A 144179-nucleotide genomic window follows, 5' to 3' on the forward strand; every position below is an offset into this window, starting at 1 on the left:
CCAATAAATACAGTTGCTCATGGATGTTCTCATCACCTTGACATTTTTTTCGCAACCAACCGCCGAAAGTTTCCATGCGCTTACGCGTAATCCAAGCTTCAGTCTTCCCTAGAAACTCAGATCGTAAGAGATCCTTGTGTGTCTCAATATACGGATCTACGAAAGAGGAGTTCTGTAGAACTGTGTAGTGCGCTTTATTGAAATAATCATCATCCATACCAATATATGTTTTCCTCCCTAGTGTCCCCTTTCCGCTTAGTCTCCCCTCATGTCTCGATTCAGGAACACCAATCGAGTCAAGGTCGAGAATAAAGTCAACACAGAGCTCAATGACCTCTTCTGTTCCATAGCCCTTGGCGATGCTTCCTTCTGGGCGAGCATGGTTGTGAACATATTTCTTCAGGACTCCCATGAATCTCTCTAAGGGGAACATGTTGTGTAGGAACACAGGACCGAGAATGAAAATCTCCTTGACTAGGTGAACTAGGAGGTGTGTCATGATATCAAAGAAGGAAGGAGGGAACACCAACTCAAAGCTGACGAGACATTGAACCACATCATTCTATAGTTTAGCTAGATCAGTTGGATCAATTGCCTTCTGAGAAATTGCATTGAGGAATGCACATAGCTTCACGGTGGCTAGACATACATTTGGAGGTAGAATTCCTCTTAATTCAACTAGAAGTAATTGCGTCATGAGAATGTGACAGTCATGGGACTTTAAGTTACAGAATTTCTTCTCTAGCACATTTATAATACCCTTTATATTCGAGGAGAATCCAGATGGTACCTTGATATTGTTTAAGCATTCAAACATGATTTCCTTCTCCTCTTTGCTTAGAGTGTAGCTGGCAGGATGTAAGTAATGGCGTCCATCATCTGTCTTCTCTGGATGTAGGTTGTCTCTTTCTCTCAAACAACGCAGGTCCTGTCGTGCTTTAAATGTGTCCTTAGGCTTTCCATACACACCCATGAAGCCTAGCAGGTTCACACAAAGATTCTTCGTCAGGTGCATCACGTCGATCGAGCTACAGACCTCTAGGACTTGCCAATAGGGTAGGTCCCAAAATATGGATTTTTTCTTCCACATGGGTGCGTGACCATTAGCGTCGTTCGGAATAGGTTGGCTGCCATGTCCTTTTCCAAAGACGACTTTCACATCATTGACCATATCGAGTACATCCTCACCAGTTCGGTTGCGAGGCTTGGTTAGGTGGTCTGCCTTTCCTTTAAAATGCTTGCCTTTCTTTCTTACGGGGTGATTTGCAGGAAGAAATTGACGATGGCCAAGGTACACAACCTTTCAACATTTTTTCAAGAATACACCTCTAATATAACCGAAGCATTGTGTGCATGCATTATATCCCTTGTTTGACTGTCCTAAAAGATTACTTAGAGCAGGCCAATCATTGATTGTTACGAACAACAATGCTCGCAGATCAAAGTGTTCCTGTTTGTACTCATCCCACACACGTACATCTTCTTTATTCCATAAAATGAGAAGTTTGTCAATAAGTGGTCTCAGGTACACATCGATGTCATTGCCAGGTTGCTTCGGGCCTTGGATGAGCACATGCATCATAATGAACTTCCGCTTCATGCATAACCAAGGAGGAATATTGTAGATACTTAGAGTAACAGGCCAAGTGCTATGACTACTGTTCTGCTCTCCAAAAGGATTGATACCATCTGTACTTAAAGCAAACCTTAAGTTTCTTGCGTCATTTGCAAACTTCGGAAATTCTCTGTCGATTGCTCTCCACTGGGACCCATCAGCAGGGTGTCTCAACATATTGTCTACCTTACGGTCTTCTTTGTGCCATCACAACAATTTTGCATGTTCTTTGTTTCTGAACAGACGTTTTAAGCATGGTATTATAGGAGCATACCACATAACCTTGGTAGGGATTTTCTTCCGCGGACGTTCGCCCTCAACATCACCAGGGTCATCTCGCCTGATCTTATACCGCGATGCATGGCATACCAGGCATGCATCTAATTTCTCATACTCTTTGCCACGGTACAGGATGTAGTTATTAGGACATGCATGTATCTTCTCGATTTCTAGCCCCATAGGACAGACAACTTGTTTTGCTTCGTAGGTAGTGGCGGGCAATTCATTGTCCTTCGGAAGCATCTTCTTTTGTTTTTTTAGTAACTCTCCAAATCCCTTGTCAGATACACCATTCTTTGCCTTCCATTGCAGTAATTCTAGTGTGGTTCCCAACTTTTTTTTGCGCTGCATCACAAGTTGGGTACAACAATTTCTTGTGATCTTCTAGCATCCGCTCAAACTTGATCTTCTCCTTTTCACTTTCACATTCTCTTTGTGCGTCACGAATGACCTGACAAAGATCATCAGCCGGATCATCTTCTGCGGCTACCTCTTCTTCAGCTTCTCCCATTGCAGTATCATTGAAGCACGCACCATCGGGAATAATATCATTGTTGTCCCATTGTTCTTCTTCACCTTCTTCCATTACAACACCGGTTTCTCCGTGCTTCGTCCAACAAATATAGTTTGACATAAAACCCGACTTGAACAAGTATGAATGAAGAGTCTTGGAGCAAGGATATTCCATCGTATTCTTACATATGGCACATGGGCAGCATATAAAACCATCGCGTTTGTTTGCCTCGGCCGCACGTAACAAAGAATGCATGCCGTCAATGAACTCTTGGGAGCGGCGATCAGCATTGTACATCCAATGCCGACTCATCTGCATTATATGACATAAATACCATATTAAAACCTAGATCATAATTAATTATTTATACAACATGCGTGCCACCATAAAAGGTACAAATTTATGAAAGCATCGCTACAATGTAGACAATCCCAACTACCACTAAAAGAACTAATGCTAAAATACATTTCAGGAGCACAAGGATTTCGCGACCAATCTCAACTAAAACAGACAGATCCCCCGATTGTGCAACATCTTTGGGCTTCTTCGGCTGGATCACTGCCTCATTAGCCGCCGTATCTGCCTGTTGTGCAAGATATTTTTGCACGAGTTCAACATACTCTTCCTCCCAGTAGAAGCCTGAACATCGTCCACTGCCATCCCACTGAAATTAAAATAAAAAATTAGAACTTTAATCACAACCATCATGAAAATAGGTATAAACTAACCATAATCATTAAATACGATAAAATAACTCACATTGTGATCTGGACACTTGTAGAAGATACGATCCTTGTTGGGACCCTCCTTCTTCACTCGGTACTCCATCACAATCTTCGTCTCATCACGACACTTGCCGCATGGAATGAGAGGGAGGCCCGGCCTAAGTCGCTTTGGAAACCCATGAGAGGCCGAGGACCCGGAAGCAGTTGCCATCTACTCTCTAAACTCATTTTTTAATACACTATAAATTTCTCATTTTATAAACAAATAAAATTAAGAAACTATAAAATTATCTATATCTCTAAACAATGATATTTTTAATGGTAATTGTGTTCTCGTCTTTTACTGTGGTAGGTAAGTAATTAACCATCCGTACTAGTTGACCTTGCTTACGTGATCATCTCGGTGAGCATTTCTCCACCGGACGGCACCGTACTTGGCCACGGAAGAGCTCCAATTCTACGAGGAAGGGAGCATGGTATTCCACGACCATTGCCGCTCTCCCTCGTAGAATCAAAGCTCCTCCTTGACGTCCGTTACCGCTCGGCAGAGAACATGCTCGCCGAAATGAACACGGTCCGCAAGTTCAACTAGTACGGATTTTCTATAATTTTCTAACTATTTTCTAAGTTTTTCATTTCATAAAAAGTTAAAATAAAAAGTACGGTGATTGACAGACTACTGCGACGATATCGGGACATGTGAATAAATAACCATCCGTACTAGTTGAACTTGCTTACGTGATCATCTCGGCGAGTATTTCTCCACCGGACGGCACCGTACTTGGTCAAGGAAGAGCTCCGATTCTACGAGGAAGGGAACATGGTCTTCCACGACTGTTGTCGCTCTCCCTCGTAGAATCAAAGCTCCTCCTTGACGTCCGTTACCGTTCGGCAGAGAACATGCTCGCCGAAATGAACACGGTCCGCTAGTTCAACTAGTACGGATTTTCTATAATTTTCTAACTATTTTCTAAGTTTTTCATTTCATAAAAAGTTAAAATAAAAAGTACGGTAATTGACAGACTACTGCGACGATATTGGGACATGTGAATAAATAACCATCCGTACTAGTTGAACTTGCTTACGTGATCATCTCGGCGAGCATTTCTCCACCGAACGGCACCGTACTTGGTCAAGAAAGAGCTCCGATTCTACGAGAAAGGGAACACGGTCTTCCATGACCGTTGTCGCTCTCCCTCGTAGAATCAAAGCTCCTCCTTGATGTCCGTTACCGCTCGACAGAGAACATGCTCGCCGAGCTGAACACGGTCCGCAAGTTCAACTAGTATGGATTTTCTATAATTTTCTAACTATTTTCTAAGTTTTTCATTTCATAAAAAGTTAAAATAAAAAGTATGGTGATTGATAGACTACTGCGACGATATCGGGACATGTGAATAAATAACCATCCGTACTAGTTGAACTTGCTTACGTGATCATCTCGGCGAGCATTTCTCCACCGGACGGCACCGTACTTAGTCAAGGAAGAGCTCCGATTCTACGAGGAAGGGAACACGGTCTTCCACGACCGTTGTCGCTCTCCCTCGTAGAATCAAAGCTCCTCCTTGATGTCCGTTACCACTCAACAGAGAACATGCTCGCCGAGTTGAACACGGTCCGCAAGTTCAACTAGTACGGATTTTCTATAATTTTCTAACTATTTTCTAAGTTTTTCATTTCATAAAAAGTTAAAATAAAAAGTACGGTGATTGACAGACTACTGCGACGATATCGGGACATGTGAATAAATAACCATCCGTACTAGTTGAACTTGCTTACGTGATCATCTCGGCAAGCATTTCTCCACCAGACGGCACCGTACTTGCCACGGAAGTGCTCCGATTCTACGAGGAAGGGAACACGGTCTTCCACGACCGTTGCCGCTCTCCCTCGTAGAATCAAAGCTCCTCCGTGACGTCCGTTACCGCTCGGCAGAGAACATGGTCGCCGAGATGAACACGGTCCGCAAGTTCAACTAGCTACTTTAACCTTCTTTCATGTAAATATGCAAGCTTGAAGTGATTTTGAGCTCAAATTGCTCACAAATGAAAAAAACCACAATAAAGAACCATATATATATAGTGAACAAAATGAGATAAGACAATGGTGAAAAATGAGAGTATGAGATTGGTAACCTTTCCAACTGAAGAATCGACAGAGAAATCGAAGAAATCGACGGAGGAATTGAAGAATGGATGGAGGAACAATGGAGGGAGGGAGGAAGCAAGAACACTACTGCAGTGAGCTTCAAAATGTGCTGAGCTCGGGCTCGGGGAGGAAGGAGACGGCCAGGATATAAAGGGGGGACCTTTAGTCCCGGTTGGTGGCTCCAACCGGGACTAAAGGTAACTTTCCAACCCCGGGCGCAACCACGGCCCGGGAGTAGACCTTTACTCCCGGTTGGAGCCACCAACTGGGAGTAAAAGTATACCTTTAGTCCCGGTTGGTATCTTCAACCGGGACTAAAGGTCCCTGCCACCTCTGTCTGGCGCAGTAGCTGTTGGGCAGGGACCTTTAGTCCCGGTTGGAGCCACCAACCAGGACTAAAGGTATCTCTAGTCCCGGGCACAAAAAATTCTGGGACTAGAGCCCATTTTGGCCGAGGATCAAATGTCTGTTCTATACCTGTGAATGGAATTAATCACATCTACCTTGCCCCCACAGGTTGTACCATGCTGGCATCTGAATGCACAAGATTTCTGATCCATATAAGTGAACAATGTTAGTGCATTTTTGTTTCAGTTTTTAGTTCCCAAACTTTATGTTATATCTGCAAATGGCATTCCTAGTACTTAGCATGTCCTTTGTCCAACTATTCACTCAAGTTCCACAGACTTTTAACGGAACTCTACGGTTATGCCAAACAGAGCTAGTTCAGGTTTTTGGACTTGGCCCAACCATATTTAGTGGGACGTATTTGCGTGGTCATCTGAACCCGCTCGTGTCAATAATAATGAGCTGGGTATCTTGGTTGGAATTAATATGCCATGATACCTTAGCAACTAGGTACCTGGAACATTAGGATCGAATTAAATGGAAAATTGCTCTGTACAATTCATCAACCAATTGAAAAGACAAAATTACATGACGGACACATACCTTAGATACACACAGATGGTCTTTATACTAGTATAAAACTTAAGCTTTTGGTCGCTAACTTGGGTAAACTGAGCAATGGATCGCCACCCTACTTGTTTGGATGCGCATGTATTTATCTTGATCCATATGTTTTTTTTGAAAGACGGCAAAGGTTTTTGTCAGATTTTTATTAGACGGGAAAAAAAACAACATTATAGAATTACAAGTACGAGCCTCAATCGATATGTGTTGAAGTGGATTGAAGTGGAATTAAACTAAGTTTCATTCCATTCTACTTCAATATATATAGATTAAAGCGAATACACATGCATCAAACAAGACCCTACCTTGCAACCAGGGCGGCCATGCATACTACGTGTTTGTCTCTCTCTCTCGTGTCCTTTAACGGCTGGGTTTCGTCCCAGGACCAGGATACATGCGGGTACGTGGCCGCGACCACCCGCGCGGGCGGGCAACGTGATGCCACGGCGACACGGTGCGACACGAAACACCGGATGGCGACGGCGACGACGAAGACAACGCCGCCGCGTGCAAGAACGAGTGTGCCGCAACGTACTACTAGCACGACCAGCCTATTTTACCTACCCCGCGTCTTTCCTCCCCCTCGTTAAACGCCCAACTCGCCACGCCGCTTCCCATGCCTCGTCGTCGTCGTCGGCCGGCCTCTCGCTCCTCCACGGCTCCACCAACCCTGCTGCCTATATAAACCAACCACCCCATGACACCACACCACACACACCTTCCAGCACGCCCAAGCGATCGCGAGCTAGTCCTCCTCGCCATTGGAGCTACCACCGCAGCTAGCTGCTTCTTCATTCTTGCTCACAAGACACAATACAGTGATCGACGCACCAAGGATCATCACTACTCAATCAACTGACCGAAATGGGCAGCCTTGACACCACCCCTGCCGCCGCCTTCGGCGACATCAACGGCAGCGGCGCCTTCCAGCCGCTCAACGCCGACGACGTGCGCTCCTACCTGCACAAGTCCGTGGACTTCATCTACGACTACTACAAGTCCGTGGAGTCCCTTCCCGTGCTGCCAGGCGTCGAACCAGGCTACCTGCGCCGCCTGCTGCAGTCCGTGCCGCCCACCTCCTCCGCGCCCTTCGACATTGCCCTAAAGGAGGTCCGCGACGCCGTCGTCCCGGGGATGACCCACTGGGCCAGCCCAAACTTCTTCGCCTTCTTCCCTTCCACCAACAGCGCCGCTGCCATCGCGGGCGAGCTCGTCGCCTCCGCCATGAACACCGTCGGATTCACGTGGCAGGCCAGCCCCGCCGCCACCGAGATGGAGGTCCTCGCGCTCGACTGGCTCGCGCAGCTCCTCCGCCTGCCACCCACCTTCATGAACCGCACCGCGGCCGCGGGACGCGGGTCTGGTGGTGGTGTCATCCTCGGCACGACCAGCGAGGCCATGCTCGTCACGCTCGTCTCCGCGCGTGACGCCGCCCTGCGCCGGGCTGGTTCCGTTGGCGTCGCTGGGATCACCAGGCTCGCCGTGTACGCCGCTGACCAGACGCACTCCACCTTCTTCAAGGCGTGCCGTCTCGCTGGATTCGACCCTGCCAACATCCGCTCCATCCCCACCGGCCCGGAGACGGACTACGCACTCGACCCGGCGAGGCTGCTCGAGATCATGCAGGCCGACGTCGACGACGGCCTCGTGCCCACCTATATCTGCGCCACCGTCGGCACCACCTCGACCAACGCCGTAGACCCTGTCAGAGCCATCGCCGATGTCGCCGCCATGTTCAACGCCTGGGTCCACATCGACGCGGCCTACGCTGGAAGCGCGTGCATCTGCCCGGAGTTCCGCCACCACCTGGACGGCGTCGAGCGCGTCGACTCCATCAGCATGAGCCCGCACAAGTGGCTCATGACGTGCCTGGACTGCACGTGCCTGTGGGTGCGCGACACGCACCGCCTCACTGACTCGCTGGAGACCAACCCGGAGTACCTCAAGAACGACGCCAGCGAGTCCGGCAACGTCACCGACCTCAAGGACATGCAGGTCGGCGTCGGCCGCCGCTTCCGAGGGCTCAAGCTCTGGATGGTCATGCGCACCTACGGCTCCGCCAAGCTCCAGGAGCACATCCGCAGCGACGTTGCCATGGCCAAGATGTTCGAGGACGCCGTGCGCGCCGACGACAGGTTCGAGGTCGTCGTGCCGAGGAACTTCGCGCTCGTGTGTTTCAGGATCAGGCCACAGGGTGCCATGACGGAGGAGGACGCAGAGGAGGTCAACCGTGAGCTCATGGAGCGGCTGAACAGGACCGGGAAGGCGTACCTGGCGCACACGGCGGTCGCCGGCAAGTTCGTGCTGCGGTTCGCGGTGGGGTCGTCGCTGCAGGAGGAGAGGCACGTGCGAAGCGCGTGGGAGCTCATCAAGAAGACGACCACTGAGATCATGGAGGAAGAGATGTAGAGATTATTAAAATTGATTATTATTCTTATTTATTTTTGTTGGATTAATCAATATTGTTATGCCAATCGAAAGGTAGCGCCGAATAAAACCTTTCGTCGTTATGCCTGTATATGAAAGAAATATATGTATGTTGGACGACGAGCTAGTATATATAACTGCCATGTATTTTATATATGGACTATATAATATATGAAGCTGGCTTTTAATTTCTTTGTCCTACGTCTAGGATGATACCATGAATAAGTGACCACTTTCTTGAAGAACACGGTGACTCGAATTTTTCTACCCAATCCGAGGATTCCATGTGGTCTTCTTTCCTAACTCTGGAGGAAACTCTGGCAAGGTTATGATTAGGGTTCAGGGATTAAGAGCCTGATCTGAGTCGATTAAAGGGACTATCAAGGAAGAAGGCTAGCCCAGCGGTGGTGGCGCTGCCGACCGAGCAGTGGAAAGGAAGTGGTTGGGCGAGACGAGCATCACTATCGGACAGAGCATCTTTGCCGAGGGCCTGAGGATTTACCGAGGGAAAATGTTCGGGCACTCGGCAAAGAGTCTTTGCCGAGGGCCTGGCCCTCGGCAAAGAACAGCCCTCGGCAAAGAGAAGCACACGGCAACAATAATTCTTTGCCGAGAGCTAAGCCCTCGGTATAGGGCCGGCCCTTGGCAACACCGCCTGACACGACGTCCATCCCCTGCCGTCAATCTTTGCCGAGGGCGTCACCGTTAGGCCCTCGGCAAAGACTTTTTAACTGTTTTTTATTTTTTTTAACAAAAATTCTTTGCCGAGTGCCCCTAGCCCAGCACTTGGCAAAGACAGTCTTTGCCGAGTGCCAAGCTGGCACTCGGCAAATTTTCAATTTTTTTTTTGTTTTTTTGACCCCAAATTTTTTGTTGGGCCCGCCTACATTGTTTACAACTTTATGTTCAAATTTGGTGTTTTTTCTAGTTTTTTTGTTATATTTGGTTGATTAATTTGATTATGTTGAATTTTTATATATAATTCAAATTTGAACTGCAAGTGCATGGAATATTGCAATCTAGTGCTTCGAAAAATGTTATTCATGGTATTTGGTGTATGTTGAGTCTCTATCCACGAACTCGCATCAAATTTCGCGCATCTTCTTCACGTAACATGATGAGCCACTTGCCAGAAAAAGTGTTTTAAAATTATATAAAGTCCATACGAAGTCCGAAAATCATGAAACTTGTCAAGGTGTCATGTTATCGCATGTGTAGGCTGTGGTAAAAAATTGAGAATGTTTCGATCAAGTTGCGACGTCAGATGCATAAAAACTTGTCTGGGTTTTATGCATCTGACGTCGCAACTTGCTTGAAACATTCTCAATTTTTTACCACAGCCTACACATGCGATAACATGACACCTCGACAAGTTTCGTGATTTTCGGACTTCGTATGGACTTTATATAATTTTAAAACACTTTTCCGGTAAGTGGCTCGTCATGTTACGTGAAGAAGATGCGCGAAATTTGATGCGAGTTCGTGGATAAAGACTCAACATACACCAAATACCATGAATAACATTTTTTGAAGCACTAGATTACAATATTCCATGCACTTGCAGTTCAAATTTGAATTATATATTAAAATTCAACATAATCAAATTAATCAACCAAATATAAAAAAACTAGAAAAAACACCAAATTTGAACATGAAATTGTAAACAATGTAGGCGGCCCAACAAAAAAATTAGGGTCAAAAAAACAAAAAAAAATATTGAAAATTTACCGAGTGCCAGCTTGGCACTTGGCAAAGACTGTCTTTGCCGAGTGCTGAGCCAGGGGCACTCGGCAAAGATTTTTTTTAAAAAAAATAAAAATATCTTTGCCGAGGGCCCTGGATCTGGGCCTTCGGCAAAGGCCCAAAACCTAAAAAACCGGGGTAGGCCCAAAATCCCCAAAATCCATATCTTTTTCCCTCCGGCCAGCGCCCGCGCTCGGTTCCGCACCCCCGCCGCCGCTCACCTCGCAGCCCGCCCGCCCCGCCTCCGCGCCGCCCTGCGCCTGGCCGCCCCTCCCCCGACCTCAACTCCCACCAGCGGCCGCCCCGCGCTCCACGGCGGCCCCCCTCTTCCACCCCAGCCACCACCGCCGGCGCCCCCCTGTAGCTGCGCCCGGCCGCCACGGCTCCACCGGCGGCCGGCCCTCCTCCCCCCGCGCCGGCCACCACCGGCGGCCCCCTGTGCCCAGCGGCCCCGGCTCCACTGGCGGCCGCCCCGCACCCGGCCGACCCTCATCCCCCGTGCCGGCCCTCCTGCCCCCGCACCGGCCCCACCGGCGGCCCCCTGCACCCGGCCGCCCCGTCCCCACCGCCACCCCAAGGCCAGCCCTCAGCTCGGCATGGTCGCCTGCTGGTGTTGGAGGGGAGGAGGCAGAGGTGAATTAGGAGGAAGAAGAGAAGGAAAAGAGGAGAAGGAGGAAGGGGAAGAGAAGGAGAAGAAGAGGAAAAGGAGAGGAGAAGGAGAAGAAGAGGAAGGAGAGGAGGAGGAGAAGCGGAGAAGAGAGAAGGGAAGGGGGAGAGGAGTACTCTGTCACCCTCAACCTCGTCGGAGAAGAAACTGAACCTCGCACCACGACGCCCGACTCCGCCGCAACACTAGGTAAAACTCTCGTAATTGGCCTTCGTGTCGTATGTGGTTGTGTGGGCCTTCGTGCTGTATGTCGATATGAGGGCCTTCGTGCCGTTGTCGTTGTCGGCCTTCGTGCCGTTGTGAATGTTGTCCTTCATGCTGTTCTTTTTTGTAGGTTATGGAAACCTCATCGTGCAGGGGAGGTGCTGCCGAATTTTTTAACAAATACTAACCTGTTGCCTTTTTATATTACAGAGGATCTGTCGGAGGGGACCAGAGGACCCCGATCGTCTTCGTGGGCGTTGCGGGTCTGCCTGCACCGCATCACCTCGCCACTGCACCGACTCGACACCGCCCCGCTAGCCTGACCTCACCGGCACCTTAGGTATAACCCCTCTATCTGTATCATGGTGGAGCTGTCCCGGGCCTAGTACCTTGAGATAGACGAAAAACATTAATAATGATTCGTTTTGAGATTAAGTCGATTTAATTTTATCTTTTTCTATGTCAAATAATCGATGACTTGTAGGTGATTCCATGGTGGTGCCGATCCCACTCCGTGTGCTGGGAGATGATCGTGGACAGGTGGTTGTCCAACAACTTCGTTGAGAACCACGCGAGGCAGCGGGACTAGCGTCTGCTGAGGCGAGGTGCTACTCACCATCAAGGCAGCCGTAGCCTCCCCGCCTACAAACAAGCATATGTAAGTGATTTCTTTTATCTTATTTGACGCTGAGTTTTGCCTTATTTCTCACCATCTTGCCGTCTTACTCGCAGGAGGCTGCACACCCGGGCATGGAGGTCTCGGAGTTCTCTGTGTGGGCTATGTCCCACATGGGTAGGGCGTCTTCCTCTGTCTCCTTCGACCCGTCTACCCCACGCGAGGTGCACTCCGACCCGACCGTGCACACTAAGGTCCAAGAGTACACCTCAAAGGTGAGGGAGGTCCATGGGGAAGATTACAATGTGCGCACTGAGCCCATTGATGCAGAGACCATCATGAGGCTAGGAGGAGGCAAGAAGCATGGGCGGCTGTGGATTGCAGACTGCGCCATCGACTCCACCACTGTTCCCTCTCTCGACGTGCTCCGAGCACAGAGCACGAGCTCTAGCCAGCCCATACGCCCATGGCCTACTCCGTCACTGCAGCGAGTCGACGCTCTCGAGGTACGTCATGTTTTACTCATCGTACATTCATCTTTGCACACCTAAGTTACATTTGCATTACTGAAACATTGAAGTTTGTATTGCAGGCCGAGCTGCAGGCCCAGAAGCTCGTGGTCAAGGCTCAGAGCATGCAGCTGCAGGCCCAGAGGGAAGCGTTCGCGGCCCAGGAGAGGAGGATGCAAGAAATGGAGGCCTTCATGCAGAGTGTCTAGCAAGGGGATGTACCTTTGCCATTGGCAGCTCCTCCACCGCCTACTCCTACAACCACTCCTGTAAGTATGAAAGTTCACTCTTACTAGATGCTTCCTTGACATACAACCATGGTTGACATACAAACTTACTAGATGCTTGACATAGAAACTTACTAGATGCTTGACATAGAAACTTACTACATGCTTGCACTAGCTATGACATACAACCATGCTTGACATTGTCAATTTACTATATGCTTGACATAGAAACTTACTAGATGCCTGCACTAGCTATGACATACACCAATGCTTCACATAGAAACTTACTAGATGAATCTCACACATGCAACCTCTTATCCTTTTGGCAGCTTCCGTCGGTGGGTTCGAATAACCCTGCTCATGCGTCACTGAATGAAGGAGCCTTTGCTTCACCATCGTGTCATAGGCCGCCTTTTTGAGGAGTTGTGCTTCGTCATGTGCTTGGACTTGAGCTTCACTTGTGGTTGTGACTTGTGCTTGGACTTGATGGACTGTGGTTGTGAATTTGTGACTTGTGGTTGTGATATTTGACTTGTGGTTGCGATATGTTGTTATTTGAGTTGTGGTTGTGATATAATGTGTGAAAATGGTTTCATTGTGATATATATGTGATTATTGTGATGTTTGTGATATATATGTGACATGTGATATATATATTTGAACTGTTTGTGTCAGTGGAATGCAAAAAAAACAAAAAAAATTGCAATTTCGGTTGATTTGCCGAGTGCAATGGTCATGGCACTCGGCAAAGCTAGGAAACTTTGCCGAGTGCCAGGACATTGCACTCGGTAAAGATTTTTTTTAAAAAAAAGCAAAAAATCTTTGCCGAGTGCCAAGTTGGGGAGGCACTTGACAAAGAGCTTTTTAAAAAAAATAAAAAATGGCTTTGCCGAGTGCGCGCCACCGTGGCACTCGGGAAAGAGTTTTTTTTTAAAAAAATAAAAAATGTCTTTGCCGAGTGCCTTGCCGCCGTGGCACTCGGCAAAGAGTTTTTGAAAAAAAAAATGTCTTTGCCGAGTGCCCTAACTATCGGCACTCGGCAAAGGTGCCGTCAATGAAGCAGCGCCATTGACGGCTGCTTTTCTTTGCCGAGTGCCACCGTTGGCACTCGGAAAAGGCTTTGCCGAGTGCCCGACAAATGGCCCTCGGCAAAGAGCCTCTTTGCCATTAAATTTTTTTCCGAGGGCTCTTTGCCGAGGGCGGCACTCGGCAAAGCCTTTGCCAAGGGCTTTTGGGCCTTTGCCGAGTGCCCTGGACCCTCGGCAAAGAGGGCGCCTCCAATAATATGAAGCATTCTCAAATAATTTAATAGCTCCTAGTATATACATGTATATGTATAAACTAATTATACCAATAGATAGATCATAATTTAGGAACATAATAAAATTTGTTTCACAATTTTTGGATATCTACACTATTTTATACTAATTACCAAAGATCAGCTCAGAAATTAAATTAGAAAACCATTACTAATTTTCTTGGAAAAAGAAAACAGATTCTCCACGCGGCCAACAACGTGCGGCCCACGCAACAAAACACGTGTGCGTGCGCGTGGCCCGCTGATGCGGTCCACGCGAGCGCCGGCTCGCGCGCGAGGTGGCCCACGGCAGGGGAGCCCGCACGCGCTAGCGTTTTTGCAAAAGAGTCCTTGATTTTCTTCCGAATCACACCTAAGCCCTAATACTATTTCCCCCTTTCTCAAATCTTCTCAGTTAACCACCTGACTTTCCAAAAATTCCCCCATGCGCAACCCCGGTGACTCAGCGCATGGCGGCTCAACGGCGGTGACACAGCGCTGCCGCGCCGGCCACCTGGGACCTGCACCGGCCCACCTAACGGGTCGGTCACCATCTCCGACCCGAGCGGCTACACTAAGCGGCGGTGCGGGTGACATCACTTGCTAGGGAATGATGCAGCGGCGCGCGACCATCCGCGATGGCGGTGCCACTGTTCCGATGAGTTAGGGCAGCTACAAACCTAATTGGTTAGCACGCAAGCATCAGGAGACTACCATGGACCTAGCTGAGGTGAAGGTTGGGGTAGAGGATGGCGGAGGAGGTGTGGCCACATACGACCGAGCCGTGCGGCGGTGCACCGTGGCGGCACGGTCGCGTCAGCGACGATGGTGAGGTGGTAGAGGTTCGGCTAAGGCACGTAGGGCGAAGAGGGGGTGGAGTTGAAGCTAGCGGTGCATAGTAATCGGCTCAGGGTGGACTGAGGGAGGGCTGCCCTCGGCCATGGCAGAGCGTGGCCTTATCGGCATGACGGCGGGAAAGCTCCAAATTGGAGCTTGGCCGTGCATGCTTTGAGGTTGGGTGGGGTCGGGCATCCAGAGGACTTGATGATGAAGCCGATGATGAACACGGCGGCAATAGAGGGAGAGAGAGAGACAGGGAGCAGCAGGTGGGCTCAGCTCGGCCTCACCTTGGTGGGACGTGGTCGGCGTGACCGGTGCGACACGCGCGCAGACACAACGGAGAAGCACGTGCATCCACGATCGGCATGGCCTGCACAGCCGTAGTGCCATAATGACAAGGCGACGGCGAGCTCAACCACGTGCACGCGGCAGTGGCGTAGAGGTGTAGAGGGAGGTGTGGACATGACGGCGAGGCGACGGCACCGGTAGAAGTTGCATCATGGCGCAGGGCGGACCAGTAGTGCGGCAGTGGCGGGACCAGCGACAGCACCGCTTGACTGCACAAGCAGCAGCGGCGGCTCCGCGCGCTGGAGGCTTATGGCGGCCAGGCCACAGCTAGGCCAGAGACAGCCGCGGTCGGCCACGTGAGGCAGCGCGCGCTCGTGACAAGCACGTGGCGCCGTGCGGCCGGGCGTGGTGATAGCGCTCACCCGGTGAACCAGCCCGAGAACATGACGTGCACGAATTTTATTTTTGCATCATTTTTTGCATCGTTTTCATCTATACTCTAGTTTTTTGCAGTGCGAGCAAAGAATATGGCAGTTGGAGGGCATGAATGCATATGAGGAGAACTCAAGGGGCAGGGGGCTATAGCCCAGTATTGCCTCCACTAGCCTCCGCCGGTTCTTTTACAGTCTCTTTGGATTACAAAATTTTCATAATAATAGTCATATAGGAATTTTACGGAATTCACTCTTACATGAAAAGGGCAAGATCTAAAAAAAACAAGGTTTCTAATCATCAGCTATAACTGTTTGAGAAGGATTTATGTAAGTTTTTTTTTTCATGTACAAGTTAGCTCCTAGCTGCCGCTATAGCCCGCTATAGCTAGTTATAGCATGTTTTTAGGCATAGATAGGTAAATGCCTTAACCGGCTATTTAAAACACCAAAAAAATCCTCACATACACTGGTGCAACAAGGCTTTTTGCTCCCGGTTGGGAAACCCCTTTAGTCCCGGTTTCCCAGCCAGGAGCACCAATCCAGAACTAAAGGTACCCTCCTTTAGTCCTGGCTTGACGCCCGGGACTAAAGGGGGACCTTTAGTCCTGGTTGAAAACACCAACCGGGAGTAAAGGGGGCCTCCAGGCCTGGCCAAGGTCCGCCACGGGGCAGGACCTTTAGTCCCGGTTGGAAACACCAACCGGGACTAAATGTCCCTCTTTTTTTTTTCTTTTTCTGGTTTCTATTTTTGGTTTCTATTTTCATTTAATGATTAGTTTTGATATTAAAATACATTTTCGAATACGCTGCTAATAGTAATATATATGTGTACTTCGCACGTGTAAGTTTTCGTTCGAAATTTGTACATAAATAACAAACGAATATACGCGTACATGCATATATATATGATGACCATATATATACACACGTTATTTTATGTACATATAATATGTGCATATATATATATATATATATATATATATATATATATATATATATATATATAACAAAGGTTTAATATATAAATTGTTTATGTCCTTAGCAATTCACTCCTCCAGATTTGACATCCACGTTTCATTCGGGTCATTGTAGAACTCGCCGTTGGGGTTGATGACCTGGTCATTTAGAAATCCTACTATAGTCTCTCGAATTACTTTAAGTTGGTCAAGTCGTATGACTCTTTCCCTCATCCATTCAGTCTTCAATAAAAGTTAAAGGAAAAAGTATTAATATATATATATATATATATATATATATATATATATATATATATATATGTGTGTGTGTGTGTGTGTGTGTATTGCTCATGTAATTACATATACAAATGAGAGCAATAAAGAAATTGTAAATATATGATCGAAATAATATAAAAGAAAAAATATTTATATACGTACTTTGAGTTGCTCTTCAGGAATTCTCTTTGAGTACGCCATGATGAACTCGCAAACATAGTATCCGCAGTAGTTATTACCCTGCTCCTACCTTAGAACCCACTTTTACGACAAAAAAATCAATTAGGGTGAATTGAAATCATCATATGGTGTTAATTGAATATAAATGTGTAGTTATAGTACTTACTTTGTGTGCGATTACACCCAGTGGCGCTTTGCAATGTTTCATTTTTTTTGTTCCTCAATGAACCTTTTCCAAACCCTGCTCCCAATAAAATAAAAAAAATAATTTAACTTTTAATAATTATTGAGAGATGGGCGCCATTATATATATATATATATATATATATATATATATATATATATATATATATATATATATATATATATATATATATATATATATATATATATATATATAGGGAGAGGCTAATCCGTAGCCAGCTACAGAATATCTAATTCTGTGGCCGGGTCATCCGACGCACTCGAGGCACGACAACGCAGCGGACGTGCGCGGTGTTCCTGATCCTCCCGGGCTCCTGACTCCCGCGGCTCCCAATCCGCATGGCTCGCCCAGTTACGGGAGCTGCGCATCACACTGACGTTATGAGCCAGCCGATAGAACATGAGCCGACGGAATCAATGCGCCAAAGACGTAAATAAATGATGATCCCAAATCAGCGCTACTGGAAGGCTTTGTCCAGTAACTCGTACTATTGTATACGAGAAAGGGTGCAAGCGAGTATATACGACAAGTGTGGTAACTCGTAATATTGTATACGAGAAAGGGTGCAGGCGATACACATGCAAGCTATGTACGGAGTATATACGAGATATGTGGTAACTCTAATATTGTATACGAGAAAGGGTGCAGTCCATACTAAGTATAAAAAAATTCTAGTAACCAATAACAAAAATCTATACTAAGTATAAAAAAAATCTAGTAACCAGTAACAAAAATATACTGTATGTATCGTGTAGATCTCGCGCAGTTAGTGTCTGCAGTTCACAAATACGTCATTTACGCAAAAGGCACTAGTGCAGCGGCCACTCCGGCATTTATTCTCTTTGTGCAATATTATTGGTGCTAACTTCTCGCGTGTCTAAATGATGCTGCAATTGGACGGGGCGTGACTAGACCATCATTCTGTTTTCAGTGCTGACGATTCAGGTTCCACGAGTCTCGTAATGCCGCCGACCCATGGATCACCCACTCCGTCGTCCTCTGCGGCCGGAGAGGCATCGACGTCGTCTGTGCTGACTCCAGTTCAGCCTGTGGCGCCAGCGTCGGTGCCGGTAGCAAATCCTGCAAGCCTTGCTGAAGTCACTCCGCTACGGACTGTCTCTCCAACGACGATGGTGACGCCTGATCAGCAGAAGACGTACATGCATGTGAGTTAACTTGTATTAGCGTTATTCAAAATACTGGCCTCTATGGTTTAACTTGTAACTTGTTGTTCAATGTGAATCAGGATCCCTTGTTGATAGAAGAAATTGTGCCCAATGAAGAGCTGCGTTTTGAGAGCAGAGATGAAGCAGAGGAGTTTTACAAGTTCTATGCGAGTAAGGCAGGATTCGACGTGCGCATAACCAAGACTAAGAAGACGGTTTTGGAGATGAGTTGCAATAAACAAGGGCACTGGGATTATTATAAGCCTGGTGAGGAGAGAGTTCGAGAGAAAATGTCAAAGAGGTGTGAATGCAAGGCATTTGTGAAGGTTAAATGGATCCAGAAGAAGGGATATTGGTTTTTTGAGAGGATACGGTTGGAACACACTCACCCATTGCATCCATCGCCGAGCTTAACACAATATATGAAGTCACACAAAAACCAGGACCCGACAATCATGGGGATTGTTGATCAGATGCATAGGTGTGATGTTCCCCTGAACGCAACAGTAAATGTGTTGTCAGACATATATGGCGGTCGCCAAAACTTCACATTCACTGAGAGGGACCTGAAAAACAGGTAATGTATACAATAATGTATAACCAAATGATATTAATTGTCAAATCAGTAATGCGAGTTGCGTGATGTTACAATTTCAGGAAAGCTGCAGTGGCCAAGGCAGAGAGGGAAAATGATATTCCCAAGTTGCTCGAGTTTTTCAAGGAGATGAAGGCCCATAATGAACATTTCTACTATGATTTGCAGGTGGACAGTGAGAACATTGTCAAGAATGTGTTCTGGAGTCATGCAAGCCAACGTGCAGAATATAGAGATTTTGGAGATGTCGTTACATTCGACACCACATACGAAACTAATATGTATAACATGCCAGTAGCTATGTTTGTCGGTTCGAACCATCAACTACAAAATGTCGTGTTTGGGCAAGCACTTTTGCAGGATGAGCAAGCTGATACATTTGAGTGGTTGTTTCAAGCATTCCAAGACTGCATGTTAGGGAGTCGAGATCCTAGATGTATACTTACAGGTGAGAAGATGACCCTTGCAATTAAATGTATTGTTGCTGAAATACATGTAGGTTAATGTTTGGTAACGTTATTACTTTTCTTGTTTCTGGTACAGACCAGGATAGCGCGATGGCTGCCGCAATCAAGAGGGTGTTTAAAAAAACACAACATAGGTTGTGCCGTTGGCACATGCTGAAGAAGTATCGAAATGAGCTTAAGAAATTGTATAAGTTGCATGAGGGTCTGAAGATAAAGTTGCTAACAGTAATCAATCACCCACTTACGCATATCGAGTTCGAGGCAGCCTGGAATGAGCTGGTCGATGAGTATGGCATACGGGAAGATGAAACTATCAAGGGTCTTTGGGATAGTAGGAAGTTGTGGGTTGCAGCTTACTTCAAACCCTTGTATTGTGGAAGGATGACGTCTACACAAAGGAGTGAAAGCGTGAATAGGATGCTCAAGAGCAGGCATTTCACAGGCCACATGACATGCATGAGCAAATTTGCCCGCAAGATGCTTGAGTTCATTCAACACACAAATCACACGGCGGCAGGAGAAACCCATTGGTCACAGGTAATATCGTAAGTTTTTGGTATAACATAATTAATTAGTTGCAAAATGTGTTGTGTACAAATGGTTTGCAATTACTAGAAAGGTTTATCTGCTGCTTGTGTTAGCTAATTTTTTTAGGTGATTGTGTTTGAAACAGGCTGATAACTTTCGATTGACGTTGCAACACTTCGACATCCATTTGAGCAGGGTGTACACACGGGCTGTCTACAAAAAGTATAGAGATACTTATATATACAGTACTGCATTCCGTATTGACCCAGATGCAGACAAGGCTGATAGTTTCCTAGTGACGCACACAAATCAGTCGTGGAAATATTCATGGTTTCAACATTCTTTCAAAGTGGAGGCTAATGTGGAAGAAGGTAGATACACATGCGAGTGCAAGACATGGGAGCATACAGGTGAGTGAGTTTGGGAAAAGGTCACGTCTTTCATTTCTCGTGATTATATTATCTAAGTAAAGGTGTTAATGATTAGTGCATGTTTGATTCTTTCAGGCTTGTTCTGCGCCCATCTTATTAAAGTTTTCACCTACCTGCAAATTGAAAATATACCTTCAAAATACATAATGAAGAGATACACCAGAGATGCGAGGATGATGGTAACTTGGGACAGGCATGACATAGCTACTATGGGAACAGATTGTGAAGACGAGAGGTACGCAACAAGAAAGTTGGTAGATTTAGCAATGATGGCCGTAAGGGCGCTCCGCAAAACAAGTATTGGGGTTGAGAGAGGAAGCAAGGATCTGCAAGCATTGGCTGAGTGGGGTGAATCAGTTGCAGTAGGTACTGGACCATCGCAGATGGGGAATCTTAGAAACGAAGAAAATGTGTCAGATGGAATAAGAGGACCTGAAGTTCCTGCAGTCGATGAAGTAGTCGCAAATGATACTGAAGAGGATCCTCATTCTCCTGCAATTAGAAAAGACACGCTAATTTCGGAATGTGCGCCAAAGGGTGCTAGTACAAAGGGGAGGAAGCGCAAAGGGAAACAGATAGTCCGAGTTGAGACTTGTAACAAGAAAGCAACGGGGGTACGGAATTGTGGCCATTGTGGATTGAAAGGTCATTATAGTACAAGTTGTGAAATAAACCCAGACAATGAATGGAAGAAAAGTGGTTCCAGTGGGAGTTTGCGTGGCAAGATGGGGAAGAAGAGGGGGAGACCACCCACAAAAAGGCAACTAGAGGAGGAGTTTGATGATGTTGCATGAGGCGGATGGATGAAATGGGAAGAATAATAGTGAGGACTACTTTAGCTTGAGATAACACCAGACAAGTAGTGGTAACATTAATGATACTCTGGACTCGTGGTTGCAATTATCTAGTGAGGTCTGATGTACTTGTACCAGAACCCAGCATTGGTTACTGGAATATATGGCTTACTAGAAGAAAAATTAAATAATGGCTATAAGCGCAAAACCAGTATAGTAGAGACGTAGGTTACAATAGACAGCTACTTTCATACTAGATTTGCCTAATAGATATAACGATTTACTCAAATTTGGTTACCACACACAGTGACCATAAGTCAAAAGTAAGCATTTGTTTGGTTTGTTAGATGACAGGGGATAGGTTTGGACGAACCTGGTTTTTGAGGTGTTTGGATCTGGGACTTGAAAAATAGAGTGCTTGTAGACGAGCATATTCTCCATAAATGCAGGTTAAATCCGTCCTTAGAAACGAAGAAATCGATCCATCCCTTTTCAACAGAGTTCCTTTCCATCTTCGGATCACTCGTCTTCCTCTCGCTGCATGCCGCGCCCGGGCTCGGCCCCTACGGACATTTTAGGCTGGGCAACCCATGATTGAGTTGCTGTCATCCCTTCCTGTAGATCAAGTATTCTCAGAGATGGTCACGCCTGACTAGATCAAGAAAAAAACAAAAAAATGTGTACAGTAAAACTACAGGAACATTGAAAGGGGATCGGATTTAAAAAAACTGTGATGGTCGGGTGCTACCAAGTTGTATGGGGATTGAGCGGGGATGGATGAGATGCAGTAATCAAAAAAACTGTGATTTAAAGGGGATTTAACAGGGATGGATGAGATGCAGGCACGAAAGACCTCAGGGATTGGCTTAGCGCTGGAGAGTACCTTGGCAATCTGGATGGAGATGGTTGGGTCGCCGCTGCACTGCACAGTACGCTTGCGCTGGAGACCTTCGTGTAGGGATGTGGCAGGGCCGTGGAGAGCGGGAGCGAAGCGGTGAGTGTGCGGCGGCGCGTGCGGAGGAAGATGAGTGCCGTGCGGGGGAAAAAAATGGTCGTGCCTGAGAGGTAAGACCGTGCGTGAGTGCCAGACACATCGGCCATAGAGAGAAAATATGGACTACGACTATCTTCAGGAACTTCTATAGGGAATATTTACGAGAATTTTGTATAACGCATACTGCTCTGGCCGTAACTCACAATAATATTTATGAATTCGGTGCTATGAAGATATGGATTTACGAGATTAGTTTAACAATTGGTAAACCACAAAATTGACAAAGTTGAATATCCAAATAAAAATAGTAGATTTCAACACAAAGTGACCATAGTATAGGTTCGGAGTACAAATAAATATGTCACACAATGAATCCCGTATAAGAAGTGAAACTACGAAAACAAGGTCTCAAATTTGATTTTGGTAAATTTGCTCGTGGATGACCAACAGTAGCGGTGAAGTAAAAACACAGTATCTGAGGCATCCATATTTATTCTGGCATCCCAAAGGAGAATGGTCCCAACGTGATGTTCATCGACGTGGCTTGAGTGCTTCTAGTCCAGCAGGAAGCTTCTCAATAGTGTTGATTTGGTGATAGATGGCGTAGTAGAGAAGCTGATCTCTATACATTGCCGCATTTTCCTGGTTTTGCAGTGAAGGAGATCAGCAACATTGCAACATAGAGGCAGAGTCTTGGATGACAAAGTAAGTCCAATGTTAGGACGTACCGTGAGGATGGGAAGATGGAAAGATTCACCATTCCATAACTCCATGAATTTGATGGCAAAGAATCCACTGTCGGTGGCATTGCGCTGCAGCGGGACAGGTAGGATGGGTCGCCTGAATCGAGTAAACGACTTAAACTTACCATCTGTGGCCTCCTGGAACAGAAGATTGAGCCTTGGAATAATTCTGTTTCCCACAAATTCATGGTAAAGCCTGTGGTCATCAGGACTAGAATCGAGTATATCAATTCGGTCATGTATAAGATTGATGCAGTAAACAGTATAGTGGTCCTCCTCCATAATTGGCAAAAAGAACTGCCAGTTCCCAAAAAGATATTAGTAAGGAAACTGTAATTAATATACATTTCATGGAATGAGAAGTAATACTTACTAGCTTAACATTAGTTGTGTCAACAGCAGCAATGTCACTCTCTAGAATTTCAAGGGCAGTTTGAAACTCCCACTGTTCGAATTCCTCCTCATCCTCCATATTGACATATTCCTAGAAAGACAATTGAGACATATTAGTAATAAGCTGAAATTTTGTTGGCACGGTTGTTATGGTGTTCTTTGTGTGGACTCACCCCAATCCGGTGGGATAGGAACACCCTAAAGCCACCACCATCAGGCATGCGGACTGATTCGTCATGGCTCAAGCATCGAACAAGGTAGGACATAAATTTGCTCGAAAGCTCCTGATCATCAGGGAAGGAATCTAATATTTCATTGCCAGTGAATTCTATGAACCCTGTGCTAATGAAAACCTCACTGGTATGGGAAAAAGGTAGTCGTCAGTAACTTGTAGGATGATACAAAATTTGAGAAGGGGTCGTAAGCCGTACTTTAAACTCTTGAGACTAGGGAGAAACTTCTTCCTCACAGCTAGTGCCTTTGACATTGGTACTCGTGTTCGCATTGGATCGCCTTTAAATGGCGACACGTACTTGGATGGGCGTCTTGTAAGGCGTTGTGGTTTTGGATAAACAGCAGCAGGTAGGAGGGGCTCATCATCAAGGGTGCTATCAGGTCGTAGAACCTGTGCTCATCCCCAAACAGTAAAATTATAGTAAGCAGCTTGATAAAAATACAATAAATGGGGAATGAACGTGTGGAAGGCACCTCATTAGGAAGCTGATGTTGGGTCTGTGTAAGCACAGCAGGCTCTGATGTCACCATGTCGGTTGTTGTAGTTTGTGGGTGGGCAGCAGGTAGGTGGGGTTCATCGACAATGGTGTGATCAAGTCTTAGAATCTGTGCTCATCCCCAAATAGTAAAATTGTAGTAAGCAGCTTGATAAAATTACAATAAAGGGGGGAATGAACGTGTGGAAGGCACCTCATCAGGAAGCTGATGTTGGGTCTGAGTAAGCACAGCAGCCTCTGATGTCAACGTGTCAGTTGTTGTAGTTTGTGGGTGGGCAGTAGGTATAACAGATGCACTAATGAGGTCAACTAGAGAATCCAGGGATGAGGTTCCTCCATTAACATTGATGTTGGGGCCTGCAGCTGATATAAGTAAGTATTATGATGATATTTGATCAAACAAATTTAAGAAAACACATACTGCCAATCTGTGCTGGTTGTCCAGTGCCTCCTTGGTCCGTCGCCTGATCCAGAATTGGAGGAACAACATCACCAATTGTCACATCCGTGTGAACCTGCATATACAAAAATCACATGTTTATTGACTGACTAAGAAAGTTGTATAGTAAATAGTATAGCTATATACTGAATCTTAATGTGATTGGACATATGGTAACTAGAGATCTAACCGGTGAGTGTTCATGATCCAATTCCTGTTCTGACTCGGCATTCGCTGTGGCATCAGTGGGCTGTGGTGCCGCTGCCTTCGTGGGACTGTTCTGTTGCAGTGGCACATGTGCCTCCTGGTGTATGTGTTGGTTAGTGACATATCCTGAAACAAAAAAATGTAAATTAGTGGAGACATAACTGCAGTTGCATGTTTCATGAGGATCCGCAACAGGCATTTACCAATACAATTAGCAACAGATATATGATTTCGCCTACCTTCAGACTGATTTGGCACCTCGGTTACATGTTCAGACTGTACGCTATCTCCGTTATGGATATCATGCATGTCAAGATCGTTGGCGTCGGCTTCATACATGAAACAATAAATAGGGTCAGATTAACTATTTTTTTAACAAAAGAGTCAGTAGTGGATAGATCTGTGGACCTGCACTAGGAGCGGTTGTTTGAGCCTGGTGATCTATGCTGTTATTCTCACAACTCTGGTTCTCCAAAATTGACCGCACCTTTGCAACGAGCTGTTCATGTGAAGCTTGTAGCATTAGTTGTCCCCTGTTTAAAAAAGTTGTTGCCTTTTTCGATTTGATATCAAATTCTGCCAAAGCTTGCACTAACAGCTTCCTCTTTGGCTTAGCAACCGTCACATTTACTACTCCACCTAGTTCTGAAAGAATGCTAGGGAACTGTATATTAGTCACAGGTTGTATGTTTGCTGGCTTTTCTGGAATAGAATGATGAGGCATGTAGTAAACCGTATCATTGATGTCCCTAAGCTGCACACACAAAATGGAAATAGGAAAGTGGCAGTAAATAGGCATTGACACAGAGGACTGCGTTTAAAAATGGGGGACAATAGTTACTGTGTCTCACCGGTAATCGTCCAAATGTGACCTTTCCTTGGTCGTCCTTTGTCTTGTCAGCAGCAATTATTTGTTTAATCAAATCTTGATTAAAGTACTTGGCACGGGGAATATCCTTGTGATTGATCTGGTGGTTGCAGCGTAAGTTATCCAAATAAACTATCTACACCGAGAAAAATGGAAATATGGGAGAATAAGTTTACTATAATACATGTGGGTACCTAATCAGCTATCATAATATTTGAAGGCATATTATGTATGATAAATGGGAAACTGACCAACAGAAAAATCGCGCATCCTGTAATTGAAGGCGAAACTTTTGTTGTTCTATCAAGTCGCCACGTGCGTGCAGCATCTCGGATTTCATCAGTAACAGCCTTGCACCAGTTCATAGTGGGTAGTCGAGACAAATCCCTAGCCAAATAAACATCTTTTGCCCTGATGTTGTTGTCCGAGGAAGGAAACAACAGCTTGTTAGAAGCGATCATGAAGAAAATTTTAATGCACATGTCGTCGTCAAGCATCCTAGAGTCTAACTCAATGTCGGCCTCCCAGATCTCTTGCAGATACTTGGTGTGCACATCATCATCTTCTTGTAAACCAATAAAATCCTTGAAAGCAGACAGGGCCTTGCATGCTTCCTGGTTTGTGTGTAGATATAATTCTTCGCCACTGTCTGGAATGCCAAACGCTTGCTTAACAGCAAAAGGGGTGATATGTATAACCCTATCTTTACCAAGAACCAATACCATAGTATCAGGCTCTAGCCTGTCATACAAATACTTCAACATTTCTCTGCTAACTAGCTTGTCTGTTCGGATCTGGAGGAGGCCACCAAAATTCATATTATTGATTCTGGTACGCTGGCTCATGGTGAGGAGATCAATAAATGAGTTGAAAATTGTAGGTGCACATCGAACAGTGGGTGCTTGAAAATATTTGGTAACCTTTTGTTGTTTAGGCTGTAGAAAGGAGACATAGGACTTGTGTAATTGTTCAAATTAAGTGCTAATTAATAAGAAAGAGTGAAAAGAAGGAACCATTATGGTAAGAATGTAATGGGATACTGTTTGGGAAAAGGTACATCCATATGAACAAAATGGCAAAAAAATATAGTACACAGAACAAACAAAAATTAATAATTTAGTTGCAACAGTATACCTTCATAGGTGGTTCCGTGCGGGGGGCATTTTTCTTCTGCAGTTTTCCATCTCTACGTGCATTGACAACAACATTTGTAGTACGGCGTTGATTATTGTTCATTACCGGGTGCCTAGTTGGGGGTTGCATGAAGTCGTCATCATCATCGTCCTCCTCTGAACGAGGGCGTGCCGATGGTCCTGGACAATGTGGTGGCTGCTGATGAACTGGTTGAGGTCGTAGTGTCTGAGATACACCAGTGATGTCACTTATATCAATGTTGAAATCCTCCTGTGTGGTGTGCAGGGTGAATGATTTCAATCTCCCCTGAACAAGTTTAGGAGGCCTCATTTCCTATGAAAGAATCAACAGTAAGCCATGTGGTAAGCATATCTACGACAATAGTATGAATACGTTGCAGTAATAAATATTTACGAGAATTTGAACTGAGAATTTTTTACAAGATTTTGCATTAAGAATAGTTACGAGAACTTATAGTAAGATTTACAGGAAATATTTTGCACTGAGTCACATATTTGATAGCGTAAGAAATATGATAAATAATTAACAAGAAACATGTAGCTTATTAAAAAATGTTTCCAGGTTATAATATGATTAAAAAATACAGTATAAAATACTACTAAATCCCAGAGGAAACTTAAACAATGGTACATATAACAGAAAAAAAAAATCTTGATAAACTAACAACCCTAGTATTCTGTAAGACCGAACTTAATTAACACATGGAAACAATAAAACACAGCAAGTATTCTCAGAGATGGTCACGCCTGACTAGATCAAGAAAAAAACAAAAAAAAGGTGTGCAGTGAAACTACAGGAACATTGAAAGGGGATCGGATTTAAAAAAACTGTGATGGTCTCGGGTGCTACCAAGTTGAATGGGGATTGAGCGGGGATGGATGAGATGCAGTAATCAAATAAACTGTGATTTAAAGGGGATTTAACAGGGATGGATGAGATGCAGGCACGAGAGACCTCAGGGATTGGCTCAGCGCTGGAGAGTACCTTGGCAATCTGGATGGAGATGGTTGAGTCGCCGCTGCACTGCACAGTACGCTTGCGCCGGCTGCATGTAACTCGATTGGGTCCAGCGAGGTGATTTTGTAGCTGGTCCTATGCGAGACATAATACCCAGACGTAATTTTGGGGATCTTGTTTCAGCTCTTCTTTTCAACGGAAAGGATTCGGGGACGGGCATAGCGTCGGGTGGCCGGTGATTTTGGCGGCGTACACGGTAGCTGCGGCAATCAGGGGATAGGGGAACGCGGGATGTAGCATCGGAGGCGACGATTTTTGCGGCGAAGGCGGTGCTGCGGCAATGGGAGGGTGGGATCCGGCTGGATTGGGAGCCGATGAAAGAGCCCAGTTGAGGATAAACAATAATCGGCTAATCTGAGTCTGAGCGGATCTAAAAGCCGAGCTGGAAAGACCGGTGGGTGCGGGCGTCGGTGGGTTTGGTGGTGCGCTGTTGGGTCCGGACATAGAATTGGGTATTCTGTGGTCAGCCATAGAAAAGTACATCTATATATATATATATATATATATATTGTTATAGAGAAACTAAATTAATTACCCTTGTATAATATCTATCATGTCTTGATACTCCGTTTGTGGTTTTCTCAACGAGTCTAAGATTTTTAATCTACTATTGGCCATATCGATGACCATCAATATCCAGTGATTGCTGCATAAACATATATATATATATATATATATATATATGTGTGTGTGTGTGTGTGTGTGTGTGTGTGTGTGTGTGAGGTAACTAGCTAGTAAGGAAATATTGATGTCCCATATATATGATCGACATTAATTACTTATAATAACACTCACTTGAAGTTGTATGGGAAGAGTATCTCCTTCTTGTCGCGTTGGTTCACTAAGAAATTCATGAGATTTCTCTCAGGTTGAGGCTTATAATCCTTCGGGGGGTTAGGGTGTTTGTATACGACATACGGATCAACGAACCCAACATCATTATCCTTTCTCTTTCTAAGTTCTGTCATCTCATGTCTGCATATATGAAAATTGTGAATATATATATTGTGAATATATAATAAAGAAATTGTGAATATAGTAGAAAATAATCACACTTACAGACAATAGCAGCTAATGAGACTTTTGTCGAGAGAGTCCAGGTGGCATAGTTGGTGTAATTCTAGAAGCTCGACATAGATAATGTCATTGCCATGGAAGTAATGGTGGTTTCTAATTCCGACAGAAAGATAGATTTGTCCCGCATCAGACGCCGACATGTACCACCCATTTAGCAGGTACATTTGCGTACCCAGTTCACCTAATTTCTCTGGGTTGTATAGACTCTGGCCTGGTACAAATTTCTTGTAAGGATCCACTTCCGGAGCAGATGGTCCTTCAGCGAGCACTTCGGCAAGGTTCAAACCAGTGTCCTCATAAAACCGAAGAAACGACTCATAGCCGCCTACCTCCGCCACTAAGTTTAAGTTTGAACCATATTCGTTAGGAACGACAAGGGGGGGATTGATTGTTGCGATTGTTGTCCGAGTTGTGCAACACCTTTCCCTACTCTCTTCTTTTTTTTGCGCCACCTCATATGACTTGGTGAGAGAGCGGTCATAGTCCGACATCGGTTGTTTCGCGGCGCTCTTAAGATAATCCTGTTTTTTTTGTTCCAACTTCTTTCTTAGCTGATCTGGAGGTAGGAAGAAGTATGATGGCTCTGGGTTCTCCCTCGCTCATCGTGCCTATTTTGCACCTTCAAAGAAATCTGTCACTTCTTTTTATACTGCATCCTTTAATTCCTGTTCACTTTTCTCATAAGATAGTTTTTGGAGAATAACTGGATGAGTATTTGCTTTCTGCTTCTTTGCCGGTGGGCAGGGCAACGGCTTCGTTTGCGGGGCGGACCTCTTAGAGGCTAGCTTCCTTGGAGGTGGGGGAGGCATTGGAGACCGCCTTGGAGGCAGTGCAGACTTTGGAGGCGGCGGAGGCGTTGGAGACCTCGACGGAGGAGTTGTGGACTTCCTTGGAGGCGGCGGAGGAGTTGGAGATGGTGGGGATGCGGCAGTGCCTTCGAAGGCGTCATCATTGCCCTAAGACTATGATTGTCGGGAGAAGCAACAACTAGACTTTGGTTGGCGGAGGCCCTGCTTTGTGAGTACAAAAAATAATGAGATATAAGTAAATGCTTATTATTAGTCATGCCCATAGAAAATTATCAAAAAATTGTTTTGTTAACTTTTGTCCGCACCTAATGTCTGCTGGCGGTGGAGCAGACGCCCTAGGGATAATGATGTAGCGCTTGCGCCATAGTATATATGTCTTCTCTGCTTCTCCTAGAGTCTTCTCTCCATCACCTCCAAGAATGTCAAGAGCTAGATCCTCATAACCTTTGCTCACTTTATCCACTACGACTCTAACATATCCAGGTTGTATTGGTGCCCTATGGATTCTTGGTGTCTTGGTAGGGTCTGGAGGAATAAAAACACCGACAGTGACCTTGATTGTGTCATTCCTCCTTGGAACATGTAGCTCAATTGATGTCATTGGAGTAGTGACATTATCGATGGGGAAGCGCAGCGCTGCGTCATCTTGCTTTGGCAGCTCAGTGGAAGCACAGCTGTTTTTCAACTGACCAGGGGGGCTAATATTAACATTCATTCCTGGCTCTAATCCTTGCCTCTGGGCACTCATTGCTATCTGCACTTGCTTTCTTATTTCTTCCTGCATTCTTGCTTCCATTGCTTTTTCTCGCTCCTTTGCTTCAAGCACCATTTTCTCCAACATTGTCACCCGCGCTGCTTGCTCCTCCTTGCTTCTCTGGCAGCTTCGGTAGGTTTCCCTATCATTAGGGAAACCATGAACCCATGGAGTGTTGCGTCCTAAGCCTCTGGTTCAGCCAGTGTGTTCAGCAGTCCCGATGGCATACGTCAGCTCATCCTTCTCTCTATTAGGCTTGAATACACCAATCTCTTTAGCTTCTATAGCAAAAGCCAATCGGCATGCTGCTGTTTCGAGTTTTTGCACATACACTGCCAGACCGGTCTATGGGTTGAGTCTTCCCCCATGACCAAAAAACTAATCCTTTGAGCGTGGGGGCCACTTGGCTAATTCTGGTTCGATCCCCTTGGCAATAATGTCCGCTTCCATTTTTGCCACTTCGGAATGGCAGTATCGTAGCCACCTGATCCCATGTCATGGTGGTATACCTTTTTTCGGGCATTCTCTTGGTTCCTTCTCACCCGTGCCTCACCCTCTGCTGATGTCTTGTACTCTACGAAATCATTCTAATAGGGCCTCTGTTTCGAGATCGGGCCCATAGCAGTATTGAAATTCGACGTTTCGTTCTTCTTGATGTATGTGTTGTATAGGTGTTTCTTCCAAGTCTAGAATTGTGTGACCATCTTCTTCATAGCCCACGATCGAACTAGCTCCTTCAATTCATCATCGTTGATATCATCATAATCATCCGCTTGCAACGTGAAATGGGCAAGGATATCATTCCAGAGCAAATTCTTATCAATATTAGAGACAAAACTAACATCAGGCTCGTTGATCTTTTTCTTCCATTCACGGATACTGATCGGAATTCTGTCCCTTACAAGGTACCCACAGTGTTCCATGAATTTCATTTTATGTGGACCAAGTGGTGCGCCTGTCTCGATGTTGAATTCCGATATTATGTACCGGCCCTCCAGTGGTTTCTTCGGTCCTCGAACATTTTTGCTCTTCGCCGTTGTGGTCGCCGATCCAGAGGGCTACATATAAAAAAATAATAAATAAATATCTTTTGTACACAGAAATATATACAATATTCACATATAATATATATTTAGTATATATACCTCGCCTGTATTTTCTTGCAAAACATTTTCTTGCTCATTTTCAAGAGCTAGGTATTGACTTCCGTCATCAACATCCTGCTCACCAGCATTGGCAATAATATTCATCATTTCTTCCTCCATGTTGTCTCCCGGGGCAGCCATATCTAACAAATTTAACAAAATTTAAGTCACATATATAAACAAGTCATATATATATACAATAAGTCATATACAAATTTATCTAAGTCACATATATATAAACAAGTCATATATGTAAAAAAGTCATATATGTACAATAAGTCATAAACAAAATAAATCTAAGTCACATATATAAACAAGTCATATATATAAACAATTTATATATGTAAACAATCATATATGTCAACAAGTCATATATGTAAACAAGTCATATATGTAAACAAGTCATATAAACAAGTCATATATGTAAACAAGTCATATAAATGACGAATTCGCCCTAGCGAGAATGACAAATTCGCCCTAGCGAGAGCGAGAATGACAATTCGCTCTAGCGAGAACGACAGGGCGAATTCGTCGTTCTCGCCCTGTCGTTCTCGCTAGGGCGAATCATCGTTCTCGCTAGGGCGAATCGTCGTTCTCGCTAGGGTATACAACAACGGGGCGGCGTTGCTCCGCATATACAACAACAGGGCGGCGTTGCTCCGCATATACAACAACGGGACAACGTTGCTCCGCATACAACACAACGAGGCGGCGTTGCTCCGCATACAACACAACGAGGCGGCGTTGCTCCGCATACAACACAACAAAGCGGCGTTGCTCCGCATACAACACAACGACGGCATTGCTCCGCATACAACACAATGAGGCGTTCCTCTGCATATATCACATACAAACACATATCGACATACGTAGGGGTCGGCGGTGACAATCGACGTACGTAGGGGTCGGCGGTGATGGGCGTCCGGAGGCAGTGATGATGAAGCGGCGAGGGGCGTGGCCGGCGGCCGAGGCTCCTCCTCCTCCCTTCTCCTTCCTCCTCCCTTCTCCTTCTTCCTTCTCCCTTCTCCTTCTCCTCCCTTCTCCTTCTTCCTTCTCCCTTCTCTCCTCCACCTCCCTTCTCTCCTCTACTGCCCTGCTCCTCCTCTCCCCCAATCCGACGGTTCAATGGGCAGGGCACCAGTCAGGCAACAAATGCTTGTGAAACACCAAGCGAGCAGGTTTAAAATTAAGTTATATCTGATCAATTTAAACAAGGAAAAAATGGAGTGACCAGCTACAATTATGTACAAACATTTCCTTGCTAATCTCGTCAGTTTAGAAATCTAAAACTGCCTGCACATTTAACAGAGTTTTGTCTGATTGGCACAATGTCTCTTGGTGCATTTCAGAAGTAGTTGTCTCTTGCTACATGCAATTCCTCTAAATTTCTTTCCATTTTCCATTATTTCAAATACATTCTGTAGTAGATAACTTGGAACTGCAAGTGCACATACCCTCCCTCATTTTGTCTGTTCCTATTTGTCTCTAATTTGCACCAAACACTGCTAAAAATTTGAACCAATGCTTGTTGCTTTAAAATTTTGATCTGGCTGTCTTGTACTAGTTAAGATAATTTCTCATTTTTGGAGAGTGCATAATCTGTAACTCTACTCCTTGTAGGTCATTGGGTCACTCCATGCTGTTCAGTGATATCAACTCCAAGCAAGGACTTTTCTTTTGTGCAGTCCACATGTTCCTATCCACTCTATTTAGGAGCTGGACTTGTTGTGTAGTAAAGACTTGCATGCTGCTCTAAACCAATAGTGTATAAGAGTTGTCATATCGCTGTATTCCTATCTTACTAATCTATACAGATCTGTATATTTGGATATGGGACATGTGAGTTTGTAATGAATTACTAGTTTCAGGGATCACTTGTGTTAACTTGTGTAATGTGGTCTGTGAGTGGATGTATGAGCATCTAGAATTGACAGATTAAATGCACAGTAAATTTATTTCAAATTGATTTAATTTTCTGATAGCCAGACAAGATTTCCTATCGGCTTAAACGTCAGGACACGACAAGACTATCCCTATCGGTTTATATTTCTTGACGGCAATTCCTGACGGTTATGGTGCCAGGTTTCGGGTTTGGCTGGCCAAACCTAAGCCATCAGGAATTGCCGTCAGTAAAAGATTCCTATCGACTGGCCGTCAGGAAACATAGGTTATTCTTGTCGAGCTGTTCCTGTCAGGCGTTTCCTGCAGCCGGCTGTCAGGAATACTTTTGCTGACGGTTTTGAGGCTTTTCCTGACGGTTTTTGGCTGTCAGGAAAAAGTCCTGCTCTGGTGGTGCACTGTTGACAATTCAGAATAAGATTTTCTTTTTCAAATCAGGTACAAACACTCATATAAATATATGCAATGATCGCACACTCACCTTGACAAGCACGTTGCCTATCACTAAAAGAACACACCATTAGTACCAATACCAAGTCGACGATTTGAACCTGAATGGATAGGTTCAACCACAAGGAACCTTACCAGGGGCATAAGTTCAAAATCAGCTTGCCAAGTCACACTTCCATCAGTAATATAAAAATGATTTTCGGAGTTGCCGCTTCTTTCTCAGAGGCAATTATCATTTTGACCACCCTTAGAAATGTCATTTGATGGACTTAATTAGCTAATGAACTACGCCAAAAATATGTTTCTAGGGGCGGTTAGTAATATATATTTGAAGCTGGAGGGGTGTGAGCCTCTACTGGAATTATGTTATTGAGAGAACAAACCAGTACAAATTAGAAAGAAAGAAAAGAGAGGACTTCAGGAAGCAAAGAAAGAGACAAAATAGATAAAGAAACAACAACAACCTATGTTGGAGAGGCTTGTCTTTACTCTGACAGAAGTGAGCTTAGCTTCAATTCTTGATGAAGAGAGCTTGCAGTCTTGAACATTGGTAGCTAGGTAGCTTTGTGCACTAAACATGCATATATTTTTGACTGAACAAACGGTCAGATTTTTTTATATACTGTATATATGTTTGACTTTTTTGAATTATCATATATATATGCCTCACATTTTCAATTTAGCTAGAGAAAATGATATATGTGATATTCCTCCTTTGGACAAAATATATCTTTAATTGGCTTTATTATTCCTCCTTTGGGCAAAGAACAACGAATCAAACATAAATCAATAAAGTAACTCGCTCATGGACGACAATAAATAATATATAAATAATAAATAATTTAATATATGATACTACTACTACTCCACGGCCGCAACGATCTTGTCCTGCATGATCTCAGTGGTAGTCTTGTTAATGAGCTCCCACGCGCTCCGGACGTGCCTCTCCTCCTGCAGCGACGAACCCACTGCGAACCGCAGCACAAACCTGTCGTCGACCACCGTGTGCGCGAGGTACGCCTTCCCTGTCCTGTTGAGGCACTCCATGAGCTCACGGGTGGCCTCGTCGGCGTCCTCCTCCGTCATGCCGCCGCCATGTGGCTTGATCCTGAAGCACACTAGCGCGAAGTTCCTGGGAACCACGACCTCGAACCGGTCGTCGGACCTGACACTGTCCTCGAACATCTTGGCCATGGCGACGTCGCTGCGGATGTGCTCCTGGAGCTTGGCGGCGCCGTAGGTGCGCATGACCATCCAGAGCTTGAGCCCCCGGAAGCGGCGGCCGACGCCGACCTGCATGTCCTTGAGGTCGGTGACGTTGCCGGACTCGCTGGCGTCGTTCTTGAGGTACTCCGGGTTGGTCTCCAGCGAGTCAGTGAGCCGGTGCGTGTCGCGCACCCACAGGCACGTGCAGTCGAGACAGGTGAGGAGCCACTTGTGCGGGCTCATGCTGATGGAGTCGACACGCTCGACGCCATCGAGGTGGTGCCGGAACTCCGGGCAGATGCACGCGCTGCCGGCGTAGGCAGCGTCGACGTGCACCCAGGCGTTGAACACGGCGGCGACGTCGGCAATGGATCCCACAGGGTCGACGGCGTTGGACGACGTGGTGCCGACGGTGGCGCAGACGTAGGTCGGCACGAGGCCGGCGTCGACGTCGGCCTGCATGACCTCGAGCAGCCTCGCCGGGTCGAGGGCGTAGTCCGTTTCCGGGCTGGTGGGGATGGAGCGGATGTTGGCAGGGTCGAAGCCGGCGAGACGGCACGCCTTGAAGAAAGTGGAGTGCGTCTGGTCCGCGGCGTACACGGCCAAGCGCGGCAGGCCGGACACGCCATGGGATCCACTCCGGCGTAGGGCGGCGTCACGCGCGGCGACGAGCGTGACGAGCATGGCCTCGCTGGTGGTTCCCAGGATGACGCCGCCACCTGTGCCGCGCCCCGCGGCGCCGGTGTGGTTCATGAAGCTGGACGGCAGGTGCAGGAGCTGCGCGAGCCAGTCGAGCGCGAGGACCTCCATCTCGGTGGCGGCGGGCGCGGCCTGCCACGTGAAGCCGACGGTGTTCATGGCGGAGGCGATGAGGTCGCCGGCGATGGCAGCGGCGCTGTTGGTGGACGGGAAGAAGGCGAAGAAGTTGGGGCTGGCCCAGTGCGTCATCCCCGGGACGACGGACGCCCTGAGCTCCTTCATGGTGACGTCGAACGGGGCGGATGACGTGGGCGGCGCGGACCTCAGCTGGTCCCGCAGGTACCCTGGCTTGACGTCGGGAAGCACGGGCAGTGACTCCACGGACTTGTAGTAGTCGGAGATGAAGTCGACGGCCTTGTGGAGGTAGGAGCGGACGTCGTCGGGGTTCAGAGGCTGGAAGCCGGCGGAGGCGTCGTCGCCCAAGGCGGAGAAGGCGGTAGGGCTGGTGTCCAAGCTGCCCATTGTTGTTATAGGATCTTTGTTAGCTGACTAGGTAGCAGAGTTAGACAGAAATGAAGAATTCGAGGCAGATTGAGCTCAGAACTCGTTAGACAGATGGTGAGTTGAAGCTGGAGAGTTAGGGTTAGCTATATATAGGGGACGGGGAGCGGGCCGGGAAGCTAGGAAGTGAAGCGGCGTGGCGAAGCAGGCGTTGCATGGGTCGTGGACGTGGATTCCGGAGGTACGGAGTAGGTGAGAAGGAAGCTGCAGATGAAGCGACGGGTTGACTTCGTCGGCGTGAACGAAGGCCGGGAGTCCACCTCAAGCTACTGAATTGACCCATCGTCTGCAGTCATATGTAGTGTGTATTCACAGCCTCAAACGTCCACAGTTCAAGTAAATTAAACATTCCGATTCAAAATATACTTCATTTCATTATATATAGGTCATGGTTCATATAACTTGGTATAGTCGAATTTAATTTATCATACTGTAATACACTAGTACGTGAATGTTTTTTTATAGATGGTCAAAAACACAATCTTTAGAGCGCGTTAGCAAAACCGTTACTATTCCATCGATTATAAAAAAAATAGTTTACTTTCTGAGACGGTTTTAAAACTATCCCTACAAATTGATTTGCAGGGATGGCTAATTTTCTAAGAGAACGGTCCTTAAAAATTAATTTGTAGGGCGGTTGGCTTAATTCAACCGTCCCTAGAAATGACCTATTTTAAGATGTAGTTGATATAAGTAAACGTCCATGAAAATTATATTTTCAAAAATGGTTCTCTTAAAATGACCATCCTTGAAAATAGATATATTTTCAGTGACAATTTTCAAGAATGTATTTTTAGGGATGGTTTATAAGCTATAGTGCTCTCAGCTCAGAGCCAGTTAAAACGATTTGCTAAGTAAACCGTTCTTCAAAGGAAATAGGAGACGCCCGTAAAAAATCATTTCTATACTAGTAATACATTATCTATATATCCACAAAATCCTTTGATAACCATAAGAGAGAACAGTACTTTCAAATGTGCTTTGCTACAATACTCCGGGTACCTCATAAGAGGTAAAATTTCAAAAATCTGAGGCCTTAATTTTGATTTTTAAAATACACAATGAAATAACTAGGTAAAGAAGAAAATTAATTGCGGCCACAAAAGATGAATCATTAACATCACGGCCGTGCTTCACCGGTCATGCTATTCGCGTGATGCAGGAATTTAAACATTCTCACGCGAAAACTATGGAAAATGCGTGGTTGTCGGCTCGAGTCCTTTTGTCACTAAATCTCTTCCATGCTATTACGCGTGGTTGCCGCGCGAGCGAGTGGCCGGCCGTGCCGGGCCAGCGACAACGGTGCCACCGACGAACAAGAATATGAGCACGTGGGCGAGTATAACATGAGTATTTCTTGTTATCTATTATTACTCCCTCAGTCTGAATATATAACGCGTAACCACTTTTAAATCTAGTCATATAATATAAGACGTGCTTTCTCTTGATGCACGTACTTAGATACAGTAGCACTAGTGTTGAGAGAGATAATTAAATACGTCTCTTGGTCTTTATGTTAGATATATGGGTCAAAGGTACCTGCACCGCCCGTATAAACGGTCATGTCCAAGTTATTGGTCCAGAAGCCGTCAAGAAAGGAGCCCACAAGGGCCTAGGCGGTCGATCAACATGGACACCAAGGCAAGCCAAGAATAACAAGATTGACCTATCTGGACGATAACTAGGATCAATCTGTTGCGCATTTCACATATCAAGCTAGGAATCTAATCTGTTAGCCTGATCGTTCTCATTGTAACCCTACCTCCTCTGTTTATATAAAGGAGGGCAAGGACCTCGCGATCAAGATCAATCTCCTCTCATTCCAATCTACTACATAGTTAGGAGCAGCAGCTCCTATAATTGAGCATACGGATACAAGAAGAGCAGCAGCAACACTGGAGTAGGGTTTAACGTACACCAGGTCCCCAACCCGTATAAAAAATATGTGACGCCTATAAAAAATCATTTCTGTACTAGTAATACATTATCTGTGTCCACAAGATCCTTTGCTAACCATAAGAGAGCCAGTACAGTACTTTCAAATGTGCTATGCTACATTTACTCCGGTTACCTCATAAGAGGTAAACTTTAAAAATCTGAGGCCTTAGTTTTGATTTTTAAAATACACAATGAAATAATTAAAATAATTAGGTAAAGAAGAAAATTTCGGCCACAAAAAATAAATCATTAACATCATGGGCGTGCCTCACCGGTCATGCTATTCACGTGAAAATGTTTAAATTCCTGGCTCTCGGTTCTTCATGTTAACCTTTTTAATGTGACGGAGATAAGATAAAACTTCTCTATACAAGTGTTAAGAAAGTTTCCTGGCACATGTTTATGTTTCATAAACAAGGCACATGTTGACACTAAAAAAACTGCACATAAATCAACATGTCGGGTTCATAAACCCGGGGTCCCTCAGGGATCGGCTTCACAAACAAAGGCTCGCCCCAAACTGATAACGCACAACTCATGGGCCGGCCCAAGTATTAGAGCGACAAGCCGGGGGAGTGATCCAATCTCCGACCGGATGGTAAGGCCAAGGAGGAACAGCACCCGTTTTACGACTCCGGCCCACTTCTCCGACCGGAGCACTCGCCTCGGTCACTAGCCCGCCTCCGGACGGCCTCTCCGACCGGAAGGCCTAGCCAAAAGCACCGCTTCTGACTCCGACCCCGCACTCTCCGATCGGGGATACGTCCGGCCCCTGCTCACTGCTCTTCTCCGACTAGCACGATCAGAGCCGACTGGGATCAGCCGACCAGGGACGCCCGCTTGGTAGAGACCAGGAAACGTGTGGAGAAAGCAGGGCAAGGTGCATAAGTCAAACCACGATACCAGGAACCATAACCTGTATACCTGCAGGAACAGTACTCTACAACCATCCTGACACAAGTAGTGTTGTAGGCGCCTACATTTCCCCTGTAGTATTGCGGGCGCCATTAAACTCCCATATGGTAAGGCTCCCCACACATGCCTCTGGGTATCGATAGTGTTGTGGGCGCCGAGATTTACCGTACCGAACGCACATGGTGAAACTCCTCACATGCCTCTGGGCATCAAAAGTATATGCAGGTACCGACATCTGCCATATCCAAACAAGAACGACGAAACCTCCCATGTGCATCTGACATCCAATAGTGTTGTGGACGCCTATCATCATCCTGTACCCATCGGCGTGGGCAACAAGGCTTAGAAGCATTTGTACTCTCTCCCTCTCACTTGTAAGCCCATCCCCTTCATCTATAAAAGATGATGCGTTCTCTCCCAATAGACCCAGTTAATCTAGATCGACCAAGTTCACTAGCTCACGACCACAGAACCATCAGGTTTGGACCTCAAGCACACGCTTGAACACTTAGCTCATAGCGGAGCTCCTATCGCTCTCGGCCCTTCCGACCGGAGCCGATCGGACCTCTTGTGCGCCCCATCTTTCTCCCTCTCGTTTGTAACCCCACTTCAGACTTCGAGCACCTGGGTTCAGGAATAAAGTTACCGACCGACTCAAACTGAACGTAGGGCACGTTGCCTGAACCAGTATAAACCCTGTGTCATTGAGTGTTAGGCCACGTCCGATCACAATGTACGGCAAAACTATAAATATTTACGTGTTGGTCACTTTCTGTACCAACACAACAAGTGTGCAAAAAAAATGGTACACAATAAATCACGTTATCATAGTCGTGTCGTGTTAAAAAAAACGTTACAATTAAGGAAGAGTCACATTGGAACCATAGTCGTGTCGTGTTATTAGGCCACGTACATTGCGGAGAGCTTTGGCGGCGCTAAGCGTCAATTAACTAATTTTCTTGACACGGTGGAAGCATCAGCGCCGCTTGCAGGCTGGAAAGGCACTCCACCAGACGGCCGACGCTTGGACCGTTCATCTAGTGAAACCGGGAGCCGGTGCTTCGAGGCTTGTTAAATATTAGCGTAAAATAAATCATACACGCATTGCATAGGTAGACGCTTAAACAGGCTCCTATAGCCAAACATTTAAGCACCAATGAAATGATTGAGGGTGTGTTTAGTTCGCGAAATGAAAATTTTTGGATGTCACATCGGATGTTTCGGGATGTCGGAAGAGGTTTTCGGATACTAATAAAAAAACTAATTACATAGCGCGCCTAGAAACTGCGAGATGAATTTATTAAGCCTAATTAATCCATCATTAGCGTATGTTAGTACTGTAGCACTTATGCCTAATTATGGGCTAATTAGTCTTAAAACATTCGTCTCGTGATTTCCAACTAAACTGTGCAATTAGTTTTTTTCGTCTATATTTAATACTCCATGTATGTGCCGCAAGATTCGATGGGATAGTTTGGGGTGGAAGGCCTGATTGCATTGTAGGTTAGGACACGCATAGCATATATAGGTAGATGATGAAATTTTTTTAAGCATCTACGTAAGCGTCTTTGCATTGTACATACCCTTAGTTATTACTAATTAAGTACTACACACAATTCAGCCCAACAAGCAGCAGTGAAGCCCATCCAACCACCCAGACCGACTACGGCAAGGCACAGGGCTGCTGCTCTGGGCACTCGTTCCCTCGCCCGTGCCTAGGTCCTCGCAATCTCCTTCGCACCGCCGCCTGCTGCTGCCCCGCGCGCCGCGCCGTCGCCCACCATCCACCAGTCCCGGCTCTGCCGGTCAGGCTAATCGACGGTTGACTGGCCGGCTGGGCTTGGCCGTCAATTAGGCGTCTCTGCACTTGTGCGCGAAGTCACAGCGACCAGCCGACTACATGGCGTGGCTGCACATAGGGGGCTGCTGCACATTGGCATCCCGGCTTCCTCGGTCACGACGTGATGTTGTGCGAGACAAGGGTTGGTTATGCCACTTGGGCTATTTGAGTTTCGGGAGTTTCTATACTCGTGATGATGAAGTTACCGGAGTTTCTATTTCGATTTTTTTATTTTTAATATATTTTGTAAACTAATTTTAAATCTAACATTGTTTATTTTTTTTTCAAAACTAACACTTTTGGTCTCGTCTATTGCCATGGCGCGGCGAAACGCTTGTGCCGCGCCATGCATGGTGACGCGGCGGGAGGATGATGTGGCGACGACCGGGGCTGCTGATCGGTGACGTGGCAGGGTCTGCCGCACCATAGACCACGGCGTGGCACTGTCGCGCCAAGTACCACGGCGCAGCAAGACCTGGACGCAGACAGAAGATCGGTTGTTGTCGGTGAGGATCGGCAGCGATGCGACCATGGACCCCGGCTTCACGTCGCAGTTGAACGGCACCTGCAGCTCCGACCCCAACAACTTCGCCTTTCTCGACCCCTCGCCGGTGGGATCCGAGCAGGTGCTCTAGTCTGACATGAGGTCGCGCAGCACGGTCAACTACTGCGCGTCCAACCAGGGTGCCTTCTTCGGCGATTTTGTGGCGGCGATGACCAAGCTCGGGAGGATCGGGGTCAAGACATCGGCCACCGGCGGTGAGATACGACGGGACTATCGGTTTCCGAACTAGTTGCTAGTTAATCTCGTGGGCAGTGCTATCGTGACGCATTAAAACAAATATGAAGCAAATAAATGAAGTCCGTGCGCAAGTTGACAAGCTGCCACATAACATTTTCATTGGTTCGATATAAGTCCGACATAACATAATCAACTAAGCCTGCAAGTTTCGGACGACAATATTGGCTCAACCTAACAAACTAAGACCCAGGAGTGTAAGGATCCCTCGGACGCCTCTGTCTCTTCGGATCTGTTGACAACACATTGGGAGTATAGCCAACGTCGGTGTGGTCGCGTTGCCGGTGCGTACGGCGCGTACCCTGCAAGTATATGATATGCACAATTACTTATAATCTTTATAATCGTTAGTTCATGGAGCCTACCTATTTAAAGAAACTATCTTTGTTACTACCTGTGAGGCTCCTTGGGTACCAAGCGGGGCACCACCTAGCTGAGACATGCCGATCTCGTCCTACGGCCAATCGTTCCACTGGTGGTGCTGTCTGCGGAAGCCCGAGGGGTCGTCGTCATCATCCTCGTTTGCAGGGTCCTTCCCAGGGCTATGATGTGGTGGTGTACGCACTGTGGAAGTGGCACCTGTCACCGGCTGAGAAGAGCCGGCTCGTGTCCTCAAAGAGCCAGAAGACGTGCCACCCGACCGCGCCGGGACTACCGGTTCCACCCAAGGAGTGTCTATGCAGCTCAGCTTCTGAACTAGCTTCCTACAGCTCTGCTTCACCTTCTGCATAAATAGAAGTTAAAGTTAGTGCATTTCCCAAAAGCATATACACTAAAGATACATTTTCGAAACAGACAAGTTTATGTTTACCTCCACAAAAGCCTCGAGAACGCCTGGCCCCTGCCCTCTAGATTTGTGAAGCCGAAACGCTGCTTTGTTGGACATCCTTAACAATTGTGTCGCCTGGGTACAGAAACGCGGTTGTACAGTTTTAGTACACATACTTAATACAAAATGGATAACAAATTGTACCATTCGAGTATCTTACCACGTATCTTTGAAGCGGGACTCTCTGTAGTTGTGTGTCGTCCCTAGTGGCAACGTCGTACATATCTTCGATCACATCTTCCTCTGAGTCTTCATCAATCACCTCCTCAGAGTACGGGGGCTTGATATGTGTCCTCGTAGACCTGTGAAGCCACTGTAGGTACTCGTCGAAGGTGTGTTGGCCATGTAGGGGACCCGCATGGACCGGCTGCCGTTCCTGGTTCTACCATAAGTGGATGTACGCATTGTGTGTCACATGTCAATCCTTGGTCTTGTACCTCTTCCTGCGGTCATACCTGCAACAAAACGATGTTAGTTGTACCACACACACCTCTGAATTGTAGCTTTGTTATTAATCGATAACACACCGTGCAATTCTTGGTCGGTGGAGTAAAGCGGTGGTGGGTAGCCTATCATTCTTCCAAACTGTCTGCAAACCTTGATGGGCAAGTGAATCTCGACCACGTGGAAGAAAATAAGAGGGATGTTGCAGCAATACTCGTCTGACTCATCCCTAGTGATAGGACTCAGATAGTACTCGAGCTCCGGAGCATCCCAAGGACACCAATGCACCTAAACATTTCGTAATTGAGTTAGGTTGTGATATAGTGTACATCGAACAAGACACATGTATGATAGTAAAAAGAGTGTACCCTGGTCCTGTGTCAGGACGTCGAGACCGTCCGTGTACTCCTTGTACTTGCGCCTCGCATTCCCTCTAACTAACTCTGCTTCCGTCCAGATATACAGAGCTGTAGGAAGTGGATCCTGCCCGTTCCATTGCTGCATTGAACATGATAATGAATTAGCCATTAATAATTTCATCATATGTAACTTCCTCGAAGAATACAGTGAACCAAAGTACTTACCGATAAACCAGTACTAAGGGGCCTTCCAACGGGCCATCGTTCCCAACACCAAACCTGGAGCAGGTAGGAGCAACCCCCAAGGTTCGCATACCCTGAGGTGCGACGACAGGCAACGCATAGCTGTCGATACGTCCATGTCAGAACTACGCTGCCCCAGCTGTACGCCGCTATGTTCTCCGACGGCTGGCGTATTATGTCAAGAAAGATCCAGTTGATGGTGTTGCCCGAGGCGTCTGGAAATAGAAAAGCACCCAGGAAGTGCCAGAGCCACACTCTAGCGAATCTGTCGATCTAAGCCTCATCAGTCTTTGGGTCCAAGTAATCAAAGCGCTCTGTGATCTAGGACGATGAAACACCGGAACTTGTCCTGAAATTCACCAAAGAAAATGAGACCCGATGGCTGCAGGAAAGCAATGCAAGTATTAAATAGGCTTGAATTGCTCACTTATTTTTCTTGGAAACCTCATCGTCTGGTGGAATAAAGCCAGTGAACTGAGCCACCAGCTCCCTCTAGTGATCGTTGTCAGCTATACCTGTCACTGGAAGTCCCCCAAACCAAAGGCCAAAGATAGCCTTCACGTCCTGCATGGTCAAGGTCATCTCGCCACAAGGTAGATGGAACGTGTGGGTCTCAGGCCTCCACTTGTTATAAGAATAGAACAACTGTTAGTTGCCTCAAATTTGTTATAAGAATGTTTACGTACAAAGAAGGCACTCGCACCTGTCTACAACTGCAGTAAGTAGTGCTGTATCAAGGGGCGGAAGACCGTAGTTGACAACACGGACAAGCTCGAGGAAGCCGACACGCCGTATGTACAACGCGTAACGCTTGTCCCACTGGTGCGCCCTGATGTGCGTGCGGGGCCTCAAAGGAGGCAAGGCCACCTCTGCGTCGATGTCACTCAAGATGTGTGCTCGATGCTGGTCGTCGTATTCCACCTCAAGAAGGAGAAACAACGGGTGCTGCGTGGGAGGGGCCATCATGTTACAAATTGATAAACAAAGGGTTAGAATATTCAAATTAACATTATATAGCATTACAAAATTTATATAGTTAACCAAACCTTAACTATACTACAAGACACAACCTAAACCCTAAAAACTACCTACCTAAATAAACAAATTCACTAACCTAACTATACTAAATCACTAACCCTAACTAAAACAACAATCATAATAACGTGAAATCGAGAGAGGGAGCTACCTTACCTTGATATGAGTGGGTGGCCAGCAGCCGTGACGCACCGGCGTTCGTGGCGCGACCGGCACGGGCGCTGCGCGGCGGGAGTGGGCGGGCGCGGTGCGCACGTGCTGGCGTGGCCGGCGCGGGCAGGCGGCCGTCAGGGGGGGCGCTGCCGGCGGGGTGCTACGCGGCGGGCGGGCGGGCGGGCAAGCAGGGGAGGCGGCAGGCAGGAAGGGGCGGGCGTGCGGGCGGGCGGGCGAGTAGGGCGGCGGCTCACAGGCGATATTTACCTGGGCCTGCAGCGCCGTGGGCTATGGCGCGTCAGTGCCGCGCCAAGATCGGTGGCGCGGCAGACCCTGCCACATCACCGGTCAGCAGCCCCGGTCGTCGCCACGTCATCCTCCTGCCGCACCACCATACATGGCGCGGCACAGGCGTTTCGCCACGCCATGGCAATAGGCGCGGCCAAAAGTGTTAGTTTTGGGGAAAAAACAGTGTTAGATTTGAAATTAGTTTACAAAAAAAGTGTTAAAATTAAAAAAAAATGTCTATTTCTACCATGAGTTTCTCTTCCGGACTTCTGATCTCCCGTACCCGACACTGCGATGCCTAGTCCAATAGACTTTCGAGAGACTTCTGGACTTCTACGGGAGAGAGCGAAATAAGAGGCACCTCTCGGCAACATGCCTTCTCTCTTGCACACATATCTCCACAACTTCTGCCGCAACCCGAGGATCTCTGTTCTGGTCCTTGTGCGCACAGGAACAAGAAGAGCAAGCCTCCGAAACCAAGCCATCTTCTGTATTCATTTGCTTAATTGGGTGAAGGCCGATATCAGGTTTTTGGGGAGCATCCTTCAGGAGACCCGAGTGCTCGACTCAATGACTTATTCGTCCTGCTACTTCCTGACGGCTCCGTGGTGGTGGTGATCTGCACTGCCACAAGCGGGACAACTAAATCAACAAACGCTATGTCGACTAGCGGAAACAGCTCACTGGGTATGCTGCTGTGCCGACCCGCCTTTTTATTTTCTGTGCTTGAACCTTGAACCCATGATTTTTATCATGCTCTTAACTTTTTGGCGACTAAATCACACATACATTTTTCTGATGCCACAAACATGCTGATTAAATTAGTAGTAAATTTGCCTAAATTTTTTGACAATATATATTGTTAGATATATCTAACAATATGTACCTAACTGTTCAAAGAATGCAACAACAATCATTTGCGTCGATCCATTTTTTTTTCTCTCGCTCACAACTTCTAACAAAACAACGAAGTCTTAACAGACAACATGTCAGGTGCATGCACTCGATCGAAATTCTATTAGTTTGTTGGGATGATCTAGCATGAACACTTTGCTGTTTTCCTCGCAAAAAAAAAAATGAACACTTTGCTGTTTGCACCCGCCGTGCACCATATATAGCTAGTCTCGGCACAGCTTTTCGTATGAGAAAGCGTTTTTTGTCGGTTTGCTATATATTTCCAAACCTTAAATCACTTTGCTGCGTTTCCAACTTCACTTTTACCAGTCCTCGAAAGGGTTAGAAAAACCAAGGTCTACTGGATGCTGATGCTGACCACTTTATGTATCAGCTAGTCATCTACCTACTAATTCAAGTAATCAAGTCAAAAGTTGTGTGGTTAAGAATCTAGTCGTCGAGCTGCAATATAATCCACATTAGCCGGCTGCTTGGCAGCACATTTAACTGCATGCTGGACGCCCGGACGTACAGTACCGTAACTGAACACGTACCAACACAGGTAACAACGGTCTTCGTATGTTCATGATTCATCGGAACAATTCAATTCAACCGCTGACTGTGTACTCTTGATCAACAGCGAAATTTCTCACCGACAAAAAAAATCACTTTTTTTACTATAGCTAGCTAGCTGCAAATAATACAAGGTCGGCAAGGTAGGTAGGTAGGTAGCTTGGTAACAAAAGGTGCACGTGTGATGGAGCCGAAGCATTTTGGAGAAGACACGAGCCGTTTTTCCAGTGAAAAAGGAAGCCACAACCATTTTGGACGCGCCTCCAAAACGGCTCGGGCTCCTCTGGACGAGTCCTACTAAACAAGGCCTTAAATTCGTGGCTCACGATTCTTCCTGTTAACCTTTTTAATGTGACAAAGATATGTTCCTAAGATAACACATCTCTATACAAGTATTATTATGAAAGTTTTACAGGCACATGATTATGTTTTCTTTTTTATAAACAAAGCACGTGTTTGCATTTGCAAACACTAAAAAACTACACGAAAACAAAAAGTGTGCCAAAAAAAATTGTTACCCGATAAATCATGTTATCATAACACCTCTACACATATATACCATGTTTAAAAACCTTATAACTAAGGAAGAGTCATATTGGAACCATAGTCATGCCATGTTAGTTACTATGCATATCTATCTATCTATCTCTCCATATCAAATACTGAAGTTGGGAAGTCATGTACTCATGCATGTACCAAGTTGCACCCCTCGTGATCATTTATGTGAGAGATCCGTGATGTTGATCACAATTTACATCGATATGAAAGTTAGATCTAATAGGATATGGTAGTTAAACCTAATAGGAAGGTATTTTGCCTATTTTTCTAAATAAAAATATATAAGATATGTTTATTTCTACTATTACCTTCTATAATATAGGGGCGAACCTGGGTCTAAAGCCACAAAGGCCATATATACTTCACAATTCAGCACAACAAGCAGCAATCAAGCCCATCCAACCACCCAGACCGACTACGGCAAGGCATAGGGCTGCTCTTGGCACTCGTTCTCTCACCCGTGCCCATCCCCTCTCCTTCGCACCACCACGGTGCCCCGGGCGCCGCGTGATCGCCACCGTCCACCAGTCCTCTACGGCTTTGTCGGGAAGTAACTTCTTAATTTGAATTTTTTTTTTCTTTAAGATAGCTATTTTTTATGCAACACATATAGACTATGGACTGTGGTATATTTTTTGGCTTTTGGCTAATAAATTTAGCCCTAGTATTGATCAAACCCTAGATCCTCCACTGCTTCTTATAAGAGATAATATGTGATAAAAGGGACTCAAATAATATGTGATAAAAGCCCTAATCCCCAGTCCATCACGACATGATGTGGTGAGGAGACAGGGTTGGTTATGCCACTTGGGCCATTTGATAACAGGAGTTTAGGGAGTTTCTGCTCATGATGGCGAAAGTTACGGCAGTTTCCGTTTCTACTGTGATGACAGGAGAATTGGACTTTCTGTTTCTACCATGATTTTCTCATCCGAACTTCTGATCTCCCGTACCCGACACTCCAATGTCTGGTTCTGCGGGAGAGAGCAAAATAAGAGGCATGTCCTGGCGACCTGTCTTCTCTCTCACACATATCTCCACAACTTCTGCTACAACTCGAGGATCTTCATTCTGGTTCTTGCATGCACAGGAACGGGCAGATCTCCGAAACCAAGCCGTCTTTTGTATTCATCTACTCGGGTGAAGGCCGATAATCAGGTTTTTAGCGAGCGTCTTCCAGGAGACGCAATTTCTTGACTCGGCGACTTCTTCCTCCTGCTACTCCCCGACTGCAACGTTGATGGTGGTGGTCGGCACTGCTACCTTTTTGCACTGCGACAAGCAGGACGACTACATCAACAAACACTATATGTCGACTCGCAGAAACGACTCTGGTGCCACTAGATATGCTGCTGTAGCGACTGCCTTTTATTTTCTGCACTTGAATCCATGATTAGTATCATGCTCGTTAACTTGTTTCCAAATAGATTACACATGCACTTTTCTGATTTCACAAACATGGTGTTAATTAATATTTTTTGGATTAAATTAGTATTGAATTTGCTTAAATCTTTCAACAATATCTAACAATATGTACCTAACTGTTCAAAGAATGCAACAACAATCATTTACATTTTTTTCTCTCGCTCACAACTTCTATTCTAACATAACAACGAAGTCTCAACCGACAACAGGTCAGGTGCATACACTCAAAATTCTATTAGTTTAATGGGATGATCTAGCATGAATATTGCTGTGCTCACAACTTTGCTGTGCTTGCTCCCGCTGTGCACCAAAGCTAGTCTCGGACTCTCGGTAGGCTTTATGGGAAACCCTTTTTTGTCTGTTTGTTGTACATTTCTAAACTTTAAATTACTTTGCTGCGTTTCCAACTTCACTTTTACCAGTCCTTAAAAGGGTTACAAACACCAAATTTTGCTGGAGGAAGCTGATGCTGCTGACCACTTTATGCATCAAGTCAAAAGTTACTAATTCAAGTCAAAAGTTGCTACTAATTCAAGTCAAAAGTTGCGTGGTTAAGAATCTAGTCGTCGAGGTGCAATATAATCCACATTAGCGGTTAGCCGGCTGCTTAGCAGCACATTTAAGATTTAACTGCATGCTGGGCGCCCGGACAGTACCGTAACTGATCACGTACCAACACAGGTAACAACGGTCTTCGTATGTTCATGATTCATCAGGTTAATTAATTCAACCGCTGATTATGTACGTACTCTCGATCAACGGCGAAACTTCTCACCGACAAAAAAAATCACTTTTTTACTATAGCTAGCTAGCTGCAACTACATGGTCGGCAAGGTAGCTACGTAGGCGGGTAGCTTAGTAACAAAAGGTGCACGCGTGATGGAGCCAAGTTGAAGTCGTCGACGGATTAGACGTGATCGATTTTTTGCGGATGTATATGTGAATATGACCGGGGAAAATTACGTGCTCCCGTTCACAAGCGCAGGTGCGCATGCAGATGCATGCATCACCGAGACCCATTATTCGATGCGAGCTTCTGACTAATTAACTTGACCCCTAATTTGCTGGCAAATCACGCTTTACAGCTGGAAGGATTTCTTGGGCGATAACGTACCATGCCATGCATCATCTGCCGTAATGTTGGAGAGAATTCCGAGTATATATTTTAGTTGGTTTCACGATGCCTAAGGCTTGTCATAGACCGGGGTTCAAAATTTCGACAAAATTTTACGAATTTTATTAGTTTCGGGGGTGCCCAAAAGAAAATATTACGAATTTACGAGAATGTTGTATGAATTTACGAGAATGTTGTGGGTTATTAAAAAAAAGAAATAATCGAAAACACTGCGTGATATACTACTACTAAATATGAAATTCTCACCACCAAATCCTTTTTTTTTTAAATCTTAAACAGGAACCGGGTGTTTTGATTTATCTTTACTGCACACAAATTTTGGGCCGCTACACTCGCTTCAGGTTTCGTGGTCAATCCTGTGGGCTATTTAGCTGTTAGCAGCATTATGGGTCACTTTCTGCCTCGGCCAGCCTGTTTCGTTTCATGGGCTTGATTCTCTTTGCTACCAGGCGTCCTTAAGGTTCTTTTCTTCTTCTTTTTCATTTCTTTTCCTTTTCTTTTCATTTTTTCTTGATTTTGGTTTCTCTATAATAACTTGCATTCTAGGTTTAATTCATATAAGTTACATTTCATCTAGATTAAAACTAATTTAGTTACTATTTAATGAGCTCTACTTATAGTTATTTATCCAAAGTAATCGTTTATTTTAATTTTTTTGAACTCATAAGGAGATAAATGATACTCACTCCAACCTAAATTGTAAGTCATTCCTATTTTCTTAGAGAGTCAAATCAAGGGCTGATTATCTGCTTTACTAGTAGCGAGTATATGGATGCAATGTTATCTCGTCATGTAGGCAAAGGACAAGGCCTCTTCTGATAGTCTGAATGTCTGGCCTAGATTAGTGCAACATGCTGATGTATTGCTATTGTTTTGATATCGATTTTCTATGGTCCATTTGAATGCAACTAAAATTTTGAGCATTCTAATTTTTAGCAACTACTAACACTCTCGACCTTAGCAATACTGCTAATAATATGCTATATATAAAGGTGAATAGCGCACCTGTTACTCTGTTAGTAAGAAGTCCATTTAAAAATTTCATCTACAGAGATTTGCATTAGCTGCTTGTGATGCTCAAGAACTTATCTATGACAAAATCTTTGCAGTCCTAAAATCCATCATGAGTGAACTAAGAGGGATAACCTCTAGGATGTTCAGATTGGAGCTCTTTCACTGTATCTATCTGATCGCGAGCAGACACAACGGACTGAAGTAACTGCCTCAGCACTACTACATAAAACTTAATGGAGGCGTAGTCGTTTTCGATTTATGGAGACGGGCATTGCATCTGCCTCCAGCCATAGGTCATAGTAAATACGGATTAATGAAGGCTATTGCTTTGCCTGCCTTCGTAAATCTATATTAAAATAAACAAAAGAAAAAGAAAAAGCCCGCATGAGCTTGGATTTGGGCCTCGCTCCACCACCCTCAATCTGCTCGCCACAACGTGACCGCCGTTGATCCACCGCCCGAGCTCCAGCTGCCGCCCTAGTGCTGCCGCCTAGATCCGGGCACCGGGAGCGCCGCCGGAAGGACAGAGCTGAGCGGGGAGGAGGAGGGAGAAGGAGGGGGTCAGATCCACCGCCAGGGACGAGGGGGCTAGATCCGCCGCTGGTGCGGAGGTGGGGGCCAGATCCGCCAGTGTAGAGGAGGGGGCTAGAATCACCGTTGGGGAGGAGGAGTGGGTCAGATTGGCCGCCGGTGTGGAGGAGGGGGCCAGATCCACCGTCGGGGAAGAGGAGAGTGCCGGATCCACCGCCGGCGAGGAGGAGATGGTCTGAATTTGCCGCTGGGGAGGAGGAGGGGGCCGATCCGCCGCCGCCACCGGTGAAGACGAGTACAGAGGGTGCGCTGATGAGGGGAGGGACGCCATCGCTAGATCTGGGCCCTGGCCACCATGTGGGCGACAGAACCACCCAATTTATACAAGATCAAGTACGGCTGTCCCCGTTTAACACGTTGATGCGCATATACTTTGACTTATATAAACCCAGTAGTCCGCCGAGTGTCACGTAGGACCTCGGTAAATCCACATCACAACCAAGACCATAATAGATTAAGCAAATGCACATCACATACACGAAGTTGTAGCAGAAATAATTTTTACAATTAAGTTCACAAATAATAATATGTTGCCAAGTTTACAAATATGATAGCTAAAACAACATAGATTTAAAATGGCTACAATAACATAAGTTTCAAATACATTGCTAGCATAAGTAACATCCTCCAATAATAGCATATAGACGAGAAATAAATATAGAGTCACCGAGCCCACCGGCGGTTAGCCACCATCTTCCGTGGGCCGAGAACTTCACCTGCAACATGGTGGGATAAAATCCTAAGTACTCAAATGTACACAGCTAGACATACCCGACATGAGAGAAATAAAAAGACTCTCAAAGATATGCAAGGCTTATTTAATAGAGCTGGTTGGATAGCATAACTTTGTAAAAAAGAGCATCACTATCATGAGTCCTTACTTTCAATCTTTTAGTCAATATTTTAGCATCAAATTTAGTGAAGCTTATTATGGCTAACTTTGCACCTATTCTAAAGCAATCACTTGATTAATAAGCATCACAATAGTAACCATATCCAGTTTATCATATAATTATCATAACCATCATGTTCCATCCAGTATTACTACGATGAGGAAGCTCAGTCAAGTTTTTCACTATCTAGGAGAGATAGCGATTCGAATTGATTGCAACCAGTTCGGTAGAAATCCTAACACAAACCCATACTTCCCCCATCGGGATCGCGTCGGGTCACCTTTGGTACAACTCAGGACTCAACTTCGCGGGTTCGATCAGCGCCGCACCTTCAGGGACTGACCAGCTGCCAGGACGCTTAGGCCCAGCCTACCCTTGGGTTCACATCTGGCTCCCTGCACATCCTTACTACCTCTAGTGTGCGCACTTAGATAGAACACACCAAGAAACAGATCTGCACAAACAATGATAAAAAACTGACATCAACTTCAGATATGCATATCTGGAGTTCTAATCATCCAACAAATATGATTCTTAACTTTATGGAAAGCTTATTAAGTTATTTATAACTTTATGATTATCATATTAAGATAATTTTGTAGCTAACAAGGTTAAACAACCCAATGAAGACATCTCTGTTCAGATTTGGACAGAACCTGCCATTCCACTTTGAACAGCTATAACCGGAGTTCTAGGCCAGCAAAAGTGGTGCTCTTAGATATTTTGGAAAGCTTAACAAAAACACTGCAACTCTTCTATTATCACTAATATATGATTCCATGTTTAAATAATCCAAACAATATAATCATTCAGATCTGTTCGGAGCTCATGCAAAAGCTAACAGCAAACTTGTAAAATCTATAACTCCTAAACCCTTAGGCCTAAAATTATAAAATTTTACGATAAGAAATATAAGGAAATTATCTACAACTTTGGTATTCAACATATCCATAGGAAACATCATTTAGGCCACGAAATTATCACCACACTGCTAACTGCTCTAGCAGCCACAACATTAGAGATACAACTATATACATTTATCATTTATGTTGTTAACAACTAACATTTTGTTGTTATATATGTAGCTCCTATTCATAACCAAGCAATCACATTACTTAGCACCAATTGTTAGAAGTATTGCATGGCATAAACACATGCATCTATTAACAAACTTTTATCCTCTACTTATATAATGCAACATATATATATATGGAACTACTATCCTGTAGCTGGCTGCAGAATAACTTATTCTGTAGCCACTTTGAGTTACGATAATTACTATGTTAATTTACGAGATTATAGTAACTCCTTACTAAGTTGTTTAATATAACGTTATGGTAAATATCCTCATGTGTTATAATAACCCAACTATCATAAATATGTATTGACATTATCGTAAATTAGTATATAAAATTATAGTAAATGGAGGTGGCTACAGAATAACTTATTTTGTAGCCGGCTACTGAATAGCCTTTATATATATATATATATATATATATATATATATATATATATATATATATATATATATATATATATATATATATATATATAATTTTTAGGTGATATATTAAACATAGAGTTGGAGCTGGAATTTTTACAGGTGATAGGTGATATCAAAACATGGCTACTGTAGAAATATTACATGCTCAGGATTAGTAGATTAATTATTACAATAAAAACAAGTTTTAATTGTAATTAAGCATGTGAGAGCAAGATAAATTTAAAGATCAACATTTTTAGTAAACACATGACCATATTATATCTTATTATGGTATCAAAACATCATACAAAGGTAGAGTAACAACATTTTCCATTTTTACACCTTCATAAAAATTATAACTTATTTAAAACCATTTATCAAGCACTAAACAAGTTAAATCAATAAATCAATCATACTATATCCAATGAACCTAAAATTTTTACCACAGCACCCATACAGCATCAGTAGCCTACCATAAAACTTTTATAGCAATTGGAGCATCACAACTCTATATATGAATTTATTCCTAGAAAACACTAATTTACAAAAATAAATAAAAATAGTAGAAACTTTCTACTAACACATATCATATTATGACTCTACTGCATAGATGTGAGTCTACTGATAGGGATTCCAAAATATATTCATTTGCTATTTTATGATTTTTCTATGAATTACCATGATTTTCCAAAGTTTTAACCGATTAAAAGCAATAAAGGAAAAGATAAAGAAAAACACTTTTGCATCGGGAACTCTGAACTTTCTAGGAATAAAAAAAAACCAGATCTAAAAAATCCTTCTCTCTGGCGCTTTTGCATCAGGACCCAGAGAAGAGTTTCTATTTCCATTTTACACCCTTCTCTTCTTCTTCCACGGAGCAGAGGACGACGAGCAGATCCGATATCGGCCAGCACATGCTCTTGCCGGTGGCAGGAGGAGGGGCTAGGGCAAGCTTGGGCCCGTGCACACCCATGGAGGGGCATAGCTCAGACGGAGGTAGCCTGACGAGGCTAGGCCACGAGCAGCAGTGGCTCCATGCCGCAGGGTTCGGCGACGGTGGGTGAAAAACGGCGGCGACGGCAGCTGGGGACTGCGAGCAACCCCTGCGACGAAGGAGATCAAGGCAGATGCGACGGTGGCGCTTAGCTTGGGGCGAGCAGGAGCAGGTGGCAGTAGCGAGCTCTACGGCCGTCCTTGGCGCGCGCTTGAGACAGCGAGACAGAAAGCGAGGTGGAGAGCGAGTGAGCGAGAGAGGCCGAGGGTGAGCGCTTAGGCCTCCATTTTCTCGAACACCGGTGCGAGGTGGTGAGCAGCGGGCGCACCAGGGGGCCACGCGGTGCGCGACACCTGAGACCGGTCGGCCATGACCTGCTCCTGAAGGTGTTCAAATTGGCAGGAAAAACGACTGAACCCGCCTACTTCTCCTTCCTTTTTATCCCAAACCAAACATCGAAAGATCAAACCAACAAGCCAAGGATGTAGAGCTACACGAGGTTAACAACTTTGCTTAAAGGATCTTGGACTGGTTCAGCCTGGTTTGCAAGATGTGAGGCTCCAATGTGGGGTACCCGAAATTGAAATCGTAATTCAGTTAACTCCTAGGAACGGTTAGCTATTGCTGTTTTTGAAATTATTTTTGGAGGTCCAAACGTGCTTCAAACTTGATGAGACTTATTTTGTAGTTTCCTTCACAAAGGTTACTTCAAGTTATATTAGGGAATCCAATTGAGCTGCCATATGAATTTGGAAGATAAAATGTTGCAAATATGTCAACTCACTGCTATCGATCAGGGACTTGGAAAGATTCTAGAGGGACCAAAACAGCACTGTATCCAAATTTGAGGCCACTGTTTGAGACACTTATAAGTTGAGTCAGGGTTTGGTCCAAGAACAAAGTTTGTAGCACAAAAACTAAACTAAAACTTTTATTTAAGGTCAAACTTCATATCTGATCCCGAAATCATAGTTTTATCTTGGTCAAAGCAGCATCACGATAAAGCTTAAATTATCCTTTTTTATCCATTGAAGCATTTTCTTGACACTTGCTCAATATAAACCTTTCATAACTTTTGTTCATGAGTTGAATTAGGACTGTTTGAGCAAGGTTGCAAGGTTTGGTCGACATCCCATGTTTCCATTCCCTGACGAAGCAATTCTAGAAAGGTTATAACTTATCATTTCATGTGACTTCTTGGCTCCAAACTTTATGAAACTTTTCCAATAGTCAATGTAGATGGAAATAGATGTGAGACACATGAAAGGGGCACTTTCAATATTACTCAGGCATACATTTGGAAAAGAGTTTACCATTAAACACAAGACTGTTATGTCTATTCCTAAAAGTTCAAGTTGGGCTCATTCCTATAAATTGACCTAACACCTTTATCACCACTTCTGAGATAAGGAACTAAAGCTCCTGATTAGCACTTAACCTATCATGTTTGGGCTCAAACCCACTGCTTAGCAAGTGGCTAACACCTGGGTTGTTACAATGTGCGCCTCTCGGAGAAGTAGTGGGAGAGAGATGGAGTGCACGGGAGTGGGAGAGAAGGGGTGTGCTCAGCTAAGGGAGTGGGAGAGAAGGGGTGTGCGCTCGGCTAAGGGGTGTGCTAGGGCGTGGCTGAGGGAGAGGGAGAGGAAGAGAATTAGGGTTTATAGGAGCTCAACGTATATATACTACGACCCATTATCGTAGATGGGCCAGGTGGGCTCGGCCACGATTAACCAAAGCGGGCCTTATAGTTGTCCGCCTCCGAAAATGGATTTACGGAGGTGGTTACCATAAGACATTCGCCTCTAACAATAGTCGATTTTTGGAGGCGGTTGTCTTAAAATGACCGCCTCCGTAAATCGATTTAAGGAGGCGGGCATTTTCTTATCGCCTCCGTAAATAAACTGACCGCTTCCGTTAATCAATTTTGCGAGACAGTCATTTTTTTGTGCCTCGGTAAATAAAACAACCGCCTCCGTTAATCGTCCGGCATTTTCTGAGGCGGTTGTATTTTGTGACCGCCTCGGTTAACTTTTTGCCACTGCCTCGCAAAATCATTTATGTAGTAGTGCAACTTTACTGTCCTTTTGCATTCATACCTGAATATTATATTTCACGGCATGCAGACTCTAAGTATATGTATGGCATGCGCTTATGAAATCTTGCGGTGGAAAATAATGTCAAACAATGGATCTAGGTGAAATATATGTGATCTGCAGTATATATGAGAATCGATCTTTTGTGATAAAATGATAGGTATAGCTGAGAATGAATCAATCGATGCACAGTTTTCTCTTGGTACATCTTACACGCATACTCAACAAGTGCATCTCTGAATATTTCTGTCTTTTTCAGTTTCATTTTTGTTTTGATAGTAGAACGAAGGATTCAGATAAAAACCAACTAAGTGCAATGGTTTTTTTTTTCATGTACTCAGATATTCTAAAATCTATATGGTGCTATCACCACAATGTGCCTCCACCATCTCACCTCAAGTCGCTACACTTCACACTTGGGTTAGCAGGCTGATGCCGCTCACGTTTTACTCGAATTTGGTCAGTACCTCCACCATCAAATGTCTACCCTGAATTATATGATAGGACATGTATTCAGCTCATATTTCTCAGGCAAAATAGAGTATAGAATATATGTAAACTGCCAATCCATTTGAATTGATGCTTCTGGTTGATCTTGGATTGTTTGTCGGTGCACTTATGCCTGCATGCAGATTGAGACTAAAAGGTAGCCAAATTAGTTGAGACTGAGATGAACACAAATAATGTGTTTTTTCCAGAGATGGTAGGTTCATAACTATGGATTTTGTTGTAAAGTTGGCTTATTGAATTTGCATATAATTGAATCTATATAGCTCACCACTGCAACACCATTCCTTTGGTCTGGGCCGATGCAGCACAACACCTCCATTCCTTTAGTCTGGGCCGACGAAGGCCAACACCTCCATTCCTTTGCTCTGGGCCGAAACAGCCCAACACCTCCATTCGTTTGCTCTTGGCAGACACAGCTCAACACCATTCCTTTGATCTGAGCCGGTGCAGCCCAGCAGGCACTTTTATTGAAAGAAAGGGAAAACAGGAAAAAAAATTGAACAACAAGTAGCCTCCCAAGAGATTCGAATTCGAATCGAACTTAGGCCCCGTCTGGGAGACCTCCGCTCCCTAATTCTTCAGCTCCGCCTCCGCTCCTTGATTCTCCGATAGAGTGATTCCACTGGATTCTTAGGAGGGAAACATGGAGCTATGGAGAATCCGAGGAAGCAGGTTTTTTCAACTCTCTCGCTTGTATACAAAATAGAGGAGTGATTCACTTGGATTCCCTGAAAAAGCTAGGTCGTTTTTTGGCGTTTGGTCGGGGTGTGATTCTCCTCGAGAATCTACTCCATGGAGCTCTCCCAAACGTCCCCTTACATATAACAACGTGAAGCAACTAAGGCCTTCAGCCCAGCTGAGTAGAGTAACCACTTGGGCGATCACAGTTGTTGGTACCATGTTGGTAGTTTTCAATATTATTCTCTTATTATATATACATATATTACTGTGAAGAGGAGTCACCAATTACAGACCACATAATCCTTTTTTATTTACTCATTATTTTATACCAATCTACCGAGCACTCAAAGACCAAATAAAACTTTACGAGACCTGAGATACAAGTAGGGTTGAAGACAAAGATGGAACATTCCATTTACGAGGAATTGATTTTTTTTAAAAGTGATATCGTTTATGACTATTCAACCATTACTATATTTGAAGTTTGTATTCAACCTAGACTGACTATTGCAACTTTGCAGGATCGATTCATACTAATATAAAAAATCAGAGGGGGTGAATGATTGCAGAAGCTAGAAAAAAATTTTAAGAGTTCACCTTAAACACAAAACCAAATTACTACTCTTTTTACGTTCTGGACCCATAATAAAATTGATCTCGACAAGAAAAAAAACTGTAACTCCGATTGATACAAAAAATTATCACAATAAAATTAATAAAATTTATGAATTAACCCAACTGAAATCACGACACACGGAGGTCTAGAACTCGAGATATAAAAAATTAGAAGTGTTACAATGTAACATCTATAATTTCGTGATGATACAGAACATGATGAGAATATATTAAACCCTAATTTCGTGATTCGGACAAGCAGTAGCTCGGTTGATAGCATCCCAGTGATGGGAAGCTCTAGGTTGGGAGTTCGACTCCCCACCTCCGTATGCGCAGTTTTGCACGTTGTAGAAAAAAACCCTCGCATGTCCCACGCCAAAGCGCAGGTTTAAGGTCCGGCCTAGTCTCTCGTAGACTGTGGTGCCGCTTTGTATGGGTGAGACAGGAGCTCGGGGGTTTTCTCGATCTGCATGAGAATGTCACCTTCAATTTTATCTTAAGAAGAAATGCCCGGGACTGTCTACCCCCCACGGATCGAGTTATTTGATTAAGTAAAATCTATAAAAGATTCAACAATGAAATTTCTCGGACCACTACCTTGGTGCCCTAGCATAGTTTTAGATAGATCAAAACAAGTCTACGCTTGAGAATAAGAAATCAATCCCTAAAAATTGAAATATTTTGTATGTGACAACATGTAAAATATATAAATGCTTTATCTATTGATCACATTGTATATTGCTAATGAGAGGAGAGGAGACCTGAAAGATATGAACGGAAGTTGTAGTGAAGCATATGACTACAATGTTTTGATGTGTTTTCGTCCTTGTCTGGATTTCAGAATTTTCATGTTGCTCTCATGCAGCTAGTTAGCATTGCTTTGTCGTTTTTCTCTTCCCGAGTACAAAAGCAGTGTTTATAGGGTACAACGGTTATCTATGATAGTGTGTATTGATGAGTTGATCTATGATTTGTTACAATGGTAATCTATAATCTGCAATCTACAAATTGAGTTGACCTTTTTTGTTTTAACGTGATGTGTGGAACGTATGTGAATTGACTTGCTATTTATCTTAAATGATTGCATTAGTTAGTGTGAACATATATGTGAACAAGGATAGACTTTTTTTTTTTGGCTTGCTTTGCTAGTTGTGAATCCAGTACGTGTACGTGACAAGGAAAAACTTTTGGCTTGCTCTGTGCTAGTTTGAGTTCAATGTCTGGTGTGAATTTGTGTGAATAAGGGTAACACTTTTGGCTTGCTCTGCTAGGACGAATCAAATATGGTGTGAATATCTCTATACTTGCTGGCATATGTGTGAATCACGGAGCTGCCAATAATTCTCTTCTCCATTCCACATGTCGCAGCTACCAGTGCCACGGAGCTGGTGGCAATTAAGATGTTGATGACTTTGATCCTACGAAGAATATAGAAGCAAGATTGGAGATGAATTGAAGGCCACACTCTCCACGGAGGAAAATTCGCCAATGGAGTGATTCAGTGTTTCAGTGAAGAGTATATGCCCTCCTGATTGCCAAGCATTGATTGCCATGCATGTTTACACATAACACATGGTGACCAAGGTGTGCCTACTATGATCCTCAACTCAAAGCGCATCAACAAGTCACCACTATTCATTCAAGCAATAAAAGGAGGAAAAGCTCCTAGGGTATAATACAATGTACGTAAATGGGAGATAGTATGACACAGGCTATTATATCACTGCTAAAATATATCTAGAGCGGGTGGTCTTATGAACAGAGTATTGGCTATTCAAACGAGAAAGATAAATTATTTGTATTGAAGCAAGAAGGGATAACCTAATAAGTCAACCATGGAAGCAACCTCGGTCCTACATATATAGCTTACAGTTAAGAGGGGGTTACCCCTAAATGTGATTAGCAACTCTAATCTACTCTACACACAATCAATCGGTTAGGGCCACTTGAGGGTCTATAAGCTTGACTCAATTTGACTCTTTCACCAGAAGTCCAGATGCATCACGCTCTCATCGACCATGAGCAACAAGCTCCTATGCTAGTGAAGATCAAGCACCTACATCGCCAATTATTCAACCTAGACCGACTACTGCAACTTTGCAGGATCGATTCATACTAATATAGACAATCAGAGGGGGTGAATGACTGCAGAAGCTAAAAATAATAATTTTAAGACTTCACCTTAAACACAAAACCAAGTTACCACTCGTTTTAAGTTCTGGACAGAATACTGCACCCTTAATAAAATTGATCTCGACAAAAAACCTGTAACTCCAATTGATCCCAAAAACTATCACAATAAAATTGATAAAATTTATAAATTAACCCAATTCAAATCACGGCAAACGGAGATCTAGAACTCGAGATATAAAAAAACAAGAAGCATTACTATGTAACATCTATAATTTCGTGATGATATAGAACATGATGAGAATATATTAAACCCTAATTTCGTGATTAAGTAAAATCTATAAAAGATTCAACAATGAAATTTCTCGCACCACTAACTTGGTGCCCTAGCATAGTTTTAGACAGATGAAAACAAGTCTACGCTTGAGAATAAGAAATCAATCTAACAAATTGAGATATTTTGTGTACGACAACATGTAAAATAAATGTTTTATCTATTGATCGCATTGCATACTGGTAATGAGAAGAGAGGACACCTGAAAGATATGAACGGAAGTTCTAGGGAAGCATATGACTACCATGTTTTGATGTGTTTTCGTCCTCATCTGGATTTCAGAATTTTCATGTTGCTCTCATGCAGCATGCATATACTGTTGTTCGTCCTTATCTAGATTTCAGAATTTTCATGTTGCTCTCATGCAGCATGCGCTGTTCAAAAAGACATCTAGGGTTAAAGCAGAGCACGGCCAATGGGGCAGCAAAACGTGGTAAATCTCAGCTGAGAAAGAAAAACATCATCATTCATTATTGGCGCCCAAGTGATAAGCAACAAGAGTTTGGAACAAGACACTCTCCTGAAAAAGGACGTATAAGCATTTGAGATCTTATTTGGACTATATGTAATTCAATTCTGAAGCATTTTTCATAAATGGATAACAAACATTTAAATACTGAAAAAAAAATTAAATAAATTAAATCATTTACATAGACAAAAATATGGAATGCTAGAAAACTAAGAACATACAATCATTTACATAAATAAAGTCACGAAATGCTAGATCTGTGGTTTCAGAAAAAATAGGGAAAAATAATCAAACCATTTAGAGGTAGCATGGGAGAAAGACTAACTCAAAGTTTTAACTGCAGATTTATATAAAAGAGAAGAGAAAAAGGAATTGTTCACCAGCAAGATCAGATCAGATCAGATCGAAGACGTCAAACGGCGGCGAAGCCGTGCCTACGTGTATGTAAACGCTAAGATTAGCTAGCTCAGGCCGAGGTGCCGTGTCCAAGTTGGTCCTAGTTTATAGATCTGTCTACGTCGCGGCGTTTGAAGAAATTGCAATTCTGCTGCTGCTGCTGCTACACGTACTATCTATATATAAGCATGCATCCCCCCTCGTATGTTATATTACTCCAAAATCCAAAATAAGAAATAAAGTACTCTTGCGAGAGCTAGATAGCGAACATTCATTCGTCTTGATTAATTGGGCTCCATCTTGGCCTCTTGCATTGGGGAAGATGACGACTCTGCCCAAATCAGATGCGGCCGACGACTCTGCTCAAGAACATGGGTATGTATGGCACCAGAAATCCAGAATTGGTTTTAAAGGCTTTTTTTAGATCAAAGGCTATTGCCCTCGCCCCCCCCCCCCCCCCCACCCCTCTAGAAATGACTGTAAGAGGTGAGAATTCTAAGGATCCATATTTAAAAATCGATTAATAGAGGCAACCATTCTAGGAACCCCCCTATAAATAGTTATCTTAAAAAATAACTTTACATATGAACTTAGAGGAGACAAATTTTAAACCAAAATTGTATATCTCGACGCCTACAAATTTGTAGTTGGCAAAAAAATTATTTGAAACTATTAAGAATCCCAAATTTCATTTTACGCTCTTAGATTTAAAATTTAAAATCTACATATTTTAAACAACCTCGTATGTTTTCTTTTTGATTGGGTACAACTTGGATGCACACAACCCACACACTCACACCACACACATGCGTGCGCGTTCGTACACCAGCAAAGAAGAGATGCGGGGGGAAACACAAAGTATCACCGAACGCCCACGTATGCGTGTACCCTAAATTTTCTGAAAAAATTCTAGAAAAATGTGACAAAAGTCATAGCTCTCAATACGTCTACACAACTTTGTAGTTAGCAAATTTTTCTATTTGAAGTCCTCTAAATTCCTAAATATTTGTATTATGTTCTAAGATGTTGAAATTTAAAATTTTGGAATTTGAAACAACATCAAACATTGACATAATCTCTACCAAAGTTGTAGTTATCAACACAGTCTACAATTTTTTGCTCTTAAATAGTTTTTTATTTCAAAAAATGGACTTGTAAATATTTGTTTTAAATTTCTCAGATTGAGATTTAAATTTATGAATTTTTCAAACTATCTCAGATGAAGACACACCCTATATTGTAGACCTTACCAAGATCTAAAAGTTTCTATTGAAACTTTTTCCTTCGAAATCAATATTATGAAATCTTGATACAAAATAATAGTGTCCTATATATACCCACCCAAAAATATGTAGTGCAGTGGTAGAGAGGTGTTATGTGGTTTGAATCATGAAAGACACTTCGGCAGAACAAAGGTTATTTGATAGAGATGATTAGTCTGCTCACCTCTATTAATAGAAAACACCCGCCACTAAAAATGATTTTGTAAGTAGTAGTGAAATGAAAATCGATGCATGGCATGGTCATGTGTTAGTGGTGTTTTATTTTGAGGGCAACTAAGCACTAAGGCGGAGTTATACTATTATTCTTCACTCGTAACAAAAATAAATTGCAGCGCTATTTCTCTGTGACAAAAATTATTGGCTGGATCGAAAGCTATAATTGGAGGAAAAATGAATTTCAGGATTTTGGGTGTGTCACACATATGTTTATCTCTTCTTTATGTGCCATTGCAAATTTATATAAATGTAAGAGGTATTTCCCCCCAATTTTCTTTATTTTTTTGCAAATTTTTCCAAAAGTGTTTCTAGTCTTGCCAAAAGGGAATAAATATTTTGTTAGGATAAAATTATTCTAGTGCATAGATAAATGAGGGCAGCTAGTGATGTAGGAGTATATCAGTACAAATTTATAAAATTGTAATTATGAACTTGTTAGCATTGCACATCTTATGATTTTTCACTTTAGTAATCTAAATTTTTTTAAAAAATAAATTAATGGTTAAATTTAAATAAAGCTACCATCATATTTTACTTTGGCAGGTATCTTAGCTTGAAACAAAGATGGTACTAGCTTCATCCCAAATTATAAGTCGTTCTAACTTTTTTAGATATATATGTTTTTTTGTGTATCTAGACACAGTATAAATCTAGGTGCATAGATGAAATTGTGCACCTAGAAAAGCATTCTTCAACATTCGTTTGTCTTCAAAATTCATTTATCTCCCTTCTTTTGTCTTATAATATATATGCCATATATGTAACATTTGTATGCAGGGTTGTTATGTTTATGATGCTAACGGGAACAGGTATCTGGATGCACTAACAGGATTGTTTTCTACAGCTTTAGGTATGTCCGTTCTTTTGAATGAGAACTTCTTTTATTTGCAACCAGAGCACCAACGAGCTTTTGGATTGAAAGCAAAGAGACCCCAATTTAACAGAAATGTTGTGAACCGATAATGTGGATAAGTGCATGAAAGAAGTGTAGACTTGAGAAAGAGTGAGGATAAAATATCTAGTGTTCTCTTTGGGAAAAAAGGCAAAGAAATTTTTTTTATTAGCTAGTTGATCAATTAGGGTTCATGCTAGCTCAACTAGAATTTTGGATGAATTAAAAATTACACAGAGCTTTGTTACTTGTGGATGTTGGCGCAATTCACTTTGACCTGATGACATGCTAGTTAATTAAAATTTGATGTGGTCGGACATTAGGATTTATTGTGTTTGGGATTTTTTATGGAAGAACATCCTTATATGTTTGGAGTCTTAGCTGAATTTTTTGAACTGCAATTGTTTAGCTCAACAACTTGTGTTACCCCGGGTATGAGTTTGCAATTGTGTTTCATATAGGCTTGTCTGCTTTATAATCATGTATGGCGTTAGCAAAAAAATAAATTGCTAAATGGAATGCATCAAATGTTTAGATCTTCCAATGTAATGCACCAGCACATTTCAAATTTCTAACTTTGACCAAAAAATCTAATAGTATAACTTTGTTATAGTTAGAAATCACAAGAACAGAAAAATGCTTTAAAGTATGAATCCAAAGTATTAACATATATAATATAATACACGTCATTGAACTAACTACTTGTCAAAAGTAGTTCTCAGAAGGCATGGGCACCTTATATTGTCCAATAGAAGGATTAGTGAATAATTGGTGAACTGGGGTGGTTTCATATATCATACCATTCATACTACTTTATTTACAGGTGGTATGATCCGGCCTTGATTAGCTAGTGAAAGCAGCAACTAATTATTTCATATGCCATACCATTCATGCTACTTAATTTACAGGTGGTAGCGAGCCTCGGTTAGTCAAAGCAGCAACTGATCAATTAAACAAGTTGCCCTTCTACCATTCCTTTTGGAACCATACAACTAAACCGTCTTTGGTACATATCCTGCATCTTTCATGAATTGTTGTTTTATTTGCATTCATTTTTTTAAGATATTAATAAAAGGTTGAATGTTAGTTATGCCTTAATTGTCAAAGAACTATGCAAACACTGATAACAAGAACCTTGCTCCTATTTGCAGGATCTTGTGAAAGAACGTATTAGTATGTTTACTACTAGTGAAATGGCAAAAGTATTCTTTACATGCAGTGGTTCAGAAGCAAATGATTCTCAAGTAAGGATGTTAAAGTATCAACCATTCTTGTAGTTTACACCTAGAAAGTTTGTATCGTTTAGAAGAAATACCAAAATGTTGAGTTACAGTCTGAAACATTTCAAGTTCGAGTTTGAATATGTGTGAAAATTAATAAATATTATGAAATATGGAAGAAATGAACTAGGTTTTAAAATACATGTGAACTAGTGATTGAAATGTAGATGATTACTGAACAAATTATCAAAAGCAAACATGAATTTAGGCCAAACTAAGTATTGTTAGCCAGTTAGTATTCTTATAGTCTTACTACCTCCCACAAGTATTACACGTGATCAATAACCTACAGAACCACACGTTAGTTTACATGTCATATTACCGTTGTCATGATTCAGTTCCCTCAAAAGTACTATCGATGGTACATCTCTTACCACTAAAAGTTGTTTTTATCTGTCATGAAAGAGTAAAAATGTTGCAAGAACTTGTGATCTGAAGACTAGATGCACCAATAGATAATGAAGATTGTAATTTATACTATTTACATGATGGTTGCACATAGTTCAAACATCATGGTTTTGCAATATTTAATGAACATTGTAATTTATACTATTTACATGATGGTTGCACATAGTTCAAACATCATGGTTTTGCAATATTTGTACCATCTCTATATTTCTCTCATGCAAGGATTGCATGTTGTATCATATATTAGAAGAGTATATACTATGTTACTGCTTTGCTTTTTCTAGGTTCTCATTTCTTATCTGTTATATTTCCTTCATCATGTTTATGCCTTTAGTATACCTATGATGGATGAAATAGACATAATAGATACATATATACTCTTAACTTTTCTATCTTGTTCATTTCCTTCCTTTGTAACTTTCACAATGTTGGTTTCACATATTCATCTTCTTACTCTCATAATATTGGTTTATATATAATTATATTCACCAGTAGACATCCCCAAGGAGGCGTGATGCCAAGCGTCTCACCCTCTCCCGTCGCCTCGCCTACCCCTGCCTCCCCGCCGACGCTCATCCCGAGCCCAGCGGCCACCTCCACCCCAGTGGCCACCTCCACCTCGGCCGCGTAGGCGGCCAATCCCTCCCCATCGGCGACGGCTACCGTCTCTTCCTCTCCTATTGGCCTCGCCTTCCCCTGCCCCTCCGCCGTCGCTCATCCCGAGCCCGGCGGCCACCACCACCTCGTTCGTGCAGGCGGCCAATCCCTCCCCATTGGCGATGGTTTCCTCCCCTCCCTTGTTCTCTCGTGGTCGTTCCAAGCATGAGCAGTGGGACTGTGATAGTCCAGGCTCAGAGTGCTCCGACGGTTCTATTCCATCCTTTCGCGACTTCGTCATCTCGTCTGCTGGCCCGGGCTCCTCACCCCCTTCGGTGGCCACGGTGACGGATGTTTCTGCCGCAGTTGAAGTTATCCCAGCGCCAATGCCTCCGCCTCCCAGGATCGTCCTTATTTGCCCCTCTGCTCCTAGGCGGTGTGGTGCTGAGAGGCCTGGTCCAGGAGGTTGGGTGAAGTTCGTGTCGCGTGGCAAGCGGCGGAGACATCGGCACGAAGCACGGCCCCCTCATCGTCAAGTCCCTGCTGATTTAGTGGGCAAATGTTTCTACTGCTTCTCTGCCGGCCATACTATTGCCTTGTGCCGTCAGAGAACTAGGTGCTTCCATTGCCATTCGCCGGGGCACCGCTCCTACGTGTGTCCCATGGAGTCGGCTGGTGGTAGTGTCTTGCTGCCGGAGCACATCTCTGTCTGGAGGTGGCTTGGGCCAGTCATGTCGTCGCTTGGCACTTCTTCCCGCAACGGTTCTCCGGCGGGTGAGGAGTCTGGGGTCACGGCAGCTAGACTAGTCGGTGGTGCATGTGTTGTGCGTGGCCCAGCAGCTACCATGCATGTTTGGAGACGCAAATCTCCAGCCCAGTTGCCGGCCGGACCCATTCCCCACAATGGCACTCCAGCGGGTGAGGTCTCTGGTGATGGTGGCGAGGACTGCCTAAGGAGCTATGACACCGGGACCAGGGCAGCCATGGGAGACAGGGAGGCGGCTTGGGCCAGTCATGTCATCGACGTTGGCCTCGTTTCCGATAGCCGGCCGCTTCTTCCACTCCTGCTGATCCTGGGCCCTCAATTTCTTTGACGGTGGCTCCTCCTGATGCCCTTGCCGCGCCTACGTAGTCTCTCCAATGCATTATCAACTACGATGATCGTATGGCCAGGGCACAAGAAGACCTCATGAATGCCGTGATCGTGACTGTATGTGGGGTGGAGCCATTGGCCCCTGCAGGTGAGGTGGCGGAGGTGCTTGGTGCTTGTCTGGGCATCGAGGCAGGTTCCCTAGTGCTTCGTCAAACTTCTAGCTCGAGTTATCTCCTCGTCCTTCCTAATTCTGGCTTCATTCAGCGCTTGATGGATCAACAACAGCCTCCCCTATGCTTGCCTACGTTCACTCTCCTATGTCAGCAGTGGAGTCGATTGGCCGGTGCCTCAGGGCGGGTGCTGCCATGGTTGATCGACGTTGAGCTTCGGGGAATTCCTATACATGTGTGGGAAACCTCAACTGTGGAGCAGTTCTTGAGCCCCCTGGCCTGTATTCAGCAAGTTCACCCGGACACTATTGGGTTGAGGGGCTTGGTCTCTTTCAGATGTTCAGCATGGTGCTTCGACCCTTCTGCTCTCCCACCCACCAAGGAGTTGTGGGTCTCTGAACCTCCAGTCGCTGCCATGGATCGTCCCCCTATGAAGAGGCTTCTATCCTACCCTGTTGAGACTCGGTTCTCTGTGCTGCTCGGGCCCGGCGCTCCTCCCCTTCCCCTCTACCATCTCATGCTAGGAGCAGAGGCAGTGAGGGTCCCTCTGATCGACGGAGGTGCCACCGTCCATCTTCCCCGTTGTCGTCTGATTCCTCCTCAGTGGACGATGATAGAGGTGGTTCTCGACGTCAGCCTATCCTCGAGCGGGTGGGTCCTTCCTCATCATGCGTTGTCCATGTGGTGGATTCTTTAAGCGGCGTCATCATGGCAACCTCTATGCCCGCAGTTCTTCTAGAACCGGTCATGGGTTCCTAGGGGACGCGCGATGTCGCTTAGGGCTCCCTAGACATTGAACCCCTTGGGCTTGTGGACATTAATCTAGCGGCGACTGCCAACAGCTTAGAGGGCCCTATCGATGGTAGCCCATCAATGGTCTCTCCTACACTTGTGCGATTCGATGTGCTAGAGGATCTGGAGCTCCCCTCTACTGGCTGTGTTCCACCTGGGCCGACCTCTCATGGGCCTATGGACTCCCTAGTTCCAGACCTACAGGTGGCCGAAATTTCCACTAGGCTTTTGATGAGTGGCTTTAGGACTTCGGCCGTGAGGCTGGGGACCATGGTGAGGTGACGGAGTGCCTGCCGACCTCACCGTGTTTGCCCCTGTCTCTCCTCCGATGAGGCGACGGTAATGCCGACCTCGCCTCGGACTCCTCCACCTTCCCCTCCCATCCCCGGTTTTGACCTCCTAGTCACCCCGCCGCTGTAGTCTCAAGCTCTGGTGAAGCCAATCTTGGTTTATTCTAGGCGTTGCTTCTGTCCTTCTAGGTTACCCACAGTCGGGGTTGAGGCTGCGGAGCTTGCTGCCCCATCTCTAGCCTCCTCACTGAGGCCCGCGGTAGCTACTGCATCTGCTCCGCCGTCGGCCTCCTCTTTGGTTGACCCGGCTGTCTTAGGGACAAGGCCTCTCTAGGCGAGCGCAATGGTTCTGCCTCGAGCAGCCGCTCGTAAGCCCTCCCCTTTGGCAGCGGGTGTGGGTGTCATTCAAGAGGCCCCTGCTCCACCTCCAGCCTCCTCTACTGTAGTCCTGGTGGCTTCATGGGCTGCCTTCATCAACAAACTTGCTCGACGCGCAGGAGGCCTTCTCCCTGTCTCGGCCATCAATAAGCGGCGAGGCTAGACCATACCAATAGGTGACACCCCCGACGTAGCCATTGCCTTGCTGGTGCGAAGTCTGAATTTGGACTCAACGACCTGGAAAGGAGATCAAAGAAGAAGGTAATGAGGACTCTTGAACTCATTGAGGAGCATGAAGGTATAGATCAACAGGCCCTAGATGAATATGCAAAATTGTTTGAGCAGCCCCTACCTGATGCTCATCTCCAGGCTCTGGCAGCTCTTTTCCATTGGTCTCTTCCTGAAAATCTGGATGAGGGAGAGGGTGGTGTGCTGCTGTATTAAGCCTCCTGATGTTTTTTCTTGGTCGTTTGACATGATTGTAATTTATGGATCCTTCCAAAATTCTGATTTGGAATGTTAGGGGTTTGAATTCTTCATCCAGACAAGACTCTCTGCAGTCTCTTGTGGTTTCTTCACGGTCGGATATTGTGTGTGTTCAGGAAACAAAAATTGCAAGCTTATCTCACAGGATTATTCTCTCAGCTCTTGGGGCTGATTTCTCTGATTCTGCTGTTGTCCCCTCCACTGGTGCTAGTGGAGGCATTCTGATTGCCTGGAGACGTCATATCGGTGTTTCTAGAGTTCAGAGGGTTGATAATCACAGTGTAATAGTTCAGTTTGCTGCTGAGGATGGGCAAGCATGGTGGTTAACTTGTGTCTATGGGCCGCAAGGTAACGACGATAAAATCCATTTTCTGCAGGAACTACGTGATATCCAAGCAGCTTGCCTAGGGCCGTGGATGATTGCCGGGGATTTCAATCTAATTTATAAGGATGAGGACAAGAATAATGCTAATTTTAATAGGGCCATGATGGGTCATTTTAGAAGGTTTATCAATGATCTTGCTCTCAAAGAAATTCCGCTACATGGCCGCAAATTTATGTGGTCAAATCAGTAAGTTTCCCTACTTTGGTGAAGTTGGACAAAGTTCTATGCACTGTGGACTGGGAGAACAGATTTCCTAATTGTTTGCTACAGAGTTTGGCTTTGGATGATTCGGATCACTGCCCGCTTTTTCTTGGCCTAAGGGATAACAACACTCAGGGTCATCGCAGGTTTCATTTTGAGTCCTTCTGGCCCAAACTAGATGGCTTTCAGGAAGCCGTCTCCGCATCCTGGACCTCAGTTGCTGCTACTCCCTGTCCTTTCATCACTTTGGCAAGAAAATTCAAGCCTACCACCACAGGTTTGCAGAGTTGGAGTGACCAGATGGTTGGTCAGGTGAATTTCTAGCTCGCTTTATCTAGGGAAATTCTCCATCAGTTTGAGATCACCCAAGATAGTCGTCAGTTATCCTCGGGGGAATTGTGGTTCAAAAATAGTCTAAAAAGCACAGCTTAGTTCTAGCTTCCCTTCAACGTACAATTGATCGACTGCACTCAAGGATTAGTTGGCTCCGTGATGGAGACGCCAATACAAAGCTCTTCCATCTTCATGCTCGTCACCGCAAGAGGAAGAACTTTATTGGAAAAATTGTCGCTGGTGAGCAAATTTGCACTAGTCATGAGGATAAAGCTACAGCTATTGATGATTTCTATGAAAATTTGCTGGGTAACTATCCTGACAGGGAGTACACTATCAATTTAAATGAGTTACAAATCATTGCACATGACCTTGCTGATCTCGAATTCCCTTTTAGTGAGGAAGAAGTGTGGAATACTATTAGAATCTTACCTTCAGACAAAGCTCCCGGGCCAGATGGCTTCCCGGGTCGCTTCTATAAGGCTTGCTGGCCCATCATAAAGGAAGATATTATGTCGGCGGTTTCAGTAGTTTGGAGCAGGAAGTTTGTGAACTTGTGTGTCCTCAACTCAGCCTATATTACTCTCCTCCCTAAAAAAGATGGTTCTGATCAGCCTAAAGATTTTCAACCCATAAGTCTGGTTCATAGCTTCACCAAATTAATCACAAAAATGATGGCCAATCGCCTTGCTGGTCGTCTACAGCAAATGGTCTCTCCAATTCAAAGTGCCTTCATAAAACGGCGATTCATACAGGATAACTTCATGTTGGTTCAGCAAACAGCGAGGTTTCTTCATCAACAAAAGCAGCCTTGGATTCTTCTCAAGTTAGATATCTCCAAGGCCTTTGATTCTATGTCGTGGCCTTTCCTCCTGGAGGTACTGCAGCAGCTTGGTTTCGGGCAATTATGGAGAGATATCATTAGTGGGCTGCTCTCCTCGTCTTCAACCCAAGTGCTTTTAAATGGGGTGCCTGGGGATCTTATTCATCATCGCTGAGGATTACGGCAAGGTGACCCCCTCTATCCCATGCTTTTTATCTTGATAATGGATGTGTTGGGGCATATGATTACTAAGGCCACCAGTGAGGGTTTGCTGCTACCCTTGTCATCTCGTGGTTTATAGCACCGCATCTCTATGTATGCTGATGATGTGGCCCTCTTTCTTCGCCCGGAGTCTGGGGATATCACTACAACCATGGATATCCTTAATCTATTCGGTGAAACTTCTAGGCTCAAGACTAATCTGCAGAAAAGTACTGTGATCCCTATCAGGAGTGCTGAATTGGAGATTGCTACAATACAAAACCTGCTGCCCTGCCCTCTTTCAGAATTCCCATGCAGATACTTAGGTGTGCCCCTATCTTTAAGAAAACAACTAAAGAACAAGTGCAGCCCATTATTGACTGCATTGCAGATCAACTACCTAGTTGGAAGGCAGATCTAGTGACAAGGGCTAGAAGAAGGGTACTAGTACAATCTGTTCTTACAGGGATGCTCATTTACTTGGCTATGGCCTTTGATTTTCCTCCATGGGCTTTCAAAGCGGTGGATAAAATTCAGCGTGGTTTTCTTTGGAGAGGCCATAAAGATGCAAAAGGTGGACATTGTCTGGTGGCCTGGGTCAAAGTTTGTCGACCACCGGAGCTGGGAGGTCTGGGAATTTCAGATCTCAAGTCTCTTGGCTGGTCCTTGCGCATGAGATGGGTTTGGCTGCAGAAAACAGAACCTCATCATCCTTGGGCTGCTCTCCCATTACATGTGCCTGAGCAAGTGAGAGCCTTCTTCTCTGTAGCTGTGAGTTCTATAGTTGGAGATGGTCCAAATACTCTTTTCTGGACAGATAGGTGGCTCCATGGGTAATGCATTGCAGACCTTGCCCCTCGCCTTTTCGGAGCTATTCCCAAGAGGAGGGTTAAGCAGTGCACTGTCTAGGACGCTCTCACTAACCAGGCTTGGATTTCGGACATTCAGGGAGCTCGTACAGTTGGTGTGTTGGTGGAATTTCTCCAATTATGGGATTTATTGATGGATTTTTAGCTGCAGACGGAGGTTGAGGATAGACACATATGGAGGCTCTCCTCCAACGGATAATACTCGGCTAAGTCGGCATATGATGGGTTCTTTTTGGGTTCTACTCTCTTTGGACCATGGGAAAGATTCTGGAAATCTTGGGCACCGCCTAAGTGTCGCTTCTTTATGTGGCTGGTCGCGCACAACAAGTGTTGGACGGCTGATCGCCTGGCACGTCGCGAGTTGCCTCATCCTGAATATTGTCCTCTCTGTGACCAAGAAGAAGAGACTATTGACCATCTCCTTGTCCATTGTGTGTTCGCAAGAGAATTTTGGTTCAATCTGCTCAGACAACTCGGTCTTCAGATACTGTCCCCTCAGCCTACAGAGTTGTCCTTCCATGCTTGGTGGGAGAAAGCTAGTAGCAGCACCGCTGATGGGCTGATAAGGCAAGGAGTTAATTCGCTTATTATACTTGGAGCATGGACTATTTGGAACCATCACAATGGGTGTGTTTTCGATGGAGCAGCTCCAAGCTTAGCTGGTGCTCTGATTTTAGCTGGCGAGGACCGCCGCTTGTGGTCTATGGCAGGGGCTCGAGGATTATCTTTCCTGACTGCCTTCCTCCCCGGTAGTTAGAGTGTCTAACTCAGTAGTGGTCGTCTTGTGTGTTTATGTCACCGGCGCGAGTGTAATCCTAGAAACTGTTGGGGCGTGTGCGTGTGTGTGTGGTGTGTAAGGTGTTGTTTGGGCTCTTGCCCTTTATTCTCTTCTTAATTTAATGAAGTGCAACTCTCCTGCGTTTTCGAGAAAATATAATTATATTCAATTATTTTATAGGTCAAGCTAGTATGGTATTATAACAATGCATTGGGGAGGCCAAAGAAGAAGAAAATCATTGCACGATCACAATCGTAAACTATATATTATTTATCCACTTATGTGCCTCACACAAAGAATGTAATTATTACTTTGTTATATTTTGTTTTTTGTACACTTTTTATATAGCACATCCATTGTCATTTATTTTAATTGATCCCCTCTAAATCCCATTTTGTAGATGTTATTGTTAATAAGTTTTACAGAATCACTTTTAATGTCATGCTTAATGCTTATTGCAGATATCATGGAACAACATTCATATCGGCTAGCCTATCTGGGAGAGTATTGTTTTCCTTTAAAAAATTAGCTTGAGATCAAAATATATCCAACATTAGAGATTTCACTAATGAAATCACTACCTCGTATTTGAAACTGTTTTGCTGATTCCTTCTACATGTTTAGTCTTCCTGCCATGCACCAGGACTTTGATCTACCAGGAAATTTTGTTCTGCACACAGACTGCCCTCACTACTGGCGTTTTCATCTCCCTGGTACTCAAAATTATGCTTTATGATTATCCCAACAAATTTTTGGATGAAATGATTTTTGTGGCAAACAGGTGAGATGGAAGAAGAATTTGCAAGTAGATTAGCCAACAATTTAGAGAATCTTATCCTCAAAGAAGGGCCAGAATCGTAGAGCTCTTTTGATTGGCCTCAAATAAGCTTAATTAATACCAGACTTTACAGATCTAATCTATTTTCTTTTTCCCTTAGATCGCTGCCTTCATTGCTGAACCAGTGATTGGTGCTGGTGGTGTCATCCTTCCTCCAAAGACATATTTTGAGAAGGTGGTTCCACATGTTATAATTTAAAGCTATATGGTGTATTTTTCTAAGTGGCACTAGTATACAAACGGTTTTTGCTAATGCTAGGGCTTTTTGTCCACTGGCGGTTCATAAAGAACAGGCGCAAGTAGAAATAGAACTATGGGCCCATAGCTATGAACTATGAATGGAGACACATCTCTACTAGTGGGTTTCCTATGGTTACACCAGCACAAATAATTTGAAATCAACTTTTTCTTATTTTTATGACCTCAGATGAAGAAATTACCTAAACTAAAGTTGTAGTACTTGAAAAGATCCGCAACTTTTGAAATCCGCCAATGTACATATGTTTACACAGGCAGTTTTCTTAACCTGCCGCTAGTCCAAATAATTTGAAATCAACTTTTTCTGATTTTTATGACCTCAGATGTCGCACCCAGTTTTAAGAATAAAACTAGGTACATCCCATATGTGTGCCTAGGAATTCAATTCACACATATAGTTACAAATGAAGGGGTAATATCAAAGACAATGCCTTTATTACATAGCGCATAAATATTTGTTACAAAAGACATAGTATTACTTTACAGTATATACTATAACTCTATTCTTCTGGCAAAGCCTCCAACACCACAGAAATCATCAACTGGTTGATCACATGCCTAATACCTCTTAGAAAACTCCACTGAAGAACCTTCATCTGGTACCCATCCGGGATTTTGCCAAAGTATTGAAATAAAACAAGTGTAAGCTACTACCACTTAGCAAGCATAACATGAGGGGATGCAGGCTTAAAAGGCTTGACACGGCTGAACTGTGGTAAGCACTTTTAGTTGGTCATATTTTATTATTAATCATAAGTTTCTAAGTTATGCTTAGGCTCCCGAATATGAATAATTAGAGATATCAGCAATTTTAATCATAACCCAAACCATCCAAGTAACCAACTATTCAGTAAGGATCTAGGCCGCACGTGTCTATGAGCACAGCTAATATACCAGTTTTACACTCTACAGAGGTTGTACACTTTCATCATGAGTTGTGTTGCCCATGTGCCTGGGTTAATTACTTCCAAAACACTTCCAAGGTGAGCAGGTAGGGTACACTACGAAGCATTTCCCTTGTCGTTCTAATAAGAAGCAGCCGCTAAGGATTCCATCTCCCAAGTGTTATGGAGTCCTCTCAAAAAATGGCACTAATACTTGTAGCATAGTACACACCCTGGGGATGAGGCCCATACCCAGCCTGGTATGCCCCTCTTGCCCTTTCAATAAACTACTACAAACTAGAAAGAGCAAGGTACTGGACTAAGACCAGAGCCATGTGGTCCTCATGGTTGTATTGTAAGTCCTAGGTTGACACGGAAAGATGAGTCCTTATGGAGAGAAACTAGAGCATCATAAGAAAAGGCCCAATGCTCTAGCCCCCTTTGGTTCCATGTTGCTAAAAAGTGTCTTTTAATACCATGTTGCATATATCTTTAATTGTATTCTTTAATCAATATTAGTTGGAGCAAACTGAGCATACTACCCACATGCAAAACCCATAGGTAAATCAAGGACAGGATAATCAATATCAAGGTAAATAGACTCCAAGCAGTTCTTTAACATATGCATATGAATTGAGATTGCATTAAAGTGAATACGTAACAAGGAGCCTCATATTATACTTGCCTTAATTCAATGTATCGCTGTTGGTCTTGATCTTCAAAGAGTTGCTTCAAACCACCCACGTAAAACTCACTGTCCAATCGAGATCAAGTAGCACCACACAGGCATCCATACATACATGCATAGCAAACATATATAAACTAATTAGAATAATACACCAAACAAAATTAAAAGAAGTTAAAAGGTTTTAAAATTGTTCTACGTGATGCTACGAACACGGCAGACGCGAGAATCACTCAAATCGGAGTTAAAACAGAGATTCTACACTCGAAACAAGATTCTGTGGCAGTTTTGTAGTTTTTTTAAAACGGACCTATACGAAATTTTGATTATAAACACGAGGGCTATCCTAGAAAACTACCTCTATGGATGGCGGGTTCTATTTTTATAAAATACTGGGTTCAAAATGGAAGAAAAAGGACTTAACTTGAAATACTTTTGAAAGGGAGCAAACCGTGGGTTTATTCTATAAAAGGTGAGGGGCTCTTTAGCAAAATGCGCTGCGCGAAGGGGTAAGTTCTAATTTGAGCCGTAGATCCGTGGATGGACGGTCGAGGCAGGTTGGGGACGTTTGGCTGGCTGAAACAGAACACCGGCACGGTGGTCCTCCATGGACGGCGACGGATACCTCACCGGAGTTAGCCGAGAACGACGTATAAGCCTTGGTTCTCCACGGGGAAGGCACAAGGAGGTTCAGCGAATGATGGTGAACTCACCTAGACACCTTTCATAGATGGAGGTAGCTCGGTGATGGCGTAGGGCACAACGGGGTGAATGGTGGCTCCCTATGACAGTTCGGCGGCGATTAGGGACCACACGAGAGTGAGGGAAAGAGGAGACAGGGGCTCAGGAGCTTTGAAACCTCAGTGCAAAATGCGTCAGTGGGCTCAAGACGACAGAAAGGCAGCGAGCAGGGGCTTCAATGGCGATGGGTGAGCTCTGCTTTGATGGTGAGATCTGAAATGAGAATGCGTGCGGCACATAGCTAGGGCAAAGGCGGTGGCCTGCATATGCGAAACGGGGCGTGGATAGGGCCTTGGGCTTTATAGGATGGCTTGTCATGCTTATCACGTGAAATCCTAAAGGAACCGGCATCCTGCTGAGGTGGATTCCATTGAGGAGAGGAGGCCAGGTCGGAGACGAGAGGAAGGAGATGACGGTGTGCAGTGGGCCCAGGATGGCAGCGACTGAGGGCGCGGGGCTGGCTAAAAGCTCTAGTTTGGTTTTGGTGAATTGATGAAACCCTAAGTGCTAACCTAGTTTATCAAGTAATCATGAGATAGGTAGCACACTCCAAGTGGTGAAGCAAATGAAGATCATAGCATGATGATGATGCCATGGTGATAATCAAGTGCTTGGACTTGGAAAGAAGAAAGAGAAAAATAAAAAGCTCAAGGCAAAGGTATAAACCATAGAAGCTATTTTGTTTTGGTGATCAAGACACTTAGAGAGTGTGATCACATTTAGGTTTGATAGCCGTACTATTAAGAGGGGTGAAACTCGTATCGAAATGCAGTTATCAAAGTGCCACTAGATGCTCTAACTCATTGCATATGCATTTAGGATCTAGTGGAATGCTAACACCCTTGAAAATGTTTGTGAAAATATGCTAACACATGTGCACAAGGTGATACACTTGGTGGTTGGCACATTTGAGCAAGGGTGAAGTAGTTAGAGGTGAAAAGGAGTTAGTCTCACTGGTCACATGGTGACCGGATGCTGGTCCTAGAGGAACCGGCGTGTTCGGTCAGTTGTAACAGCGGAGATGCTGGCGCCTGTCAAATGACCGGACGCTGGGTCGTTCAGTGACCCGACACTAGAGGCAGGGTCCGGTCCTGTTGTCGGGTAGCACACAGATGCTAGGGTCTCTGACCGGACGACGGCAGGGTCCGGTCGTGCATGACCGGACACATCCGGTGGGCAAAATGCATTTCTAGAACCTTACTGGAAATGACCAGACGTTGGTGGCTCAGCGTCCGGTCAGTTATAGCGCAGCGTCTGGTCAACTCAAGTGATCGTTGAGATCAAGACACGTGGCTGTCGTCAGGCGACCGAACGCTGAGGTCTAGCGTCCGGTCAACTTGATCGGAGCATCCGGTCAGCCCGCGTTGTGCCCAGTGAAGGGGTACAATGGCTCTATTTTGTGGGGGCTTCTATTTAAGCCCCATGGCCGGTTGAAGCTCACACCTTTGGCAATTTTCATTAACATAGCAACCTTGTGAGCTTAGCCAAAGCCCTCCTACTCATCTCCATCATTGATTCATCATCTTTGTGAGATTGGGAGTGAATCCAAGTGCATTGCTTGAGTGATTGCATCTATAGGCACTTGGTGTTCGTGTTTCACTACAGATTTCGCTTATTACTCTTGGTGGTTGCCACCACCTAGATGGCTTAGAGCAGCAAGGATCATCGAACGGAGGGTGGTGATTATCTCTGACTCTGATCGTGGTGATTGTGAGGGGTTCTTGACCTTTCCCCGATGGAGAGCCAAAAGGTACTCTAATGGATTGCTCGTGGCTTGTATGATCCTCATCTTGTGTTGGTTGTGCGGCACCCTATTGAGGGTTTGGCGTGTGAAGCCAATTAGCGCGTGAACCTCCAAGTGAGTAAATCGCCACAATGAGGACTATCTTGCTGGCAAGCAAGTGAACCTCGGTAAAAAATCATTGTGTTCATCATTGATTCCGAGGTGATTGGTCTTCATTGTTATTCATCCTTATGATTGATCGGTTCATTCATCTATATGGTGGTATAACCTTCTTGATCACTCTCTTTACATTACCGCAAACTAGTTGTCAAGCTCTTTATTGTAGCTAGTTGTGAGAGCTTGCTTGCTTAGTTGGTGTGGCTCTTTAGTTAGCCTTTGAGATCACACTAACATAGGGTAGTGTCTTAGCTATTGTGTGAATAGATACTATCTAAACTAAAATTGTGGTAGGTGGCTTGCATTTTAAGTAGGCTAGCGCAACACTTGCTTCGCTTCATAATTGTCTAACCATTTTGTTAAGTGTTGTTGTAGAAATTTTTATTAGGCTATTCACCCCCCCTCTATCCATTAGGACCTTTCAAGTGGTATCAGAGCTGAGGTCACCGTGATTTGAGGCTTAACAACCTTCAGTGTAAAAATGGCTCAAATCAACAACACCAAGAAGCCACCCCAATTTGATGGCACAAATTATCCTTATTGGAAGTCAAAGATGACCACACACATCATGTCAATCAATAGAAAGGTGTGGAAGGTGGTAGAAACCAAAACTGAGATTGGTGATCCAGAGAATCCTACCGCAGCCGAAGAAGTACTTCTCCAAAACAATGACATTGCTCTAAGTGCTATTCATGATGCAATTGATGTGAGAACATTTGAGCAAATCAAGAATATTGAGATGGCTCATGAGGCTTCGAAGAAGTTAGAAGAATCATTTGAGGGCACTCAAGCCGTGAAGGGTGCAAAGACTTACATTCTCAAGGAGAAGTTTGCAAGCTTCAAGATGAAGGAGGATGAGAGTGTGCTGGAGATGTTTCATAGGCTTCAAGTGCTTGTCAATGATCTCAAAGCACTTGGAGAAGAGGTGAAGGACAAGGACTTCTCCCACAAGTTATTAAGATGCTTACCTTCAAGATTTGGCACATTGGTCACTATTCTAGTGAGAAGCGGTTTGGACACCATGACACCAAACCAAGTATTGGGGGATATAATGACCGATGACACATATAGAGATGATGATGAGAAGGAAGAAAAGAAGGATAAGAAAGATGAGAAGAAGGATGACAAGAAGAAGAGCATGGCATTCAAAGCCACATCATCCAAGGGCAAAGCTAAGCAAGAAACATCAAGTGAAGAGGATGAATCTTGGGATGATGATGATGATGAAAAGATGGCCCTCTTTGTGAAGAGATTTGGCAAGTTCATGGTGAAGAAGGGCTACCGTGCTAGAAGAAAGAAGTCTTCATCCAAGAACAAAGAAGAGTCAAGAAGGTGCTTCAAATGTGAAAGCAAAGATCATCTTGTTGCTCAATGCCCATACAATAGCGACAATGATGATGACAACAAGAAGAACAAGAAGAAGGACAAGAAGGAAAAGAAAGAGAAGAAGGACAAGATGGCATTCAAGAAGAAGAAGGGTGGTTCATATATAGTCACTTGGGATAGTGATGCTTCCTCAAGTGATGATGATGATGATAGTGATGATAACAAGACCACCCAGAAGAAGGTTTTTGCAAGCATTGCTATCAATGAGAAGCCTTCTCTCTTCGAATCTTCATCATGCTTCATGGCTAAGGCCACTAAGGTACAATCTTGTGATGATGAAAGTGATGAAGAACATGATGATGAAAATGAACATGAAAATGAAAATGATAGTGATAGTGATAATGATGAACCCACTAAAGATGAATTATTTGACATGCTAGAAGATGCTAGAGAACACTTTAACATCAAGAGAAAGGAATGCAAAAGCTTGTGTAAGGAACTAAAAGACCTTAAGCAAGCCTTTGATGAGCTCAATGCATCTCATGAGAGCCTAGAGGAAGCCAATGAAAAGCTTGGCAAAGCTCACAAAAAGCTTGAAAAGGCTCATTCCTCTTTGCTTGATGAGCAAAATAAAAAGAAGCATGTTGAAACTTGCAATGTAGGTTTAACTTGTGATATAATTGATGAATCACTATCCATGCCTATCATTGTTACTCCTACTAACCCTTCTTGTAGCACCTCCACTTCTACCTCATCTAGTAGTGATGGTCTCACTTGTGATGCCTCACTAGTGGTTGAGAATGAGAACCTCAAGAAGGAGGTCAATAAGCTAACTCACACCTTGGCTAAGGCCTATGGTGGTAAGGACTACTTGCTTATGTGCTTGGGTAGCCGAAGAGCTTCTCTCTACAAAGAGGGATTGGACTATACCCCTAAGAAAGGCAAGGCGGCCTTTGCTCCTTACAAGACTAGTTTTGTGAAGAACAATGGTCGGTTTTGCACTAGTTGCAAGCAAGTGGGTCATAAAGAGCAAGAATGCAAAAACAAGAGCAAAAATGCTAATGTATCCTCCATTAATCTTGATTCATGCTATATGCTTACTAAGGGTGCAAATGGTGTGAAGGCTAAGTTCATTGGTAAACCATGGATGGGCTCAAAGAAGAAAGCCATTTGGGTACCAAAGAGCTTAGTGACTAACCTTCAAGGACCTAAGCAAGTTTGAGTACCTAAAAAGAATTGATCTTTTTTTGTAGGTTAATTATAAAGCCAGAGGAAGGCATTCGGTTCTTGATAGTGGGTGCACTCAACACATGACCGGTGATGCAAGAATATTCAACTCAATCAACACCAATGGAAATGATGGTTACGATAGTATCACATTTGGTGATAATGGCAAAGGCAAGGTCAAAGGGCTTGGTAAGATTACAATATCCAATGACATGAGCATATCCAATGTGTTGCTAGTAGAGAGCTTGAACTTCAACTTGCTATCCATGGCTCAATTGTGTGATCTTGGATTCAAATGCATATTTGGGGTAGATGATGTAGAGATTATAAGTGTAGATGGCTCTAACTTGATCTTTAAAGGCTTTAGATATGAGAATCTATACTTGGTTGATTTCAATGCTAGTGAAGCTAGATTATCAACATGCTTGTTCACTAAGTCTAGCATGGGTTGGTTATGGCATAGAAGGCTTGGTCATGTTGGAATGAAACAATTGAATAGATTGGATAAGCATGACTTGGTTAGAGGCTTGAAAGATGTTGTATTTGAAAAGGATAAGCTCTGTAGTTCTTGTAAGCCGGCAAACAAGTTGGAAACACCCATCCTAAGAAAAGCATGATGAGCACTAGCAAAGCATTTGAGTTATTGCACATGGATTTGTTTGGGCCAACACAATACACTAGTATCGGTGGAAACAAATATGGCTTTGTGATAGTGGATGATTATACTAGATACACTTGGGTATTCTTTCTAGTGGAGAAAAGTGATGTATTTGCAACATTCAAATCATTTGTCAAAGGCATTCACAATGAGTTTGAAACAACCATCAAGAGAGTTAGAAGTGACAATGGTAGTGAGTTCAAGAACACTAGAATTGATGAGTTGTGTGATGAATTTAGAATTAGGCATCAATTCTCGGCCAAGTACACTCTACAATCAAATGGGCTTGTTTAGAGGAAGAATAGAACACTCATTGATATGGCAAGGTCTATGCTTAGTGAGTACAATGTGAGTCAATCTTTTTGGGCCGAAGCTATCAACATGGCTTGCTATTGCAGCAACCGCCTCTATTGTCACCGATTGAAAGAGAAGACACCATATGAGCTCTTGAATGGTAGAAAGCCCAACATTCTATATTTTCGGGTCTTTGGTTGCAAATGCTATATCTTGAAGAAAGGCACTAGATTGGGCAAGTTTGACAAGAAATGTGATGAAAGATTCCTACTTGGTTATTTCACTACAAGCAAAGCATATAGAGTTTGGAATTTGGATAGTGGTACTCTTGAGGAAGTTTATGATGTTGAATTTGATAAAACCAAGGGTTCACAAGTAGAGAATGAGAACTTGGAAGATGTTAGAGGCATTCAACTTTCAAATGCCATGAAGAACATGGATGTTGGTGAATTGAGGCCTAGGCAAATGAATAATGATGAAGATGATCAAGTGCAAGTGCTCTCTAACTCAAATGTACAAGATGATACAAATCAAGCTAGTACAAGTGGCTCTCATGACAATGAACAAGATCAAGTGGTTAGTACATCATCTCAATCCAATGATCAAGCAAGTGCAAGTAATCAAGTTTCAATACTCCAACCAACCAATGTTGCAAGGGATCATCCATTGGACACTATCATTGGTGATATTTCTAGAGGTGTACAAACTAGATCAAGATTGGCTTCATTTTGTGAGCATTGCTCATTTGTGTTATCCATTGAACCAAAAAAGATAGATGAAGCATTGAAGGATATTGATTGGGTGAATGCTATGCATGAAGAATTGAATAACTTCACAAGAAATCAAGTATGGGAATTAGTGGAAAGACCAAAGGGACACAATGTAATTGGAACCAAATGGGTCTTTAGAAACAAGCAAGATCAAGATGGGATAGTAGTAAGGAATAAAGCAAGATTGGTAGCACAAGGCTATACACAAGTTGAAGGTCTTGACTTTGGAGAAACATATGCCCCAGTTGCTAGATTGGAAGCAATAAGAATCTTGCTAGCCTATGCTTGTGCCCACAATATTAAGCTCTATCAAATGGATGTTAAGAGTGTATTTCTCAATGGATACATCAATGAAGAAGTATATGTTGAGCAACCTCCTGGTTTTGAAGATGATAAGAAGCCCAACCATGTGTATAAGTTGAAGAAGGCATTGTATGGATTGAAGTAAGCACATAGAGCATAGTATGAGAGATTGAGGGACTTCCTACTCTCTAAAGAGATCACAATGGGTAAGGTTGATACCACTCTTTTCATCAAGAAGATTGGAAAAAATCTATTTGTCTTGCAAATCTATGTTGCTGATATCATATTTGGATCAACCAATCAAGATTTTTATGATGAGTTTGGAAAGATGATGGCTAATGAGTTTGAGATGTCCATGATTGAAGAATTGAGTTACTTTCTTGGTCTCCAAATCAAGCAATTGAAAAATGGTACATTTATGAGTCAAGGCAAGTACATCAAGGACATGATCAAGAAGTTTAGAATGATTGATAGTAAAGCCATTAGCACACCAATGGGAACCAATGGCAACTTGGATAGTGATGCAAGTGGACATATGGTGGATCAAAAATTGTATCGGTCTATGATTGGAAGCCTACTCTATGTGACCGCATCAAGGCCGGATGTCATGTTTAGTGTATGCATGTGTGCAAGATTTCAAGCCTCACCAAGAGAAAGTCATTTGAAGGCTACAAAGAGAGTATTGAGGTACTTGAAGCATACACCAAATGTTGGTTTGTGGTATCCCAAAGGAGCAAAGTTTGAGCTAGTTGGTTACTCCGACTCAAATTATGCTAGATGCAAGGTTGAAAGGAAGAGCACCTTGGGCACATGTCAATTGTTGGGAAGATCACTTGTTTCATGGTCATCAAAGAAGCAAAATAGTGTTGCATTATCAACCGCCGAAGCCGAATACATATCCGCCGGTAGTTGTTGTGCACAAGTACTTTGGATGAAGGCAACTTTAAGTGACTTTGGAATCAAGTTCAAGAAAGTGCCATTGCTATGTGATAATGAGAGTGCAATCAAGTTGACCAACAATCTGGTTCAACATGCAAGAACAAAGCACATTGATGTCCGCCACCATTTCATAAGAGATCACCAACAAAAAGGGGACATTTGCATTGAGAGTGTAGGCACCGAAGATCAACTTGCCGATATATTCACCAAGCCATTGGATGAGAAAAGGTTTTGCAAGCTAAGGAATGAGTTGAACATATTGGATTTCTCAAATATGTGTTGATGCACCCCCCCCCCCCACTCATATGACATGCCTCTTGTAACAACCCAAAAATCCATACACCAAAAATACCAACTACAAAATTTTTCTCAAAACTCCCATGTGATGATGAGTGTCATGTATAGAAACCCAACCTAAGAGATGCATTAGGTCTAACCCCAACCCAAGTCAACACATAAGCATGGCATGTCATTTGTTGATTATGATTATTTAATTTCTAACAAATAAAGTGATGCATACATTTGTTAACTCAAATTGTGATTTGGATTTCCATTTGTTTTATGTTATGCTTAACAACTCTTTTAAAGAAGCACACCATAAAGTAATTACTATTCAAACCAAAGGATAAATGTGTAAAAAGAGAAAACTAATTCTATTTTTGATATATAACAAACTACACCTATGTTGATATACAAAATAGCTAAATAAATTCCTAATATATATAAAAGAATGTGGTGGGCCTCATATCTAAAACTCCAATGAATTTGGTGCACCCATTTTGAATTCAAATACCAAAACCAAATTTGAATTCAAATCAAGGAAGAAGAAAAAGAAAACAGAAAAAGGAAATGAGGAAGAGGGCCTCGCAGCCGGCTCGGCCTGCTCGGCTTCGCGGCCCAGACAGCCCAACCGCGCCCACCTTGCACCGACGCGCGCGCGTACGTGGCCCACGAGCTAGCCCAGCACGCCTCAACCGCCCGCGCGTTTCCCCGTTTCACTTGCAGCCGCTGCCACCGGGCCCCACGCGTCAGCCACACTCCAGCACAGTGTCATCTTCCTCACCCACGCCTCAACCATCGCACGACCAGGACCCGACAGCGATGGTAGGGGCGGGCCAGGGGGTCACGCCTAGGGCATGACCCTGTCCCCCTTGCGTCGCGCTCACACAACCCCGTGCCACCTTCTGATGTGGTGCACACACCTCCACCACACAATGCCGTCTGCCATGGGAGCTCGGAGATTCAGCTATAAAGCCATGGCCCTGGGTTGCCCTAGCGCTCGTCCCATCACCCCACCGCCACTTGGTGGCCAACCACTTCACACCGAGAGTAGAAGGCTGAGGAGGAGTTCGAGAGAGGAGGGCGGAGCCACTGCCAGGAGGAGGACCGAGAGCACGCCGGGGTTCGAAGCACCGTCGCGGATCAAGCCAGAGCGGACAACACTGCACGGCACTGCTTTCGGAGCTACACGGCCATGACCCGTCACTGCACCACCATCCTCTCGCCCTCAACACTGACGGTGAGCCGTTCGCCGCTGAGACCTCCTAAGCCCCATGGACACGAGCACGCACAGGCGCACACCGTAGACACACGCACAGCCGTGGCGAAGCCACCGCGGCCGCATCACCATAGTAGAAGCGACGCCACTGCCTTGGCTAGCTCCTCCTCACTACAGAAGATGCCACGCTCATGATCAAGGTAGATGTAGGTCACTAGAGGACCCCGGGCCACACCGCGCCATGGCCGGAGCACCGTCGCCACCGCGTCGACTCCACCATGGCTAGGTCCACTGGGAGCGCCTGGCATCTCCTTGTCTCGCCCGTCCTGTTCGCTGGAGCCACGGGTAACTCACGTGCACGTCCACGACTGCCCTGACCGTCTTGCCAAGCCCTGAAGAACCGACCACCGCTTGCCGGTGTACGAGGACTGCCGCCACCACGGCCAGCCAACTAGAGCCGTCCAGCCACCATGTTAGCTTCACCAGGGCACCCGCCATGGTAAGGCCAAGATGATACTCACCTTAGTTGAACACTCGCGCCGCTGTGGAAGCTCGCCGATGAGCACCGCCACGCCGATCCGCCGTTCATCGTGGCCAATGCGCTGGAAAGCCCCGACCGCCACCTAGACTCCACTATCGTGTTCACCACGGCTAGGGAAATCTTTTCCCCGCCTTAATTGAACACCAGCACCGCCGCAGGGGCTCACCAATGAGCTCGTCGCCAGTGGAAGCACATCGGGGAGGAAACAGAGGATTCATCCTCGCTGGCCACACACGCGCGTGCACCCGGTTCACGAAGACCGCAACGGAGGAGATGAAGGGAGGACTCGGTCCACTGTGGACCCTGTCTTAGGTCCATGGACCGTGAACCTACGTCCGCCATGAACCACGCACCATGAGCCAGCACTGTGGACGAAGCCCAGTAGAGGCCCACAGCTATGACGTGGTAGCGTCACAGCTTGCCACGTGTCCAGCCCGGCCCGGCCTAGACCGGCCCAACCCGAAGCCCTATCCAGGCCTAGTTTGAACCCGGCCCGTATTGACCGTTGACTGGTCAATGTTGACCATTGACCTAGCCCCACATGTCAGTGGCATGGACACTCTGGACCCACATGTCAGATGCTGACGTCATGCTGACATCACGCGAGACCCACACGTCAGAAGCAAACACGGCCGGGGTGATGTCATGCTGACGTCATGATGACATCAGCTGCTGACGTCAGCAGCCCTGGCCCCACACGTCAGTGACCTGACCCATTGACTCACCGTTGACTCGACGTTGACTTTGGCCAGACCCACCTGTCAGTGACCCGAAAGCCCTAGTCCCACCTGCCGGACTGATGATGCTGATGATGTCATGATGACATCAGCTGGACCTCACCTGTCAGTACTAGAACCGAGATGATGAGATCAGCATGCCATGTGGACCAGCCACAGTGTGACATGTGTCAGCCCAGTATTAATTCAGCCTTTTTCCATTTTTAGAAATAGATTTAATCTTTGGAAATTCATAACTAATTCATACGACCTCAGAAAAATATAAAACTAGGACCAAAATTCATCTAAAATCGAGCTCTACACAATGAACCCATGCTTGAGTGCATTTGGCTCTTTTGAATTTTCATTACTTCTTTGTGCTATTCTATAGACGTCGCTAACGCGACTATAATGCGATCGTTTACAGACTCGGAGGAGAACCAGACAGACGAGGATCGTGAGTACCGTGAGGAGTACGGAGACAACTACACTGAAGGTGCCACATCCCACCCAATCTCATAGCACCTATTACGTATGGCTAATATAGAACTGCTATTGCTTTACTTTATAGTTGTAATCACACTGTGATAGGACCTGCATGGTAGTATGCTTTCTTGATGGCCTTTACCTTGACGCAACCTTACCCCTACTCACCCTGCTATTAGGCTAGACACACGCTTGCTGCTATATTACTTATTACTTCTACTACGCTTGTACTACATTGATGCGTGGTGGAAACTGGTGTTATCTGGACTATGGGGAGAGTGCTGCGTGTGTGACTTGGGTGTGTGGAGGGTGAGGGTTGTGTCGACCAAGTTGGAGTATACAACGAGCCTAGGGCAAGTCTTGCCATGGGGTGCTACCTGGCCACCCCTGGAAATGGATACCTGTGGTGGGTAAATGGTATATGAGGTGGTCCTGGGTGTGAACCTGTGATGGGAGGAGCCTAGGGTGGAGGTGCTGTGGTGGCACGATAAATGGAAACCCTAATGAAGACATTCTGGCTTGGTCATCCCTAAGGACTTACTAGTACTCAGATTCACCAGAAAGCCTTACGTACCACTCGCCCTATATGGTGCGGGACAGCCGGACTACTTGGTAGGATATTGCCACTACTGCTAGGTTGATAGCGGACAGTGCGAGGGAGGTACGAGGTGCGGAGGATTTCCCCCACACCCTTCCGAGACTTCATGGAGACCTTGTGGACCTGGCTCATGACTCACAGTTTTAGCCACCCCAGACTAGACTTGGGGTGTACCAGGGCTGAATGGCAGAGTGGCATTATCCTAGGCTAGCAAGCGGCCGAAATCAGCCCAGTTAACGATGGTCAGCGAGGAAGGCGGATCTTGTGGTTATGTAAAACCTCTGTATAGTGTATGGTTGATCGATCGATACATGTGCCGACTTGTCGGCTATGGACCTTTCCTGGGTTTCACTTAAACTAGATAGATGAGATGAGTCCTTCTCTTCTTCCCCCGTGAGAGAGTGTCAGTCATAGCCAGGGGCTACGGGCCTTGAGACAGTGTCGAGAGGGAGTTGGCCTGTCGACTGAGCGATGGTATGGTTATGGTATGGTGATGGTGTGGAGATGGTGGTATATCGATCCCAGGATCGAAACCTGGCTCTAGAAAGGGAATGGGGTGGAATATGTATGGGAATGGTGTCAAAACTTGACCAACTATTAATATATATACTTGATATGCTACTGCATAGGAAACCCCAGCCTTATAGGTTCCTTTGATTATATCCAACTTGCATCCAATTTCCACAAAGCAAATGCTCATAGGGTTGGGAGTGGCCAGTACAAATCGTACTGATAAATTTTGGTACACAGGTTCTACTGAAGAATATAGCTCTGAGGAGTTTGACGGTTGAGGGGTTCGTGCCTACGCTCGAGTTTGGCGATCTTATCTTCAAGTTGTTTCTGAATGAATGCTACTTTTGATTCCGCCAATGCGGCGATGTAATAATTTATGTAATTCCGCACTATTTGTACTCTGATATTATCGTTGTATGGATGTGATATTCGACTGGAATTTGGGTAATATGATCTACAATGGTCTTATTACACTTCGACGCTGTGGATTTCCCTTCGCGGAAATCGGGGTCGTTTCACCTCTCCTTCGAGCTATTCAAGGTAAAAGTTGATTGGCATGACATACATTCTTGCTAAGGACATGTTTAGTGCATCTAGTCACATTTTCAATCTTATTAGGACCTTTCTAGTGGTTCAATTTTATTAGGCTCATTCATGAAAATCAAATGAATTTGATGTTTATATGGTATCACTATTGCTTCTATACTTGACTTGATCTTGTGGTAGCCTATGATATGTTTATGGGCTTGTAAACCTAGTATTTGATCTAGAAAATGTGCTCTAAGTGTTTAACTCAACATGGTACAAGATAACCCTTATTTGGAGGTGTGAAGAAGCTTGTCCTTGGATCAAACCAAGTTAAATATCTTTAGCAAACGATCTAGATTGGACCAAATTTTGAGAAAATGATCCCACCCCATTGATTGACATTGATAATCTCAACCCTATAAGTGGTATTATCTACATTTTAAGCCTTTGTGGTCATTGATGACAAAGGGAGAGAGAAACAAAGATGTAAGTGATAGGGGGAGAAATAACAAAGATGTTAGGACATGGGGAGAAAGACAAAAGATATATTAGTATACTAAGATGGTGAAAAGACAACAAAAAGAGAGAATTTGACATAGGGGGAGAGATATGACAAAGGAAAGGAATCAATTAAAATCTTAAGCACACAAGTAGGGTGAGCAAGCTCATGAACTTGAATGGTGCATTTGAATGTGCATTTCATATGTTTGCTTGCATGGCATAAGTTTTAAATTTCGATATCCATGCTTGTGTGATGTATACTAGTTGTAGGTTTGAATGATAAAATGAAAAACTAGCATGCATAGGATATCTAATGATTTCATTTCCAAGTATTTCCAAGTGGTATCTTTTCAAAGTATGTTTCAAGTAGTATAAAGCTAACCATGGTGCTAAGGATGGTATAATGGCGCACTCCGATTGGTATCACGCTTCAAAGGTCCATCTTTTATACCTTAGCATCATTTGGTAGACATTGACTCCTATATTTCCTATCTAAGCATATGTGCAAGCTACAATCCAAACTCTTAGCACATATGTAGGGGGAGCAATTGCTACCATATGGAGTTCATGAAACTTGTCCATATCCTTTTACACATGGTAAATATGCTTGGGCAAGCAACATGGATTCAATTAAATTTTATTTCATATCTTTGTATAAGGGTTGTCATCAATTACCAAAAAGGGGGAGATTGAAAGCTCTAGTTTGGTTTTAGTGAATTTATGAAACCCTAAGTGCTAACCTAGTTTATCAAGTGATCATGAGATAGGTAGCACACTCCATGTGGTGAAGCAAATGAAGATCATATCATGATGATGATGCCATGGTGATAATCAAGTGCTTGGACTTGGAAAGAAGAAAGAGAAAAACAAAAAGCTCAAGGCAAAGGTATAAACTATAGGAGCTATTTTGTTTTGGTGATCAAGACACTTAGAGAGTGTGATCACATTTAGGTTTGATAGCCGTACTATTAAGAGGGGTGAAACTCGTATCGAAATGCGGTTATCAAAGTGCCACTAGATGCTCTAACTCATTGCATATGCATTTAGGATCTAGTGGAATGCTAACACCCTTGAAAATGTTTGTGAAAATATGCTAACACATGTGCACAAGGTGATACACTTGGTGGTTGGCACATTTGAGCAAGGGTGAAGTAGTTAAAGGTGAAAAGGAGTTAGTCTCACTAGTCACAAGGTGACTGGACGCAGGTCCCAGAGGAACCGGCGTGTCCGATCAGTTGTAACAGCAGAGACGCTGGCGCCTGTCAAATGACCAGACACCAGGTCATTCAGCGACCGGACGCTAGAGGCAGGCTCTAGTCCTATTGTCGGGCAGCGCACAGAGGCTAGGATCTCTGACTGGAGGATGGCAGGGTCCGGTCGTGCATGATCGGACGCGTCCAGTGGGCGAAATGTGTTTCTAGAACCTTACTGGAAACGACCGGACACTAGTGGCTTAGCGTCCGGTCAGTTATAGCGCAGTGTCCGATCAACTCAAGTGACCGTTGAGATCGAGACACGTGGCTGTCGTCGGGCGACCGGATGCAGAGGTCTAGCGTCTGGTTAGCCCACGTTGTGCCCAGTGAAGGGGTACAACGGCTCTATTTCATGAGGGCTTCTATTTAAGCCCCATGGCCGGTTGAAGCTCACACCTTTGGCAATTTTTAGTGACATAGCAACCTTGTGAGCTTAGCCAAAGCCCTCCCACTCATCTCCATCATTGATTCATCATCTTTGTGAGATTGGGAGTGAATCCAAGTGCATTGCTTGAGTGATTGCATCTAGAGGCACTTGGTGTTCGTGTTTCACTGCGGATTTCGCTTGTTACTCTTGGTGGTTGCCGCCACCTAGACGGCTTGGAGCAGCGAGGATCGTCGAGCGGAGGTTGGTGATTGTCTCCGGCTCCGATCGTGATGATTGTGAGGGGTTCTTGACCTTTCCCCAGCGGAGAGCCAAAAGGTACTCTAGTGGATTGCTCGTGGCTTGTGTGATCCTCATCTTGTGTTGGTTGTGCGGCACCCTATTGAGGGTTTGGCGTGTGAAGCCAATTAGCGCGTGAACCTCCAAGTGAGTGAATCCCCACAATGAGGACTAGCTTGCCGGTAAGCAAGTGGACCTCGGTAAAAAATCATTGTGTTCATCATTGATTCCGAGGTGATTGGTCTTCATTGTTATTCATCCTTGTGATTGATCGGTTCATTCATCTATACGGCGGTATAACCTTCTTGATCACTCTCTTTACATTACCGCAAACTAGTTGTCAAGCTCTTTATTGTAGCTAGTTGTGAGAGCTTGTTTGGTTGGTTGGTGTGGCTCTTTAGTTAGCCTTTGAGAGCACACTAACATAGGGTGCTGGGCCTGCGCGTGGAGAGGAGTGATGCTAGGCCGAGGTCATGCTGTGTGGCTCGGGTAAAAAGAAGGAGAGAGAGTTACGGCCTGGTGGGAGAGAAGGGAGTGGGCCGATGGGTGAGAGCAAACCGCGGGCTAGGCCTGCGCCGCTGTGCTGGCTAGGCCACTAGGCCGAACACAAAGAGAGGGAAGTTTTCTTTTTTTTTCTTTTCCCCTTTCTTACATTTCAAAGCAATTTTGTAAATGCATTTAGAATCTATTTTGAGTTTTGGAAAATACCACTCAGCACAATAAAACAAATACACCAGCATGAATGCATAAACATGTTACTAAACTTATGATGAATTTTAACTTCAATAAAAATTATTATTTTCTCTATGTTTAAATGTACACAAAAATACACAATTAGAGGAATTTAACTCTATTCGAAGAAAAGCAAATTTTAGGGTGTTACATCAGATGAAGAAATTACCTAAACCAAAGTTATAGTACTCAAAAAGATCCGCAACTTTCTAGTTGACTAATTTTTCATTTGAAATTGTTTAGAGCCCAAAAATTCTATTTTAAGATTAATGATCTTTTAAAAGAAATATTTTTATAAATTTTCCAAATGACTTCGGATGGAGAAATGGCCTAAACCAAAGTTGTAGTACACGAAGGGAACTAAAATTTTTCACTTCAAACTTTTTCATTTGAATTCATTTAGCATTTTAAATATACATTACAATATTCACTAAAGTGAATACAAATGGAATCCGCACATGTGTGTATTTCGCGTGAAAAATCATGTGACTTATGTGGCAGGGTTGCCTAGTGGGGCTTCCTCCAAGGTAAATTTTTTTTTTTTTTGCTATTTTTTGCCCGATTTTTGGATTCTACAAAATATTTACACTGGCTATTTGTGTAGGCATGCCACCTATGTAAATCGATTTACACTGGCGGCAGCCTTAAACCAGTTGCCCGTGTAAGTATTTACACAGACAGTTCTTAAGCAACGCTAGTAAAACATCACCGTTTTCATTTGCCTTTCATACTAGTTGTTCACAAAAACCACCAGTGGAGATTGAAAAGGTGCCGCTAGTAGAGACATTTTTCTGTACTAGTATAGAAACCCATCTTATTTATTTATTTATTTAGTGTCATACTAGAATTTTTTTGTGCTTCATTGCACCTTACAGAGTCTCTAGCAATAGTGTCTTACCGCAAATAAAATTTGTATTCTGCTTGTTCATTGTCTATTATTTTCTTGCCTTAATTTCAATAGATTCAAGCCGTGGTTAAGAAGCATGACATCCTTTTTTGTTAGATGAGGTATGTTGACATTGTTTCTTACTGAGTCCACACATATAAGAAGGTGAAAGAAACAATAATACACTTTTTTGGCAAAAGGTGTGAACTTACCAACATCCATTCTAGGTCATTACTGGATTCGGAAGGTTGGGAACCATGTATGGATCTGATTTGTATAACATCAAACCAGATCTTGTATCCTTGGCCAAGGTGAGTTCTCTAGTACCAAACTGCTAGTACTACCATTGAAACATTTTTTTATCTATTATCTGACTCTTGTTAATTCACCTTGATAGGCTCTTTCTTCTGCATATGCCCCTATTGGAGCAATAATTGTTAGCCGGGAAATATCAGATGTGATTCATTCTCGTATCAATAAGCTTGGTAATGCCATTATATGAACTCGTCTGTGGTTTGTAGTCAAAATGAGAACATTCTGAGCTCTTGCGTTTTGGCACAGGTATATTTGCTCATGGCTTCACATACTCTGGCCATCCTGTTTCCTGTGCTGTGGCTTTAGAAGCACTAAAAATTTATCGGTACACTCATTTTTCTATTCTCAAAACATATATACAAGGCCACTTTAGGTGCATAGGTTTTAATTATTTTTGACAAATGTTTTGCAAAATTACTGGTACCAGGGAAAGAGATATTCTGGGTCATGTGGCACATGTTTCTCAAATGTTCCAGGAGGGAATCAAGGCCTTTGCACATGGAAGTCCAATTGTTGGGGAGGTATTCATTTCTATGTTCATATTTTCAAACACTTCCAAGTTTCTGATGGTGCTCATGTACCACACAAGCATGGATTTATTGTTGTAACCAAGTAAACAACATGGCTTATCTGGTTGTGCTCTTGTATATGCAGACACGTGGTGTAGGATTACTGATAGCAACTGAGTTCACTGACAACAAATCACCAAATGAGTTATTCCATTTTGAGTGGGGTAAGTAATTATAGTAGTGACCACATGCTCTTATTTAGTAAATTATTAGCCTGTCTCCAATAATGTTGCTTGAAGTTCTATTAGCATGACCACAACTAAGAACAGGAGGGGCTCCAGCCCCCCCTACAGCTGGTGCATCAATGGAAATATGGGGAGGGTGAGGGAGAAGAAGAGGTGGAGGAAAGAAGAAAAATGGAGAGAGAGGAAGAAGAAGAGACTAGCGCCCCCCCCCCCCCCCCCCCTCAATCTTGTTCTACATCCGCCACTGACTAAGAATTACTATCCATAATTAGGTTCGGAATTAAATATGTTGTGTGTATTACCATAGACCTTTGGCTCATACATGTGACCTATTTAAACTAAAGTTTTATCTTATTATGTTGACATATGCCAAGTTATTAAAATGTAATAGCATCATGTTCTTAGACATAGAGCAAGCCATTGCTTGTGGAGGGCAAATTTTTAACTAGGGTAACTGCTCAACTTACATTTTCTATATATGGAAAGGAATATAATAATAAAGAGAGGGACTAATGTTGCCTCATCCTACATCTAGTGTCCTATTTTAGTTGTACCATGCGTACCAAGCATTGTTCAAATGAAGTTTGAATGATTTTAGTTAAATTGATCATTGCAAAGATCGATTATTATTGCACATTTGTTTAGTTATGTTTGACAAGTATAGTTTGGTTTTTTAAACATGTATGGGGTTTTCATTAAAGGCTTCACCGAATTTGTGAACTCATATGTTTCACTGCTTTGTTCCTTCCATTTATAATAATCTTGTGGTGTGTCCGCACATGCTTATATCATGTCTATGGATGGTCATGTGCCGAAAGGAATGTGGCTTATAAAGTCCTTATTTATGTCCCATATATGTGATGTATAAAATAGCTAGATTCAACCCCTAGGGCCAGGTGAGCGAAAGCTTCTAGTTCATCTGAACACACATGAATAGAAGTTGCATTGTAACTAAAGGGGCCCTCGTGCATGTACCAATGGAACTCTCACTAGTGGAGTCAGTTAAGATACATTCCTTTTTTAGAAAAAGGAATTTTTATTCCGGACTCTGCCAGAGGTTTGCACAAAGTAAACTCTAATGATTTTGATGGCATTTCCAGGCGTTGGTGAAATATTTGGAGCGGAGTGTAAGAAACGTGGCATGATTGTTAAGGTTCATGGAAACTTGATAGTAATGTCCCCACCACTGATAATTTCCCATGAAGAAATTGATGAGGTAAGAACAAAATTCGCAGCATAATTAACCCTTAATACCTATACCTCTTTTTTATGGTCATAAATGAAATAAAAAATCGTTTGATATGTCATGGCTCATTGTTGATTATATGTACCTCATGCATGTACTCAAAACTGCTTTTCAGTTAGTAGGGATATATGGAGAAGCACTAAAGGCCACAGAGGGAAGAGTGGCAGAGTTAAAATCCAAGAAAACTTAGTTAGCATAGTAATGTATGATGATGGCGGCAAGGTTGAAGGCGATGACATTAGTTCCTCCATGGAATAAATTCCTTGCTATTCATTCTTGTAATAATGTGTTGAGACACGGAACTTGTTATTATTGTTGTAATCAACAAAGCAATCAGCACTACCATTTGTCAGGTCGTACGTAGTATGGATAATCAATTGTTGATGTTTTTTACTGTTATGTGATCGTGAATAAAATGCCCCTTTTTCTGTCACGGTGATTTTCTTCGTGAGATTCATGCGTTGCAACCTGTGGTGCTTGGGCCTGTTTTTCTCAATTTCTCTAGGTATTTTTTTGGTAATCGATATCACACTTCATAATTAAATTATCCAAGCTTACACGGCACTAGCAAAAGAACATAATAGGCAAGTTGTCTATAAGGTAAGTCTCAGTGAAGAGTTTCATTGCATTGTTTTTAAGACTGTCATGTCATATAAGATGAAAATAAAACTTAAATGAAACACTCACTCTCAATACAAAGTTTCATTCTACGGTTTCATAGACATTAAATTCTAAGACTCATAGAGAGTTGATAATCGTGTCAAGAGAGTTTTATCCCCATAAAATTCATTTCTTGTCTCTCTTCATTAAAACATTGTCATGTCATCAAAAATACATACATGGCAGGCTATTAAATGCAAATGAAACTCTTATGAAACTCCCACTAAGACTGGCCTAATTAAGCAATTAGCAATATTTCTTTCTTTCAATGAAACCAAAGAAATTTGAAACCTTTTATATTTTTTCTTGGTTTAGATCTGAAACCCCACTAATTTAGTTTTTTTACTAAAGACTGTTGGCAATGAGAAATGCATTTGAGCACCTTCTTATAGTAGTCTTAACTAGTAATGCTCTATATTGTTGCATGGCAGTTTCTTCTGTTTAAATTAGACTATACTAGATTTGGAATTCTCATATTTGGAGCAAGGAGCCTATCCGATAGATGCAGCAAATAGCAAACCAATAGAACAACAGTTTGCGAAAGAGTGACCGGAGCACGCAGTTTAGTCAAACACAAATATTTTTTCCTCCCAGATTTGACATGGTTTTGTTTAATTTTAACTGACATATCTAATAACTTCGATGCAAATCTTGTCTTAAGTTTGTGTTCTAAGGTGTTCTAGTTGCTGACCCTTGGATGATTAACGGGTGAATGAGATAGATCGTCTTAAATAACTAGAAAAATCAGGTGTGAAATTATTAAATTTCTCGATATTTTTTTTTTTTTTTGAGTGAAACATTTCTCGATTTTTTGTTTGCCCGCAGCGACACAGACACGAAAGAAAATGGAAACCACTGATTGCGGGGCCTGCCCGTGTGGACCCTTTCGGCTAATCATAGTGGGCTTACTAGTGTAGTGTGTTGGGCTTATTTCGGCCGTTTCACAATTTGGGCTATATATGGCCCAGCTTGTCACAGAACTGGGCTGGAAGAGGGCGGAAGGCCAACTACGTACTGTGCGTACGTATGTGAAACGAGAAATAATTGTTACTGTGCAAAATTTCATATACTCCTTATCCTGCAACAGAATAATTGCCTTGCCTCCGTATATCTGAAGGGTTGAATCAGACAGGAGAACATATTATTAAACTGAAGCAAATTAAGCAAACGTTTCCTTTAATTTTTTTTCTTTTGCTTTGCTTTTACTTTGAAGAAAAGGGAAAGGAAGAGAAGTGATGAGAAGATCATTACAAAATATATGCTCCTTGTCGGCCCTGAGAAGTGAGAAGCACAGCGTAGTGGAGTAGTAGCGTACAAATACAAATATGGTGTCATCTGCCATGCGACTTCCGGTGATACTCCAAAGCTAGCTTCTTTAGACTTTGATTACAAAATGATAATTTAGAGTTTGTTTGGCATTAGTTCCTTCTCAATTACTCTTCCAAAACAGCTGGAGCACTTCAGGAGCCACAAATTGAGCCAAAAACGACCATTGCGGGGACGCCCTGAGACACACCATCCCGCCTCTGCCTCGGCCAAAGCGTACCACCGCGCGACGACCCTCGCGGCCCAGCCCGACCTATTGTCAGGGTCTCGGGCTTCTAGCCGAGGTCCAGTTTAGTTTGTAAAAAATTTTGCAAAATTTTTCATATTTCCCATCACATCGAATCTTTGGACACATGTACGAAGCATTAAATATAAATAAAAAATAAAACTAATTACACAGTTTATTCGAAATCCACGAGACGAATCTTTTAAGCCTAATTAGACTATGATTGGACACTATTTACCAAATAACAACGAAAATGCTACAGTAGCCATTTTGCAAAAAAAAAAAAATTGCATCTAAACAAGGCCCGAGGCTCAAGAGCGCCTTCGACGCCTCGGGCTCATTCATGTGGCCTCACCGGAACCCCCTACGAGGGACGCCCCTGACTAGGACTAGGGCGATCCAAGAGCTTGGCCGGTGATAGATCACCTTCGGAGACGTTGCGCAGTTGCCGCCTCGGAGTGACGGAAAAGGGAGATCCCTTAACAGAGGTCCTGACAGCGTTTAGCGAGTAGTTGAGGATGGAGTGCGTAATGTCGAAGCTGCACCTGCGTTTGTGTAAGAGGGCCCCTAGCCGGCCTAGATGTAACTGAATTACACCGCGCCCCCGGATATCACTTATAAATACCGGGGCCACTACAGTGATAAATGTTGAATCAGACAGGAGAACATATTATTAAACTGAAGCAAATTAAGCAAACGTTTCCTTTAATTGTTTTCTTTTGCTTTGCTTTTACTTTGAAGAAAAGGTGTGAAAAGGGAAAGGAGGAGAAGTGATGAGAAGATCATTACAAAATATATGCTCCTTGTCGGCCCTGAGAAGTGAGAAGCACAGCGTAGTGGAGTAGTAGCGTACAAATACAAATATGGTGTCATCTGCCATGCGACTTCCGGTGATACTCCAAAGCTAGCTTCTTTAGACTTTGATTACAAAATGATAATTTAGAGTTTGTTTGGCATTAGTTCCTTCTCAATTACTCTTCCAAAACAGCTGGAGCACTTCAGGAGCCACAAATTGAGCCAAAAACGACCATTGCGGGGACGCCCTGAGACACACCATCCCGCCTCTGCCTCGGCCAAAGCGTACCACCGCGCGACGACCCTCGCGGCCCAGCCCGACCTATTGTCAGGGTCTCGGCTTCTAGCCGAGGCTCAAGAGCGCCTTCGACGCCTCGGCCTCATTCATGTGGCCTCACCGGAACCCCCTACGAGGGACGCCCCTGACTAGGACTAGGGCGATCCAAGAGCTTGGCCGGTGATAGATCACCTTCGGAGACGTTGCGCAGTTGCCGCCTCGGAGTGACGGAAAAGGGAGATCCCTTAACAGAGGTCCTGACAGCGTTTAGCGAGTAGTTGAGGATGGAGTGCGTAATGTCGAAGCTGCACCTGCGTTTGTGTAAGAGGGCCCCTAGCCGGCCTAGATGTAACTGAATTACACCGCGCCCCCGGATATCACGGCCTCGTTTAGATGCTGAAAAAATTTCAACCCGATGAATAGTATTACTTTCGTCTTATTTGATAAATATTGTCTAATCGTGGACCAACTAGGCTCAAAAGATTTATCTCGTGATTTCCAACTAAACTGTGTAATTAGTTATTTTTTTTACCTACATTTAATACTCCATGCAAGCGGCTAAAAATTGATGTGATGGAGAGAGAGTGAAAAAACTTAGAATTTTGGTGGCATCTAAACAAGGCCCACTTATAAATACCGGGGCCACTACAGTGATAAATGATGAATTAATTATAATTTACTCCCGAGTTTATTGCATGTGTTACCCTCACTTTCGTTTCCCATTCATCTACTCTCCTGTGGGACACCCTCAGCCTCCACCGTGCTGATCTCCAGTGAAGGTTCGGAGGCAAAGCGATGCCTCCACAGTGACTCTAGCTCATCTATTATTCAGTAGAAAAATAAGTCTTCCTTCCAAAGTGTTTGGCACGGTTCCTCCGTACGAGTTGTCACCGGAGCCAAGAAGGCTACGACAAACAAGCCCTTAAAAATAACTAACATTTATGACTATGAGTAATAAAATCGCGGAATAAATATAAGATCCGAATATAACTCTAAAAGAGCAACAATGCTCTATATATAGGGCGTGTTTGGCTCGCGTCCACAGCGCGCCGCGCCGCAAGTGTGGCATGCCGCGTCGACCAAACACCCACGCCGCAACTCGTCGAAGGTTTGGCAGCCGCCGCACACTCCAGTTCATTTTTGATGCATCAACTTGCCAAATGTGATTCGTCCGCCACACTGACGGCGCGCCCGTAGCTATGGCGACGTGCATGTGTGGCGGGAGCCAAACGCGGCCCTAGTTTTTTATTTTAAAAAGATGACAACGGCTCTGTATTTTTCTGATTCAAAATAAACCATTTTCAGTAATGGTGGTGCCTTAAGAATGGGGAAAACTCTTTCAGTATGTATAAATAAAATAAAATTAGCAGGAGTTAGTAGATGGTAAAGCTGCTGGAAGTCTGTACACGTCAGGTTACGAGAATGCCCTTGCGCACTGGACTGCAGGATCGGATGCGGTCAATGTCCTGTTGTGCAAGGTTAGCTTTTGGTCGTTTTGTTGAGCCAGCGTGCATACAAAAACATATGTGGTCCGCTGCTCGTCCTAGACCGGGCCTGCAACTTTTCCGTGCGTTCCGCTCCAGCCAAAGCACAGAGACCTGACCAGGGAAGTCTTTTATTTATAATACTCACTCCCTTTGTCAAAAAAAACATTTCTTGAGAAGTTAAACAATTGTAAATTTAACAAAATATTTTTTAAAAAAATACTAATATTTATGATATGTAATAAGTATCAATATGGAACTACATTCCATATTTCCATTACAAATCTGAGGTATTCTTGTATTTGGTAGTCGGTACCATAAATATTTTACACCTCCACCTTTTTCATTTAACATTTATTAAACTCAAGATAGTTTGACCCTACAAATTGGTAGAATTTGTATTCCTTTAAGGATAGAGGTTGTACGACAAAAGAAATTGTTATTTACAGACACATACTAGATCCCAATACTATTCCAAGAGAATGAATTGCTGAAACTAGAGGCAAGGTCGAAAATGAACGGTCTACCAGGACAATGAACGGTCTACCGGGTCCGCCACCGATTGAAACTGAAAAAGACCGTACGAGGCTTTTAATTAATAAAATACACAAGGAATATATATACATACATAATTCTATGAGAACATTTTTTTAACCAACGTAGAGTTGCTTCTTCTTCGCTTAGGGCCGTTTGAATCGTTTAGGTTCTGAGAATCCGAATAGAAAAAAAATCTAGAATTCTAGTACCTCAACCAAACCAAACAGTCTAAAATTTAGAGGGATTTTAATTTTATAATAAATCTTTTGAATCCTAAAATCTAATAAAACCAGAATCTGCTGCACGGGATCTAACGACACCTTATTTGTGTCACTAACTCCGGTCAGGTCCTGATTGGAAGGCCTCAATCAGATGTAACCGAACTCAGGACCTACGGACGACGAAGCTCCGACCTCTGAGAGGCGGGAGGAGGGACGTTGCTGTCGTCCAGCCGTGTAGGTCACGTCAGGTTCAGCCGTTCATATATTAAGGGCGCGTTTAGATCTAAAAAATTTTAGGTTTCGGCTACGATAGCATTTTCGTTTGTATTTAGCAATTAGTGTCTAATTATGGACTAATTAGGTTTGAAAGTTTCGTCTCGGGATTTTTCACCTAACTGTGCAATTAGTTTTTTTTTCGTCTACATTTAGTACTCCATTCACGTACAGTAAGATTTGATATGACGGATAGTCGGATACTGCGCAAATTTTTTTAAAATCTAAACAGACCCTAATTGTGAAGATATAACCGCTGTATAAATAGAACGAGAGGAAGATTGACTGTATTATTAGCTACAGCCCGATAGACGACTGCAGATTGCACAGCGCAGGCACAGCACAGCCTCCCCCGTCCGTTGACTTGCCAGGCCCCCTGCGCCGCGCCTGGGGCCCGGCCTATACTACCACGTACGCTACTTTTCACTGCAGCGAGCACAGGATACCTGTTCTTCTCTTCTCTTCTCTTCTCTTCTCTTCTCTTCTCTTCTCTTCTCCTCTCATCCTAAGCTACTGCTACTACAGTAGGCTTTCCCTAGGTACTTTGTGTAATAAATCTTTGTCTCATCTGATCTTAATTATAATTTATTTTACGTAATTTGTTCCAAATTATAAACTGTTTTGATTTTCATAAACGGCTTATAATTTAAAACAGTATATAACAGTACTACTTTCTCTGTCAATTGTTTTTTTTTCCTCTCATGTCTACGAGAGCACTTTACATGTCCTTTTTTCAAACTTTTTGTAACAGGGGATAAGCACGAGTGTAAGGCTCGTTTGGTACCGCTCCGAGATGCATCGACTCCTGCCTGTTTATGCACTGTAGCGTGTTAGAACCAGAGCAGGAGAAGCCAGAAATTCGAGCTTCACCGGCTCTATGAACAGTACCATACTACAGTGAGAGGGAAAAGGGGTAAAGAGAAAAACAGCTCTGAGCTACAGTGTTGCTAAAGTGCTCTATGTCAGGGTGTCCGCCGGAGCCGGAGCTGCCTGGAGCCATACCAAACGGCCCCTAAGAAAGACAAGGCAGGCCCACATGTCCATTGATTATTGTTATTGTTCAGTAATGCGCACTATCATTCCATCCAATCGTGCTCCGGTCAAAAAAGAAAAGAAAAAATAGCACCACATCCACCCAGAGCAAAGGTGCCCTGCACCCAAAAGAAAAAATATTTCTTATACATATTTTGGCAGCTTTAGTTTTGCAGGTCCATGGAGTCAACTCACACCCCCTGAGGAAGCCCGTGACAAAGGTGAAGCCAAAAGCGCGTGCTCAGGTCAATCCATCCATGCTGCTGTGTCAATTGTACATATAAAAGTCTCGTTCGGTTTACCCCATATTCGACTTGTTTGACTTGTTTTTTTAACCGAAACAGTATTTTTCTTTCACAACAATTCAGCTAGAACAGTATTTTTCAGCCAATTTCAGTCAACATTCAGCAAGCCGAATAGGGCTGTTATAAATTGTTTTCTATACTAATATTTCTTTTTTGCGCCTAGAGTGGGGCCAGGCATGGTCTTAGGGATTAGGTCTAACCTTCTCAATTGCCGTAGATCATATCGCCCTCAAAGTGGAACTAACTAGGCCTGCTTGCACATTTTCATACAAAGAGCATCGTATCTACATTTCTTTTTGTTTTAGCACTCCAACCCTCTCACAAAATACAATTCTTACTTTTTAATAAGTTAAATCATTTAAAAATTAATCATCTATGTAAGAAAGTAATAACATCCATGACATAGAATAAGAGCATCTCAAGAGTTTTTAAAAGAATCCACTCCCAATCTCTTTTTTTTTTTTTTGCCTAGATTGAAAAAACGCTCTCCAATACTATAGCTCCTTATCTCAACTCCCAATCTTTCCGTACTTGGAAAATCAATCTAGTCATGCGGAAATATATGCCCATATCAATCAGTCAATCGATCTGGCGGTGGAAGGACGTGGGACAGAATAAAGAGTAATGGTATGGTTCCCGACGCAAATGTATAAGAGAGAAAGAAAGTAAAAAAAGGGGGGTCGATGTGATTTGAAAATAGTCTGAGATTTCTGATGCAATCTTGTCTTCTATTTTTTAAAGCGAGATTTTAAAAATGATAGGAGTAATCCAATAAAAGTGATCTCAAACTTTTTTAGCCACTTGAAAAACTTATTGATTTAGCAATTGCTTTTCTAGGAACTATTTAGTACATATATTTTAACACATAAAAATTGATACTATTTTGTATAAATTTTATTAAACTGAAGAAAATTTAAATTGGTTTAAATCTAGAATTATTATTTTTAGACGAGAGTGAATGAGTACAACACAAGGAGGTGGACGTTGGGTTCGACTTCAAGAGCTCTCGATGGACCCCTTTGCCATCCAGGCTGGAGCCAGTCTCCGGAGAAAGACGAAGAGAGACTAAACTATGGATACATAATAACAGATGCCTAGTTCCACTTCCCTCTACTTTCCAGTATTCTCTTTAATTAGCTCTATTGCTTAGGCAAAACATTCATTGGTTTACGTCCACCAATCTCTGCTGATTTCTTTTCCTTGGCTTCAGTAAAGAGATCACAACTTGCACCCCTCAAGTTTGTATGGAAGCAAGCACAATCATCTGGTTTATTTTGGTTAACACGACATGACTTAGTTTTGATGAAAAGATACTATCAGAAAAAAAAAACTATTTCCTTATTTACGGGTTATTTTCAGTGCTTCTCATTAGGCACGTTTCTGATCCATTTTACAAAAGGACCAAGACTAACCAACGTTAAGTGGACAAGTCAGTATCCTAGAGACAATAGTAATGAAGATCTTCACCAAACATAGGTAGCCGTTTTCGAATAAGCTTACTGCATAGATTACTGTTATTTCTTGCAAGCTTTTTGAGAGCTTGTTTTTATATGCTAAAGACTTGTTTTGTACTAAACTTTAATTGAGTGTGTAACTTATGTAGAGATCAGAATGAAACTTCCTTTTTTTTTCTAAAAAAGGTCAAAATGGTCATCCTTTCGTGTGACTCAACCTGATAACCTGAGGCTCGTGAATTGGCTTTTATTTGTCCTATTTGGCACACTAGATGGGTAGCCTTTTCTTTTTGACTTGAGATTCAACTATGAATAACTTTGGAGACCGCGATAATGAGAATCTTTATACCTAGGGATGGCCTTCATGTTTAGAATTTGATCTTGGTTTACTTTTGTCATAAAGACCTTGGGGTCTATTTGTTTGAACTGATATTTTTCTCTCACAACAAAACAGCGTCAGCCGACTTATCAACCATAAAAATCATCAGGCGAACAAGACCTTGTTTACCGTACCCAGGGATGTTCAACTGTAATGAATTGGTTCATTTCCTAGCTGCGTACGTAGAAACGTTGGGGTGTTTGGATAAGGTTAGCATGGAAAATACTCCAGTCAAGTTGGCAAGGCCGGTAGAAGTTAACCAAACCACAGCAGAGGCCTAAGTGGAAGCACCCAACAACCACGCCACCCAACGAAACCGCTACTACTAACGGCTAAGAGCAAGTATAATAATCAGTTTTTAGTTTAAGTAAATGCTGATGCAGAGAAGAAAAGAATGGTGAGACAGAGAAAGCATGGCTCTCATGTAAACAATAAGCTGACACGCAAACATATGCACTGATTGATCCACACATTAAGTGAATGCGAGGAAAATTAGAAAAGAGAAGATAAGATATGAATGAAAATAATAATAATAAAAATCTTATAGATAAATAAGAGACCATTATTGTATCGATAATGATACGCTCAGGACGTCCGTCCTTCCGGATGAGATGGACCCGCCTCACGTTGCAAGCCCTTGCAGGCTTCTTACACATCGCGTCGCGCCCCATGCTCCTCGTGCCTCGAGCTCAACCCACCTCGGGGCACGTGTCGTTCGCTCCTCGCTCTTGCGCCCGTTCGTGCCTCGCGTCACGCGCCGCCCACGCCTTGCGCTGTGCTCCCTTGCACCGCGTCAACGAGCTCCATTAGGGGCATCAAGTAGATGACCACATTTGCAATAATATGTTTCATGCGTTTCAGATATATGTTGCATATGTTTTATCTGGATGTTACAAAAGTAGATCTGGTGTTGCATAGGTTGAAATGGCTATACACATATGTTGTAACTGTATGTTTCAGCTGTTTCAAACGTACGTTGCAAGTGTTTTTGTCTGAATATTGCATATGTTGGAGTGGCTATATACGTAGGTTGCAAGTGTATGTTCCAAATGTTTCAGCTATTTTAGAAATATGTTGTAAGTGTTTTATCTAAATATTGTATATGTTGTAGTGGCTATACACATTTGTTGTAAACGTATGTTCTAAATATTTTATCTATTTCAAAAGTATGTTCCAGAGTGTTAGGGGGTGTTTGGTTCTTTAGGTGCTCCTAAAATTTATGTCACATCGAATGTTTAGAGGCTAATAAGAAGCATTAAATATAAATTAATTACAAAACTAATTACATAGATAGAGGCTAATTTTCGAGACAAATTTTTTAAGCCTAATTAATCTATCATTAGCATATGTTTACTGTAGCACCACGTTGTCAAATCATGGACTAATTAGGCTTAAAAGATTCGTCTCGCAAATTAGTCGCAAGTTGTGTAATTAGTTTCGTAATTAGTCTATATTTAATACTCCATGTATGTGTCTAAATATTCGATGTGACAGGAATTTTAGGAGGAGGGAAATGAACCAAACAGCCCCTTAATGTTCCAAATGTTGTCATTAGCAGATAACACGCGAAGCAGCAGCAGGAGGGCATGTGTAGGCGCGCAGCAGCAGAGGCATGGGGCATGCGGTCGTAGCATGGTAGGCATGCAGCAGCATCAGACACATGTTGGCGTGTGCCATAGGCGTGGCTTGCAGCAGCAGCATGTGTATAGGTGGAGCAGGCTGGCACGTGCGGGCCGAAGGAGGGCTAGCGACCGGACGTTCAGTGCTAGCCATGCTCCTGTTATATAGCTTAATTAAGGCCTGGTTTAGTTCCTAAAAATTTTCAACTCAAACTATTATATCGAATTTTACGACACATGCATGGAGTATTAAATATAGATGAAAAAAAACTAATTATACAGTTTGGTTGGAAATCGTCTGACGAATGTTTTAAGACTAATTAGTTCATGATTAGCCATAAGTGCTACAGTAACTAACATGTGCTAATGATGAATTAATTAGGCTTCATAAATTCGTCTCGCAGTTTCCAGACGAGCTATGTAATTAGTTTTTTTTATTAGTATCCGAAAACCTCTTCCGACATCCTAAAATATCCAATATAACATCTAAAAATTTTCATTTCGCAAACTAAACACAGCCTAATAGTTTTCATTCAAAGCACTTTGGCTTTATTTGTGGACTTACTTTTGATACCATCGTCACTAAAGTCTGGTTTAAATCAAGTATGTCACATCAGATATCATATGGAGTGTTTGAATACTAATAAAAATATAAATTACAGAATCCATCAGTAATCCGCGAAATGAATTTATTAAGCCTAATTAATCTGTTATTAGCACATTGTTATTGTAGCACCACATTGTTAAATCAAAGACTAATTAGGCTTAAAAGATTTATCACGTAAATTAGGCCACGTTCGTTTCGTCGAAAAAACATGCTGAAATATTGTTTCAGCTGATTCGTTGTGAGAGAAAAATACTGTTCCGACTAAAAAAATAAGCTAAAAAATACGGATTATAAGATAAACGAACATAGCCTTAATCATAAACTGTACAATTAATTATTTTTTTAGTCTATATTTAATGCTCTATATATGTCATGAATAAGAAGTAACGTTTAGGCAAGAAACTAAACAAGCCGAGACACGAGCACACAAATACACAATGACACGACACAAAAAATAACGATATTGGCGCGGCGGGGCCCACCATTCATCCACTCAAAGCCCAGCGCAGCATTTAAGACAGCCCGACGACCCCCATTCACTCGCTCCGTCCGTCGTCGCAATTGACAATTCCCCACCACTTCTACTTCTACATTTCCACACACGCACGCGGCACACCGGTGCGTCGCCATCGCAATCATACTACTCTCCCCTTCCTCCTTCCCTCCCCGGCTCTTCCGGTTCCACGCCCTCGTTCTTCTCTCGAGAAGCACCCCCAACCATACGTCTTCCGGCGCCCGACGCGGACGGCGAGCCACTGCTGCTGCTTCCGCCGCTGCCGCCACCGGAGGAGGAGGAGGGGCACCGGGGCCAGCGGGAGGAGGAGCATCAGCAGGGCGTCCGCCGCTTGGGGCTGTGCCACATGCCGCTCTGGGGGTCCGCCGCGTCCGCGCCGCTGGCAGCCGAGGGCGACGCCGCCCGCGCGCCGTCGGGCTCCACTGGCGGGGGCGTCAAGGTGATCCGGTCGCTGCTCCCCACCCGGCGCCGCCTCCGCCTCGACCCGCCCGCCAAGCTTTACTTCCCATGTAAGCAATTTGCGCGCGGGGCTCTGTTGATTTCTTTCTTGCCCCCCTCTCGACTACTCTTGCTCCTGCTGGCGGTGGTTTATTGCTTTCTTTCGACTAGCAACTCTGTTAATTTCGACTAGCAACTGCTGGCGATGCCTTTCAATCGTTTCCGCCTCTGCGGCGTCCGTCTCCCGCTGCTATTCGAGTTCTTGATTCGATTGCGCTGTCTCGTCAAGGCATCGCCTTTCGTGTTGTTTGCTCATTTTTTCTGCTTCTGCAACTCTCCTCTCTCTGCTTGTTCGGTGAAAGCTTATGTTCCTTCTCAACTCTTATTCGTGAGAAAAGGGACTTATTCATATACGAATAAAAAAGACTAACTTTGTACGACTGTTCGTGTATAGAGATTAAATCGATGGATAGTAAAAGGCCATGGGAGATATGGGAAAGAAATTTTCTGTTCATCTGTGTTTTTAGCCTAATTTTGGTCTCTAATTTTGACTTGTACAGATGAACCCGGCAAGCAGGTCCGGAGCGCGGTCAGGATCAAGAACATCAGCAAGTCCCATGCGGCCTTCAAGGTAACAAACAACTGTCTCTTATTCAGTTACGCTTTTATAGCCAGATGCTTTTCTCTGAAGTGTTTTTTTTTTTTTTTTTTTTTTTTTTTGGCAAATTTTCCAACCAGTCTGTTCCTGGGTAGCTTACCACTAATTGCTGCAACTAGTACAATTGTTAAGTCCTCAGCTGCACAGTACCCATGAGCAGAGCACTAATTTTAAGCATGTTTGCTGTTCCAGTTCCAAACGACTGCACCAAAGAGTTGCTTCATGAGGCCTCCTGGCGGCGTACTTGCTCCAGGGGAAAGCATCATAGCAACAGGTAATTCAATTTGAGACTGATGAATGAATATCATCGCTAGCTGTGGTGCTCGCAAGTTATAATGACATAACCCGTGCATTCCCTTGCATCAATTGCAGTTTTCAAGTTTGTTGAGCATCCGGAGAATAACGAGAAGCCATTGGACAAGAGCAAGGTTAAGTTCAAGATTGTCAGCCTCAAAGTCAAAGGGCCGGTGGAGTATGTCCCTGAATTGGTAAACCCTCTCTCCACTAGCCCTGGTAGACTCAGTGTAGTGTTCAATTTAATTGTTGAAACCTTCACTTACTGATCGGCCATCACCATTTCAATGGGTGCCTAAACTGAAGTTGTTATTCCTTCTGTTGCAGTTTGATGAGCAGAAGGACCTGGTTGCAGTCGAGCAAATTTTGCGGGTGGTATTCTTGGATGCTGAGCGCCCGAGCCCAGTAAGTCTGAGCAAAACCTTTTCGATTCTTTTTGAATTTTCTTCAATGCAATGCAATTAAGTTTGGCTTACACATTTTGGCAATATATATATATATATATTTCTGTAGCAAATGGACAAACTCAAGCGCCAGCTTGCTGAAGCAGAAGCAGCGCTTGAGGCACGCAAGAAACCTCCAGAGGACAATGGTCCCCGTATTGTTGGTGAAGGCCTTGTGATTGACGAATGGGTAAGATTATGGCTCTGTACTTATTAATGACAGTTCCTAGTCTTTTAATTAGTGTCCAAGTATTCGAGATGCAGCTCTGCCTCATGTGCTCCAACGTTAATTTCTTGATTATATTATTCCAGAAGGAACGAAGAGAGAGATACCTTGCTCGCCAGCAGATCGAAGGTGTTGATTCAGTGTAGACACGAGGCAGCCCTGTAAACTATGCAGATTGAACATACCATCTTATGGGCACGAACTCCAGTTGTCAAATGGTTTTGGAGCTTAATTTTGTGAAGGTTCGGATTGGAGCAATCAAGCAACAATGAGGCTTTGTGTAATTAGGATTTGAGCTTCACGAACTTCTGTCTTGGGTCTGGATGTGTGTAGATAATCAGCCACTGCTTGATAATAATACCTCCTGTTCTAAGCCATGTACTCAGTGTTGTGGAATGTGGGACTTAATATGTGAATGTGATACATTCCCTAGCTGCTGTCCTGTCAATATTAAAGTGTAATTGTAATATCAAAAGGCACACTCCAAGGTGATTTAGTGATAGTTCTGCCATCATGTTACAGTAATTCTTCCATCCACTTGCTTATACAACTCATATTGCAGCTGGAAAATAATGTTAAGAAATATTCTCTGCAGAGCTGCTATTAAAAACATGTCATGACACCCTGAGATTTATGTCATTCAATTGTCAGTTGCTTTGGTCCCATGAAACATTCTGGGCTAGGCTTAGCATCTTGTAATCTCCTCATGTTCCTTTAATTTTGATGTGTGTGTGTGATCTGTGCTGTGCTGATATAATTGTTCTTGTTCCTTTGTGTTCATCTGATCTGTACTGATGGAGCTGTTGAGCTGGAGGAATTAGGTACAAGTATACCTAACCCACCAACCAAAGAGGAGGATGATAATGGAACTTTATTTTTAGTCCTTTTTGTGGCCTGGACAAGCTGTTGCTTTCATGGAATTCGAGTATTGGGTGATTTCTTAAATGCTTATTTCAGTTTCATAGCCAGATAGATGTGATCATGCATCCTTGACTTTTGAGATTGAATATGTCCAAGTTGCCGCTTGTATATAGTATTAATTATTTCACTTTCAAAGAGACAAACATGCATGCGTGAGGATAATTCTTTTGTGCAATATGGACACTTGTTTAGTGAAGGATCATATTCGTTGTGATGGATAAGTCTGGCTGGTCTGGTCTTTGTGGGGCTGCTGGCTGTTGCTGCCACAAGGACATCATCTTAGCATCTAGGACATCATATTAGCATCTTAGACTAGCATCTTAGCATCTTAGACTAGCATCTTGGCATATGTTTGGCTGGCTAGCAGCCTATAAATATGCATCCCCAACTCCTCAGGTTGGCATGACATTTGAAAATAAACCAGAAAATTGCCCTAACTCTAAGTGTCATCCTCTCTCGATGAGAGTAAGAATTTTGCTACTACCAAGAGTAAGAATTCAGCGACTAACAACTGGTATCGGAGCCGTATTATCCTGTAGCCTGAGCATCTCATACTCATCTTCTTTCCCAGCCTCGCAGCAGCCCCATCTAAGAGCAGCAACAGCTCCGGCAGCTCCTGCTCACTCCTCTCCCTCTACGCAGACGAGCAGCAGCTCGTTTGAAGCAGCCCTCTCCCCACGCAGCAGTCCCCCGATAGCGCGTCATGTCCGCAGGACAGTCTCAGCGCTCGGTCGCCTCGAGCACGCGGCGTCGGCAGGAGGCCGAACTTGCCGCGGTAGAGGAACGCGAGCGAGCGGCGGCAGAGACCGCTGCGGCGACGGCAAGGGCGTCGAGACTGACAGCGGCGGAGCTGGCAGTAGCCAGAGCGGAGGCGAAAGCAGCGGCGACGGCGGATGCGGCGCGCGCGGCGGCAGTAGAGGTCGAGGCCCTGTGCGGCAGCATCAGCTGCTCTATTTCTGCTGACGACAGCACCGACGCGGACCTCGAGCTGCTGGGGAGGGAGGCAGCACGAGCGCGGGCGGCGCAGTGGGCAGCCGCGCACGTCCATGAGCGCGGCGGCAACTTAGACAGGCGCAGACGCGCCGACGGCGCTCCTGGAGGAGGCGCGCACGGCGGTGGTGCTCCTGGAGGAGGCGCGCACGGCGGCGGCGCTCCTAGAGGAGGCGCGCACGGCGGTGGCGCTCCTGGAGGAGGCGTGCACGGCAACGGTGGCAGACGGGTCGATGGAGAGCGTGGCCTTCACAGGCAGCATGGCTCTCTCCCTGGATCGGTACCATGGTTACCACGGGCTCCAGGCTGTCGTTAGGGTCGTTGGCCCCGGCAGTGGGTGCCCTACCCTCACTAAGACCAACTACGTCGAATGGGCTGCGGTGATGAGGGTAAAGCTCCAGGTGCGGCACATGTGGGAGGCAGTCCGGTACGGCGACGTCGACTACGACCTAGATCGACGGGCGCTGGATGCCCTCATCGCTGTAGTCTCGCTCGAGATGCAGTTCTCGTTTACCAACAAGCGGACTGCCAAGGAGGCTTGGGACGCCATCACTACGGCACGCATCGGCAGCGACCGCGCCCGCAAGTCCACACTGCAGGCACTTCACAAGGAGTGGGAGAACCTGGCCTTCAAGCCAGGTGAGGACGTTGACGACTTTGCTCTCCGTCTCAACACTCTGTTGTAGAGGATGGTGCAGTTCGGCGATGACACCTACGGCGAGGAGAGAGCTGTCGAAAAGCTCTTCCGCTGCGTCCTCAAGAAGTACAAGCAGATGGCTCGCTCGATCGAGTCCCTGCTGGATCTCTCCACGATGTCGATCGAGGAGGTGATAGGTCGTCTCAAGGTCGTCGATAGCGATGAGCCACAGTCTCTCTCGGGGCCCATCACCATTGGCGGAAAGCTCCTTCTCACTCGAGAGTAGTGGGATGCCTGCCAAGGTGACCGGAAGAAGGGGAGCCTTCTTCCACGACTGGCAGCTGCAAGCGTGGCAAGCCGCGTAAGGCGCACAGAGATGCCTAGGCCAGGGCGTGAGGACGTGCCGAGGGTGATGCCCGCAGAGGCGCCCAGGGCGGCGCGGCCGGCAAGCACAAGCCAGCACGAGACGACGCCTACCGCAACTGTGGCCAGCTTAGCCATTGGGCCAAGGACTGTCAACAGCCACGACGTGGCCAGGCCCACGTCGCACATGCAGAGGAGGAGGAGCCGGGCCTGTTCATGGCACATGCAAGCATCGAGCTACCTCCACCTTGACGAGCCAGAAGCACATGTCCTCCTCGGCGATGGCTCCGGCAACAACAAGACTGATAGGTGGTGCCTCGACACCGGCGCCACCCATCACATGATCGGTCGACGGGAGTTCTTCACCAAGCTTGACTCTAGCGTCCGAGGCTCTGTCAAGTTTGGGGATGCCTCTGGCATGGAGATCAAGGGCGTCGGCTCCGTCGTCTTCACCGCCATGTCTGGTGAGCACAGGCTGCTCACCGGAGTCTACTACATTCCTGCGTTGAGGAACTCCATCATCAGCTTGGGACAGCTGGATGAGAATGGTTCGCGCGTGGTGGTTGAGGATGGAGTCATGAGGATTTGGGATCGCCATCATCGCCGTCTTGCCAAGGTATCTAGAAGCGCAAATCGACTCTACATCCTCAACGTGCAGATGGCACAACCTCTCTGTCTCGCTGCTCATCAGGACGACGAGGCATGGCAGTGGCACGAGCGTTTCGGGCACCTTCACTTCAAGGCCCTGAAGCGGCTCAGTGCCACGGAGATGGTGCGAGGCCTGCCGTGCCTCAACCATGTGGAGCAGCTCTACGACATCTGCGTGTTGACAAAGCAGAGGCGACTCCCCTTTCCCCAGCGGGTGAGCTTTCGAGCCAAGGAGAGGCTCGAGCTTGTGCACGGGGACTTGTGTGGCCCGGTGACACCGGCCACACCGGGAGGACGACGCTACTTCCTGCTGCTCATCGACGACCTCTCCCGCTACATGTGGGTGATGGTCCTCGGCAGCAAGGGAGAGGTTGCGGACGCCATCAGGCGCTCGCAGGCTGCCGCGAAGGCGGAGTGCGGCCGTAAGCTGCGCATGCTGTGCACCGACAATGGAGGTGAATTCACGTCGTACTGCGCTGATGAGGGCATTCAACACCACTACTCCATGCCGTACAACCCACAGCAGAACGGCGTCATCGAGTGACGCAACCAGACAGTTGTGGGGATGGCTCGGGCCCTTCTCAAGCAGAGGGAGATGTCAGCTGTCTTCTGGGGAGAGGCGGTGGTGTCGGCCGCCTACATCCTCAACTGCTCGCCTACTAAGGCGCTCGACGGCAGGGCGTTGTACGAGGCTTGGCATGAGCGCAAGCCGGTGGTCTCCCACTTGCGGGTCTTCGGCTGCCTCGCGTTCACCAAGGAGCTTGGCCACATCAACAAGCTCGATGATAGGAGCACTCTGGGAGTGTTCATCGGCTACATGGAGGGCTCGAAGGCCTACCGCATCCTCGACCCGAAGACACAGCGTGTGTGCGCGGCGCATGATGTTGTGTTCGACGAAGGGCGAGGATGGGCGTGGGACAAGGCGGTGGACGATGGCTTGGCTCCGACGTACGACGACTTCACTGTCGAGTACATCCACTTCAAGGGAGCTGAGGGAGTAGGTAGCTCTTCTTCGACAAGCGCATCTACCCTAGTCCCCGAGCCTCCACTGACCCCAGCGCCTGTTACTCTGACAGCACCACGCTCTCCAACCAGGACCTCGGCTGCGATGAGTCCTTCGCCGGCTCCACCATAGCTGGCACCACCACGCACTCCAACACCAATAGGAACCTCTCCGAGCATGTCTACTCCAACACCAGCTCGTGTCGAGCACAGCCCGATTGAGCTCACTACTCCGCTCTCTCACGACGAGGAGCGCATCGACGCGTACCACGATGGTGAGCCGTTGCGGTACCGTACGATGGAGAACCTTCTCGATGACCAGCCGGTGCCGAGACCGGTGCCTCATGACCTAGAGGCGCAGTTGCACCTTGCGTGTGACGACGGCGAGCCTTGGTCGTTTGCAGAGGCCAAGAGACACGCGGCATAGCGCGCCGTGATGCAGTTGGAGATGGATGCGGTCGAGAAGAACCGCACCTGGGAGCTTGCTGACCTTCCTCATGGTCACCACGCGATCACCCTTAAGTGGGTGTATAAGCTGAAGAGGGATGAAGCTGGTGCCATCGTCAAGCACAAGGCTCGCTTGGTGGCATGAGGTTTCGTGCAGTAGGAGGGGGTCGACTTCGACGACGCCTTTGCTCCTGTGGCACGGATGGAGTCCATGCGACTCCTCCTTGCGCTAGCTGCCTAGAAGGGCTGGCATGTTCATCACATGGACGTCAAGTCAGCGTTCCTTAACGGCAACTTGAAGGAGGAGGTCTACGTGCACCAGCTGCCGGGATTTACGATCCCCGGCAAGGAGGGCAAGGTGCTCCGCCTATGTAAGGCCCTCTATGGCTTGCGGCAGGCACCGAGGGCATGGAATGCCAAGTTGGATTCCACGCTAAAGGGGATGGGCTTCGAGCAAAGCCCACACGAGGCGACCATCTACCGATGGGGCAGTGGAGGAAATGCTCTACAAGAGGGTGTCTACGTCGACGACTTGGTGATCACCGACACCAAGGATGCGGAGGGTGGCGGTATTCAAGGAAGAGATGAAGGCCACCTTCCAGATGAGTGACCTGGGGCCTCTCTCCTTCTACCTAGGAATCGAGGTGCAACAGGATGACTCCGGGATCATGCTTCGACAGACCGCCTATGCCAAGCGCGTCATTGAGCTAGCTGGGCTCACCGACTGCAACCCAACTCTCTCTCCGATAGAGGAGAGGCTGAAGCTGAGCCACGACAGCACGACGAAGGAGGTGGATGCTACGCAGTACCGGCGTCTTGTGGGGAGCCTTCGCTACCTCGCCCACACACGGCCGAACTTAGCATTCTCCATCGGCTACGTTAGTCGGTTCATGTAGCGACCGATGACGGAGCACCAGCAGGCTGTGAAGAGGATCATCCACTACATTGCGGGGACTCTCGATCATGGCCTCTACTACCCTAGGTGCCCTGGGGTGACACACTTCGTTGGATACAGCGACAGCGACCATGCCGGCGCATCGACACCAGTAAGAGCACGAGCGGGATCCCCTTCTTCCTCGGCAAGTGCCTCGTTAGCTGGTAGTCGGTCAAGCAGCGGGTGGTGGCCCTGTCCAGCTGTGAGGCCGAGTACATAGCGGCCACCACCGCTTCGACTCAGGCGATCTGGCTCGCTCGACTGCTTAGTGATCTCCTCGACAGAGACACTAGAGCAGTGGAGCTCAGAGTGGACAGCAAGTCCGCTCTAGCCCTGATAAAGAACCCCATTTTCCATGAATGCAGCAATCACATCCAGGTGAGGTACCACTTCATCCGAGGCTGCTTGGAGGAAGGGAGCATCAAGGCGAGCTACATCAACACCAAGGACCAGCTTGTGGACCTGCTCACCAAACCTCTTGGGAGGATCAAGTTCCTTGAGCTCTGCTCGAGGACCGGGATGGTTCAACTTTTCCATAAGACGACGCACTAGACTTAGGAGAAGAATGATGGATAAGTCTGGCTGGTCTGGTCTTTATGGGGCTGCTGGCTGTTGCTATCACAAGGACAGCATCTTAGAGGACAGTATCTTAGAGGATAGCATATTAACATCTTAGACTATCATCTTAGCATCTTAGACTAGCATTTTGGCATATGTTTGGCTGGCTAGCAGCCTATAAATATGTATCCCCAACCCCTCAGGTTGCCATGACATTTGGAAATAAACTAGAAAATTGCCCCAACTCCTAATGTCATCATCTTTCGATGAGAGTAAAAATTCTGCTATGTGGCAGAACCGCCTAATTTAATGCCTCACAGGAGTGCTTGTCTTCCATTAGACACTAAGCACTCGATGGAGAACACTAAATTACTTGATTCCGTCGGGCACACCCCAGGGGAGAACCCGAAAATCCACATTTTTGCCATCAGGATCACAAATGAGAGAATAAAGCTTACATCATTTGTAACCATTTCTTACATCACTTTTAATACAACATCAGAGTATAATATTTATTAATATGACAGCGGAATGAAATCATATTATCAGAGTTATAAACAATTTACTTGAATAGCGGAATAGAAACATGTGAATAGAGTTACAGCGGAAATAAACATCTATTAATGACATGATGAAGTATTGATATATACACTATGACAACAGATTATGAACCTTCATTTATAAAAGCATTTGGTGAGGGTTATAAATAACAACTACGATCGCAGCGTAAAGGAAATCCTCTCTGAGCCCACCAGGAGGAATCCACACACAAAGGTCAGCTCAAGCGTCCACCTGTCACCTACAACAGGGGGGGGGGGGAATAAAACCCTGAGTACTCAATTGTACTTAGCAAGACTTACCCGGCAGGAGAAAAGAAAAGACTCTAAGGATATGCAAGGCTATCTGGTTTGTGGGTTGCATTTGCAGAAAGCATTACTAAGCATGCGTCCTTATATTTGATTTTTAATAATAGCCGCATTGGTTCATTAACTAACCATTCTATGTAAGCACCTGTGCTACTTTCAAGCAGGTGGTAAGCAATCAGATTTCCTTTGTCCATCTTTCATCTTTCATCTTTTAGTTCTTACTATGATGCTAAACCATAGACAAGCCGTACCGGATAGCCCGGCGATTCGTGAATCAATGCCCCCAGCTGGGTACCCCGAAAACACACGCCCCGCTTGTACCCCAGGCACAAGCAGGACCGACCCATCACTCTCCTGTCCTAGGTGTCCAGGTCCCCGTCCAAACTAGGACTCCAAGCCCCCGCCCCTGAGTCCCGGACTCAGTGCGGTGCAAGGACCTCCTCCACCAAAAACAAACCCTAACAGTCGGTCCGGAAAGAGCCAGATCCGCGACAAGAGAGCAACAAGTCTTCCAAGCGCCCATACACAAGTATGTGCTCGGGATAATAAGTCTATGACCTGCCTAGAGTCATATGCAACGATCGGTCCTTAACCGACCAGACAGGGAAAAAACAGTGTAACCAAGCTATGCCCCGTGTCCACGCCGACACAACTCCTTACACTCCAATACCCAAACCATATCCCTGCCCGGTCACCATTTTCATATTTTTCCAAGTGATAGTAATCCAATAATATATTTCCTATCTTTCGCGAGTGACAGGCAATCACTCGGCTTCTACCGGAGTCCTGTAGCATAGCATTCTACACGATCCTGTCATACTAGTAAGACTCATAGGAATAAAGATATATATGCAAGTGGGTTTCATCCAACTCCTTAAAACTTAATGCATAATTATACTTTAAACTGTAGAAAGTAGGGGTTATGCACCGGGGCTTGCCTGGGAAAAATATAATCAGAATTTAGCTTTCCATCATGGCGACATGATCCCCAAAAGCACCATTCCTCCAGCAACTCCCGACAACTCCGTGATCCACCGACATCCCTATTATGATATGCAATGTAACGCCATGCAAAGATATAATTAATTGACTGCAATCGTGACTCGTATAAATACGCTTTACGCCGCTCACGTTAATAAGCTAGATCTAACGACGACCGTACTTAGGCTACATATCCGTGTTGTCGAACAAGGCATTATTTCTCAACAATTCTTTTAGTTTTATAAACCAACGGTGTTTCTCTATTCGCAATAGGACATTATTATTTATCTAGCAACTAATTATTCTTAGAGCTACAAAATTATGGTGAGCAGCTAACATTGCTAGGAACCAACTGTAAGGATTTCCGATCTAATACAATTACCAATTTGTCACGAAAGTTCCTACAAGTTTATATTTTGCAATATTCAATATCTTAGATTAATTATATGGCTTCCAAAATATCATTGAGCTATGTGAACAAAATATACTAATAGGTAGGTCCTAATTTTAGAGACTCAACAAAACTGGTTTCACTATTTTATGATTTTTCTACACTTTACAAGCTTACTTTATAAGCTAAATTATCAAATACTCTACCCACTAAAGAAGGCCGTCAGTCATTAAACGGCCCAGCTCGGCCTGGCCCAGCGAGCAAGCAGCCCAGGCGGCAACACCAGCCGGCCCAGCGGCCAGCGCAACCGGTGGCCCAGCAGTGCGGCCCGCGGTCCAGCGGACGCGTGGCCCAAGCGGGGCATGCATTGGACCAGCAGCAGGCGGCCCACGACGGCGCGGAAACGGCATAGGCGGGGATGTCGCGCGCGCCCCGACGTTTAAGCAAAAACACCCCCACGAACAACAGAATCAACCCGCAGTCCTAAGTACTATTCCTACAGACCGTGGCTTCGTAAGAACACCCTTCTAAACCTTCATCCTCACAACAGGGAGGTCCCTGATGCCTCTCTGCCCACCGGTGCGGCAGCCAGCGGCACCAGGCGACTACGCCGGCCAACTAGAACACCCTACTGCTTATCTAGGGAGTCAACTCTCACCTGTGGGTCCTTGCGCACGGATGGGTGGCGGTTGGGAAGTCGGAGGTGCACTAGAATGGCTCCCCCACGATGACGGCAATCTACAATGGTGGCAGCGGTGTTCCGGTGAGCCGAGGCATCAAAGGAGTGGTAGGGGTGGCGGGTGAGCTCTAGTGACTCACCACGAACCTGGCTGGGGTGACAGCTCGGTCGGAGACTCCCCGAATGATGCTGACCACGTGCGCCCGGATGGCGCGGCGGCGCACCGTGATAGCACGACCACGTCAGCGGAAGCTAGGAGGCGGTAGAGGTTCAAGTGAGGTACGCAGGGTGGAGCGGAGGTAGAGGTGAGGCTAGCGGTGCAACGAACTTGACTCGAGGTGAACACTTGAGCTATTGCGGTGGTCGCGGCCAAGCCCGGCCTTAATGGCATGGTGGGGCAAAAACCTCCAAATTGGGGTACGGTGGTGGTCGGTTGAGGGGATGGAGGGGTCGGCCAGTCGACCTACATTAAGACGAAGTCAGAGCCGCTGTGAATTTGGCGCTGGTGGTCCCAAGCAGCCAGCCTACGGTGGCGGCCCTGTCGGCCGTGGCAAGCAGAGGAGGGGAAATGAAAATGCTAAGTCCGCGCTCCGGTCATGTCCGCAACAGGATGGAGCGACGTGATTGGCACAGTAGGAGCGGCTCACGCGCTGGGCCAGACCACGATGTGCGCCCACAGACGGTCGAGTTGCGAGGCATGAGCGGCCAGCCGACCAGCCAGCAGCGCAGGCGAGCAGGTCCTGGATGCGACGCGCGCACTGACCCCGGGCAGCACAGCTTCACCGCGCGCAACGTGGAGGGGACAGCAGGACAGCGTGGGCAGGCGCACACGCAAACCTCCGAGAGGAGGTAGCAGCAGCCGTTGTGGCGGGACAACATGCAGGGCGGTTGTGGGCTCAGCGCGGCCAGCGCTCAGCCGGGCACGGCCCAAGCGTGCAGAGACGCATGGTGACCGCGACCCAAAGGCCAAAAGGGCAAAATCATTGCTGTGCACGCTTTTTAAAGCAGTGCCAAGGCCACCAAACAGCGAGGTTAAGGTTCGGCCAACTTCGCTAATCCAAGGTCCATGCTACCAGCTAGCTAGGGAAACACCCGGCGCGACCAAAGAGCGACTAGGGTAAAAGATACGAGAAAGCCAACATGAGTTCATCGTATAGCGCGCCGGTTCGCAAACAGAGCACCGAACGTAGTTCTTCGTGCATTCTGAGAGTTTCGAGCCATTCTTGGGATAACCCCGCTACGTCCAACCATTCTACGAACCACTCCACACCAAAACACTTACGATGATACAACCATCGATACAATAATATAAAGTTAACATTCAAGAAAATTAGCTAGAATTTAAACACTAATCCGCCATCGCCTATCGTTTCCGATTTAGGAAGTTATAACTTTTAGTTTTGACTGCATCCCAGAACTATTCAACTAGCTAGTGCGATATAACTTGCCACGAGTGATACTTTAAAACCTAAGTTAAGATTTTTAAAGCCCCGGAAACTCATTTCGGTAAAACCTGTTAGGTCGAAATTGTGGCGCTAAATAGGATCGTAACACCGGGGTGCTACAATCAACCCCCCTTAAAAAGAATCTCATCCCGAGATTCGAAACTGGAAGCAGAAAAGGGGAAACGCGATTACATTCCGTATATCAGGGACTACACGAAAGGTTACACGACTTTGAATACTAAACCACACGGGGATCTAGGGATACATGGTTAAGAGCAACTTGGTACAACCGAGACTTAATCTAGAAGTCGAGATAGACGAGGACAATGGAGAAACAACAAGATAATGATTATCCAAAACATGGCATAGCACCAACAGATCCAGAAACAGTCGATGGAAAAGTAAAACATCGTGAATTCTAAGGCCAACTGACCAAGGGAACTTGAACTTCTTCAACGAATCGGATCCTTTCTTCTCCTCAGATCACACCATCACCTCAGACAGACGAACCTAGCTTCACAACGTCGACTGGATTTCGTAGCTCTGCTCTGAATGCGAGGGAATGGGATGAAGAAGAAGAGCAAGGTCCAAGGGAACTTTATAGAGGAGAACAGAGAGGGGAAGCAACGCACTGGAGGTGGAGGTGGAGTGAATGGGATACACAGATGGTTCATGCTATGGGGATAAGCACAGCCATGGTGTGCTTCCTGCGCGAGCGACGGAGGGGGAAATAAAGGAGAGTAGAGGAGGTCCGCTCGATGAGGCAGGCGTGCGGGCGATCATGTCACCAAAAGAAGAAGGAAAAGAGAGGGAAATGGGGGGGGGGGGTCCGGTACGGTGAATGACGGTGCGGGGTAGAGAGCCGACCAGATGCTGGGAAAGGAGAAGTGCACAGTGCACAAAGATGGCGAGCACTTGCACGATGCCGCGGCCACGCAAAAATGGGATGCTACCGATCCCGACATAGACGACGTTCACAGGGCACGCAGCGAAACAACCTGGCATGCGTAGCACGGTCAACTAAGCATAGGGCTTGGGACAAAACGTCCACTCTGACTTTTGCAACTACACCCGACTATCCACTGCTAACCTTCCTCGACCACATCCGTCTTTTCTGTAAACCCAGATCATGTCATACTTCCTTTCTCCAAACCATCTCCTTTTTACCTTGAAAGACACTTTTGCATCCCCATTATGGATTTCCCGTTTGAACACCCGAACATTTTCAAGGAGAAAACTTTAAAACAAAACAGTACGGCGGTGTAACTTGGTAAAGGTACTTGGTTAACAACCTCGATACCAGCGCGTGCCGAGCAGCGTCACATGTGGCAGCTGTTCCACACGGAGCCCTCGGTTTCATCGCGGCACCATAAGCTTTTAACAAGGCAACTATCACCAACTTACACGCCATGAAGGCAGTGGGGTCACAGACCACAGAGTAAGGGGGGTATCGCAAGGGAAAAATTCAAACAACAAAAGTTCCTTCACAACAAGGGGACAAGGAGTTCAAATCCAACGATGGATTTGTTTTAAAGAAATTCAAGTGTTCTACTAGGGCATCCAAAGTTAGTCGATACAGTGTCTAATAACATCCAATCACGGCTGATCTGCTTGGCATCTGAATGGCAACTTCTCTTGTAACCCGCTTAATATCGCCCTAGAAACTTAAGCACATCTAACGAACTTAAGGTAGATAAACACAATAAGCACAGCAAAATAACAAATGCATGTTCCAATGATCTGACACGGGTACATCATACCGGCATTCAGGCTCCCGTTCACGACACAGCATTCACCTATGGTCGAACGGGCTCAACAACTATGGACGACAACAACGACAAGAACACAATACCGGAGGACAGCAACAAAAACACTACTACTATGGGTACAGCATCCCAAGGCAACTAATCTACATATTCATGGGGCAACGGCTGAGTGAGAGGAATTAAGGGTTCTTCTTCTGACACTTCCGAGGGTGGAGGTGCGGGCGGTGCTGCAAACACCAGTTCTTCTTCTTTCTGGCGGGTGGATAGGGGATCCCTTCTAAGATCGGGGCATCCTACCTTTCAGCAGCCAACGTCCTCCATTTGGCCCTGGTGATAAGATAGGCCACCCGCAACTGATGAACATGCTGGATCTTCAGTCTCCTTTAGAGCTTCTTCCATGGTAGCCTCTCGGCTCTCAGTAGCGCAGCGCTGGCATGCGCGTTGGCGAGCTGCACCTGGAGCATCCGATTGAAGATCTTGGCTTCCTTGGCACACCGAAGGCATGCCCTCAGCTCCAAGGCTGATGGTCGTACTGCTCATCCAGAGTGAGCAGGTACGTGGTCAAGTGCACCATGGTGGGACTATCCCTCTTGCACATCCCGTCCTTGCAAAGCTTCCATGCGGGCCCTCCATGCTCGCCATTCTTGTCCAAAGGAGGAAAGAACCGCATGGGGGGTACGAGCAATGGGCTCCTCATAGATCTGGCAGAGGTACCGCAAGGCTTTGTGGGCCACACCTAGTAGGTATCGACGAAGCGAAACCCGGCTGCGGTCACACTCCAGGCTTCAGTGAGGTCGGGAAACTCCTCACTCTTCCCGATGTAGACGGTAACCTCACACCGCTCGTTGCCATGCTCCTCATACTCATGGCCCTCATACTAAGGGCGATCATTGACTCCGAGCTTTTGCAGGGTGGTATGCAGGATTCTAGGAAAACCCTCACGTTCAGGCAGTAGGTACTAACCCAGGCTCCTGCCATCTTTGGCGGTGGTTTGCAAGGAAGGCTAAGCGAAAAGCTAGCTCAAAGGAAAAGCTAAGCGAGCTAAAGTGCGCTGAGTGGTGGTACCAATGGCTAAGTTAGGCTCTACTTATAAAGGTGGAGCACTTAGTGGTCCTAGCGCGGTTCACCAGGGTTCCCGCACGAGATCACTATGGCGGATCGACCAAATTCCGCGCGTTGGAGGCGAGCGACGTGCGATGCCATTACTGACTAGTACGACTGCAGGGCAAGGGTCCGACAAGAGCGCAGAAAGGGGTATGGGGAGACGTGGGTCACGACCGGCGCGAACCACGGGCGAACGCGAAACATGAAGCCATAGTTAGACCTAACTCTAGAATAGGACAAGTCAGTCGTGCACAATACGACACGTGTGACACCTATGGATGGCGTATCTGCAAGTAATACGAGTACTACAATGCATAGGCAGGATATGCATGAATGCACGTCCTATACGTCCTTTCACTGTTGCCACATATAGGGCAATCGTTCTCAGAATTTTGGCACATCGTTCTCTCCCTGTAACTAGTCGATACTATCGAACTATGCTCGAGTCAGTTGTACCTGCAGAAAACTTGATCAAGCCTATCTAAGTCAGCAGAGTGCCATCTATCCTGGATACATAACCATAGTAATAGGGCTATTTATATAACTTCGCATATAAACGCCCTAACTTTTTGCAACAATGGGTTGTCAAATTTTGTTTAGAAAAGGTTTTCGAAGCTTTATTTCCTCATTTATGCTCTGATACCACCTGTGGCAGAACCGCCTAATTTAATGTCTCACAGGAGTGTTGTCTTCCATTAGACACTAAGCACTCAAGGGAGAACACTAAATTACTCGATTCCGTTGGACACACCCTAGGGGAGAACCCGAAAATCCACATTTTTGCCATCAGGATCACAAATGAGAGAATAAAGCTTACATCATTCGTAACCATTTCTTACATCACTTTTAATACAACATCAGAGTATAATATTTATTAATATGACAGCGGAATGAAATCGTATTATCAGAGTTATAAACAATTTACTTGAACAGCGGAATAGAAACATGTGAATAGAGTTACAGCGGAAATAAACATCTATTAATGACATGATGAAGTATTGATATATACACTACGACAACAGATTATGAACCTTCATTTATAAAAGCATTTGGTGAGGGTTATAAATAACAACTACGATCGCAACGTAAAGGAAATCCTCTCTGAGCCCACCAGGAGGAATCCACACACAAAGGTCAGCTCAAGCGTCCACCTGTCACCTGCAATAGGGGGGAATAAAATCCTGAGTACTCAATTGTACTCAGCAAGACTTACCCGGCAGGAGAAAAGAAAAGACTCTAAGGATATGCAAGGCTATCTGGTTTGTGGGTTGCATTTGCAGAAAGCATTACTAAGCGTACGTCCTTATATTTGATTTTTAATAATAGCCGCATTGGTTCATTAACTAACCATTCTATGTAAGCACCTATGCTACTTTCAAGCAGGTGGTAAGCAATCAGATTTCCTTTGTCCATCTTTCATCTTTCATCTTTCAGTTCTTACTATGATGCTAAACCGTAGACAAGCCGTACCGGATAGCCTGGCGATTCGTGAATCAATGCCCCCAGCTGGGTACCCCGAAAACACACGCCCCGCTTGTACCCTAGGCACAAGCAGGACCGACCCATCACTCTCCTGTCCTAGGTGTCCAGGTCCCCATCCAAACTAGGACTCCAAGCCCTCGCCCCTAAGTCCCGGACTCAGTGCGGTGCAAGGACCTCCTCCACCAAAAACAAACCCTAACAGTCGGTCCGGAAAGAGCCAGATCCGCGACAAGAGAGCAACAAGTCTTCCAAACGCCCATACACAAGTATGTGCTTGGGATAATAAGTCTGTGACCTGCCTAGAGTCATATGCAACGATCGGTCCTTAACCGACCAGACAGGGAAAAACAGTGTAACCAAGCTATGCCCCGTGTCCACGGCGACACAACTCCTTACACTCCAATACCCAAACCATATCCCTGTCTGGTCACCATTTTCATATTTTTCCAAGTGATAGTAATCCAATAATATATTTTCTATCTCTCGCGAGTGACAGGCAATCACTCGGCTTCTACCGGAGTCCTGTAGCATAGCATTCTACATGATCCTGTCATACTAGTAAGACTCATAGGAATATATATATATATATATATATATATATATATATATATTATATATATATATATATATATATATATGCAAGTGGGTTTCATCCAACTCCTTAAAACTTAATGCACAATTATAATTTAAACTGCAGAAAGTAGGGGTTATGCATCGGGGTTTGCCTGGGAAAAATATAATCAGAAGTTAGCTTTCCATCATGGCGACATGATCCCCAAAAGCACCATTCCTCCAGCAACTCCCGACAACTCCGTGATCCACCGACATCCCTATTATGATATGCAATGTAATGCCATGCAAAGATATAATTAATTGACTGCAATCGTGACTCGTATAAATACGCTTTACGCCGCTCACGTTAACAAGCTAGATCTAACGACGACCGTACTTAGGCTACATATCCGTGTTGTCAAACAAGGCATTATTTCTCAACAATTCTTTTAGTTATATAAACCAACGGTGTTTCTCTATTCGCAATAGGACATTATTATTTATCTAGCAACTAATTATTCTTAGAGCTATAAAATTATGGTGAGCAGCTAATATTGCTAGGAACCTACTGTAAGGATTTCCGATCTAATACTATTACCAATTTATCACGAAAGTTCCTACAAGTTTATATTTTGCAATATTCAATATCTTAGATTAATTATATGGCTTCCAAAATATCATCGAGCTATGTGAACAAAATATACTAATAGGTAGGTCCTAATTTTAGAGACTCAACAAACTAGTTTCACTATTTTATGATTTTTCTACACTTTACAAGCTTACTTTATAAGCTAAATTATCAAATACTCTACCCACTAAAGAAGGCCGTCAGTCATTAAACGGCCCAGCTCGGCCTGGCCCAGCGAGCAAGCAGCCCAGGCGGCAACACCAGCCGGCCCAGCGGCCAGCGCAACCAGTGGCCCAGCAGTGCGGCCCGCGGTCCAGCGGACACGCGGCCCAGGCGGGGCGTGCGGTGGACCAGTAGCAGGCGGCCCACGACGGCGCAGAAAACGGCGCAGGTGGGGATGTCCGTGCGCGCCCCGGCGTTTAAGCAAAAACGCCCCCACGAATAACAGAATCAACCCGCAGTCCTAAGTACTATTCCTACAGACCGCGGCTTCGCAAGAACACCCTTCTAAACCTTCGTCCTCGCAACGGGGAGGTCCCCGATGCCTCTCCGCCCACCGGCGCGGCAGCCAGCGGCACCAGGCGACTACGCCGGCCAACTAGGACACCCTACTGCTTATCTAGGGAGTTGACTCTCACCTGCGGGTCCTTGCGCACGGATGGGTGGCGGTTGGGAAGTCGGAGGTGCACTGGAACGGCTCCCCCGCGATGACGACAATCTGCAACGGTGGCAGCGGTGTTCCTGTGAGCCGAGGCATCAAAGGAGTGGTAGGGGTGGCGGGTGAGCTCCAGTGACTCACCACGAACCTGGCTGGGGTGACGGCTCGGTCGGAGACTCCCCGAATGACGCTGACCACGTGCACTCGGATGGCGCGACGGCGCACCACGACAGCACGACCACGTCAGCGGAAGCTAGGAGGCGGTAGAGGTTCAAGTGAGGTACGCAGGGTGGAGCGGAGGTAGAGGCGAGGCTAGCGGTGCAACAAACTTGACTCGAGGTGAACACTTGAGCTATTGCGGTGGTCGCGGCCGAGCCCGGCCTTAATGGCACGGTGGGGCGAAAACCTCCAAATTGGGGTACGGTGGTGGTCGGTTGAGGGGATGGAGGGGGTCGGCCAGTCGACCTACATTAAGACGAAGTCGGAGCAGCTGTGAATTTGGCGCTGGTGGTCCCGAGCTGCCAGCCTACGGTGGCGGCCCCGTCGGCCGTGGCAAGCAGAGGAGGGGAAATGAAAATGCTAAGTCCGCGCTCCGGTCACGTCCGCAACAGGATGGGGCGACGTGATTGGCACAGTAGGAGTGGCTCGCGCGCTGGGCCAGACCACGACGTGCGCCCGTAGATGGCCGAGTTGCGAGGCGTGAGCGGCCAGCCGACCAGCCAGCAGCGCAGGCGAGCAGGGCCTGGATGCGACGCGCGCGCTGACCCCGGGTAGCACAGCTTCACCGCGCGCAACGTGGAGGGGACAACGGGACAACGCGGGCAGGCGCACACGCAAACCTCCGAGAGGAGGTAGCAGCAGCCACTGTGGCGGGACAACGTGCAGGGCGGTTGTGGGCTCGGCGCGGCCAGCGCTCAGCCGGGCACGGCCCAAGCGTGCAGAGACGCATGGTGCCCGCGACCCAAAGGCCAAAAGGGCGAAATCATTGCCGTGCACGCTTTTTAAAGCGGTGCCAAGGCCACCAAACAGCGAGGTTAAGGTTCGGCCAACTTCGCTAATCCAAGGTCCATGCTACCAGCTAGCTAGGGAAACACCCGACGCGACCAAAGAGCGACTAGGGTAAAAGATACGAGAAAGCCAACATGAGTTCGTCGTACACGCGCCGGTTCGCGAACAGAGCACCGAACGTAGCTCTTCGTGCGTTCTGAGAGTTTCGAGCCATTCTTGGGATAACCCCGCTACGTCCAACCATTCTACGAACCACTCCACACCAAAACACTTACGATGATACAACCATCGATACAATAATATAAAGTTAACGTTCAAGAAAATTAGCTAGAATTTAAACACTAATACGCCATCGCCTATCGTTTCCGATTTAGGAAGTTATAACTTTTAGTTTTGACTGCATCTCAGAACTATTCAACTAGCTAGTGCGATATAACTTGCCACGAGTGATACTTTAAAACCTAAGTTAAGATTTTTAAAGCCCCGGAAACTCGTTTCGGTAAAACCTTTTAGGTCGAAATTGTGGCGCTAAATAGGATCGTAACACCGGGGTGTTACATGCTACTACCAAGAGTAAGAATTCAGCGACTAACACGTTGAACACCTCAAAACGGGTATTTTGCCGCCAAGCGGTGATTGCAATAGGATTGCTCCATGTAGTGCTTCTAGAATGGTTTGAAAAATTCAGATTCAAATTTGGCTCTCTCTTTCAAAGAAAGACATGGAAGGATCAGCTTGACTTTGAATTTTCATCTGAGATGTTGAAGTTTACCAGAGAGAACATTTCTTAAAAGATTTGGACCAATGAACCATTCTCTGTTTTGCTGCAACCTCCGTGTTCATCGGGAATATATATTTTCTAGTACATCTCTATCTTAAATTGCGCATCTTGCCCTGTGTTCGAGGGAACTGTCTGCCCCACTGACGCTCGTAGGGTTCAATGGTGTCGAACACACAGAGTTATTATGAGGCAATTCAACTACAACATTATCAGCTCAGCTCATAGCTGCTCCATAAACTTGCCAGAATGTCAATACTGACTACCAACTTTTGGCACCAACATTTTACCAAACGCCAGAAAAATCATGCAACCAACTAAACCACTAGTTCACTACCATGGGCAGGACAGCCAAAACAGGATTTCACACAACAAAATCAGGTCCAAACTGACCCTTTTCCATATCACATCTTAGTGGTAAAAAAAAATAGCTATTAAAAGAATCTGAGTTACTCAGGCCGCAAATGTGCAGTACAACTCTCCAAAAAAAAGGTAGGTACAAAGGAATTTCTTCGTGGTGCACTATACAAAGTGCAAGGGAACTCACATTCTTCCCTTAACAAAAACAAGAACATTTATGTGAAATCAGACTAAAAAAAGTGGGAAGAGGCTCTACTGGCCCCGTTCATCTGAATATATATTATAGTATGTCACAGCAAAATCTTTTCCCTCTTGATTATATGCAACTCGAGTCTCTTCCGAAAATGAATCGGCGCGTCCAGTCAGATACCACCAGCATCCTCGTGCGCCAGCTGATTTGTTTGCTGAATCCATAGAACAGAGAACATCATCAGACATACTGCTGATGAATCACAAATACGGGCAGAAGAGTGGTAGCACAATCTACTTTGTTATCATGGAAAGGGAAACACTTACGTTGCGTACACGGAGTACCAGAGCCACTGGGTGCTGTGGCCAATGGAGATCCAGTCCCCGGGAAGCTGTGCAGCAGTTTGCTCCCCTCCTAGTGGGGCGAATTGGCCCAGATGCCGGTACCTGGAGGGTCAGAAAAGTAACAGCATTAGATGCTGTACACAAAAAGTGGATGTTTTTAGAGGGCAAAGCATGGTAAACAGCATTTGGATCATAATGAAGGTCATGATCAGCCAATTATGGAAACATTGAGCACATGAGTAGTGGAATAGGAACCTGAAAGGGAGGAAGCGATGGCGGCCTTCTCCCCTGATGCGGATTGGACCTTCAGGGTTTTCTTCAGCATCATTCATCTTGTTAAAGCACCTAGCAAGATATTGGCCCTGCTGCGACGCAACCTGTAAGAGGAACAAGCAAGTCAAAACTTAGACAAGAGTGTATCCTTCAATTCAATTCGGTTGCTCTGAAGCTATTATTGATCCAGTTGAAACTCTGAAGAAGAATAAAACACCACCTGAGCAGTTGCAGGTAAGAATTTGACTTGTGAATCCACGAGTGCAAGAGCCTTCTTGAATTCCTCGATGTTCAGTTCCATGGATTCCTTCTCAGCATCTCCTTTGGCACTCCTCACTAGATCAGCGATGCCGTTCATCTGCTTGCTCTTAAGGTAGAGGTGTACTTGTGGGTATCTCACATAAATATCATCCAGGATATCTTGAATTTCTTTCACAGTCAAGGTTCCAGACTTATCTTTATCTGCGACTCTGAATATTTCTGAAATGTCCTCCTGCAGCCATGACACATCAAGATCATAAATACCTGAAGGCAGATAACACAGTTTAGCAAAACATCTACTACTAGTTAGCTTAAATCGTGTGTTCAGATAATCAACACTGGACCACTGGATTGCCAATACATTCAAGCTTCCTACGAAGTACCAACCGTATCTAACCAGTGGCCTTCATGGGAACTCCTATCGAGAAACATTGACTTATGAATTTCTTTTGAGGGAATATTTTTTCATGGCGTTTCACTTATGAATCAATAGACAAAACTTAGGAATATAGTACTGAAATTTCCTTATATAGGTCTGTGTGCAAAAGATTGCATTGCCGACATGACAGAACCTTTTCCTGAAGGGGAATAATAAGAATTCAGGCAAAACCCAAACAGATAAGCAATAAGCTTCTGTACATACCATTACTTTCCTCTGGTTTATTGTAGCACAGTCACCTATTGCATAGACACTATCACATTCACGGACCCTTAGCCATTCATCAGTAGCTAAGACACGCCGATTGGCCTGTATATGCAGATAAATGTTCAGATGGCTAATTTAACTGCAGAAGAATACTAAATAAACAATTGAATTTTATATCTACCTGGCCAATTTGTTTCATAAATTCCACAACAAATGGACGAGTGCCAATACCAGTCGACCAGACAGCCATCCCATAAGGAACTGAAATATCCCCAGTGGCAGGATTTTGCATGGTAATAGCATCCTTAGAAACCTTCACAACTTTATATCCAGTTTTCACATCAATGCCATCCCTTCCAAACTTATCCTCAGCAAAGTTTGTTATCCTCTTGTCAAACCTTTAGGAAATGCAAGCAACCATTAGTCTAGGAAGTAATGTAACTTATCCCAAGTAAACTTGATGGCAAATTGTTGGGGCAATAGTTAACCATGGCATGGAACAAAAACATAAAAGGTGAAACCCCATATAAAGCATCAAAAGTATGAGGAAAAAAAGATACGCAAATGCCTTACATGGTCAGTATGTGATCTGCAGCTTCAATCAATGATATCTTGACAAGGTGCTGAATCGAGGGATAAAGCTTGGATAAATCTTCGGTAACAAAATCATGCAAAGATGATGCAAATTCCACTCCAGTAGGTCCACCACCCACAACAACAAAATGAAGATTCTTCTTCCTCTCTTCTTCGTTCAGGAAGGGGAGGCTTGCTCTCTCAAAGCAGTCCATCACACTCCGTCTGATCTTTTGAGCATCCTCTACTTCCTGCAATTAAAGGAGTACAAAATGAGTAAAATAATACGTCTAGAAGTGAAAAAACCATGCAAGTTAAGTAAAATATTATCTTTAGAAAAAATGAAATCTCTATCTTAGATAAGTCAAGAGTTCAGATATGGTTCATTTCCGTGTAGACAAGTTACATCTATGGGCCTAACAATATACATAGACAAGGAAATCATGTCATGCATTCATAGTGGAGGGTTACCTTCAAGAAGTGACAATTCTCTACCACGCCAGGAGTATTGAATGTATTTGTCCTAGCTCCTACTGCTATCACGAGATAGTCATAGTCAACCGAGAACTCGCCATTCCCCTCAAGATTTGTCCCAACATTCGAGCGACAATGGATTTTCTTGCTTTGTGGATCAATCTTGAAGCACTCTGCTTCCCAAAATTTGATTTCTCCACCTTTCTGTTAGGCATAAGAGACAACAAAACGAATATTAGTCCATTGGCAACAAATGTAACCATCTAATTGAGGTAGTGTACTAGTGTTCAATATTTTGGTATGATTCAAACATGAATAGTGTTTGCTCCTTGTTTACAAAAGGAAAAAAAAACAAAATATGGCTGTTCCCAGATGAAATGAGTTGTATGTGTGGGACTCAACTTGCTGAGGTGCAAGATGCAAGGTCAGAAAGACGCCAACTTCATTGGTGCATCATAAAAAAGAACATCCTAGTGTTTTCAGTAAACTATGTTGAATGAGTTTAGACTAAAAGAATCCAAGCTGCTGCTAGACAAACATTCAAGTTATGTAATGTAGGTATATATACAACAATGATACAGTGGTACTTTTACTGCATACTAACATTGTCAGCTGCGCATTGTTCTATTGCTATGGTTCACAAATAAATCTTAGATTAAGGCAGAAGAACTGCATCCAAAACTGACAAATGGCTCTTTCGAAACAAGGATGACAGAAGCACCGATAATAATGTAAGTGCTAGAATCTATTAGCAGCGAAAAAGAACCTGCATAAATTCTGGAAAACAGCATACCTTCTCCAAGATCCTACGGATTGGCTCAACAATGCTCCTAGGCTCAACTGTTCCAGAAGTGACACTCGGCAGCAGTGGCGTAAACGCAAAGTAGTTCCGAGGAGATATAACCTGCACATCATACAACCTGCTATCCAGGTTCCTCAGGAATGTGGTGCCGCCCCAACCAGTTCCAAGCACCACAACTTTTTTCCTTGGAGGAAGTTGCGGCTTCTCAACAGCAGCATCTGATCCAGAGTCGGCATAAGCGATGAGGCCTCCGCTACTGCAGATACAGTAACTTATGAGCAAGGGAGTTGAAAATATGATAGCAGGACATTTGGCGCGACAGATTTATGAGGTTGCAGCAATGTTCAGACATCTTAGAGAATGTAATATGTATATATTCTACATTAAGGCCACCTCATTATTGCCCAGTAGTATTCTAAGAAACGGGATAGCATGTAGCAGACTGCAGACCTTGGCAGAAAAATAAAAAAGTTCTTATACCGAAAGTGTTTTCCTCACACAACAAAAAGTTCTTCAATGTTTCATTTTGCATTTATTCCGAACAAGCCCTCGTTTAGTTGCCCAATTTGGCACTGTAGCGCACTGTAGTATTTTGTTTGTATTTGGTAATAATTGTCCAATCGTTGACTAATTAGGCTCAAAACGTTCGTCTCGCAAAGTACAACCAAACTGTGTAATTAGTTTTTAATTTCGTCAATATTTAGTACTCCATACATGTACCGCAAATTTGATGTGACGGGAAATCTTCTTTTTGCATAGTGCCAAAGCTTGCCGTAACTAAACACACCCCCAAGCAAATTATGCAGATTACTTTTTGATGTCACATCAGAGAATCCGAAGAAAAGGGGAAAGCGTAGTACTTAGGCCTCGGGTTAGAAATCGGTATTTGACACTGTAGCACTTTCATTTGTATTTAACAATTATTGTTCAATCATGGCCTAACTAGGCTCAAAAGATTCGTCTCATAATTTACAATCAAACTATATAATTAGTTATTTTTTTTATCTACATTTAATACTCCATACATATGTCCAAGATTTGATGTGACGGAGAGAGAGTGAAAAAACTTATATTCTAAACAAGGCCTTATAAAAGACAGCAGCATGTTCAGCACATGGTTACCATGACACGGTACACACCAAACGATGGTTGTTTCTACTGGTTCGTGGCCGTACCATAACGACCTCGCCTTTTTAATTAAATAGTAGTACTTGCATTAAGGCAATGTTGAAACATGGTGGTGCTACGGAACTGAGAAATGGAAGGCAAGTGTTTTTCTTGTTGGTCTTATGGGCCATCCAGCGTTGAAAGTTCAGAGCTGGAGTCTCACCTCACCACGACGTGGGGACTCACATGGCAATGGCAATTCACATGTAATAGTGGAGAAATCAGTAAGGTTTTTTTGTTCTTGGGCACATGGACCACTAAGGAATATTCATATGCAGCCAGAGAGCAGTGCCCACGACGACGTGGGGACGCCTCCGATTTTCATTTTTTATTATTAATTAGGTGGGGAAAAAACAGGGTTTTTTGTGTTCATCTCGCTCTTTTTTTTTTTTTTTGAGAAACGTTCATCTCGCTCATCTAACATCATTTGAGAGGGACTGGAGCTCCGTATGCGAAAGCAGAATCGAACAGGGCAAGCGAGATTTCAGAGGTTGAGAAGGCAAAAGAAGTCTGTGTACAAGCTGAACATCTACTGCCCTCCAAGATCCGTGGGGAACGAAACGCCAAGGTAGCAGGAAGGAAGAACTACGGCACAAGTCCCTCCCTCCAAGATCCTGACAGAAAGAGAGCGGAAGAGGCCAACCGCCGCCGGTGAAATCGATCGCAGAAAATCGCAAGATCCCAATGTACGCGTGACCCCGGTTTCAGGGACTCCAAGGCAGAGCGCATGTGCTAGTACTACAAAACAGAGGCGGCTACAGAGTACAAAGAAATTGGCGGAGGAGAGGAAGAAGGGGCGGATGAATCGATAAGGACGGTACCTGGCTGCTGCGACGACGAGGAGGAGGTTGGAGACCCCCGGGCGGCGGCCGGACGCCCGGGACGCGCCCTCCCACAGGAACGCCGCCCACCTCATCTCTGGCTCCGCTCCTCGGTTGCTCGCTCGCTCCGCTCCGGTGATATTGGAACAAGCAGCACCCACGCGGCGGCGAAAGAGGGGAAAAGGAAGTCTCGGAAGGAGAATGGACGGCGCGGCACGGCAAAGGAAAAGGAGGCTCCTTTATACTCGGAGGAACAGCTCTTCTTCAACGAAGGACTATCGGAGCCTACAACGAAGCGCGAGCGCTGCGCCGAACGCGATTTCCATTTTCCTGGTCCAACCTCGCCAACCTTCTTTCTTTGTGTGCTCGTGGCTGGCGGCGACGCGAGGTTGGTGACCGCCGTGTGGGGCCCTCGGGTGTCTGGGAAGCTGCCCCTCTGGTTGCTTCTGCCCCTCCTTCTCCTTCTCCGCCGAGAGACACGTGGTCGGCATGCTAAAGCGAACCTTGTGTGTGTGTGGGGGTGTGTGGGGGGGGGGGGGGGGGCGCGGCGGGGGGGGGGGGGGGGGGGGGGGGGGGGGGGGGGGGGGAGAGTTGGCAGCCTCGGCCTTTTCGCCTTTTCTAATCGGCGGCCACCGGCCAGCAGCGCTCTAGTAGAATCGTGGAGATTTCTGGCCGCATTTTCTTTCTATACTCCCTTCCTTACTGAGAACTGCACTCTTTCTCGGCTGCAGAGAGTATCAAACCGTATTCGATGTGACTAAAATTTCGAAATATACTAATAGTCATGATATCAAATAGATATCATAAAATTCACCATTAAATATTTCATAGTATATATCTATCTCAAAACATTAATTAATGTTGAGCCTATTTCTTGTTAACCTAGTTCAGCGTAGAACCGAGGGAATACGCGTTGATACACACACATACCTAATCTCTAGTTAAAATGACATTAAAGAACGAAATGGTTTCTTCTAATCTGTTTTTTATTCCAAAAATCCTCCTATACGTGGTGCTTTCCTTTTGCCGTCTTTTTTTTTTATTTCCCAAACAGCCCTGGTGTCTTCTGGATCTCGTATGTGACTCGAATTCATGACCCTGCTCATATAGATTAAAACAACTCGCGTCCAGCGACCAAGATGTAGTAGATTTTGTGCAATGTACGGGCACATTTGTTAGATAATATTAAAGAGAGAAGAGATACTTTCAACCTTTTTTTACTTACTTACTTCCCATAATGTCATCACACCCCTCTCTATCTCTCTCTTACGTGATATGAACTTACGATTGGTGCCCATATACGATTAAGAACTGTGTGCCTTTGTGCGCGCCTATATGGTACAGATTCTGATTCCACGAAATGGTCCAACAAATGACATTATCGCTGAATAAATTTTCGAACCGCAAATCATTCGTATGATCATATTTGATTATGAATAAGTTGTATATTGAAAAAAAAGGACAGGGGAGGAAAGGAGAGCATTCTTGCCAAGCAAGATGGGCGGATTTTATTTTATTTCCCCCCAGCCATAGGTATATGGAGTACCCGTATATATTGTTTGTGCATGTGAGTCCGTAGCAAGCGTGACTTGTGACCCAAGAAGAAGGCAACTATTATATTCCTCGATCAGATCCGCGCGCGCGCGGAGGAGAGGACAGCGAATCAGGTGATCGGTTCTAGGCGGCGAAGGCGAAGCCAAACCTTTTTATTTAGGAAAGACGCTCGATCGTGTCGGTGCCCATGCGTAGAGATGACTGCAGCAAGCATGGTGTGGACGTGTGGTCAGCGGCCGGCCCGGCTCCTTCCAAGCCCCTTCCTTCCTTTCGTGTCTTTTTTTTTTTGAGAATTTGCTGTTGACACTCTGATTCATTGAAATTAGGCCACAAGACACCGCGGGTCGGTTTCAGTCTGTTGAGGAGAGAGAAAATTTAGTTTTGGACATTCGGTGCCCCTGAGCCACAGTTGGGTCCGCTCCCAACCTGGCCTGCCTGCGTCACTGACCCGTGGCCCCGCTCGTCAGCCGTCGCGGCCCGTGCTGCCCCGTCCTGAACCGCTAACCAGGAGGGCCCACGCGTCAGAGACAGTGGCCTTCTTCCCCAACGAACTCCGCTGGAGCCGGAGTTAGCCGCCGCCGCCCGATCGATCTCCAACTGCGCAGCACGAGGTTCCCCGTGGCTATAAAGAGAGCATCCCTATGCGACGAGCCGCCCCTGAACCGTAAACCTAGCCGCCACCCGCTCTGAAGCTTCCGCACGTGCCGCCATCGCCGCTGCCCCGAAAAGATCCCGCCGCCGTCGATCTCCTTTCTCGCCGGTGAGAACACCATAGCAAGGAGCTAAGCTTGCGTCCTGGCACTCGCGCCCGCGTCCGGCGGCACCTGTGCCCGCTCTCATGCGTGGCGGTGCCCACATCCAGCGGTCCGGAGATCCGACGATGCCCCTGCCCGTACTAGTGCATGGCGGCGCCCGCATCAGGCGATGCAGATGCGCCCGCGTGCGGCGGTCCGTCGTGCCCATGCTCATGAATGGTGGCACCGGCGTCCAGTGGCTGGCGGCGACCTCGTGTCTGCGAGCCCCCATGGCGGTCCACACCCTAGCGGCCCCCGGCGGCTACTGGCGGGCGGCGACCCGGCGAGCCGCGCCCCCGGCGGGCGGTGCCCTGGCGAGTCTCGCTCCCGGCGGCCGCCGTACGCGGCGAATAGCCTCATGGAGCGTGCGTTGCTGCTGTTCCGGGAGTTCTCCATGGCGAGGTCTCTCGCCCTGTGACCTTCCCAGTACGACCGAGCCCCGTAGCTCGCGTTCCTCTGAGCTCGGGTGAGTTGCTGCCGTCTTCCATGGCGCTGACCGACGCTTCTTATAGGTCCAACCAGACTAGGTTGGGGGCGGACCCAACTGTGGCTCAGGGGCACCGGATGTCTAAAATGAAATTTTCTCTCTCCTCAACCGGCTGTAACTAGTCCGCGGTGTCCTGTGGCCTAATTTCAATGAACCAGATTGTCTTGTGGCAAACTGCTCAAAACGGGGTGTCCGCCAGCAAATGACCATCACTTTGCATGTCCAATAGCCAATTCTCCCCTTTTTATGGAATAGATCGCGAGTTCCTTGATGACTTTGACGTCCGCTGCAAGGAAGAAACCAACCGAACGAACCTCAACCAATTGAAATGCCAGCGTCGGTGTAGCCGTGTAGGACGGGTGTATAGATGGCTAGATGGGCTGGCCCCAATGGGCGGCATGGGGCAAGATTTCATCAAGCAAGGTATAAGTACAGGCACGTCGGATCTAGCGGTGGGGCAGGGTGCTTAAGACCTCACCAATTTTTTACAATTTGACCCTTTTTTAAGAAAATTCATGTTTAGACCCCTGCGCGACGTAAATTGATCTTTAGACCCTGGGGGTTGACGCCATCAAACACGGCGCCGAGGTAACACGTCTTAGCGCCATGAGTCATGGCGCCGAGGTGTGTGGCCCTTATTTGCGTCGAAGCTAATCTAGTGCTTACGTGGCAATGCTCGGAGCCATAGATCTCGGCCCCAAGCTCGACGCCACAGATCTCGGCGCTGAGCTGTTAAATCAAAATAGCTCAGTTTCTTCCTTTCCCGCTCGCTCCCTCTCGTTCTCTCGCTCTGTTCCACCATCGATGTCCACGCCACTGCCCTTTCCCACCACCGGTAGCGCCACCTCCCTCGCCAGCGCCTCCTCCGCTCGTCGTCCATGCCACTGGCGTCCGTCCCACCACCCGCGCCATCGCATGTGCCCCTCCCCGTCCGTCGCTCCCCCGGCCGCCCTCGTCTCCCCATCCTACTCCTCCTCTGCGCACACCGATGGCGAGGGCGGCCCCTGCCTCTCCTCGATGTACCTGCCGACCGACGGGCCGCCGGCCCCTGGGCCTGGCGGCACCGCCCCCTCCCTCACTGCCCGCCCGTGAGGAACGGCCTCCCCTCCCCTCACCCCATGCCCTCGGCCGGGCAGTGAGCAGCTGTAGGGTCTAGATGGTGGACTAGAGAGGTGGTGAATAGTTTTTTCTAAAACTTAATCGCGTCGGCTAACCAAAACAAATACGAAATTAAAATAATCGGTCTAGCCAAGACTACACCCTCTATCTAAGATCACAAGCGCCTTATAAAGATCCTAATTAGGCAATGAAGATGTCGGGCTAGCTAGAGCTCACCTAATCAATTCTAGAAGCAAGGTCACACAAACCTATGCCACTAGTACTTCAAGCAACGAGGGAGCTCCTACACATGCTAGTAAGCAAAATCACAAAGCCAACTAAGCTCACTAGCAATGCTCAATAACAAGGCTATACAAGCCAAATTATAGAGCGCAAATTACTTAGCTACACAAAATAAGCAATGTGACTAACAAGGTTACTGAAACCGAATTAGTCACGCAAGGGAGCTACTTCTATGCTACACAAGCAAGAAGGTAACTAGCAAGCTACACAAGCTAACTAATTACAAGATCAACTACACAAGCACAATGTATATGAAAAGTAATTACAAGCTTGTGTAAGGGGATTGCAAACCAACGGGAAGAACAATGTTGACATGGTGATTTTTCTCCCAAGGTTCACGTGCTTGTCAACACGCTGCGTTCCTGTTGTGTCGACCGCTCACTTGGCGGTTCGACGGCTAAGTGGCATCACCCACCAAACCCGCACATCGGGCACCACAAGAACCTACCTCGAAAGTGAGGGTAGCTCAATGACACGCTCAACTAGAGTTAATCTTCATGGCCCCCGCAGGGCAAGCACAATGCCTCTCACAAAGCTCTTCTCCAGAGTACCGCACAAGCTTCTTGCGGGCTTCGACGGAGACCACCACCAAGCCATCTAGGAGGTGGCAACCTCAAAGAGTAACAAACACCACCGGCTTGCGACTCGATCACCTAGTGCCACTCGATGCAACCTCATGATGTAATCACACTAGAATCGCTCACTCACTCGATCGGATGAACACTATCAAGCTCAAGTGAGTTAGAGGGCTCTCAAGCACTACCACATAAGCCACCAAGGCTCTAGTGTGCTCAACTCTACTAAGTAGTCACCCAAAGGCTGACCCACACTTCTATTTATAGCCCCCACAAAAATAGAGCCGTTGTACCCCTTCACTGGGCACTGCTCGGGGTGACCGGACGCGCCGGTCAGATCGACCAGACGCACCCTGCCAGCGTCCGGTCAACGGATGGCTGCCACGCCATCCTTGGCTTCAAATACTGAGCGCCTGATCTCAATGGTTAAGTTGTGACCGGACACACTGCGAGGATGACCAAACGCTGCTACGCCTGAGTCTGGTCCTTTCCAGAGAGCTCACCGAGCCTCTGATTTACAACCGGACGCGTCAGGTTGGTCACGATCGGACATAGCACCTGAGTCCGGTTCTTCACCGCCTGCCACATGTCACTGCTGCTCCTTGTGCCAAGACGTCAGCGTACGTCATCACTGACCAGACGCAGACCTTGCGCATCCAGTCACTTTTACCGTGCAGTGTCTGATCACTTGACCGAGACCACGCTCATCTGCTGCCACTGACCGAACGCATCAGTCCTGCCGAGGCCAATGCCCAGTCACTCACAGTGACCTCCTTTCGCCTCCTTTTCTTCACCAAGTTGATCCTCATCAACTCCAACCTCTTCTCCTTTGCAAATGTGCCAACACCACTAAGTGTACACCACCATATGTATGTGTGTTAGCTTTTCACAAACATTTTTCCAAAGGATTAGCCACTCAACTTGCCACGCCACTCGATCCTAGGGACAATGCAAAGTTAGATCACTCGAGTGGCACTAGATGACCGATATACAAACAAGTTAGCCCCTCTTGATAGTATGGCCATCTATCCTAAACCTGGTCATCAACTTCTCTACACACCTATGACCGGTGAAATGAAATACCCTCGGTTATACCTTTGCCTTACGCATTCCATTCCATCTCCTCCAATGTTGATGCAACACATGCACCAACACGATCAACAATGATATGATCCACTTCATATCATCATGTAATCATATTGGTTCATCGATCTTGACTTCACTTGCTTTTCACCATTGCCTTCGTCCATCAGCGCCAAGTCTTGCTCAAACTTCACCACCACGCGGTCCATCGCTCCAAAGCCTTTGACTTGTCCTTCACTCTTGCAACCGGTCCATCAAGTCAAGTCATGTCTTGATCTTCTCCACCTTGATCACATGACTCCCTGTCATGTCTCATGTGCAATAAGCTCTTTCATCGTCACATGTGTGAGCTTTGTAATATCTTTGAGCCATCATCACCGTCATGGCATATGTTGCTCACATGTACCTAGGAACTAATCACCTATGTATCTCACTTAAACACATTAGTCCACCTAAGGTTGTCACTCAATTACCAAAACCAAACAAGGACCCTTCAATCTCCCCCTTTTTGGTAATTGATGACAACTCTACAAAGATATGGAAATTAAGCTCATTTCAAACTAGCACTTCACACAAGTGTAAATTGCCAACTTGATTCGGATTTTATGCCACTTATCCAACATTTAAGCTCTATGTTAAGATTTGGATAAGCATCATAAAACCTGACTTGGTAGTGATTGCTCCCCCTACATGTGTGCTCAAATGATTTGGTTTCAAGTTTGCACACATGCATAAATATGAAATTTGTGGGAGTGTTATCACTACTAAGTGATGCTAAGGTGTATAGAACAACCTTTGAAGCGTGATACCAATCGGAGTTGCACTTTTAACACCATCCTTAGCATCATGAGTAGCTAGACAACAAAACACTAGAAACCCCGTGAGATCAACATTATAAGCAAGGTTCTAGTACCATGTGTAAAAATATGAGTCTAGCTACCATCCTATGTATGCTAGTTATCAAATCATCATTCAAATTATACAACTAGCATACACCACACAAGCATGCATATTGAATTTAAAAGCTTATGCAATGCAAGCAAGCACATGAATATGCACATATCAAATGCAATCAATCAAAGTTTATGAGCTTGCTCCCCCTACTTGTGTGCTTCTCTTATCCAAGAATTTTGATCCTTTCACATCCTTCAATGTTGCTCCCTATTTGTCCATGTCCATATCCAACCTCTACTTCTTTGTCTCAATTTCTCCCAAAGCTTTCATATCTTCTCAATCTATCCCCCAAAGGTTTCACAATCTCTCCCAAAGCAAAGCTTTCATATCTTTGTACAATCTCTCCCCCTTTGTCATCAATTTCCATAAACGGTGTGCTTCTCATTGATTCACAGATTTGTAGTTGGGGTAGATGGTTGAGACTTGAATCTTGCATTTTTGATGGACATCACTTGATTGTTGGAATGACACCACTTGTATAGCTTCTTGAGATACCACACATATGATCTTTGACCTTGATACCAATTTATGGGACACCTCCCCCTATGTGATAGCATGGGTCATCCATTTGATAAACTTGAGCTCTTGTAGGTGAGAGATGCATTCTTCATTTGATGATCACTTGTGGAACCATCGTTTTGCATGATTAATACCACATGTAGATGTGATACCATTTGATAGAATTTTCTAGTATAGAACCACTCGTTGGATTTATCAATAAAAACCATTTCTTGAACATTTGCTATCTTCATGAGTACCACTTATAGGATATCTCTTGTGAGTTGATCTAGACATCACTTGTGAATTCTTTGATGAAATACATGAGTCTAGATACCACTTGAAACAAATAAACTAGATATCCATTTACATTGTTGTCTTATGCTTGTACTCTTATCACTATCATGAGCTTCTATGGTTGACTTGAACTAAATTGATTTGCCTAAGCTTTCAAGTCTGGTTTGAACCATTGACAAGCTTCTTCACACCTCTTACAAGGGTTATCTTGCCAATGTTGTACTTGTCACTTATTAGTAATCCAAATTAAATCAAGTACTTGGGTTCACTAGCTCATGAACAAAATTCATATACTAACCACTAGATCAACTAACCATTCAAGCAATAGTGGTAGGCTATGAATTTAAATATTTCATTTGTTCTGCATGATCCTATGAAGTATGTACTATATGCACTAACTGCATACTAGTAAAGGATGAAATGATCATGCACATTACAATGATACCTTTGCTATGCTGGAGTAGAGGATAGTCACATAGATTTCAATTCATTAATCCAATAGCAGTGTGAAGTCCAATTATAAGCTTGGTGAAGACCAATAGATAACATTTTAAATTCCATTCTTCACCCATATGAAATGAATACCACTTATGATCAAGTGCACTATCTTGTTGTGTTTAGCTTGCTTCATCTTTTGATCAATGCTTGCATGAGAGAACTATTTGAAATACCACTTGAATTGCCATGACTAGCTCTCTTTTAGGCGTTACTTGTTTTTCTTGATCAACCCTTTTGATTGCTTCAACTAAGCATTTCAAATATCCCTCGGATCACCACTTCCATGTTAGCCTTCCAAGTACCACACTTGATTTACCTACACATAGGCGGCAAGCTCCTACACTTAGGGAGAAGTGACCTCTCTCCAAAGAACCATTCTTGACACTCACTTGAAATAACTTGATTGATTGATCCAAGTGATGGACTTAACTTGATGAATAACCTTGATTCCTTCTTCAAGTCCTTTTCTTTCTACTTGTTTAAGTCATTTTCTTTCTACTTATTTAGGTCCTTTTCTTTCTACCAAATGATTTTCAATAGTCACTAGAACTCAAACTTCATCTTCATCTTGAGTTTGATCTTGATCTTCCAATTTGAGTACTAAATGTGTGCAAACTACACTCCACAATCAAATGCCCTTGTACTCTTTGCTTGTCATGCTTCTAGATCATCTCAAAACCAAACTTAGGTGCCTCAATCACTTATAAACATGTTTTCGACTTGAGACCTTTCAATCAAAGTGACTCCAAATAAATCTAATAATTGTCACTTTTCTAGCAGATTCTGTACTCTTCAAAGAAAAATGCATATCTCCTAAAGTACAGATCCAAATACCATGAAGTTTAGTGGAGATGTGCTTCACTAAGTTATATAGCATATGTAAAAATTTGAGCTTTATTTGACTTCTAGATTGCTACCATATTTTAATTCTTCCACCACTGTTATATGCTGAAAACTACTGCACTATAGCTGACAAGATCCACTCCAAAATTGAAGCATCTCTTATTAAATTTTTATGAAATTTGTACAACATCTTATACCATAAGTCTAGAGCATGTACACCAATTTTTATGCCAATCAAATAAATTTTAATCACTCAAACATGGCTAAGATCACAGCTCACTCAGATTTTTAATATAGGACATATTTCAATCACTTGAGCTATACTTCATCAAATGTGAATCAAACTTGAAATCAACTTGTTTGAATACTTTCACAAGACATAAATCCATTCAATCTACTCACTAAAAGTCATCTCATGAATTTACCCAACACAAATCAATCCAAACTTGATTACTAAGCAATTATCCATTCAATCATCTTATAGCAAGCAACATTGTATATTCATCCAATTCAATCAACTCATATGCACCCAAATGAAATGATCAATAGGATACATACCTTGGTTAGCTCATGATCATCCAACTAGCAAGCTTTAACTCAAGTATTTTTGCAAGCCATCAAATAATCTAATAAATCACCACAACTTGATCATGACACTTGTATGTTGAAGCACAGTTGGACTTTACTCAATTTTCACTTGGCATTGGGTTTAGATGTGCACTAAACTTCATAGCTTGACTCAACATATGATGATCAATTTGAAATCAATTGAATCAAGTCTCCAATGCCGATGGTACCTACAATCAATCATCCACTTTTTGATGGTACCCAAACAATTTTGGGTCCTCTCAAGTTAGGAGCAACATACTTAGGCAAAGCCTTAGTATAAGTAGCGGGATATTTTGCAATAGCAACCATAGAGATACCATTATCATCCTTTCTAAATACATTATTATCAGCAATTGAAATAGGATTAGAATTGTTACCTAGGGGATATGAATGTGCCATGTGTCCCCTTTCTCAGCATGAGTACCACTTTCTCTTTGATTGAGCGTTCTCTTCCTTGCTCATGTGGTGCTTCCCATTGCCTTGCCTCTCATGAATTGCTTGAGCATTCTTCTCAAGCTTGGTAGGACACTTAGAGGCAAAGTGTCCCGTATTTCCACACTTGAAGCACTTGATGTGAACATAATCTTTCTTCTCATCTTCATTCTTGCTCATCATCTTGGCATCTTGAGTTTGCATTGGATGCCTTGCCTTTCCACCCC

The 144179-nt window shown here is 44.9% G+C and overlaps 6 protein-coding genes and 2 pseudogenes across 6 annotated transcripts; 4 read left to right on the forward strand and 4 right to left on the reverse strand.

The window, feature by feature from the left end:
* Window positions 1-6981: 6981 nt before the first annotated feature.
* Window positions 6982-8862, forward strand: LOC136501529 (tryptophan decarboxylase 1-like). The gene has a single exon (XM_066497054.1). It carries the CDS (start codon window positions 7118-7120, stop codon window positions 8660-8662), a length of 1545 nt encoding a protein of 514 aa, XP_066353151.1. The 5' UTR covers window positions 6982-7117; the 3' UTR covers window positions 8663-8862.
* A 9222-nt stretch (window positions 8863-18084) lies between these two features.
* LOC136499468 (protein FAR1-RELATED SEQUENCE 5-like) lies at window positions 18085-21103 on the forward strand. The gene is made up of 6 exons (XM_066495110.1): window positions 18085-18288; window positions 18369-18865; window positions 18946-19331; window positions 19427-19887; window positions 20024-20288; window positions 20385-21103. Exons 1-6 carry the CDS (start codon window positions 18085-18087, stop codon window positions 21101-21103), a joined length of 2532 nt encoding a protein of 843 aa, XP_066351207.1.
* A 1495-nt stretch (window positions 21104-22598) lies between these two features.
* Window positions 22599-27723, reverse strand: LOC136498963 (uncharacterized; annotated as a pseudogene).
* Window positions 27724-34530: 6807 nt separating this feature from the next.
* LOC136502034 (tryptophan decarboxylase 1-like) lies at window positions 34531-36293 on the reverse strand. Its single transcript, XM_066497517.1, has one exon. The coding sequence runs from the start codon at window positions 36209-36211 to the stop codon at window positions 34646-34648; it is 1566 nt and encodes a 521-aa protein (XP_066353614.1). The 5' UTR covers window positions 36212-36293; the 3' UTR covers window positions 34531-34645.
* A 14889-nt stretch (window positions 36294-51182) lies between these two features.
* LOC136499469 (pectinesterase inhibitor 10-like) lies at window positions 51183-51554 on the reverse strand. Its single transcript, XM_066495111.1, has one exon. It carries the CDS (start codon window positions 51552-51554, stop codon window positions 51183-51185), a length of 372 nt encoding a protein of 123 aa, XP_066351208.1.
* Window positions 51555-61385: 9831 nt separating this feature from the next.
* LOC136499471 (probable gamma-aminobutyrate transaminase 4) lies at window positions 61386-95637 on the forward strand (annotated as a pseudogene).
* Window positions 95638-107312: 11675 nt separating this feature from the next.
* LOC136500525 (vesicle-associated protein 4-1-like) lies at window positions 107313-109703 on the forward strand. The gene is made up of 7 exons (XM_066495894.1): window positions 107313-107628; window positions 108118-108188; window positions 108408-108489; window positions 108588-108703; window positions 108837-108914; window positions 109023-109142; window positions 109265-109703. The coding sequence occupies exons 1-7, from the start codon at window positions 107466-107468 to the stop codon at window positions 109322-109324; spliced, it is 690 nt and encodes a 229-aa protein (XP_066351991.1). The 5' UTR covers window positions 107313-107465; the 3' UTR covers window positions 109325-109703.
* Window positions 109704-128437: 18734 nt separating this feature from the next.
* Window positions 128438-134356, reverse strand: LOC136500866 (external alternative NAD(P)H-ubiquinone oxidoreductase B2, mitochondrial-like). The gene is made up of 10 exons (XM_066496330.1): window positions 133928-134356; window positions 131931-132195; window positions 131135-131341; window positions 130664-130914; window positions 130272-130488; window positions 130088-130192; window positions 129404-129676; window positions 129166-129287; window positions 128893-129012; window positions 128438-128780 (listed from the first exon to the last, which is right to left on the reverse strand). Exons 1-10 carry the CDS (start codon window positions 134020-134022, stop codon window positions 128693-128695), a joined length of 1743 nt encoding a protein of 580 aa, XP_066352427.1. The 5' UTR covers window positions 134023-134356; the 3' UTR covers window positions 128438-128692.
* Between the last annotated feature and the right edge of the window lie 9823 nt (window positions 134357-144179).

This window comes from Miscanthus floridulus, chromosome 13 (genome assembly GCF_019320115.1).
Source record: "Miscanthus floridulus cultivar M001 chromosome 13, ASM1932011v1, whole genome shotgun sequence".
Lineage (NCBI taxonomy): Eukaryota > Viridiplantae > Streptophyta > Magnoliopsida > Poales > Poaceae > Miscanthus > Miscanthus floridulus.

Excerpts from the sequence above, each read along its gene's own strand:
- LOC136502034 (XM_066497517.1), bottom strand. The coding sequence starts at position 36,211 with ATGGGCAGCTTGGACACCAGCCCTACCGCCTTCTCCGCCTTGGGCGAC.
- LOC136499468 (XM_066495110.1), top strand. The coding sequence starts at position 18,085 with ATGCCGCCGACCCATGGATCACCCACTCCGTCGTCCTCTGCGGCCGGA. Across the intron at positions 18,866-18,945 it reads GAGAGGGACCTGAAAAACAG|GAAAGCTGCAGTGGCCAAGG; the intron begins GTAATGTATACA and ends TTACAATTTCAG. Across the intron at positions 19,332-19,426 it reads TCCTAGATGTATACTTACAG|ACCAGGATAGCGCGATGGCT; the intron begins GTGAGAAGATGA and ends TTTCTGGTACAG.
- LOC136500866 (XM_066496330.1), bottom strand. The coding sequence starts at position 134,022 with ATGAGGTGGGCGGCGTTCCTGTGGGAGGGCGCGTCCCGGGCGTCCGGC. Across the intron at positions 130,489-130,663 it reads GCAGATCACATACTGACCAT|GTTTGACAAGAGGATAACAA; the intron begins GTAAGGCATTTG and ends CATTTCCTAAAG. Across the intron at positions 128,781-128,892 it reads TGGTACTCCGTGTACGCAAC|CAAACAAATCAGCTGGCGCA; the intron begins GTAAGTGTTTCC and ends CTATGGATTCAG.
- LOC136499469 (XM_066495111.1), bottom strand. The coding sequence starts at position 51,554 with ATGGCGTCCCTCCCCTCATCAGCGCACCCTCTGTACTCGTCTTCACCG.
- LOC136501529 (XM_066497054.1), top strand. The coding sequence starts at position 7,118 with ATGGGCAGCCTTGACACCACCCCTGCCGCCGCCTTCGGCGACATCAAC.
- LOC136500525 (XM_066495894.1), top strand. The coding sequence starts at position 107,466 with ATGCCGCTCTGGGGGTCCGCCGCGTCCGCGCCGCTGGCAGCCGAGGGC. Across the intron at positions 108,189-108,407 it reads AGTCCCATGCGGCCTTCAAG|TTCCAAACGACTGCACCAAA; the intron begins GTAACAAACAAC and ends TTGCTGTTCCAG. Across the intron at positions 108,915-109,022 it reads ATGCTGAGCGCCCGAGCCCA|CAAATGGACAAACTCAAGCG; the intron begins GTAAGTCTGAGC and ends ATATTTCTGTAG.